The sequence below is a fragment of the Sminthopsis crassicaudata genome, chromosome 3, assembly GCF_048593235.1.
Source record: "Sminthopsis crassicaudata isolate SCR6 chromosome 3, ASM4859323v1, whole genome shotgun sequence".
NCBI lineage: Eukaryota > Metazoa > Chordata > Mammalia > Dasyuromorphia > Dasyuridae > Sminthopsis > Sminthopsis crassicaudata.
The window spans coordinates 1,214,898-1,328,489 of NC_133619.1; the positions used below are offsets into that span (position 1 = coordinate 1,214,898).

The 113,592-nt window shown below is 59.7% G+C and overlaps 3 protein-coding genes across 5 annotated transcripts; 1 reads left to right on the forward strand and 2 right to left on the reverse strand.

Annotated features, from left to right (window-relative positions):
* Positions 1-12,689: 12,689 nt before the first annotated feature.
* Positions 12,690-21,269, forward strand: MYBBP1A (MYB binding protein 1a). Of its 2 annotated transcripts, none has more exons than XM_074297765.1 (27): positions 12,690-13,138; positions 13,315-13,410; positions 13,543-13,620; positions 14,363-14,437; positions 14,556-14,663; positions 14,760-14,950; positions 15,255-15,422; positions 15,522-15,639; positions 15,715-16,019; positions 16,103-16,213; positions 16,652-16,777; positions 17,057-17,269; positions 17,358-17,466; positions 17,658-17,736; positions 17,868-18,019; positions 18,105-18,185; positions 18,319-18,459; positions 18,552-18,722; positions 18,834-18,991; positions 19,133-19,267; positions 19,359-19,464; positions 19,600-19,725; positions 19,833-19,901; positions 20,106-20,219; positions 20,318-20,419; positions 20,507-20,631; positions 20,703-21,269. In XM_074297765.1, exons 1-27 carry the CDS (start codon positions 12,815-12,817, stop codon positions 21,196-21,198), a joined length of 4,077 nt encoding a protein of 1,358 aa, XP_074153866.1. In that variant the 5' UTR covers positions 12,690-12,814; the 3' UTR covers positions 21,199-21,269. The 2 variants fall into 2 exon arrangements, with proteins under 2 accessions (XP_074153866.1, XP_074153867.1); XM_074297766.1 differs by having other exon boundaries at positions 19,359-19,440.
* A 125-nt stretch (positions 21,270-21,394) lies between these two features.
* Positions 21,395-52,685, reverse strand: SPNS2 (SPNS lysolipid transporter 2, sphingosine-1-phosphate). Of its 2 annotated transcripts, XR_012487626.1 has the most exons (14): positions 52,118-52,685; positions 45,980-46,045; positions 41,691-41,827; positions 37,802-37,953; positions 37,512-37,578; positions 36,760-36,902; positions 35,221-35,373; positions 34,903-35,092; positions 31,899-31,964; positions 25,009-25,107; positions 24,372-24,535; positions 23,675-23,733; positions 23,036-23,083; positions 21,395-22,859 (listed from the first exon to the last, which is right to left on the reverse strand). XR_012487626.1 is itself a non-coding variant. In XM_074297767.1 (13 exons), exons 1-12 carry the CDS (start codon positions 52,560-52,562, stop codon positions 23,041-23,043), a joined length of 1,725 nt encoding a protein of 574 aa, XP_074153868.1. In that variant the 5' UTR covers positions 52,563-52,685; the 3' UTR covers positions 21,395-22,859; positions 23,036-23,040. The 2 variants fall into 2 exon arrangements, 1 of the variants encoding a protein (XP_074153868.1); XM_074297767.1 differs by lacking the exon at positions 23,675-23,733.
* Positions 52,686-71,525: 18,840 nt separating this feature from the next.
* On the reverse strand, positions 71,526-108,320 carry SPNS3 (SPNS lysolipid transporter 3, sphingosine-1-phosphate (putative)). Its single transcript, XM_074297768.1, has 12 exons — positions 108,078-108,320; positions 106,891-106,956; positions 105,823-105,959; positions 105,083-105,234; positions 104,868-104,934; positions 104,581-104,720; positions 103,768-103,920; positions 101,396-101,585; positions 87,771-87,836; positions 72,828-72,926; positions 71,980-72,139; positions 71,526-71,801 (listed from the first exon to the last, which is right to left on the reverse strand). The coding sequence occupies exons 1-12, from the start codon at positions 108,271-108,273 to the stop codon at positions 71,770-71,772; spliced, it is 1,458 nt and encodes a 485-aa protein (XP_074153869.1). The 5' UTR covers positions 108,274-108,320; the 3' UTR covers positions 71,526-71,769.
* Between the last annotated feature and the right edge of the window lie 5,272 nt (positions 108,321-113,592).

Here is a 113,592-nt window from a genome sequence, read left to right on the forward strand (position 1 = left end):
CAGAGAACTCGGGAGGGGATGGGTGTAGAAACCGGCAGAGGGAGCCGGGGCCACGCCAGGGAGGGCCTTGAACGCCAAGCAGAGCGGTTCCCATTCCCCCTCAGGAGCCACCTTTGGTGGCGGAGACCCCGCCCCCTCCTCCCCCCCCCCAGCAGCCGATGGTCCCGAGGACTCTGTCCCTGGGGATGCGGGAAGGAGGTGAGCCCTGGGGAGAGCCAGGACCGGAGGAGGGCTCCTGGGACGGGAGAGGGGACGCCTGGGCTACCTGAGGGGGCGGGGAGCTGGGGGGCGGGGCAGGGGGCTGTCCGGGGGGCGGGGCAGGGAGCTGTCCGGGGGCGGGGAGGTGGGGGAGTCAGGGAGCTGGGGGGCGGGGAGCTGGGGGGCAGGGGGCTGTCCGGGGGGCGGGGCAGGGAGCTGTCCAGGGGCGGGGCGGGGAGCTGGCCGGGGGCGGGGAGGTGGGGGAGTCAGGGAGCTGAGGGGCGGGGAGCTAGGGGGCAGGGAGCTGGGGGGCGGGGATCTGGGGGGCAGGGAGCTGTCCGGGGGCGGGGAGGTGGGGGAGTCAGGGAGCTGGGGGGCGGGGAGGTGGGGGAGTCAGGGAGCTGGGGGGCGGGGAGCTGGCCGGGGGCGGGGGGGTCCCCCTTTGCCCCAAGGGACGGCATTTAGCGCCATAGAAAAGGCCGCTTTCCCTCCGGGTGTGCTAATTGACGGACAGTTCAGTGACAGCTTGAGTTTTCCTTGCTTTCTCAATGGAGGGAAGGGGGAAGAAGGACACAGGATTCGGAGCTAGAAAGGAGATGGATTTTTTCTTGTCTGCAAAAGCATCTTCGCGAACTCTGGAGAGAACGTGGGAATGATGGGATCCGCCCAGAGTGCCGCGGGGAAGCCGAGGCACCCGTAGCCCACATCATTTTCTCCAGGATTTTAGCATTTGCCTTTGGGGCCTTCCTAAGGAGATGCCCCGGAGACGTTGGGAAAGTCCAGTCTAAAAGGGCCCTGCAGATCTCCTCCCCCAGACTTTCCCCTCCGCGGGCGCCCGGTGCTCCTGTCTCACGGGCCGCCCAGTGCCGCCGCCCCCTCTGTAGTTCCCGTATCCAACCGCTTCTTGGGAGTGGTCAAAGGATCCAGTGCTGCAAAGAATTGTCAGGGATTCACCATCCAGACAACTCTTGAGATTTCTCTTCCAGAAAACGTTCAGGATGATCCCAGGCCAGAATTATTAATGTTAGAGGCTTGTGGGGGACGTGGGACAATCTTTTCAGGAAGCAATTTGGAACCATGCAAATTAAATGGGAAAAATGAGTCTACTCTCTGACCCAGAGGTTCCGCACTAGGCGTCTATCTCTCGAAAAGTCCTCAAGCACATCAGAATATGGACAGCGGCACTTTTTATGATAAGAAGTGCCTAGAAACAAAGGAAATGTCCTTGGTACTTTACTGTGCTGTAAGAAATGATGGACATAGATGTGAAAAGAACCCTGACCTGCTCCTCTGCGAAGCTGTAATGTCCACGTTTTTTTCAATTATTCTGACCCCCCCCCCCCGTTTGTCTTTACAACAACAATATTTATTATAGGAGTTGTTGCAAGGGTCAGTGTTGAAAAATTGCCCGTGCATATGTTTTGTGTGTAACATTGACCAGGAGTCATTCTGGAGGCTCTAAGCCGAGATGGATCAGCTCTTCTCCTCATGGGTCTGATTAACCTCCCTCTTTCCCCGAAGTAACCAAGGGCAGGTTCGGGAGCGAATGAATTCGCTACTCAATGCTGTATCAAAACAAAGTCTTTATTGATAGTAAAGGGATAGACCGGCATTTGGCCTCCAGGAAGGCCACACTGCCTGGCAAGGGGACGCCAGATGGCGGGCACAAGGCAGGTATAGACCGAGTGCAAGGATTCCATTTTTAGCACTTCCTTTTATATACATAACTAGGGACATAAAAACAATATTTGCACAGAGAAGTTATCCAAGAGGTTCTGGAGATATTTGTAAATAAGACAGGAATTTCTCTGAATCTGTATCTCAAATTATCTCCTTTTAACCTCTCCCAAGACAAGAATTTTCCTGTTAATTATTTTTATCTTTTTCGACCTTATCAACATGGCTGCAAATTGCTGGCTCTGGGTTTGACCACTCTGCTAACCGGGCTGGTTCAAGGCCTGACAAGCCCCTACCAACAAGTCATCGATCCTCTGAGCTGTCAGGCCCAGGCTGGAGACTTAAGGAACACAGGGACCTGGCCAGATCAGCAGGATGTGACACTGTGGGGGGGTGTGTGTGAAGGAACCTGTGCTCTTCTCTCCTGTCCTCAACTCCCTAAAACATCCAGCTGGGGCTAATGCTGACCACTCAAAAATCACTTGGGACAGACCTTGTGAACCATAAATTGCCCAATATGACAGGACAGAATGCTGAGATAAGTCAGAAAGTAATTAGGAGAAAATCAGGCAGGGGAAAAAGACTGAAATTATCTTAGATCTCAGGAAAAACAAAACTGAAACGACTGGGACATAAGCTGATAAATCAACAGGAAATACTAACAACAGAAGGAAATGTGGCCTCCAGATCTGAGTTCAGGCAGCTCTGAACAAAAACTGGAAAACAAAAGAAAATGATCCAGCACTTGATGAAGGATCCTGTGGAATGTGAGCTGAACATGGAAACACAACTTGCTGACCCCGAGTAGTTCAAGAGAAATGAGAATGAGAAGAACGGGATTTACTGGCAGCACGGCAAAAATAATGAGCAGAAAAGGAAAACTGGAATCTGTGATGGCAAGTCTCACCAAGGAAACAAAAGAGGGAATAATAGATCAGGAGTGCAAAAGCACAGGCTTGAAAAACAAAGAGAAGGGGGGAAAATGACAACAAAGGACATCTAAAAAAAAATCTGTTTACTCAGCTAGTAAAACACACAGAAATGAGACAGGACATGCAGAGACAACCTAAGGAATATGGGTCTCCCAGAAGAACATGACAGGACAAAAAAAAACCTTAACATCATAATCTAGGAAATAATAGGAAAAAACCACCCAGAACTTCTGAACAGAAAAAACAAAATATCAATCAAAACAGTTCAAAAATCACCTCTAAGGAGGGGGGAGCCCAATAATCCAAGACTGAAAACTCTAGCACACAAAGCTATTCAATTTAACAATTCAATTGGGAAACAAGTTATGCTAGTGATTAGGAGAAAGACCTTCACTATAAAGAAAAGGGCATTTGAATAATACAAGATTATTCTGCATTCATCAGGAAATGCTGGAGGGGTTGGAATAATACTTTCTGAAGAGCAGTGGAACTCAAGGGATGCCCTATTCTGCAAATCTGAGCCTGACTACACATCAAAGAAGATGGAGCATTCAATTATAAAGAGGCATTTGAAATATTTTTAGAAAGCAAAAGTGGAAAGACTGTTTGTCTTTAAAACACCCCAAACAACCGAAGTATAGAAGTGAACAAATACAGCAGGTAAGGATAGTCACAGTATAACAGAGAATAACAAAATTCTTTTTAAATGAATACATGGAGACAGGGGTGATATAAAATCTAAACCAGCTTATTCACAGGAATTGCTAAAATGACAATCACAATCGGGTCAGTCTCCCAGACTGTCTAGTTAACATCTTTAAAGATAGCTGGATTCCACCTGGCTCCTCCATGATTTCTCCCTGACTCTTCCTTGGTTCCTCCCCTTACTCCTTAGATCTTGCCTCTGCTCCCCTGAGATTTAAAAACTGTGTTCCCTCCAGAAGCAAATTGCTTATTCATTTTTGACTGCATTGTATTTGCTTAAGCCCATGAAGCTATTTGATGGAATAAACAGCAAAAATCTGTTACCTGACTTGGTTTCTGATGAGGTCTAGCTAAGGGATACCTAAATAAAATTAGGATTAATTGAGGTGTGGTGGCAGGTTCGGGATACAGGGAATCAAATACAGCTCCCCTGCAACCCTTTTGGATTCAGCTCAAGGATACAAAGTTAAATGAGTTCTAATGGGGGCGCGAGAGTCCCCTGTAAATGAATTTACAGGCCCCAAAACCTAGATTGATTAAAAAAAAAAAAAAAAAAAAAAAAGGTTTATTGTAGGGTTTGGAAGTAAGGTTAAAGTCTGGTTAGTAAAAGGTATTAGATAGAGGAAGAAATACACCAGAAGTGGCAGACAGAGTCTGTGATGCAAAGCATGGTGCTCGCATGTTTCAGCTCTCTGCCAAGAGATGATTCCAGCTTGGCTCTATTATTTGCTTGAAGGGGCCTATGGGTGGAGTTTAAGGTTGATTCCTGCAGGGCCAGAATCCACCAGGTGGGGGTTGGGAAACCTGAGCAGATCATTAGAATGGGGGCTGGGTATAGCCCAAATTAGCTCAGATCCAGATCTCTCCCTTTGGAATACAAAAGGGTGGTTTTGACCAGATCTTGTAAATCAAAGGTCAGTCCCAAAGTTGGGGATCAGAAAAGGAATCTTAAAGGGGCCACCTCCTGTATCAGTTTCTTCAAGTTGATTGAACTATAATTGAATCTCTATTATACTATTTTTATAATATTCTTTTACAATTATGAAAATCGATTTCATATTAATACTTTTGGTGCCCTTATACCATTCCAGGAGTAAGTCCAATGGAAATAACTGGGAAGAGGTGGGCATAATATTATGGACAGAACTGAGTGATTTGATTACAAAATAAAAGAGTATGTGGAGGAAAGATGAATGTGTGATGTATCTGGGTCAAATCAAAACAGTGAGGGGAAGGTGACCTCTGTGATCTCAGAATGAGAACACATATAGAAATCTATGAGGAGAAGGTGGGGAGAAGACTGAAAAGGGAAGGGGGGAAGAAAGAAGTCTGGCTTTGGTGCTGGGAGGAGATTGTACTGATGGATATTCCTATGAATGAAAAGATAATCTGGGAAGAATTTTGGGTTGGGTAAGCTCTGGGGGAATTTGGGAAATTCAGGAGATGAGGAGCTAGAATTCCTGGGGACATCTTGTATCTGAAGAAGTGAAAAAGCATGGGCCTGTGGGAGAAATTTTGAGGCTGACAGGGACAAAAAGGTAATCAGAAGAGGTTATAGATTAGTAGTGGGCTAGATAATGAGGAACAAGGAGGAGGAGTGGCCCTACTGATGTGATTGAAGTCAGAAGCACCAAATGATGTGATTGAAGTCAGAAGCACCAAATGATGTGATCGAGAAGAGCAATTTCCAGTTCCAATGATGTGGTTAGTGTTTAGCATTAAATGATGCTAAAGTAGGCACCAAATGTTGGAGTTCAGCCATGTGAAGAATCCACAAAGACCATTCTCTTTGGCAAAATGTAGATTTATGAGAAGAGTTTACAGATGAAATGAAGAAATATGAAATAGAATTTGTGAAAAATAGATTGACATTTGTTGTCCATAGTCATGAAAATTAGATTAGAAAACTGAAATCCGCAAGAACATCAAGGAATAATCAAGGGTAGAAGCTATCTTCCCCCATAAGAATGTAAACTCCTATGGCAGAAATTAGATATGGACCCACACTTAACAGCCTATACCAAGATAAGATCAAAATTGGTCCATGCTTTAGGCATAAAGAGGGAGATAATAAATAGATTAGAGGAACAGAGAATAGTCTACCTCTCAGACCTGTGGAGGAGGAAGGAATTTGTGACCAGAGGAGAACTAGAGATCATTATTGATCACAAAATAGAAGATTTTGATTACATCAAACTAAAAAGTTTCTGTACAAACAATACTAATGCAAACAAGATTAGAAAGGAAGTAACAAATTGGGAAAATATTTTTTACAGTTAAAAGATCTGATAAAGGCCTCATTTCCAAAATCTATAGACTACTGACCCTAATTTATAAGAAATCAAACCATTCTCCAATTGATAAATGGTCAAAGGATATGAACAGACAATTCTCAGATGATGAAATTGAAACTATTTCCACTCATATGAAAGAGTGTTCCAAATCACTATTGATCAGAGAAATGCAAATTAAGACAATTCTGAGATACCACTACACACCTGTCAGATTGGCTAAGATGACAGGAAAAAATAATGATGAATGTCGGAGAGGATATGGGAAAACTGGGACACTGATGCATTGTTGGTGGAGTTGTGAAAGAATCCAACCATTCTGGAGAGCAATCTGGAATTATGCCCAAAAAGTTATCAAACTGTGCATACCCTTTGATCCAGCAGCGCTACTACTGGGATTATATCCCAAAGAAATACTAAAGAGCGGAAAGGGACCTGTCTGTGCCAAAATGTTTGTGGCAGCTCTTTTTGTAGTGGCTAGAAGCTGGAAGATGAATGGATGTCCATCAGTTGGAGAATGGTTGGGTAAAATATGGTATATGAAGGTTATGGAATATTATTGCTCTGTAAGAAATGACCAGCAGGAGGAATACAGAGAGGCCTGGAGAGACTTAAATCAACTGATGCTGAGTGAAATGAGCAGAACCAGAAGATCACTATACACTTCAACAATGATACTGTATGAGGATGTATTCTGATGGAAGTGGAAATCTTCAACATAAAGAAGATCCAACTCACTTCCAGTTGATCAATAATGGACAGAAACAACTACACCCAGAGAAGGAACACTGGGAAGTGAATGTAAATTGGTAGCACTACTGTCTATTTACCCAGGTTACTTATACCTTCGGAATCTAATACTTAATGTGCAACAAGAAAATGGGATTTACACACATATATTGTATCTAGGTTATACTGTAACACATGTAAAATGTATGGGATTGCCTGTCATCTAGGGGAGGGAGTAGAGGGAGGGAGGGGAAATTTTGGAAAAATGAATACAAGGGATAATGTTATAAAAAAAATTACTCATGCATATATACTGTCAAAAATTATAATTATAAAATTTAAAAAATTTTTAAAAATTAAAAAATTAAAAAAAAAAAGAATATAAACTCCTTGGGAGCAGGGGCTGATTTTTGTGTTCAGGGATGGTACTGTGAGATTTGAAAAGAATCTTTTGTGCTTTGCCCTTAGCTCCCCTCAGTTACCTTCCCCTTTCAGAATGGAAGCTCCTAGGGATATCCAATTAATGGGGAATCATGGGAGGGACTAGTGTTTTAGGATAGGAATACAATGCTGCCTTTGGAGTCCCAGAGCTTTGTCTATTCACCTAGATATCCAATCTTGTAAGAATGTAAAATAAATCTTTCCTGCATTCTTCAGTGAGTCAGTGGAGTTCTTGGTAAGATCTTTTGTTTTACAAGTTGGAAGAGATATAGTTAGACAGGAAAATAGTTTCAACAATTAACAATGGAAAACGCAAGTTCCCAGTGGAACTCGCTATTTCCTGAGAGAAAGGGAATACTCCATGAGGTGGGAGCATGCCTTAACTGGCAGCACAGAGCCATAGAAGAATTTAGTAGCCTAAAAGAGTTATTTGGCTATGAGAAGGAGAAAGACACAGTGAGGCAGCAGGCCTATCTAAAGGGATTCAGCAAAGATGCTGTAGGTCAGGGAAAGATTTGTAGGGGAAGTTTATATAACTTGGATTTCTGACTGGACATAGCAAGGTAAGTATCCCTACCACCTCCATCCACAAAGAGGGGGGACTATAAGGTTAAACTTGTCCCATCAGTGCCCTTCCATGCTTGCCTCAGGGAGTAATTTTATTAGTACTTAAGACTCTCTCTGCCAACCTAGTGACCCAGGACCTCATCAGTACTGTGTTTACTGCAGAAGTAGGTGAGGGGGAATCATAACTTGAAAAAAATAATATTAGTGGCAGCTAGGTGGTGCAATGGACAGAGCATTGGCTTTGGCATTGGGAAGATCCAAATCTGTTCTTGGACAACCAGTTGCTATGTGACCCTGGGCAAATTCCATAATCCCCATTGCCTCCCTCCCATAGATAATAATATTAGAGAGGGATAGGAAAAATATAAATTTAAGTTTCATAAATTTGTAAATGAATGTATGAATACATGAAAATGTATGAATGAGTTAAACAATCCAATAAAACAAAAAAGGAGTAATAGATTGTGATGAGAGATAGGAAAGGGGGAGCCCTGTTGGTCGGCGCAAAGATAGTAAGATAGTCCTATTATGGCGCAGTATCCCCTGTAAATTCATTCAAGCCAGTAAACCTAGATTGATTAAAAAAAAAAAAAAAAAAAAAAAAAAGGTTTATTGCAGAAATTTGGAAGTAAAGTTCAGTTAGAAAGATGCCAAGGCCAAAGGTGGCCGCTGGGCCGGCAGGAACCCTTACATGGCCGGAAGGATACTATGTTTGGGGGAAGGGCTCCTGCAAAGAGAGAGCTCCAGCTTGGCTCTTTTATACCTAAAAGGGGCTTGTAGGCAGTGTCAAGTTCTTGGTGGGCTTTTCAGATAAGGAAGAAACTGGGGGGGGGGAATCAGAGAGGAAATCTTAAACGGACCTCAACCCCCATCAATTGTATAATAAAATGACCCCCTACAATCTATTGCTTACCAAAACATTTTTTAAAAATACAAAAAAAAAAAAAAAAAAAAAAATTGGTGAGATGGAGGGAAACAAGTTAATGAGATGTAGCCCCTAAGGGGAAATGTAGCAATTTCTGAGAAACCTTAAGGCTACTAAGCCTTGGAAATGCCACAAACAATTCTGGCAGTCAGAGGACAATCTGTTGGTCAGTAAGCCATACAATTCAAAGGTGGGAGTTGTTCTATCTCCATTCAATACTCTTCAAGTAGCCACAGAATTCAATAATTGGTTCAATCCCACCCCTACCACTGCTTAATTGTACCTCTAAGTCATAAAATTAGCATATCAAAGAATTGAAACTGATCTTTGTTTCTCTTTCTTATAAAATTATCTTCTTGCTTCAGACTCTTAGTTAAATTCTCTTGGAGCTTAGCCCATTGTTAGCCACTTAATAAATCTGCCTCTTAACTTGGAGATACTTTTCAGATTCTTTTGTCATACCTACAACACTGACCTGGAGACCCTAATTTTACTGGGGTGTCTTCCACCTCAACAAAGTGAATCCCCAAAAGCAGAAATTGTAATGTTATCTGACAAAACAAAAACAAACATTCAAAATATAAGAAACTCTCTGTACTGAGATGAATCACAGACACCTCCAATTCCTTAGCATTCAAATTCATAAAAGAAACATTATCTGAAATACAATGAGACTGAGATAATGACTGGAGACTTCTGTATCTCTCAGGTTTGGATAACTAACTGAAAGATAAGCAGAAAAGAAAATGGAGAACCGAACAAATTGCTGAAGAAATTAGTTAAAAGAGTTAAGATAGCTTCTAAATGGGATTGTAAAAGAATATCCATATTTCTCAACACTATCTCATCTTTTATAAACATTAATTGTATATTAGAGTGCAAAGGTAGTGCAAACAAAAGCAATAAGGCAGAAATAGTGCCTTTACACATCTTAATGAAATAAAATAATCATTGATTCAGGGTACACAAACAAAAAATAGAGGTTGAAATGGAGACTTAAAAATGGAATCCTAAATAATTAGTGGGTTAAAGAACAAAACATAATAATCATAACTATGTAAAAGAAAATGATGATGAAACAATAAACTGAAATTTCTGTGACTAAATTAGTCCTCAGAGGAAAAATCATATCCTTACAGATATTCATAAACAAAATAGAAAAGAGAGGATTAGTGAATTGAATATGAATTTTTTAAAGTACTAATTTAACAAATAAATAAACCAAAAGTCAGCACAAAAGAGGAAATACTAAAAATTAAAAGAGAAAGAGATATTGAAAGCAAAACAAAAACAAAAACAAAACAAAACCCTGACAGGATAAAAATAAAACTGGTTCTCTGGTGGGTGAAAGGGGGAGAAGTAAAATTGACTAGCCTTTCACTAATCTGATTAAAAAGAAGAAGAAAGCCAAAAAAAAAAAAAAAATCAATATAAATATCAAATGAGGAAGGTGAAATCACAACAAAACCAGAATTAAAAAAAAAAACAAACCTGGACACTGATGGATACTGATAAAACATGAGTGCATTTAAAAATATGATATGTCTAACCTATCAGAAGACCAGATAGTGACTAATCTCAGGTGAGGAAATAGACTATCAAAGGAGGGGGGGAATTCTCTTGATGGAGTCATAGAAGAATGTCAAGTCAAACTTATTAAATCATCTTTCAGTTGTGTCCAACTCTCCATGACCTCATTTGGAGCCTTCTTGGCAAGGATACCGATTTGGTTTGCCATTTCCTTCAACAGCTTATTTTACAGATGAAGAAATGAGGCAAACAGGGTTTAGTGACTTGTTCAGGATCATACAGCTAGGACGTGTCTGAGGACAGATTTGAATTCAGGAAGATGTCTTCCTGACTCCAGCTCAGCATCCTGTTAACTATGGCATCAACTCCTTCACAAATTATTCTCAAAAATTGGAAAAGAAAATTTCCTCCCAAAATCCTTTCATAAAACAAATATAGTCCTAATACCTAAATCAGGGAAGGATAAAATCCAGAAAGAAAACATAGACTAATATTAATGAATATTGGAAATTTTAAAATAAAATTTTACCAAGCAGACTATAGTGATTTATCCAAGAAAACATTCATTACAATCGAGTGGGATTTAAACCAGGGATGCAGGACTGGTTCGACATTATTATTTAATGTAATACTGGAGATTCTAGTAATAGTAATAAAATAACAAAAAAGAATAAAGGTAGGAAAAGAAGAGATAAATGTATTGTTGTTTGCTGATGATATGACTTATTTGAAAAACTCTAGGGAACCCATGTAATGCTGAAGAAACTGAGGCAAGATAGAAATTAAAGAGTTTTTAATATTTTATTTGGATTTCTGAGAGGGAGAGATTTTCTGGGACCTAAAGGTTCCATTTTTTGGTCTCAGGGCTGAATCAGACTTTCGTCTCAAAGAATCCAGCAGATAATGTGAGTTCCCATGAAATATGTATACACATGACTCTGTCACGGGAAACCTCTCTCTTCTAAAAGTCAGTCACCTTGAACCCAGATTCCTTAATCCTATCTCACCCTAGAAACCAACCCCACTTCTGTTAAGTACCACTAATAAAGCTCAAGAAGCAGTAGGTTGGATGAAGAGCTAGGAGACACTGCCAGCCCAACCCTTTGCAGAGGAGGAGGCACACAAAGGCCACACAGTGTTCCCTGCTTTTGGACTTGTTCCCTGTAGGGATCCTTTGTGATGGGTTTTGTTTTGCTTTCTGCAAATGCTATTGTCGCAAGGACTGGCTCCTGTCTACAGAGCCTCCCAGCTTGGAATCTGTCGTGGTGGACCCCATCGTGGTGGACCCCAGAGGCCAGCACTTTGTAGATGCTCACTGAGTCCAGAGACCAGTCTCTCCTCACAGGGCCAGAGATCTAGGGTCAGGAGATACCACAGATACCATTTAGTCCAAGGCCCCCACTTAGAAGAGGAAGCCAAGGCCTGGAAGAGGGAAGGCCCTGCTCAAAGTCACAGGAATCCAACTCGCTTTTGCAAACCTAGACTGAAAGGCAGGCAGAACTCCTTGAGCGCACTCCCCGAGAATACATGGCCAGAGTCCCCACCCCCACCTCCCCCAAAGGAATCCAGAGGTGAAAAAGGCCTCAGTGAGTGCTCTGGGTGCTTCAGAAGGGACATTGGTCTGCTTGGTAAAGAAGACCAGTGAGCCCCAGGGAGGGCACGGAGTCCAATCAAGGATGTAGCATGAATGAAAAGATTTGAGCAAGAGGTTTTCTGGCTTTTTAATTAGGTTAGCTATAATCAATAAATTGATGGCAAATGGTTTCTCTTGGCAACCAAAGAGTAAAGACATGGAGGACCCGAAAGCTTTAATAGTCTTTGAAAGGGAATTCCCTTGACAGCGGAAAATCAATCTCGGGATGGATTAGATGGGATTGGCCAGAAAGCTCCAGCCGTAGGAGGAGGAAGCCTCCGGGCCGGCCGCACCTCTGGACGGGGTTTCTCCTCAGGAGCTGGGCTGCCCGGAGCTCCACGGGAGGAGTGCGGGAGAGGCTCCTCGCCCGGGAGCACTCCCCCAGCCCGGACCGGCACTCGTGCCCGGAGGCTAGGACGGTCTCATTAACCAGCCACGTCCCTCAGAGTGGGCTCCGAGACCCCCCCCCCCCAGCTCTCTGTAGTTCTGGGCTCCTACTACCCCAGGCGCCCAGTGTCCCCGGGGAGGGCGGCCTTCAGCACCACGGACAGCGCGGGAGGCGGCTCTCTCCCGGCAGGGCTGCGGCGCCCCCCTTTCCTCTTCCAAAGGAGGGATGGGGTGAGGGGCCAGCGGGGCGCCAGGAGATGCACGGAGGGGGCCGGCCCAGCCTGCCACGAGCCTGCTCCTGGGGCTCCGGCCCCCCCGACCACGAACTCCCGCGTGCCCCGAGCCGGGCACTGTGAGGGAGGGTCCCAGCACCGCGTCCCCAGAAGAGACCGAGGCCTCCGCCCTGTCTTATCCTTGTCCCGGCAGCGCGCGCTTCCTCCGCGGGTGCAGACCGCCCCTCTCTGGGACTCGCCCAGGGACACCCCCGCCCCATCTTCTGGAGGGGGATGCAGAGGCGTGCAGCAGGATTCCTGCCTCTGAGTCCTCCCCAAGAGCCCCGGGTACTCCTCCCCAGCGGAGTCCCAGGCTGGAAGGAGAGCGGGGCAAGGAGGAAAAAAGACCCCGCCCATCTCGGCCGCACAGGCGCAGAACCGGCCCAGCCCCGTCCTTAAAGCGCAGCCGCAGTTCCGCCCCGGCGTCCCGTGGTCAGCGCGCAGGCGCGACGGTGCCGTGCCCCGGAAGCAGTGTGGCGAAGCCGGTTCTGCGGAAGCACGTGGGACTTTGGGGAGCGCGGAGCAGCATGGCGGGGACTCGGAGCTCACGGAGCTCGCGGAGCACGCGGGGCACGCGGACGTCCCGGGCAGTAGCGGAGGTGAAGCCGGAGCCTCCCGAGGTGGCGGAGGAAAAGCCGGGGGAGGAAGCGGAGGAGGAGACGGCGGCGGCGATGGCGGGCCCGCCTGAGGAGGCCGCGGACGCGGAGGAGCGGGCCCCCTCCCCGCCGGCGCCGCTGCTGCAGCAGAGCCGGAGCTTCCTGGACCTTTTCTGGGGCATCGGCAAGCCGGAGCAGGAGCAGCGGCTGGCGGCCACGGCGGCGCTGGTGACGCGGCTGCGGGAGCGCCCCCAGGTGCGCGGGGGGGGGGGGTGGGGTGGGGGGTGCTTCCCACGTGTGATAACTGGGGGGGCGCCGCGGGCGCCCCCAGGGGGATGTGTGGGTGTGTGTGGGGGGGTCCTTCCTTCCCTTCCCCCCGGTGACGAGGGCTGGGTCCGCGGGGAGCCCCTCACCCCTTCCTCTCCCCGCAGGAGGCCGAGCTCCAGTACGCGCTGCGGCGGCTCATTGAGGGCCTGGGGGCCACTCGGGAGGCGGCGAGGCCGGGCTACAGCCTGGCCCTGAGCCAGGTGCGGAGGGGGCCTGGGGGGGTGGTCGGGGGGGGGGGGTTGTCAGTGGGGGGGCGGGTGCCCCTGTCGGTGGTCTGGGGGGCCGGGGGCGGGCCGAGCTCAGGGTTAGATCCTCCCCTGCCTCTGTCCCAGGTGCTGCAGGCCTTGGAGCGCGTCCCCTTGCAGAGAGTCTTGGAGCAAATCCAGGAGAAGCACGACCTGCAGAAGAAGGTGAGTCCTGAGCCCCAGCTTGTCCGCTGCTGCCCCCGCCTGGAGGGGCTGAGTCAGGACTCCCCCTCTGGCTCTTGCTCCATCTTAGAGATGTGGACACTGAGGCTCCTGGAGGCTGGCCGGCCGGACAGTGCCAGAAGGGGGGGGGGAAGGAACCGGACTTGTGGACAGTGCCAGAACCGGAGGGGGGGGGGATTCAGACAGTGCCAGAAGGGGAGGGGGCCGGCCAGGACAGTGCCAGAAGGGGGGGGGCGCTCAGACAGTGCCAGAACCCGGAGCGGGGTGGGGGGCCGGCCAGGACAGTGCCAGGGGGGGGGGGGAAGGAACCGGACTTGTGGACAGTGCCAGAACCGGAGGGGGGGGGGATTCAGACAGTGCCAGAAGGGGAGGGGGCCGGCCAGGACAGTGCCAGAAGGGGGGGGGCGCTCAGACAGTGCCAGAACCCGGAGCGGGGTGGGGGGCCGGCCAGGACAGTGCCAGGGGGGGGGGGGAAGGAACCGGACTTGTGGACAGTGCCAGAACCGGAGGGGGGGGGATTCAGACAGTGCCAGAAGGGGAGGGGGCCGGCCAGGACAGTGCCAGAAGGGGGGGGGGCGCTCAGACAGTGCCAGAACCCGGAGCGGGGTGGGGGGCCGGCCAGGACAGTGCCAGGGGGGGGGGGGAAGGAACCGGACTTGTGGACAGTGCCAGAACCGGAGGGGGGCGGGGCCCAGGGCGCTCACAGGAGCCAATGCCTTTCCAGAAGCTCTTACGCAGCGCCGCCTTCGGGAACTTCTTCGGGGTCTTAGCCTTGTTTCAGTCCGGCCGCCTGGTGAAGGTGAGTGCGGCTCCGGCCGGGAAGCGGGGGGCTGTGGGGGGCCGGGCCCGCTCTGGGCCGGTGGCTGACTCCCCGGGGCGGGCCCCTTCCTCTGCCCGCCCGCCCTCCCCTGCCCCAGGAGCCCAAGGCGCTCGTGGCCTCGGTCCAGCTGCTGCAGAGCCTGGCTCAGCACCGGAACCACCTGCAGGACCTGCCCCGCCGCACGCTGGTGGACATCCTCTCCGAGGTAGGCCCCGAGGCCCCGGCGGGAAGGGGGGTGGGGAGCCCAGGACTCGGGGAGGGGGCTCAGGAGCAGCCCTCTCGCCCCCCTCTCCCCACGCAGGTCCCAGAGCCCGTGTTCGAGGAGGTCCTGCTGGACGTCCTCCAGGCCGACTTGGCCGCGGCCTTCAGCACCCCCGAACAGCTGCAGCTGCTCCTGGTGGGGCTCCAGAAGTTTCCCGGCGTCCTGCACCCCAAGAAGCTGAAGAAGCTGCTGGGCTCGGCGACCGTGGTCACCAAGGAGACCGTGCCCAGGTCTGGAGCGTCCGCCCTTCCGGCCTGTGTCTGGGGGGCCTGCGGGGGGACCCAGGGCAGGTGTTCATGGCTTCCTCCCTGCGGGAGACGCCCAGGTTTTTAGCCGCCGGCCTCGGCGTTACGGGGAGGCCCGGAGAGCCGTCCAGCTGCCCCGCGGGCGCTCTCGGGTGCCCCTGTGCAGAAGGCCGGCGCGGGCGCTGGCCACGCGAGGGCGGGGCCTTTCTGGGGGTCCGCCGGGGGCTTGGACCAGAACCGGGAGCCTGCCTCGGGCCAGGGGCTCGTTCTCATTGACGCCCTCTTCCAGGCTGGTGGAAGTCTTGCAGCTGGCGGCTAAGTCTGTGAGGAAGGAGAGGGTGCTGCACCCCGTGGGGCTGGACCTCCTGCGCGTGGCCCTGCAGGAGGGCGCTTTCGAGCTCTTCTGGAGGGAAGTGGTGGAGCAGGGGCTCCTCAAGGAGCACTCCGGGCCCGGCAGGTACCAGCCTGGGCTGTGGGGGTGGGGTGAAGGGGAGCCCCCAAAACCTGGGGGGGGCGCGGGCCCCAAGGACTCAGCGGCGCCTTTGTCCCTGCGCAGTTACATGGCCTTCCGCCTGCTGGGCAGTGCCCTGCCCCTGCTGTCTCTGGAGCAGCTCCACGTGGTCCTCCGCGGAGAGGTCATGTGTCAGTACGGCGACCACGTGCTCTCGGCCCAGGTAGGCGCGGGTCGGGAGCGTGGCGCGGGGCCCCGAGAGTGAGGGCGGGCCCTCGTTGACGGGCCTCTCCTGCAGCTCCCTTCGAGGTTCAAGTTTGCACCGGAGATGGAGAAGTACGTGAGCTCCTTCCTGGAGGGCTGCCCGGACCCCGAGAAGCAGCTGGCCGTGCTCGTGGCCTTCTCGTCCCTCACCAACCAGGGCTATCCCGTGGTGCCCAGCCTGTGGCCCGTGGTGAGGCACCTGCAGCCTGAGGCCCTGGACCGCTACTGCCGGTGGCTGCGGAACATGTTCCTCCGGCCCGACTTCGGCAGCTGCCTCGAATTCAGCACCAGCCGGCAGAAGAAAACCGCGGCCGAGGACGGCAGCGGGCACGCGGGGACGTGAGTGCCGGGGCCTGGGCTCCCCACCCCGTCCGGCCGCCCTCGGGCACTGCCCCAAGCCAACTGTCTGTCTCGTCCTGTAGGCCCGAGAAATCTGCGTTTCGTTTGCGCAAGTGGCTCATTCAGAGACTGACCAGCATCGTGGAGAACGCCCAGGTGGTAAAGGACGAGGCCTTCGTCATGGGCATAGCCAGGTAGGGGGGCTTCGGGGGCCGGGCCTCCCTCCTCTCAGTGCGCTGGTTCTGCTCCCTGAGGTCACGGGACCGCCCTTTGTGGTAGCTGTGGCCCAGGCCTTTGGGGCAAATAAAGGCGTTCTGCAGCAGCCCCAAGGGCCGTTTTAAATCCAGGACCCGTGGCCTTCCCCTCTCTGAGAGGGGGACGGGGGATGGTCAGGGAGCTCTCCTCTGCCCCTTGTGACTTGGCAGGGTCGGCGCAGTGACGCGGCTGGCCCTCGGGGGCCTGTGCGTGCGGGGGTGCCCTCGAGTGCCCGCTGTGCAGCCCGGGAGGCGGGCACAGGGGCGAGGGCTCCCGTGGGCAGGGCCAAGGTTCTGTGTGCTCTAGTACTAGTCTGGGAGGGGCCCGGGCGGGCCAGAGTGGGGTGTGCCCCGTGACCCCGTCTCCTGCTTCTCCAGGTTCTGCTTCTTCCATTCATTCTTTGAAACAAAGAAACCTTCCAAAGACATCCCTGAGTCGGAGCAGCAGGTCTCGGTTCCCTTGGACAGCGAGACCAGAGAGAACACCGGCAACGCCTTCTTCAGGTGGATGGGTGGGGGGTCCTCCTCGGGCCTTAGTGTGCAGCCACTCTGGGATCGTCCCCATGAGGGTCCTGTGGGGTCCTGCTTGGCCGGCCACAGCCTCTGACCCGGCCCGGGCTTTCCCAGGAGCCCTCCCTCCCGCTCCCCCTTCTCCTAAGGACATTTGTATGCCTCAGGCGCTTGAGGCTCTCTGGGGTCCTGGACAGCCCGGCGGAAAGCTCCCCCTCGGTGGGCGGCTCGGTGCCCGCGGGCGTCTGGCCTGACTCGGGTCTGCTCTGCCAGTCTGCTGCAGACGCTGAACTCCCTGCCCTTGCTGGGGGAAGCCCCCAAGACGGTCCCCGGTCCCCCCCGAGGGAAGGCGGGCCACGGCGTGACGGCGGACGGCCGGCTCTGGGCCCAGCACCTGGTGCAGTACGCGGCCCTGCTGCTGTCCCACGGCAAGCACGTGCGGCCCGCGAGGCCCTTCGCGGCCCAGGAGAAGGCCGCCTGGGAGAGGTGAGCCGTCCTGTGGGGGAGGGGGCTGTGGGGGAGGGAGTGGGAGTGGGGGGGTTGTTGCTGACCCTGCCCGCCCTCCTCCCCTCAGGATGCTGCAGTCTGTGGACCGCTTGCAGCAGCGCGCCAAGGACGCCCGCCTGGCCGAGACCACGGCCTTCCAGCAGCTGCTGCTTCTGGTGGGCCTCCACCTCTTCAAGGTGCTTGGGGGCCGGTCATCATCCGGAACCATCTGTGGGGGGCAGGGCAGAGGGCACCGGGACTCCCCGCCTCCCAATGGCCCCTGATTCACCCCGTCCCAGACGGGAGCCCCTGGCCGGGAGGAAGCAGAACCCCAGACCCCCAAGGAGCCGTAGCCGGTGGTCCCAGCAGCCTCCCTGTCCTCCTGCAGGCGCCAGGCGAGTGTGTGGACGTGCTGAACGACCTGCAGAACTGCATGGAGAAAGCCCTGGACAAGAAGGCAACCACAGGTGTGTCCCGAGCCAGGGGGGCTGGGGTCCCAGAGGAGTCCCTGTGGGGGAGGAGAGCGGGCGGCAGGGTCCCGGTCCATGGGGAGGAGGCCCAGCGCCCCTCTTGACCCCGGACCGGCCTCCCCTGGCAGGTGCCGAGGAGCCGCAGTGGGTGGAGGTGATGGTGGAGATCCTGCTGTCTCTGCTGGCGCAGCCCAGCCGCCTCATGCGCCAGGTCTGCCGCAGCGTCTTCGCCCGCATCTGCCCACACCTCAACCTGCGCGCCCTGCAGCTGATCCTGGACGTGAGTGGGGCCGGGCCGGGCTGTGCGGGGGAGGGGCCGCAGCGCCCTACCCGGGGAGTCACCCCTTCCCCCATTGGATCTGCAGGTGCTGGACCCCGATAAGGAGGAGGACGGGGCCGTGGTGGTCACCGATGAGCCTGGCAGGAAGAAGGGGCCGGCCACGGAGGTAGGGGTGGGCGGAGGGGGCTGTGGGCACAGGAGGGAGGCTGGGCCTTTCTCCCCCGTTGGAAATGCACGAGCCGCCTGGGGGGGGCGCCCGGGGGAGGGCAGGTCTGCGCTGACCCCGGTCTGCCTGGCAGGACTCGAGCGAGGACTCGGACTCAGGCAGCGAGGAGGACTCCGGCAGTGAGGAGGACTCCCTGGACGAGGGCAGCGACGGGGAGGTGGACGGTGGCTTCCGGCAGCAGCTCATGTCCGTGCTTCAGGCGGGGAAGGCGCTGGTAAGGGGGGTGGGCGGGGGTGGGGCAGGGCAGGGAGGGCCCCGTGGGGGTGGGCGTGGGGGGCAGAAGCCAGCATTGGCTCTGCTCCCCAGGACGCAGACGGCCAGAGCAGCGAGGAGGAGCTGGACGACGACGCCATGCTGGCCCTGGACGCGCGCCTGGCCAGTCTCTTTGCGGAGCAGAAGCTGCGCGCTCAGGCCCGGAGGCGGGGGAAGGACCAGGCACGCAAGGAGAAGAGCCTGCGCTGTGACTTCAAGATCAAGGTGGGGGGGGAGGGGGCATCCGTGATGGGGCGCGAATTTAGGGACCCTGGAGCGGGGGAGGGAGTGCTCCATCACCGGGAAGGGCAGCGTCCCACTGGCTGTGTCTTTAAGGTCCTGGACCTCGTGGAGACCTTCCTGACCAAGCAGCCGGAGAACCCGCTGGTTCTGGAGCTGGTGGAGCCCCTGCTGGCTGTGATCGAGCGCAGCATGAGCCGCGACTCGGCCAAGCAGGAGCAGGACTTCCTGCGCAAGACAGCCGACATCTTCACGTGAGCGGGGCCCCGGCTGAGAACGGGATCCGGGCTCTGGGGAATGCCCGTGGGGAGGGGTCCGGGCACCTGCTGGGCCTCCCAGGCTCTGGGGGGACACAGAGGGGCCGGTTCCCTGGGGTGACCCTCTGGCTCACGCAGGAACCAGCTGTGCCGGGCCAAGCAGTACTGCCGCAGCGTGGCCGACCGGGCCGAGGCGCTCCACGTGGCGCTGGAGCGGCTGGTGGAGCGGGCCGGCCGCCAGGCGGACTCCGCCGTGGCCCTGTACCATTTCAGGTGAGGGGCTGCGCGGCTCCCAGGGGGTTTGGGGGGGGTCCGTGTGCTCCGACCGGAGTCCGGGACCCCAGCTGTCGCTCCCTCCCCACAGTGCCTCCCTCTACTTGCTCCGGGTCCTGAAAGGCAACACACCCAAGCCGCCGGCTCCCCTGTCCCCGAGGAAGCAGCGCAAGGTCAGCGCCCCCACCCAGGTGCAGGTGGGTCCCCTCGCTGGCCCTCTCCTGGGGTCTCGGGGAGCTCCCCAGGGGTGGGGGCCCAGAAGGCAGTGGCGGCCTCAGGGTAACCCACGGGGGATCTGGGGCCCCCACCTTCACTCTCCTCTGCCCCCACAGAGCTCCAGCTGCTTGGATCTGGCCCGGGTGTCGCTGCTCTACACCGAGGCGCTGACCAGCTTCCTGTCCAAACGCAACAGCCCTCTCACGGCCGCCATGTTTGTGGACCTCTTTACCCGGCACCCTGTGAGTGTGGGCGCTGGGGGGGCAGGGGCTTGCCGGGCTCTCTGGGGTGGGGCTGGGGGGTCCTGGCTGAGGCAGGGCTGCTTCAGGGGTGGCGCTTATGCCCGCAGGTGATTTGTCAGCGGCTGCTGCCCGTCGTCCTCCCGTTCGTCACAGACGGAGCCCGGCCATATCACCAGGCGAGTGTGGGCAGAGGTGGGGGGGGCCGCCGTCTCTGCTTGTGAGTGGCCGTGCCCATCGAGGAAGGTGCCTGTTGGCTCCAGGGCTGGCGGGCACCAGACTGGCAGGACATTCGGGGCCCTGCCAGGCTGGGAGACGGACCCCGGGCGGGAGCGCTGGGGCTGGCGAGCCCCGCCATCACGGCTCTTTGAACCCCCTTTTAGGCCCAGGCTTGCTTGTTGCTCCTGAAGGCCCTGCAGATGGGGGAGCTGAAGCAGGCCCTGGAGGGCCCGGCCTGGCAGGAGCTGATTGGGGACAGCCTCAGGCAGACCACCGAGGTGAGTGAGCCCCTCAGCAGGTCATAGCTCCCCGGCGGGGGGCTGAGTGACCCCCTTGTGGCCCCTGGAGACCCTATGTGCTTCTCCGTGTCCCCTAGAGTCTGAGAGCCGTGGGCACGGCTGTGAACAAGAGCGTTCTCCTCAAAATGTTCAAGGCCCTGGAGCTTCTGATCTTTCTCATCAAGACTGTGAAGGAGGAGGTGAGGACGTCTCCAGTGGGGTGGGGGGTATTCTGGGGCTCCCCATGTGCCTCCCCAGGCAGCCACGGCCGGTCCTCGCCTCCACAGGAGCTGCCCACAAGCCTGGAAGCCCCCCTGGCCGTGCTGCAGACCCTGCGGCAGAGTGACCGCCTGGGTGCCACCGGCCGCCTCTCCGACCTCACGTGGCAGGCCCTCAAGCTGCTGGGTGTCCCGTGAGTAGCTGGGGTTGGGGGGGGGCGGGCCCCCTTCCAGCCTCGCAGGCCCTGACCCAGCTTCTCCACAGGCGGCCCAAGGAGGAGAAGGTCAAGGTCGCCGAGAACAAGGGCGCCCCCCAGGAGCCGGGGAGCCGCAAGCGCAAGAAGGGCTTCCTCCCCGACACCAAGAAGCGCAGCAAGAGGCAGCAGGCGGAGGGTGGCGAGGACCCCGGCCACGCCACGCAGGACGCCAAGAGGAAGCGGAAGCGGAAGCGGAAGAGGAGGTCCACCCAGCAGCAGCCGCCCATGGTGAAGGAGCCGGGCTCCCCGGCGACCCCTCCCCCACCGGCCAGCCAGACCAAAGACCCCGAGCCCAAGGCTGTGGTGAACGGCGACGCACAGAGCGCGACCCCCGGCTCCGCGGGTCCCAAGAGGAAACTCCGCGGGGGGAAGAGGAAAAATGGGCTGGACGCGGCGCCCGCCGCCCCCCCCCTGCAGAAAAAGGCCAGACTGCCGCCCCCGGGGACCCCTAGCGGCCCCAAGACCCGGCGCAAGAAGCTGGGGCCCGAGGCCGGCGGCCAGTGAGCAGCTGGCGGGCGGGCTCCTCCACAGACTGTATTTTTGCACTCAGATCCAATAAAACTCCAATAAAACCAGCGCTCCCTCCCAGAAGGCTTTGGGAAGGGAGGAGGGGCAAAGGGCAAGAGGGGAAAATGGGGGCCGAGCCGGGAGGTGGGGCGCGCCCCCCTCCCCTCCCCCAAGGAAACCACGGACCCGGGCCTGGTCTTAAATACGTTTATTAGCGGACGTGGCGCCCACGCGGCCCCGGCCCGGCTGCTCTGCAAAACCAAAGAGCCTGAGGGAGGCGGGAGCCGGGACGCCGGCTCTTGTACGACAAGAAAGCTTGGTCCTGGGGGCGGGGCGGCCCTCGGCTGGCCCCGCCCCCCGCCGGCTTTTGAGGCGGGCCACTCCCGCCGGGCCCCGCCCGGGCTGAGATCCTGGGGGGCGGGGCGTTCTGCCCGAAGTCCCGGCCCCGTCAGGCTCCGTGTAACTTGTCTCTGCCGACCCCCCCAAGCCCGGTGGGGGGGGGGCCTCCTGCGTGACCACACCCCCTCCGGGGAAGGAGCAGGGCAGTCCAGCCGGCTCACTGCCTCGGCTTCTAAGCAGCAGCAGGGGGGCGTCGGGCTAGCAGGAGCTGGCACTGGGGGTCTGAGGGCAGCCCCCCTTTCTGACTGTCTCGATTTGGTTTCTGGGGGAGCCTCCGCACTGCTCGGCGGCCGGGGGTCTCTAAGACTGTGCGGTTTGCCGCGGGGGATCATGGAGAAAGAAACTTGACAATGTGGTGGTCTCGGCTCAGCCTTATGGGCTCCCCCGCTTCCCTGACGGAAACGGCCACAGAAAGCAGAGCCGGTTCGCCCGATGGGCCCCGGGCACCGAGCCCTGCTGTGCTGCCCTCTGGCGGCGCTCCAGGAGGAGCCCTGGGGTGCTCTTGATTTAAATCTGGAAAGCCTGGGCTGGAGGGGGGGGTTGAGAGCGGCCCTAGGAGGTGCAGAGGCTTGAAGCGCCCACAAATAAGTTATGGTCCCCGGGCTGGCTTCTGGGGCCCAGGAGAGGGGAGTCGTCCCTGAGGGGCCCAAAGGCGGGGCGCCAGATACTTCTTGCCGGCCCCCTCCCCCGCCAGGAGTGGAGAGTGGGCACCCGGTCTAGTGGCACTCCTCCCCCAGTGGCCCCTTCCCCAGAAGGGCAAGTGGGGAGTGGGCCAAGGGCGGCTGGGCCTGGGGGGCGGTGCGGCCTACTTTGCAAGCAGGAGGCCTGGATTCCAGGCTCTGAGCCAGTTCTAGCAGCCGGGGGATCTGGGACAAGGCGGCTCCCCAAAACTGGGACGGGAGGGGCCGGGAGGTCCATCGGATCCAGGCTGAGATGCTGAGTGATGAAAGGGGTGGGGGATGGGCTGGGAGCGCCCTGGAAGCTCGGGCCACTGGAGAAGGGCCCCCTCTACCTTCCCAGCCCCCATCGGGGTTCAAGACCGCCCCCTCTCCTTTGGCAATGTTAGGAAGTCAAAGGCTCCTCGAGACCCCCACCAGGCAAAGGCCCGGGTGGGGGGTTTCCTCTGAAAGCTCCGAGTCTGGAGTCCGTGCCCCCGCCCCGCTCTGTCCCTCGCCAGTCCTCCTCCGGGCGGCCCTCCTGCCTCGGGGGTCGATCCTGGCCCCTGCCCTTCAGGCCCGGGGTTCAGGCTCCCAGGACACCTAGAGAGAGGAAAGGGAGCAGGTGGGGGCGGAGGCCGGGCCCGCGGCCGGTGCCACGTCGGAGCACGCTGGGAGGCCGGCAACGAGGGCCGAAGGCCCTGGGCCAGGGAGCGTCCCGGCTGGGGGGGGGGGGGCCGCCTGCACCCCGGGCCAGCTTCCTGGCTGCCCCCACTTACCCCGCTCAGACTTTCACAGCAGCTGGGGGCATCATCAGCTGGTTGACCCTGGGGAGAAGGAGGGGCTGTCAGGGGCCAGGGCGGCACTCGCAGCGCCCGGAGGGCCCCCAGCCAGGATCAGGGAGAGAGCAGTGACGGCGGCACCCGAGCTCCTGCCTGGCCCCGAGGTGAGGAGGGCAGCCTCGAGGCCTGAGCCCGGAGCTGCGGCGCAGCCGTGGGGGGCAGAGCGCCGGGGGCCCACCCGGTGTCTGGGGGGGGGACCTGGGGGAGGGCAGGCAAGGGCCACTGGGATGGGGGTGCGGGGAGCGGACAGAGCCAGCCGGGAAGGAGAGCAGCAGCCCCGGCCTTCCTGGTCCCCCCACGGGTGCCCCTCTCTACAACTCTGAGGGGCGGCCAGGGCTGGGGGCCCACCGAAGACCGAGAGCCAAAGGCGATCTTCCCGCCGCCCACATCCGGGTCCCTCCGCGTGCAGAGATCTCCTCCCCCCCCTGGTGTCCCGCACGCCGGCCCCGCCCCCCAGCTGCTCTAACCAGCCCGTGCCAGTGCAGCCGGCGGCGGGGCCAGGGCGCCCGGGCAGGGTCCGGGCCAGCGGAGCCTGGGAGAGCCAAGCAGCCCCCCGGAAGCGAAGCTGCCCGTTACCTGGACGCCGCCGCCGGCCGGGCCCGGCCCCCACTCAGCTCGCTAACGCCCGAGGGCCCCTGCGGGAGAGCGCGGCGTGAGGGCCCCGCGGAGCCCCCGCCCCACAGCCCTCCAGGGGACAGTGAGGGCGCCCGGCCGTGGGGGGGGGGGGGCTCGGGGAGTCAGCCCCACCTGGGGGCCCTCAGACCCACGGGGCGCTGTGTAATTGTGGGGACGGGTTTATGTGACGTCTGTCCGGGCCCGCGGGCACGTGCCGGGAGAGTGCCCATCACCACCCCCAGAGGCCACGCCCGGGGAAAGCCCCGGCCTCCCTCCAACCCCGCTCAGGCTCTTGCCCTTCTGGGGAGCACCGGAGCGCCCGGACCCCCTGTGGGAAGCGCCCTCGGACCCTCGCTAGCCAGCCTCAGGCGGCTCCCCGCTACCAAAGGCCCCCCTAAAGGCGCGCTGTCCCCTGCCCCGCCCCCTCGAAGCCTCTCCCAGGAAACGTCAGCCCGGCCCAGGTCCCGCCGTCCCGGGCCTCGGGCCTCCCCCTCCCGCCGCGAGCTCTGGGCGTGCTCAGGCCCCGGGGGCTTCTGGGAGGAGCTGCTGGCCAGAGCTGGAGGCCCAAGGGAGCTGTCCACCTGCCGCGTCCTGGTCTTCTGGGCTCCCCGCCCCGCCCCCTCGGAGCCCGGGCGCCCCGCCCCCCGCAGCCACTCACTGTTGCTCGGCTTTGGCCCGGTCGCTGAGGAAGAAGAGGGCCGTGGCGAGGAAGAACATCCCGCCCAGGACCACCACGAAGGGGCAGAGCATGAGGGCGTAGCCCAAGCTCAGGAACTCCCAGAGGGCCGACTCCCGCGTGCTCTGGCGGATCAGGTCCGAGATCTGGGGGCGGGAGGAGGCGGGCTCAGGGGCGGGGGCCGCTCGCCCCCCAGCGGCCCCTGTGAGCCGAGCACCTGGCGCTCCTGCAGGCAGGTCACATGGCCACGGCGCACGCGCACACCCCCAGCACCTGTCATTCACACACGCATGCACGCGCAGGGCGCACACCCAGGCACATCCCGTGGGTTCGGTGCACACACGACGTACACGCCCATGCACGTGCACACAGACGGATCACACGGGCACGCGCACACCCCCATGCAAGGCACATGCACACGCCTGCCGCTTCTCAGCACCCCCACCTCCATAGTCTGCCCCCCCATCTCCCGCTGCTGGGCCTAGCCTTACCAGGGCCCCGGCCCCCAGCCCGCGGGAGCTCTCTCCCGCTCAGGACTCCCCGAACACGCCCCTCTGCCCCCTCCCGCCCGGGCGCCCTGCCTGCGCTGCCCCCCAAGATGCCCCCCGGGGGTACTCACGAAGCCAATGAGATAGGGGCTGCCCGCGTCTCCCAGGAGGTGAGAGGTGAAGCTCTGCAGAGCCACGGCCGTGGCGCGGCGCGTGGGGATGACCACGTACTGCGGGGGGCAGGAGGCCGGGTCAGCCAGCACCCCCTTCCCCAAACCCCCCTCCCGTTGTGGGGAACCTTGTGGCAATGACCAGCCCGCCGCCCTGGGACCCCACTGTGTCTGAGGGGCCCCACTTCTGTGTCTGAGGGGGCCCCACTTCTGTGTCTGAGGGGCCCCACTTCTGTGTCTGAGGGGCCCCACTTCTGTGTCTGAGGGGCCCCACTTCTGTCTGAGGGGCCCCACTTCTGTGTCTGAGGGACCCCACTTCTGTGTCTGAGGGGCCCCACTTCTGTGTCTGAGGGGCCCCACTTCTGTGTCTGAGGGGCCCCACTTCTGTCTGAGGGGGCCCCACTTCTGTGTCTGAGGGGCCCCACTTCTGTGTCTGAGGGGCCCCACTTCTGTGTCTGAGGGGCCCCACTTCTGTGTCTGAGGGGCCCCACTTCTGTGTCTGAGGGGGCCCCACCTCTGTGTCTGAGGGGCCCCACTTCTGTCTGAGGGGCCCCACTTCTGTCTGAGGGGGCCCCACTTCTGTGTCTGAGGGGGCCCCACCTCTGTGTCTGAGGGGGCCCCACCTCTGTGTCTGAGGGACCCCACTTCTGTGTCTGAGGGGCCCCACTTCTGTGTCTGAGGGACCCCACTTCTGTGTCTGAGGGGGCCCCACTTCTGTGTCTGAGGGGGCCCCACCTCTGTGTCTGAGGGGCCCCACTTCTGTCTGAGGGGCCCCACTTCTGTCTGAGGGGCCCCACTTCTGTCTGAGGGGGCCCCACTTCTGTGTCTGAGGGGGCCCCACCTCTGTGTCTGAGGGGCCCCACTTCTGTCTGAGGGGCCCCACTTCTGTCTGAGGGGGCCCCACTTCTGTGTCTGAGGGACCCCACTTCTGTGTCTGAGGGGGCCCCACTTCTGTGTCTGAGGGGGCCCCACCTCTGTGTCTGAGGGGCCCCACTTCTGTCTGAGGGGCCCCACTTCTGTCTGAGGGGGCCCCACTTCTGTGTCTGAGGGGGCCCCACCTCTGTGTCTGAGGGGGCCCCACCTCTGTGTCTGAGGGACCCCACTTCTGTCTGAGGGACCCCACTTCTGTCTGAGGGGGCCCCACTTCTGTGTCTGAGGGGCCCCACCTCTGTGTCTGAGGGACCCCACTTCTGTCTGAGGGACTCCACTTCTGTGTCTGAGGGACCCCACTTCTGTGTCTGAGGGGCCCCACTTCTGTGTCTGAGGGACCCCACTTCTGTGTCTGAGGGGGCCCCACTTCTGTGTCTGAGGGGGCCCCACCTCTGTGTCTGAGGGGCCCCACTTCTGTCTGAGGGGCCCCACTTCTGTCTGAGGGGCCCCACTTCTGTCTGAGGGGGCCCCACTTCTGTGTCTGAGGGGGCCCCACCTCTGTGTCTGAGGGGCCCCACTTCTGTCTGAGGGGCCCCACTTCTGTCTGAGGGGCCCCACTTCTGTCTGAGGGGGCCCCACTTCTGTGTCTGAGGGGGCCCCACCTCTGTGTCTGAGGGACCCCACTTCTGTGTCTGAGGGACCCCACTTCTGTGTCTGAGGGGCCCCACTTCTGTGTCTGAGGGACCCCACTTCTGTGTCTGAGGGGCCCCACTTCTGTGTCTGAGGGACCCCACTTCTGTCTGAGGGGCCCCACTTCTGTGTCTGAGGGACCCCACTTCTGTCTGAGGGGCCCCACTTCTGTCTGAGGGGGCCCCACTTCTGTGTCTGAGGGGGCCCCACCTCTGTGTCTGAGGGGGCCCCACTTCTGTCTGAGGGGCCCCACTTCTGTCTGAGGGGCCCCACTTCTGTCTGAGGGGGCCCCACTTCTGTGTCTGAGGGGGCCCCACCTCTGTGTCTGAGGGACCCCACTTCTGTGTCTGAGGGACCCCACTTCTGTGTCTGAGGGGCCCCACTTCTGTCTGAGGGGGCCCCACTTCTGTGTCTGAGGGGCCCCACTTCTGTGTCTGAGGGACCCCACTTCTGTCTGAGGGGCCCCACTTCTGTCTGAGGGGGCCCCACCTCTGTGTCTGAGGGGGCCCCACCTCTGTGTCTGAGGGGGCCCCACTTCTGTCTGAGGGGGCCCCACTTCTGTGTCTGAGGGGGCCCCACCTCTGTGTCTGAGGGGACCCCACTTCTGTGTCTGAGGGGCCCCACTTCTGTGTCTGAGGGGCCCCACTTCTGTGTCTGAGGGGCCCCACTTCTGTGTCTGAGGGGGCCCCACTTCTGTGTCTGAGGGGGCCCCACTTCTGTGTCTGAGGGGGCCCCACTTCTGTGTCTGAGGGGCCCCACTTCTGTGTCTGAGGGACCCCACTTCTGTGTCTGAGGGGCCCCACTTCTGTGTCTGAGGGACCCCACTTCTGTCTGAGGGGCCCCACTTCTGTCTGAGGGGGCCCCACCTCTGTGTCTGAGGGGGCCCCACCTCTGTGTCTGAGGGGGCCCCACTTCTGTGTCTGAGGGGGCCCCACTTCTGTGTCTGAGGGGCCCCACTTCTGTGTCTGAGGGACCCCACCTCTGTGTCTGAGGGGGCCCCACCTCTGTGTCTGAGGGGGCCCCACTTCTGTGTCTGAGGGACCCCACTTCTGTGTCTGAGGGGCCCCACTTCTGTGTCTGAGGGACCCCACTTCTGTGTCTGAGGGACCCCACTTCTGTCTGAGGGGCCCCACTTCTGTCTGAGGGACCCCACTTCTGTCTGAGGGACCCCACTTCTGTGTCTGAGGGGGCCCCACCTCTGTGTCTGAGGGGGCCCCACCTCTGTGTCTGAGGGACCCCACTTCTGTCTGAGGGGCCCCACTTCTGTCTGAGGGGGCCCCACCTCTGTGTCTGAGGGACCCCACTTCTGTCTGAGGGGCCCCACTTCTGTCTGAGGGGGCCCCACCTCTGTGTCTGAGGGGGCCCCACTTCTGTGTCTGAGGGGGCCCCACCTCTGTGTCTGAGGGGGCCCCACTTCTGTCTGAGGGGGCCCCACCTCTGTGTCTGAGGGGGCCCCACTTCTGTGTCTGAGGGGCCCCACTTCTGTGTCTGAGGGGCCCCACCTCTGTGTCTGAGGGACCCCACTTCTGTCTGAGGGGCCCCACTTCTGTCTGAGGGGGCCCCACCTCTGTGTCTGAGGGACCCCACTTCTGTGTCTGAGGGACCCCACTTCTGTGTCTGAGGGGGCCCCACCTCTGTGTCTGAGGGGGCCCCACTTCTGTCTGAGGGGGCCCCACTTCTGTGTCTGAGGGGGCCCCACCTCTGTGTCTGAGGGACCCCACTTCTGTCTGAGGGGCCCCACTTCTGTCTGAGGGGGCCCCACCTCTGTGTCTGAGGGACCCCACTTCTGTGTCTGAGGGACCCCACTTCTGTGTCTGAGGGACCCCACTTCTGTCTGAGGGACCCCACTTCTGTGTCTGAGGGACCCCACTTCTGTGTCTGAGGGGGCCCCACCTCTGTGTCTGAGGGGGCCCCACCTCTGTGTCTGAGGGGCCCCACTTCTGTGTCTGAGGGACCCCACTTCTGTGTCTGAGGGACCCCACTTCTGTGTCTGAGGGACCCCACTTCTGTCTGAGGGACCCCACTTCTGTCTGAGGGACCCCACTTCTGTGTCTGAGGGACCCCACTTCTGTCTGAGGGGGCCCCACCTCTGTGTCTGAGGGGGCCCCACCTCTGTGTCTGAGGGGGCCCCACTTCTGTGTCTGAGGGACCCCACTTCTGTCTGAGGGACCCCACTTCTGTGTCTGAGGGGGCCCCACCTCTGTGTCTGAGGGGGCCCCACCTCTGTGTCTGAGGGGCCCCACTTCTGTCTGAGGGGGCCCCACCTCTGTGTCTGAGGGACCCCACTTCTGTGTCTGAGGGACCCCACTTCTGTGTCTGAGGGGCCCCACTTCTGTGTCTGAGGGACCCCACTTCTGTGTCTGAGGGACCCCACTTCTGTGTCTGAGGGACCCCACTTCTGTCTGAGGGACCCCACTTCTGTCTGAGGGACCCCACTTCTGTGTCTGAGGGACCCCACTTCTGTCTGAGGGGGCCCCCACCTCTGTGTCTGAGGGGGCCCCACCTCTGTGTCTGAGGGGGCCCCACTTCTGTGTCTGAGGGACCCCACTTCTGTCTGAGGGACCCCACTTCTGTGTCTGAGGGACCCCACTTCTGTGTCTGAGGGGGCCCCACCTCTGTGTCTGAGGGGGCCCCACCTCTGTGTCTGAGGGGCCCCACCTCTGTGTCTGAGGGGCCCCACTTCTGTCTGAGGGACCCCACTTCTGTGTCTGAGGGACCCCACTTCTGTGTCTGAGGGGGCCCCACCTCTGTGTCTGAGGGGGCCCCACCTCTGTGTCTGAGGGACCCCACTTCTGTGTCTGAGGGACCCCACTTCTGTGTCTGAGGGGCCCCACTTCTGTGTCTGAGGGACCCCACTTCTGTGTCTGAGGGACCCCACTTCTGTCTGAGGGACCCCACTTCTGTCTGAGGGACCCCACTTCTGTGTCTGAGGGACCCCACTTCTGTCTGAGGGGGCCCCACCTCTGTGTCTGAGGGGGCCCCACCTCTGTGTCTGAGGGGGCCCCACTTCTGTGTCTGAGGGACCCCACTTCTGTCTGAGGGACCCCACTTCTGTGTCTGAGGGACCCCACTTCTGTGTCTGAGGGGGCCCCACCTCTGTGTCTGAGGGGGCCCCACCTCTGTGTCTGAGGGGCCCCACCTCTGTGTCTGAGGGGCCCCACTTCTGTCTGAGGGACCCCACTTCTGTGTCTGAGGGACCCCACTTCTGTGTCTGAGGGGGCCCCACCTCTGTGTCTGAGGGGGCCCCACCTCTGTGTCTGAGGGACCCCACTTCTGTGTCTGAGGGACCCCACTTCTGTGTCTGAGGGACCCCACTTCTGTCTGAGGGACCCCACTTCTGTGTCTGAGGGACCCCACTTCTGTCTGAGGGACCCCACTTCTGTCTGAGGGACCCCACTTCTGTGTCTGAGGGGGCCCCACCTCTGTGTCTGAGGGGGCCCCACCTCTGTGTCTGAGGGGCCCCACCTCTGTGTCTGAGGGGCCCCACTTCTGTCTGAGGGACCCCACTTCTGTGTCTGAGGGACCCCACTTCTGTGTCTGAGGGGGCCCCACCTCTGTGTCTGAGGGGGCCCCACCTCTGTGTCTGAGGGACCCCACTTCTGTGTCTGAGGGACCCCACTTCTGTGTCTGAGGGACCCCACTTCTGTCTGAGGGACCCCACTTCTGTGTCTGAGGGACCCCACTTCTGTCTGAGGGACCCCACTTCTGTCTGAGGGACCCCACTTCTGTGTCTGAGGGGGCCCCACCTCTGTGTCTGAGGGGGCCCCACCTCTGTGTCTGAGGAGCCCCACTTGTGCTGTGTCAGTGTCTGGGGGGCACCTCGGCCTCCCTTCCGTTATAGAGGCCTGAGCCCAGCCGGGACCCCCCCCTCCTGGCCCCGCCCGAGGCAGAGGAAGCTGACTCAGGCCCCCAGAACCTTCTGCCGGGAAAGGGATGAGCGGCTTTCCTCTTTCCATAGAAAACGGGGCGGGGGGGGGGGGGGAGAGTGTGACTGGTGGGGAAAGGCTGGGGGGGCGTGCGGGGCCCCGGGGACTTCGAGGCCCGCTCCTCCCGCCGGAGCCCCAAGACCCCCATCCGGGAGCCCAGAAATGGCTGCGGGCGCCAGGCTGGGGCAGCGGGGCTGAGTCCCCGGGGGAGAGGGGGACAGGCTGAGCCGCACTCCCGGCAGGAAGCTGCCCCCTCCCCAGGAATGCAGCAGCCCCCGGGGCTTCCTTCCTCCCATTGTCCCCCGCCGCCCTCCCCCCGCCCCCACCCCATCCCCCCATCCCCCGGAGCCTTCTTCGGCCACACCTACATTCCTGGGGCCAAGCCTCGGGGCCCCCTCCCCCCCTGCCCTCCCGGCCACGGGACGAGGGGGGCAGAGGGCGGGGCCACGCCCGCCCCCCGTCTCCAGCTCCCCTTCTCTGCCGGTCCTCCCTTCCCCCTTCTCACCAACATTTCGCCAGCGAGCCCGAGGCGCGGCGCCAGGTGGGGAGAAGGTGGGGTTCTGGGGGGCCATCAGCGGCTCCCTCCGACTCCCCGGATGCGGGCCCTGTGCCCAGTGCCCGCTCCCCTTCTGCCCTCTCCTGCACCGGTCCTGCTGCCCGGGGTCTGGCCACCTGAGCAGCTCTCCGGTCCCGCTGAGCCCCGGGCGCCCCCTCCCTCCCTCCCTCCCCGCCCCCCCCTGAGCCCCGGAGCCCCCCCAGGCTGGGGACTGAGCCGCATTTCTGAGCCCCGGGCGCCCCCTCCCTCCCCGCCCCCCCCTGAGCCCCGGAGCCCCCCCAGGCTGGGGACTGAGCCGCATTTCTGAGCCCCGGGCGCCCCCCTCCCTCCCTCCCTCCCCACCCCCCCCTGAGCCCCGGAGCCCCCCCAGGCTGGGGACTGAGCCGCATTTCTGAGCCCCGGGCGCCCCCTCCCTCCCCGCCCCCCCCCTGAGCCCCGGAGCCCCCCCAGGCTGGGGACTGAGCCGCATTGTCCCGCCGGCCCAGCGCGGCCGGTGTCTGTTGCCGCCCTCCCTGTAAACAGCCTGTGACAGCTGCCAAAGACACAAACCCCCGGCTGGCACTGCCCGGCCCGGCCCAGCCTCTCGAGGCTCGGCGGGCCCCGAGGTGATGGGGCGGCCCCGGCCTGGGCCCCCCTCGGCTCTCTCCCCTCTCCCGGCCAGTCTACACTCACTCCCTGAGCTTTCCCACCGTTTGCAGCTGACTTTGGAAGAAAGCTCAGGTTCATTTATGTGGCATTCAGGGCTTGCCAGAGCTAGGCGCCCCCCAGCCCCTCCCCCCCGAGGCAGGGTCCCAGGCAGGGCCACTCACCATCAGGATGTCGGCCGTGATGGCCCAGTTGGAGAAGAGCAGGGTCTCGCCAATGAAGATGCAAATCTGGGGGAGCCAGGAGGGAGGGACAGAGGGAGCCCTTAGGCCGCCTGCTGGGGGGGCAGCACCGCAGGCACAAGCAGCCTGCCCCCCCCAGTGGGTCACCCTCCGCTGCCCGAGGCTGGCCCCAGGGCTCCCCAGCCTCCTCCCCACTGATGGATGCCCCCCCAGGGCCCTGGGAGGAAGGTGACCCACAGATGCTCTGCCCAAGGACCCAAGGCCCAGCTCGAGAGGCCCCAGCCCTCCACCTTCTCCCTGGAGGCCGGGCTGGGCACCCCACCCCCATGCAGGAAGCCCTCCCCCAACCGACCAAGGGCCAGAGGCTGTGGAGGGGACCAGGAAGGTGCTGGCTTGAGGGAGTGATCGTTCACCAGGCCAGGGGGCAGTGGGAGGGGCGGGGGGAATCAGGGGGCAGCGGGAGGCAGCCAGGGACCAGGTTCTGACCAGCTCCTCCTCCCCCCCAAGGAGCCCAAGCCAAAGGGAAAGCACTGCCTGGGGTCCTGGCCCTGATGATCAGCTGCTCCTACTGGGAACGTTGCCCCTGAGTGGGGGGAGGGGGAAAGATGGGGAGCCCAGTGAGATCAGGGACCCTGCCTTTGGCAGTCAGGTGGGAATGAAGAGAGGAAGGGGGGAAAGAAGGGAAGGAAGGAAGAAGGAACAGAAGGAAGGAGGGAAGGAAGAAGGGACAGAAAGGAGAAGGGAGGGAGGGAGTGCAAATGGCTTCCTAGGACTCCCAAAAATCCGGTGTGACCATGACCAGGCTTCTGAGAAGGCCTGGGGAATGGGGCCCAAAGTTGGGGGATGGGAGGGACCCCAGACTTCTGAGACAGCCCAAGTCCCTAGAGAGAGCAAAATAAAGGCCCGGGAGAGCAGACAGGGGCAGGGGTTCTCCCAGGCTGAAGGAGGGACTGTTCCTGTCTCCAGGAGGGCACGGAAGGCTCCCCGGGGCCCAGTCCCGTCAGCGCCCCGAAGGAAGCCCCTGGGGGCCACTGATTATGTGTGCTGAGCAAGGGCAGGAGAACACATGCAGGAAAAATGTCCAGCTCAACAGGGAGTCAAGGCTGCTCCTGGAGCTACAAAAATAGACCTCACAAGCTCAGGAGGCTGCGGGGTGGGCGGCCGGGGGGCACCCGGCTCCTCCAGGCCGGGAGGCCGAGTCCCAGGGAAAGGGAGATGGGGTCAGCTGGGCTGCGCTCCCCCGGGGTGTCTGGGGGAGAGCAAGCGTCAGGGCCCTGCACTCATGACTTGGGGCTGTCTGAAGCTAGGCACGGATAATTAAACACTTTAGGCCACAAAGTGCTAGACACTGTCCAAGGTGCTGGGAGAGAAAGAAAAAGGAAGAGAGAGGAGAGAAAAAAGGAGGAGAAAAGAGAGGGAGGAAGGAAAGAGGAAAGAGAAGCAAGGGAGAGGGGAAAGAAAGGAGGGAGAGAAGAAAGAAGGAAGGGAGGGAGGGGAGAAAGAAAAGGAGAGGGGAAAGCAGGAAAGAAACTGTCCCCACTCCCAGACTGTGCAGACATCAATGTCCATACACACACAATATCAACGGAAGGCACCCAATTGGGAGGTCAGTGGCGGGGAGCACTGGCAGCTGGGGCACTGGCAGCTGGGGAGCACTGGCAGCTGGGGCACTGGCAGCTGGGGGCACTGGAAGCTGGGGGCACTGGCAGCTGGGGGCACTAGCAGCTGGGGAGCACTGGCAGCTGGGGGCACTAGCAGCTGGGGAGCACTGGCAGCTGGGGGCACTAGCAGCTGGGGAGCAATGGCAGCTGGGGGCACTAGCAGCTGGGGAGCACTGGCAGCTGGGGCACTGGCAGCTGGGGGCACTGGCAGCTGAGGAACACTGGCAACTGGGGGCACTAGCAGCTGGGAAGCAATGGAAGCTGAGAAGCACTGGAAGCTGGGGGCACTAGCAGCTGGGGAGCACTGGAAGCTGAGGAGCACTGGCAGCTGGGGGCACTGGCAGCTGGGGAGCACTGGAAGCTGAGGAGCACTGGCAGCTGGGGGCACTGGCAGCTGGGGAGCACTGGAAGCTGAGGAGCACTGGCAGCTGGGGGCACTGGCAGCTGAGGAACACTGACAGCTGGGGCACTGGCAGCTGGGGAGCACTGGAAGCTGAGGAGCACTGGCAGCTGGGGGCACTGGCAGCTGAGAAGCACTGACAGCTGGGGGCACTGGCAGCTGGGGGCACTGGCAGCTGGGGAGCACTGGCAGCTGGGAGCACTGGCAGCTGAGAAGCACTGGCAGCTGGGGAGCACTGGCAGCTGAGGAGCACTGGAAGCTGGGGCACTGGCAGCTGAGGAACACTGGCAGCTGGGGGCACTAGCAGCTGGGGAGCACTGGCAGCTGAGGAGCACTGGAAGCTGGAGGCACTGGCAGCTGGGGAGCACTGGCAGCTGGGGACACTGGCAGCTGGGGAGCACTGGCAGCTGGGGAACACTGGCAGCTGGGGGCACTGGCAGCTGGGGAGCACTGGCAGCTGGGGAGCACTGGCAGCTGAGGAGCACTGGAAGCTGGGGCACTGGCAGCTGAGGAACACTGGCAGCTGGGGGCACTAGCAGCTGGGGAGCACTGGCAGCTGAGGAGCACTGGCAGCTGAGGAGCACTGGAAGCTGGAGGCACTGGCAGCTGGGGAGCACTGGCAGCTGGGGACACTGGCAGCTGGGGAGCACTGGCAGCTGGGGAACACTGGCAGCTGGTGCTCAAGCTGAATCTGGGTGGAAGTGAGGGAGAGAGAGCACAGGTGTGCAGGGGGGAGGGATGGCCTCTGGGAGCAGCCCGGGAAAGGAGTCTGACCCAGACTGGAGAGGCCCCGCCCCTCCCCCTCAGGCCCCGCCTTCAGCAGCGCCCCCGCCTCCAGCAGCGCCCTCTAGACCTGGCCCCCAGGAGCGCGGTCCCTGTCCATGGTGCTGAGAACGGACGGCCTGGGTGCCCCCCCCAGACTTACGTAGGCGCCCAGGATGCTGGTCTTGGCCGCCACGAAGATGAGGCAGATGAAGATGGCGGAGCCCAGCATGCCCACGGCGCACACCAGGGGGTCCGCCCGCTGCGTCCTCAGGCGGCAGCACTTGGTGGCTCCGGCCCCCGTGATCACCCCCAGGAAGCCCGTGAAGCACGTGATGGCCCCGAAGATGAGGCTGCGGGAGAGAGCGAGTCCTGAGGGGAGGGAAGGGGGCTTCCGAGGGGCCGGCGGCGGGGGGAGGGGCGTCCGAGGGGCCGGGGGCGGGGGAAAGGGGCTTCCCCCTCCCACTTCCCAGGGCCTCACCTGTCCCGGCTCTCACAGGGCTGGTTGGTGCAGGTCTCGGTGGTTTTCTGCACCACCTGGGCCCGGTGTAAGTACAGGGGGATCCACATGCCCAGGGCTCCCGTGGCGAAGGAAACGGCCGACGTGGCCAGCGAGGAGAAGACATAGCTGCGACTGCGCGGGGAGGGGACTGTCACCGCCTGGAACTCCCCCCTGGACTCCAGGGCCAGGAACCCGACTTCCAGCAGCCCCGAAGTCAGAGCTCCTCCTAGATCTCTCTCTCTGTCACTCTCCGTCTCTCTCTGAGTCTCTGCCTCTGTCTATCTCTCTGTCTCTGTCTGTCTCTGTCTCTCAGTCTCTCAGTCTCTCTCTGTCTCTGTCTCTCTCTCAGTCTCTCTCTGTCTCTGTCTCTCTGTCTCTCAGTCTCTCTCTGTCTCTGTCTCAGTCTCTCTGTCTCTCTCTCTCTGTCTCTCTCTGTCTCTGTCTCAGTCTCTCTCTCTGTCTCTGTCTCTCAGTCTCTCTCTGTCTCTGTCTCAGTCCTCTCTGTCTCTCTCAGTCTCAGTCTCTCTGTCTCTCTCTGTGTCTCTCTGTCTCTCTCTGTCTCTGTCTCAGTCTCTCTCTCTGTCTCTCTCTCTCTCTCTCTGTCTCTGTCTCTGTCTCAGTCTCTCTGTCTCTCTCAGTCTCAGTCTCTCTGTCTCTCTCTGTGTCTCTCTGTCTCTCTCTGTCTCTGTCTCAGTCTCTCTCTCTGTCTCTCTCTCTCTCTCTCTCTCTCTCTCTCTCTCTCTCTGTCTCTCTCTCTCTCTCTCTCTCTGTCTCTCTCTCTCTCTCTCTGTCTCTGTCTGTCTCTGTCCCTCTGTCTCTGTCCCTCTGTCTCTCTGTCTCAGTCTCTCTCTGTCTCTCTCTCTGTCTCTGTCTCAGTCTCTCTCTCTCTGTCTCTCTCTGTCTCTGTCTCAGTCTCTCTCTCTCTCTGTCTCTGTCTCTCTGTCTCTCAGTCTCTCTCTGTCTCTGTCTCTCTCCTTCCCTCTCTCCGTCTCACAGCTAGTCCGGATCTGAGGCTGGATTCCAATGCAGGCCCCCCCTGACCTGACCCCGCTGGCTGAGGCACAGGAAGGGGAGCTTTGAGGTGATCCCAAGCTCCGTGGGAGGTCCGTGCCTCCAGGGACGTGGGTGGGGCCAGTGTGGCCAGAAACAGGCAGGAGCCTCAGCCACAGGCAGGAGGCAAGGGAGGGTGACTGGAGGCACTGGCCTGACTCTGGGGGCCCCGAGGCTGTGGGGGGGGGTCTCCTCTCCAGAGCAGAACTCAGCTGCTGCCTGGGAGCTCGTGCCCTCCCCGGAGAGGAGGGGACTTCTCTAAGGCTGTGGACATAAATGCCCGTGAAGGAGGAAAGGGGCAGCCACGGGGAGGGTCCGGAATCAAGGGTACCCCCAAAGGGGCGGCTGGCACAAGGGGGCACGGAGCTGCCAGGTCCCTGCTGAGACTCTGAGCACGTCCACGTGGGGGGGAGGGCCCGGGGCAGCGCCCAACAAGGGCACGGGGGCACAGGGGAGGAGCCGGCTTACTTTCGGATCAGCGCTCTCATGTCCCGGAGCCAGGAGGTGCGGGCCTTCAGCGGCCCCCCCAGCTGCTCCGCGTGCCCCCTCCTCGCGGCCGGCACGAAGAGGAGGATGAGCGTGCCGGTGATCATGCCCATGACTGGAGATACCTGGGGGGGGCAGAGGCGGGAGGCTGAGGGGCCCCTTCCCCCTACCATGCAGGGGGGGGAGGGGAAGGGGCCACAGGCTGCCACGGTCCCGGGAGGGTAGAGTTACAGGAAGCCCGGTGTCTCGGGCCCCTCAGAGGGGAAGCTGCAAACAAAGGGTTTTTCCTCAAAGCAGGAAGCCCCTGAGCCCCAGAGCTCCTTGACAGCAGCGAGGGCCTGGCAGGCCTAGTGTGGCCGGGCAGCCGGCCCCCGCGACGGGCAGAAGGGATGCCCTTCTGCCCTGGTGCTGCCAGCCTCGAGCCGGGTGTCTGGAGCACGAGCCTAGACTGGGCGGGGCCTGCAAAGGCCGGGAAACTGAGCCCGGCCTCATGGCTCCTCCCCAAAGTCTCAGAGCGGGGGCCACGCTGCCAGGGCCCGGGGCCCCTGGCTCCTCCCTCCCCGGGAGCTCCTCCATGGGCACCCCCAGCACTGACTCCCACTGAGGGAGCTCCCGAGGTCCCAGGGCCTCTCTCCTCATCTGGGAAATGGGCTGAATGAGCAGGGGAGCAGGTCACGGGGAGCAACAGGAGCGGGCGGGAGGGCGAGGCCACCGAGGGAGGGGACGCCACTTACCCTCAGGGCCCAATGCCAGTCTCCGGCCACCTGCTTCACACTGGACCCAGTGATGTAGCCCAGGCCACTGAAAGAGGAGATGGAGGAGGGGGGGGGTGGGGGAGGGGGAGACACCGGTCCACAACTGAGACCAGAGGCGATCCCCCACCGAGCTCCCCCAGTCACCGAGCACCAGCCGGAGCCCCTAGAAGGAAGGAGAACCTGGGCCCAGAGAATAGGGTGCAGCCCCGTCGCTATAGGAAGCCCCTGCCCCCCCCAGGGACCCCTCCCCCACGCCGGGGCCTTCCTACCTCCCCAGGGGGATGGCAAAGTAGAAGATGGAGAGCATGAGCGTGCGGGTGTTCTTGTTGAAGAGGTCGCCGATGATGGTGGGCGCGATGGTGGAGTAGCTGGCTTCTCCTATCCCGACCAGGCCCCGCGACAGCACCAGGAGCCAGAAGTACTGCGGGACAGCGGGGGCTCAGCTTGGCCACAGCCGCACCCCCAGCTCTCTGAGCTCCTGCCCCCGTCCCTCGAGGTCCCGCTCAGGGAGGGCCCCCTCCTTTAACTGGGAGACACGCCCGGCCTCGCCGGGGTCCTTGCCCGCCCTGCCCGCGGGCCCCTCTGCCACCCGAGCCGGGCACGGCCCGACTCCCAGCCGCCTCCTGGGGACTGCCCCAAATCTGCGGGAGGGAGGGAGGAACCTAATTAGGTCATTGTCCTTGCAGCGAGCAAAAAGCAGCTGGGTCCTTGAGGGAGGCTGCCGAGTGAGCAGCGGGCGAGGAGGGAGAGGGAGGAGGGGAGACACAGAGACTCAGAGATCGAGTGAGAGACAGAGGCACAGAGACTCAGAGATAGAGAGACAGAGAGACTCAGAGATCGAGTGAGAGACAGAGGCACAGAGACTCAGAGATAGAGAGACAGAGAGACTCAGAGATCGAGTGAGAGACAGAGGCACAGAGACTCAGAGATAGAGAGACAGAGAGACTCAGAGATAGAGACAGAGACAGAGGCACAGAGACTAGAGATAGAGAGACAGAGAGACTCAGAGATAGAGAGACAGAGAGACAGAGACAGACTCCGAGGAGAGGGGGAGCTGGGTGAGGGGCCTCGGGCCTCCCGCTCTGGCTCGCCCGCAGCCGCGTCCTGGGCAGCCCCTAATCTGCCCAAGAATGCCAGGCCGGGGGCTTGGGCCGGAGCGTCAGGCGATCCCCGGGAGGGCTCCAAGAGGCCCCGAGCCCCAGCCCGGGAAGGGACGTCCTGTACGCCCTGGCGGGGTCCGTCTGGGCGGGAGGCCGGGGCTCTGAGGGCAGAGCTGCTGGAGCCCAGCCCCCACGTGACCTTCAGCCCTGTGTCGAGCAGGCCCAGCCCCCACACCGGCGGGAGGGCCCCCTCCTTCCTCCCCCAACACGGCCGCCCACCCGCCTTTCCCCTCCCGTCTCCCTTCAATCCCATCCTGAGCCGAGGCCATTGCTTCCTCCATGGGGGAGACCCCGAGTCGAGGGGCTCCACAAGCCGAGGCCTTGGGCCTCTCAAACCCAGCCTCGGGCACGCGCCGGCGGCCTCACCGCGCCTGCCCGCCTGCCTCGGTTTCCTCCTGTAACGGCAGCCCCCGCTGAGGGGCCCGGAGCAGCCCTCGGCGCCCCTCCTGGGCCCGGGCTCTGGGGGGGCTTCCTGACGAGTCGCTCTCAGCCTCCCGAGGCCCCCCCGCCCGGTCCCACCTCCCCCAGTCCATCCGCACTCTGACAGTCCCTGCCCACGTGCCCCATCCCCGCCCATAATGGGGCAATGCCCAGAAGGGAACTTCCATTCCCCCTCCGGGACAGTGGGGTCCAGGGGGCGCCTCCCTTGTATGCGGGGGCCTGGAGTCGCCAAGCAGCCCGTGTTGGTGGGAGAAGCGAATGAAGGAGCCCTTTGGGGGGCCCGTGCTGGGGGGCAGTCCAGACCTTTTTCTGCCCAAGGTTCAGGGCTCCGGTGGCCAGCCCCCCCTCCCCCCTCCCCGCGGGGGGGGCTCCGGACAGTTCCTGCCCTCGCACTTGGACCCGGCCGGACGTGGCGGGAAGGAAGGAGCTGGGCCCTGAAGGGAGGAGGGACTCCCAGGGGGGCTGGGGGAGCTTTCCCAGCAGGAGGCGGTGGGGGCGGGAAGGGGCGGCTTGGCCCAGACCCTGCAGCTCCCCTGCCAAAGTCGGGGTCGGGGTTTGCCCCCAAGGGGAACTCGAGGCCCGGAAGGAGCCGGGATTTCGGAAAGTCCCTCTAGCAGTTGGGGGGGGGAGACCCCACCTCGAGCCCCAAAAGCTGCCGCCACAGCCCACTGGGGGGCAGGGATGGAGAGACCCGGGGGGGAGGCAGAGCCGCCCCCTCCTGAGAGACTCCCGGAGCCCCCCACAGCTGCCCCTGCATCAGGGGCCAGAGCCCCCACCCCGAGCTCCCAGCTCCCCGGAGGACTGACGTCATCGTCAGCCTCCCCCTCACGGGGCGCCGCGTGTGAACCGAGCCTTGTGGAAACTGGCAGGTTTCTAAAAATGGGAGGCGTCGGCCGAGCTCGGCCCGGGAGGGGGAGGGAGCGGCCGGGGGCGCCCGGAGGGCTCCCGGGTGTCCGAGGGGGTCTGGGGAAGGGACGTGCCCGGAAGGGCCGCAGCTTCCGGCGTGAACGGGGCTCTCGGGGGGCCTCCAGGTAGTGAGCTCCCCATGCCGGGAACTGGCCCGGCCTGGAGGCCCCTCTCGCGCTGGAGTCCCGGCCCCCTGACTGGCTGGGCCGCCGAGCCCCCCGCTCTGCCCCCGAACCTCCAGCCCCCCGCTCTCTTTGCTCAGCCCCCCGACTTGACTCAACTGTTGCCCCGGTGTGCGGTGGGAGCCCTGAGTAGCCACTTCCAGGAGGAGGGAGGAGGAGGAGGAGAGGGAGGAGGAGGAGGAGAGGAAGAAGAGGAGAGGGAGGAGGAGGAGGAGAGGAAGAAGAGGAGAGGAAGGAAGGAGGAGGGGAGGGCAGGGGCCCCTCTGTGCTGCGCCACGCCAATTGCTGGGGGAAGGTCCAGCAGAGCCAGGGCCGGACCCAGGGCTCACCAAGGCGCAGCTTTGCCCCGTCCCCCGAGAGAGGGCTGTGCCAGAGGGGGGAGGGGCGGGCCCTCTCTCGCCTCCCCCCCTCGGAATTCTTCCCCCCATGCCCCACTTCTGGTCCGTCCTCCCCTCCCTGCTGACATCGGGCCGTGGGCCAAAGTCGTGGCTGCGCCCAGAGTCGGGCTCAGGAGGCCCCTGAGGGAGGAGGCCAGCCTCGGAGCCCCAGCGCCCGCCGACCTGCCCTCCCCGGCCGCCCCGCCCCTGGGGCAGTTCTCCCTGCCTGGGTCCCTGCGCACCCCAGGGGGCAGGAATTCCGCCCCCTCGTCCCCTCGTCCCCTCGCCCCCTCGCCCCCTCGCCCCCTCGCCCCCTCGTCCCCTCGTCCCCTCGCCCCCTCGTCCCCTCGTCCCCTCGCCCCCTCGCCCCCTCGCCCCCTCGTCCCCTCGTCCCCTCGCCCCCTCGTCCCCTCGCCCCCTCGCCCCCTCGCCCCCTCGTCCCCCTCGCCCCCTCGCCCCCCTCGTCCCCTCGCCCCTCGCCCCTCGCCCCCTTCGCCCCCCTCGCCCCCCCCTCGCCCCCTCGCCCCTCCGTCGCCCCCTCGCCCCCTCGCCCCCTTCGTCCCCCTCGTCCCCCTCGCCCCCTCGCCCCCTCGCCCCCTTCGTCCCCTCGCCCCCTCGCCCCCTCGCCCCCTCGCCCCCTCGCCCCTCGTCCCTCGCCCCCTCGCCCCCTCGTCCCCTTCGCCCCCTCGCCCCCGTCCCTCGTCCCCTCGCCCCCTCGCCCCCTCGCCCCCTCGCCCCCTTCGTCCCCTCGCCCCCTCGCCCCTGTCCCACTCGTCCCCTCGCCCCCCTCGTCCCCCCTCGTCCCCTCGCCCCCTCGCCCCCTTCGTCCCCTCGTCCCCTCCCAGGGGCCTAGGTTTGAATTCCGGTTCTGGCGGCCACTTGAGGCGTCCCTCGGGCTCTCCGGAGCCCGCTGCCCTGGAGGCTGGCCCAGGGAGGTGCCCGGGGTCACAGCGGGGCCCCCAGGGGCTGCCCCACGTCCACACCCCGCCCGGCCCTCCCCCACACAGCACGAGGGGGGTCCTGCGGAGGAAGGCTGGCCTTGCTTCTGCGGGCAGCCCCCGGCCCCTCCCCCGTGGGACGCGGCCCCCTCACCTGCTGGGTGATGAAGGAGCTGGAGAAGGTGACGGCGGACCAGAAGAAGATGCCGCAGCTCAGGATGACCTTCCTGTTGAAGCGGTCCCCCAGGTAGCCGAAGATGGGGGCCGCCACCATGAAGCTGCAGATGAACACTGGGGGGAGAGCGGGCGGCGTCAGTGGGGAGGGGCCGGCCCCGACTGGGGAACGGGGGGCACCCCACGGCCCCGGGAGCCCCGGCCCCTCCCCACATCTCTGGCAGCAAAGGGAGGCCCGCCGGGCCCGGCTCCGAGGCTGCTCCGCAGCTTCCACGGCCCAGGCCCTCGGAGCCCACGTGAAGGAGCCGCCCGGAGAAGCTGAGGCCCCTTTTCGGACCCCCGCACACCCTCAGGGAGAGGGAAGAGCAGGTGGAGGGGGGGAGGAGCGGGGAGGAGCGGGGAGGAGGGCCAGACCAGCTCCCGTGGAACCGCCTCGGGCCCAGACCCACAGGACTCCGCCTGGGAGTTTACAAAAGCCGCCGCCGGCGCCATCGCCCGCTCCCAGCGACAGATCCGCCAGCTGCCGGGCGGGGAGGGCCAAAGTCCGGGCTCTGCCCGCTAGTCGCTGCCCCCCCTCCCCCCGTGCCTTCCCCACCCTCCTCCCGAAGCCGAGGAGCCCCCGGGGTGGGCCAGGCCCCCGTCCTCTCCCTCGGCTGCCGCACTCCTTGCAGGGGCTGAGCGGAGATGCCCACGGGCACCCGGGTGAGGGCAGACGGCGGCCACGGCCCATCAAAGCCCTCCGCTCACGGGCCTCAGCCGGCCCCGACCCACACTGGGGCCGGGCAGCCCAGCCCCCTCCCCGAGCTCCGCCGGCCCGCCTCGGAGGGGGGTCCCGCAGCCGGTGGGGGCCACAGCTCTGGGGGGCCGCGGGGGCCCAGACGCCGTCCCTGGGCAGAGAGGGCGCCCGCCCTTCCTGCCCCACCCAGAGGCAGAGTGTGGGGACCACGGGGCCTTCCCAACAGGAACAGAGGCTGCCCGACCCTCTCCCGGGCTGGCCCTGGAGCCTCAGGGAAGGCCCTGAACTGAATTCTCAGGGGCCTGGGGGGGGGGGGGAGGCTCATCTGCACCCACGTGGGCTGGGGCGGAGCTGCAGGGCGGGAGCCCTGGGCTCTGCCAGGCCCTCCGGGATGGATGCCGGGCAGCCGCACACCCCGAGGCCCAGACAGGTGCCCGGGAGGGGGTTTGGGCCCCCCAAGGACTCCCACAGGTCTGCAGCCTCTCCCTTCCTCGGCCCCGGGGATATTTTTAAAAGCTCAGACAGTCCAAAGCCGCGGGTCACTCAGGGGCACCCCCTGCCTCCCGCCCCTGCGCCTTGGGCAGACCCAGATACAGGCCCGGATCACAGCCACCCCCCCCACCCCCCACCCCCCGCCACCCCAGGGAAGCGGCCAGGACAGAAGCTCTGGCCCCGGGAGGAAGGCGAGTGCGACCACCATGCCTGCTTGCAACACGGGCTGCCTCCTACCCAGGGGTGCCCCCAGATGCCAGCTCCAGGGGGCAGGGCCCTTCTCAGCAGCACCCCCGTCCTCCCCAGTGGGCACCTTCCACCACAGCTCCAAGGCCGGCCCGCCAGCCCCTAACCTCCCCCAAAGAAGAACCCGACAGTCCCACAGCAAGGAATGAAGCTGCACGTGAACCCGGGACCAGCTCCGGCCTCTGTGCCCTCAGCCTCCCTGGGCACCCGGGCCCAAGCCCAGAGGCCCGTCAGGACAAGCAGCCGGGGGGGGGGGAAGGGGGGAGTTAGGGGGGGGATGATCACACTGGCCCCGAGGCTGCCAGAGCCCAGCAGGGAGGAGCCCCCGGCCCAGGGAGGCCGGCGAGGCAGCCCAGCCCCTCCCCTTGGCCTCCACCTGCCCGCCTGACAGCTGCCGACTTGGGAAAGCCTTTGATCTGGGCGTGGGCAACCTTGGCTGGCGCCCCGAGCCCTTCTTAGACCGTATCAGGCAGACAAAGAGGCTCGAAGGGAGGCTGGGGACTGGCCCAGATGCCCAGCGGGTCGGTGCCCGGAACAGCGGTCCAGCCAATAATGAGAGAGACAGAGACAAAGAGACAGAGATAATGGGAGAGATAGAGACTCAGAGACAGAGATAATGAGAGAGACAGAGACATAAAGACAGAGATAATGGGAGAGATAGAGACAGAGACAGAGATAATGAGAGAGAAAGGGGGGAAGAGAGACAGAGAGAAAAAGAAGGAAGAAGGAAATAGAGAAAAAGGGAGAAGAAGAAATGGGGAAAGAGAGAAAGTGAGAGGGAGAAGAAAGAAAAGGGAAGAGAGAGAGGGAGAGAGAGAAAGAGGGAGAAGAAAGGGAGACAGAGACAGAGACAAAGAGAAGGACGAGGGAGGGAAAGGGGGAGAAGAAGCCAGGGGAGAGACAGCAGAGCGGAGATCCGCAGCTGGCCAGGAGAAGTCACGATAAAGCTCCAGCCCCACCCACCCCCTGCTCCACTTTCACTCGGGGACCACGTCCTGCCCCCCAGGAGCCCTCGCCCAGCCTGGCGCCCGGCGTGTCCCCTCCCCCCCCTCTGCAGCGTCTGCCGGAGCCGGGACCCCCGGGCCGGGCTGGTTCCCCTTCCGCCGGGGTCAGGCTGCCCTGCCCACCCTCACAGGCCCAGCTCTCCCCAGAGGCCGGGCCCACGGGGCCGGCTAGGCAGGCCAGCAGCCAGGACCAGGTCTTGGCCCTGCCCCCGACCTCCCGGGGGGCCCGGATAGTCCGGAGCTCCTGGGCCCCATTGCTACACCCTCATTAGCTAAGGACCCCCGCGGAATCGTGGGCAGGCAGCCCTGGCCGGGCGGGGGGCACTGCCGCCTGCTTCTCTGCCTCCAGCCCAGGGGCCCTGCCCTGAGCCCGTGCCAGAGCCGGGGGAGGCCCCGCCAGGGCCGAGCGCCAAGGGCCGAGAGGCCCACGGGATGTTACCTAAGCGGGCTGAGCCGCAGGGACGGCCCCGCCCGGGGCCGCAGGCTGGGCTCTCCCTGGGAACGGCTGACACAAACACGGGCAGTTGTTAGGTGGTCGCTGCCCCCGCTGCTCCGGAAATGCCCGGGCCGGCAGGGGGCCCGCGGCCGCCCCCTCCCCGTCCAGCTTCCCCACGGCTCCCGGGCCGAGCTCAGGGCTTCCTGAATCCCTCCCATCTGGCCCTGCGGCCTTGGGGGCTTTCCGGACCCCTCTCCCCACTCCTGTCTCCCCTCTGCTGAGGCTTAGGACGGGGGCCGCTTTCGCACCCACGGCCGCTCAGCAGGAAGCAGGGGGCCTTCCCGGGGCTCCCGGGCTGTGGCCAGAGGACCGGCCGGCCAGTCCCACGGCCATAGCCCCAGCCTCGGGCGGGCCGGCCCTCTCTGGAACCTGCCAGGCAGGCTGCTGGCCCGTGCCCAGCTGTGTGGGAGGGAGGCCCGGGAGCACTTCCCACCTGGAGCAGCCGCCCTCCCGGCCGCCCGCCCGACCTCAGAGCACGACACAAGGGCCCGGCTCTCGGGGGCCTCCTTGTCGGCCGAGGGCCGGCCGGTGGCAACCGAGCCAGGGGCCCCACACTCTGGTCTAGGCCCTAGGCCGGGGGTCAGCGGCTCACCCTGGGCCCTCTGAAGGCGTCCAGAAGAGGCGCCTCCCGCAGTGCCCCCGGCCAGCTCGTGACCAAGGAAGGGTCTCCGCCTGGGAGCAGAGGTTGGGGTGCCACGGCAGGGGCCCAGGTTACCGCCACCTGCTCTATGAGAAGCGGGCCGCCTGGGTGAGCTGCGGGGGGTCCGGAGGCAGGCGCCCGGCCTATTGGTCCCCTCTCCCACCGGGGCTCAGCCGAGGCTGGCCTCCCCCAGCCTCCAGGCCCTCCCCACAGGATGGAGGCTCCCAGAGGGCCCACACCGGCGACAGGTGGAGGGGCCGGACCTCAGCCGGGCTCCCCTCATTCCCCTGGGATTTCTCGGATTTTCCCTCCCATTCCCTACCTCCTGGGGTCTGGGTGAAAAAAGCTCTGGGAGCTTCCTCCATGCCTCCCGCTGAGCGGGCGGGAGCTCAGAGGCCGGAGCCCTGCCGCTTACAGAGCAGGAAACTGAGGCTGGCTTTGGGAAAGGGTCGCCCCAGAGGTCCCCGCCCAGCCTCCCCGAGCTGCCGCAGCCGGGCCAAACCTGTTTCCCTGCATTCCTCCCCTTGGCTCGTTGCCCACCGAGCTCCAGGCCCGGCCCTCGGGCCTGCCGGCCGCCTCTCCTCCCCCTTATCTGGGGGCGCCCCGCGGGGCTCCCCAAGCCCCCCAAGATTAGTGAAGGGGATCGGGGTCTTACCTGACTGCAGCAAGCCGGCCCCACGGTCCTTGACCCCGAAGTGCTGCTGGATGTCCAGAAGGACGCCTGGGGGAGGGAAGACGCAGACGGACGTTCAGAGATGCGTCAGGGCAACTGAGGCAGCCCAGCACCCAAACTGCAGGGGTGGGCAGGAGGGACCAAAGGAGGAGGGACAGGTGGGGGGGGAGGGAGGGGCTGTGGGACAGAGGCGGGGGGTGGCAGGGGCCCCTCTCTGCAAGCCCTCAGTCCTAGGAGAAACAGACATCCCATGCCCACTGGCCTCCCTAGCCTGGCATTCAGTGTGGGCCCTCTCTGGGTCCCCTGGATGTGGCTCTGCCTGGCTCCAAGCTTTGCCCCCACCGCCCCAGCTGCGATGCCCTTTATCTGGCCACCAGTCACAGCCCAGCTCAGGTGCCTGGACCCCCAGTGACTTTTGCCCCCCCCCCACCACAGCCCCTCCCAGAGCACCCTGCCCTTGCTGCCCCAAGGCCCACATGGTTGGCAGGATCCATCAGCTCCCAGAGTCCCCTGGGCCAGAGCAGGCTGGACCCTCCCTCTGCAGGGGAAGGGCGCTGCTCCCCTGAGAGTTCTGCCAGCCCCCGCACTGGGAGGAACCACGGTGTGCCGAACCCAGGCCCAGGCACGGCCTTTAGCCCCCGCCTCCTCCCGGCCCCCTCCGTCCCCGGCCTGCGGTTCCCCCTCCAGGGAAGGCGGCTCACGGGTCACCGAGCCCTGGCCCTGTCCACCTCTTGTCGCCAGGGACAGAGCCATCCCCGTCCCGCCTCCCCCACAAGACCCAGCAAGGGAAGGAGCTGGAGGTGGCCGGTGGGAGGGGGCACCCAGCCCCCAGGCCCCAGACATGGCCGGGAAGATCCTCCCCCACACAGCGCCGTCCTGAGGCGGCTGCCAAGCCCACCGGCAAATTACAGCCGGGCTGACCGGCCCCACCCAGGAGGGCAGGGAGGTCGGCCGCCCTCACCCCTAACCCAGGAAACCACAGGGCCGGGCGCGGAGGCTCAGCCCCCTGGGTGCCGGGCACGGGGAGGGGCGGGCTGGAAGGCTCCCTGGCAAGCCCAGGGAGGGGAAATGCCAGATCTGTCCCAAGTCGGAGTGGAAGGGGCATCCATGGTGCCCAGGGAGCCAGGCTGGCATGGAGGCGCCATGGGGAGTCCTGGGAAATGGTGGGCACAGGGAAAGCTTCCCTCACAGGGCGCTCGTCCACAGCAAGGGCTCCGGGGGGAGGGGGCGCGGGGTCTGGCCTCTGGAAGATGGGGGTCCCCGTGCCGGCTCGCCCCAATTCTGCCCAGTCAGGGCCCCCATCCCCCCGTTCTGAACCATGGAGGAAGCTGCCCATTTCCCCGGAAACTGAGAGGGCCAAGGGGCCTCCGGCAGCACTCCCGGGGTGCCCCTGGAAGCCCAGAGCTCAGGAGAAACTCCAAGTCAGGGCTCCCCAGGCCCAGGGAGGGGCTCCCCCCTCAACACTGGGTCCTGAAAGACCCTCTTAAAGTGGGAGTGCCTGGGGAGGAGAAGAAGGGGGGTGGAGGAGGGGCAGGGAAAAGGGAAGGAAGGAAGAAGGAAGAGGAGAGGGGAGGAGGGGGGAGAGTGAGGCGCCCCCCAGGGCCCACCCAGCCCCAGCCCTCAGCCTGCCCAGCCCGGCTCCCTCCGCCCCCTCCCGCTCACTCCCTGGCCGGGGCCCACTTCCTCGTGCCCTGACTCATGGCCCGTGACCAAGCCTCTGGGGGGGCTGAGCAGACATGCCCACGGGGGCAAGGAGGGCTGAGGAGTCTGGAGGCCGAGGGGGACCGGGCAGGCTTGGGGGGGGCTGGGGGGCCGGGGGGCAGCCCCTGCAGGCTGGGCGGGCTGGGGCGGGGGCCGGGGGGCTGGGGCACGCTGCCATTCTCGGCAGAGCCGCCTGTGGTTACAACATATCATTTGGGGCTAAGCTTCCTGGAACCGGGATCCCTTGGAACCACCGCGGGCCCCTCTGGGCTCCGCTCCCCGGCCTAGCCGCAGCCTCCCGGAGAGGGGGCCGGGGGCTGGGAAGGAGGCCGGGCTCTCACTGGGGCTCCCAGGCCCTCAGGGCCCCGGAAGGAGGAAGGCCCCCAGGGGAAGGGCCTGGGCCTGGGGCGGCAGAAGCGGGACCCACCCCGGGGAGCTCGTGGCCCACTCGGGAGGCCGCTGCCCTTGGGGGAGAGCTTGAATGTGCCTGCCAGGAGGAGGGAGCAGACACTGGGTCCCAGCCTCACGGTGAGGTCACCTCTCCCGGAGGGAGATGGGGGCAGCCTGAGGGCGGCTGCTGCCTGGAGGGGGTCCTGGCCCGCCCCCCCCCGCCCCCCCCAGGGCTGTGCAGTCCCTCCCAAAGCCACCCCCCTTCTCTGTGCTGCCACCAGTTTGTACCTATAAAAGGGTGCTGCAGGCCTTCCCTGGCACCCACAAGGTGCCCATCCCAGGCCAGGGCCTCCCAGAGGAGGGAGGGGCAGACGGGGAGCGGACACCGGGCACAGGCTCCTCTGAATCACGGCCAGCTGTCAAGCAGCCGACGCTCCCCCCCCCCCCCCGCGCCCCCAACCGGGCTCCATTGAGGAAGTGAAGTGGTCAGGTGACCGGCACGGTGCCCCCAGATATCGGCCCCTTCTCCTCAGCTGGGAAGAAGGCACCAGGAGGCTCAGCCCAGCCCCAAGCCGGGGCCCACCCCCCCCCGCCCTGCCTGTGGAGCCAAGGCCTGGATGGACCCTCAGGTCCCGGGGACGGCCACGGAGATCAGGGCGCTCCAGAGGCCGGGCAAGAGGCAGCTCTGTGACACCCCAGACGCCCTGTCTCAGCTTCCTCATCTGGAGAATGGGTATAATGGGCCCAACCTCCTGGGCCAGCGGGGCCAGGGACTCCCCTCTGGTCCGGGGCGGGCCCGGCCTGGCCCTGCTGGCGTGGGTCAGAGGCCCTCTCCTGGAGCCCCGGTGGGGGACCTGCCTGGGCAATGAGCCCCGCCCGGGCCGGCTCGGCCCTGCGGTTACTGAGGCCCTTCCCAGCAGGCCCCACTCGCCTAATTAGGCCTCCTGTTGTTGTCTCATTTATAGGCCAAGGAAACTGAGGCCTGGAGCGACTGAGTCACAGGCCAGGCTCCGGGGGCTGCGTGGGGAGTTGGCAGAGCCCGCCGGAAAGTGCTCCAGCCTCGGAGAGTCAGAGGGACCCAGGCCTAGGCAGAAAAACGCCGGGACGGCCTGGCCAGGGTTGGCCCTCTGGCCCTGGGGGTGTCTGGGGGCTCGGTGGGAGGGCCTCGAGGCCAGGCCTGTGAAGCAGGGAGGCCCAGTAGGCAGTGGCTCATGCCCAGGTGGAGGCCACAGGGCCCAGAGCCTGGACAAGGTTCACGAGCTCGAGGACGGCATCGCTGTGCTCTGGCTGAGGGGACCGAGAGCATCAGACACCCCCCCACACACAAAGTCACACACTCACACAGTGTAAACACATGTACAAACACACGCTCAGACACACACAGACACCCCCCAACACACACCCATGCCCACGCGTGCACACCCACGGGCCGGCTCAATGCCAGCAGCAGCCCTGGGGGGCCTCAGGACGAAGGGAGCCGGCAGCCCAGAGGGGGCGGTGGATGGACAGTGCCCTCGCCTCGGCCTGAAGGCTGGCAGCCCCATGACCGAGGCCCCAGGTGCCCACGGGGCAGCCCCGGTGGCTGAGAAGGCAGCGCCTTGAAAGGGGGGCACATGCCAGAGTGCCCACATCGTCCTCCCTCCTGTGCCGGGCAAGCCTCCTGTGATCCCTCCCTGTGCCCTCCATCCCAGGTCCCAGCGGCCACTGCTGTCGGGGGGCTCAGAGCCGACCGCCTCCTCCGCCCCCGGCGCCCTTCCCGGGCACAGGCTCGGGCAGTTCTGGGCCAAGTGGAGCCAGGCCTGCGGCTCCCTCATCCCCTCCTGCTCCTCCCCTGCCAGGCCCGGCTTCTCCCAATTACAAGGCCTGCACTAATTGCTCCCTGCTTGACAGGATTCAATTAAAAGTCTCCCAGGGACTGAGTGTGCGAGGCAGCTAGCAGGTGGGGGCAGGGCGCCCGCTCGGGCCCCTCACGCTCCAAAAGAGGCCCACTTCCCGTGGGCTTCCGGGCCCGGCACTTGGGGATGCTCTGGAAGGCTTCTGGAAGTCCTGGGCCTTCAGCCCCCGCCCGACCTCCCCAAGCACTTATTCAGCACCGTCCAAGAACAGGGTCCGAGAACAACCCCTTGGGAGGGAGGCTCGGCCCTTCCGGTCCCCGGAGAGGGGGCTGCGGACCAAAGCGTCCCCCCATTCAGCAGGCTTCCCTCCCGGGAGACACTTAGTCACAGCCCAGCAGCTCCCCCCCAGATCCAGAGCCGCACCCCGAAAGCCCAGGGACGTGTGCTCACACAAGCCCCAGATGCCACATGGCCAGGGCCCTGCCAGCCCCCCCAGATCCCCGAGGGCTTAGGCCTTCCCTGCACTCTTTCTGTGACCTATGGGTGGGCGCATGCATGCACGAGCTCACTCTCATGTACACTCACACTCACACACACAATTACATACAACCACACACAATCACACTCACACACACAATTACATACAACCACACACAATCACACTCACACACACAATTACATACAATCACACACAATCACACTCACACAATCACACACAATCACACTCACCATCACACACACACTCACAATCACACACACAATCACACTCACACAATCACACACAATCACACTCACCATCACACACACACTCACAATCACAATCACACACACAATCACACTCACACAATTACACACAATCACACACACATTCACAATCACACACACAATCACAATCACACACACAATCACACTCACACAATTACACACAATCACACACACAATCACACTCACACACACAATTACATACAATCACACACAATCACACTCACACAACCACACACAATCACACTCACACAATTACACACAATCACACACACATTCACAATCACACTCACACAATTACACACAATCACACTCACCATCACACATACACTCACAATCACACTCACAATCACACTCACAATTACACACAATCACACACACACAATTACACACAATCACACACACACACTCACACTCACACACACAATTACACACAATCACACTCTCTCTCTGTCTCTCTCACAGGCAGCAGCAGCAGCAGCACGGCCAGGAAGGCGCTCCTCCCGCTGTGCCAGGCAAACAGAAGGGCACAAAGTCCGCGCTGCTGGGGCCCTCCAGGCCGGGGCTGCACGAGCCGCGGGGCCGCTCTCCGCTCCCGCCCGGGCTCGGTGACAAGGGGCAGCGGGAGGGGGCAGCGGGCCCCAGGCCCGGCCCCGGGAGCTCCGCTGGCGCCAGATCGATCCCGCAAGCCTCTCTGAGTGCGGAGCTGGAAACAAACGGTCCCCTCCCCCATCAGCTTCCGGGGGCTGGGGCTCATCCCCACCCCGGACTGTCCATCCTCTCCCTTCGCGAGGAGGAGGGGGCGGACGGGGGTGGGGGAGGCTGCGGGCCAGCCCCCTCCCCCCCCCCCGTGGGTGCCGAGGTTGTGCGTGTGCCTGCATGTGGGCGCGCGCGCCCCTGGGTTTCTGTGTGCGGGATCGATTGCCGGGGGGGGGGGGGGGGGGGGGGGCGATGCGGACCGAGACGCCGGCGAGGACGGGAGGCAGAGGCTGGGGGCGGGGGGCTCACGAGGCGGCGGCGGCGGCGGCAGACCCCACCCCTCTCCCCGCACCCGCAGCCCGGGCGATCCTTTTGTCAGCCCCGCGCACACCCGGCCCTCACACTCACTCTCAGGCAGGCGCGCACACGCACGGCCACGGCCACATTCACACGCGCAGACACACTCAGACACGCGCGCCGCCAGCATCCCGGCACAGCTGCATCCCGGCGCCTGGGGTGGGGGAGGGGGATGGAGCCCGCCAGGACCAGGGCCAGAGCCTAGGCCCGCACCGCGGGGAGGGGGCGGCAGCGGCGGCTTCTGGGCCCGGAGGAGAGAACGGGGGGGGGGGGGGGAGGCCGAGGGGTTCCGGGCGGGGGGGGGGGAGAAGAGAAAGGGGAAGTGGGCCCCGGCAGAGGCGGGGGTGGGGGACGCGGGGCGCGGACTGCAGCTCACCTGCCACGGTGTACCTGTCCAGGTAGTTGAGGACGTTGCCCACGCTGAGGATGGCGGCGGCGGCCACTCGCGCACGGCCCAGGCGGGCCCCGGGCTTGGGCTGCGGGCCTGCCGGGGCCGGGCCCTTGGAGGACGTCGGGGCCCCGACTTCGGGGCAGGCGGGGACCGCGGGGGGTCCGGGCCCGGGGGGCGCCCGCTGCACGCTGCCCGACAGCGTCTGCACCTCGTAGTGGGGCCAGCAGCCGCCCCCGGCCCCGGGCCCGGCCCCGCCGCAGTGCCGGCCCCGGCCCGGTCCCCCGCCGGCCCAGCCCCGGCCTCGGCCCCGGCCGCGGCGATGCTGCTCCGGGTCCGGCCCGGCCGCCACGGCTACGGCCGCGTCCTCCTCCTCCTCCGCGCAGCCCGCCGCCCCGCCGCCCGCCGCCGAGCCGCCCTCCAGGCACATCATGCCCGGCCGCGGGGGTCGCGGGGGCCGTCGGGAGGGGGGCAGGAGGTACGGGGCCGGCAGGACGCCCGGAGGCAGAAGGCCCGGAGGCGCGGGGCGCGCAGGGGAGCCGGCCGGGAGCTCGACGGGGCGCGGCGGCCGCGACCGAGGACGTCGGGGCCCGGGCGGGCTCAGCGCTGCTCGGGCTGCCGGAGCCCCGGCGGCGGCGGCGAAGGCGGCGGCATGCCGCCCGGGCCCTGCTCCGCGCAGCCCCGCGATCCTCGCTCCGGCCGTCCTCTCGCGCGCTCTGGCCGGCCGGCCGGCCGTCCTCCAGTCCTCCGGCCCGCCCGTCCGCCGGCGGACTTCAGTCTGCTCCCGGAGCCCGAAAGCTGGGAAGGCGGCTGGGGGGGCGGCCGGGGCGGGGCTTAGCCGACGGCCAGGCCCTCCCCCTACGCGCACGGCGGCCAATGGGCGTCGGGCCCGGTGTCCCCATGCCGCCCCGCCCCTCGCGGCCCGGGAGGGGGAGAGGAGGAAGGCGGGGCGGCCCTGCAGCTCCGGCTCCCAGCGGCGGCAGCGCGCCCAGGCGCACCCTGTGGCCAGAAACCCCTCATCCGTAGCAGCGCCCGGGGCTCAAAGGGGGGAGGCTGCGCAGGGCGGCCTCTGGGCCCCCCACCCGTTCCACCCCCCCACACCCCCGGTGTCGGAGAGAGGGCCCAGTTCCCCGCAGCTGCATCCGCGGCTGCCTGTCCCCGACCCCGGGCAGCAGGAGCCCGGCGCCCGCTCCCCCTCGGCGCGCGTGCGTCAGGCCCTGCAGTCATCCCTCATTCATTCATTCTCAAGGTTAGGATGGGAGGCGAAGCCGCCTCGGGCTCCTGGGGTGGAGCCGCCCCCCCCCCCCGCCCCCGGCCCCTCCCGCGAGGCCCGCTGGGCACAGGCCCCTCTCCCCGGAGCGGCCCCGGCCTCGGGCCCAGCCCAAAGCTGCCCAGGGAGGAGGCTCCTGCTCCCGGCCCAGGGGACCACGGCCGGGCCCGGACCTCGTAGGGCTTCTGGGGGCTTCTCTAGCTTCCTGTATGTGGCTGTGAAGCCTGGAAGAACATGCTGCTCCAGGGCCCGGCAGAACCCGGCACGCCCAGGCGCCGGGAAGCCAAAGCGCTCGGGGGGGGGGGGGGGCCCAGGCGGCCACGGGGCTGTTTCCTCGCGCGGGGGGCGCCCGCCCGGCCCCCGTCACGGAGCCCCCTGAGCTGGGCCGTGTGGCCGGCGGCCGAGAGGGGACAGCTCCGGGACTTTTTTAAAAACGAGAACTCAGATTTGCTCAGCCAGGAGCTCCCCAAGAGAGCCGGTGAGCCCCTTCGGAGCGCGGGGGCTCGGGAGGCGCCGGACCTCGCGGCTCCGGGTAAACAGAAGGGCTTCCACACGCTCGGCCAGTGGCCGGCCCCACGCCACACTGCCCCTAGTGGTGAAGAGGAGGAATGGCGCGGCTGCCCTCCAGACCTTGCTCAGCCCAGGATGCACCTGCCGTGTTCCGGACACTTTCGCAGCCCCGTCGCTACCCTTGGAAGGGGAAGCCTGCCCCCGCGCGGTCAGGACCCCCGGTCTGGGGTCTGGCCGCAGCAGGCGGGGCTTGGGGCCAGAACTTGGGGGGACAAGGAAGCGGGTAGTCCTCGAGGGGGAGGGGGAGCCCGGCTGGCGCTCACGATGTGAAGGGGGAGGGGCGGGACGTGGTCCTCGGAGCCACAGTCGGCGGTGCCTTCTGGCCCGGCTCCCACGGTGTCCTCCTGGGGGGGGGGCATTCTCCCTCCACCTCTCCGTGGCCCTTCCCCTCCCCCCCCCGCTGCCCTTCGAGTCCCGTCGCAGGGGCAGAGGCTCAAGGCCTGTGGGATGGTGGAGCCCCCCAGAATAAAAGCTACCGGAGGGGGAGCCCTCCAAGCCGCCAGATCCCTGACAGGTTTTGCTGCGGGCGTGCGATGGGCTCCGGCCCCGAACTGCTCTTTTCCTGGCAACTTCACAGTGCATTTCAATGGCGTGGGGACTAAATATAGAGTAGCGGGCAGGGTGCCCTGGAGGGGGCACCGGAGGCACTGGGAGAAACAGGGTGCGCTGCAGAAAGGACCCTCCCGGCCCGCTGCCCCCCCCCCCGCCCCGCTGTCCAGTCCCTGGCCCCGCCCCCCCCCCCCCGGCCCCCAGACCCGCTGCCCGCCCCCCGCCCGGCAGTGCTGGGCATTCTCTCCCGCCCTCTCCGAAGCCCTGAAGGCCCTCCGTCCTCATTGCTCCCTGGCTCCTGGGCTTCCTCCCAGTCCCAGCTAACATCCCACCTTCTGCTGGAAGTCTTTCCCAGAATCCCTTAAATCTAGCGCCTCCCTCTGGTGAGGGCTCCCACTTACCCTGGCAGGGCTTGTGCCCTGTGTCCCCCTGAGGTGGGGCTGTCTCTAATTTTGCTTCGTTTCCCTCCCAATCCCAGAGCAGAGCCAGCATCTAGTGCCCTGCGGCAGTCCCCCCCCCATCTCTCGGCCCTGGAAATGCTCCCTTGGGCCACTCCAGTGGGCACTGGAGGCGTGTTCTTCACAAGGAGGAGGCTGGGGGAGCTATTGGGCCCCAGGAGGCAGAGGCCAGAACCTCAGAGCGGGCCCTCCCCTGGGCACTTGGGCCGGAAGGCCTAATCTTTCTCTGAGCCTTCCCTTTTACAGTGTCATAAATATCCCTTCATCTGCTTGGCCCTTCCCCAGGGACGTGGCTCCGGGCAGAGAGTGCCTGCTGCTGTCAAGGTGGCGGTTCTTGGCCCGGCCCCCCTTCTTTGGTCTCCTGGAGGTCTGTGGCCCCTAAGGGCCCCCCTGATTCAGGGGCTCAGGGCCGATTCCCAAAGGCTTTCCCGGGACCACGTCCCGGCTCAGCGCCTGGCGCGCCTGTTTCCCCAAACCTCGCCAATCATTCTCATTCCTGGTGCGCTTTGCCATCTTTGTCGGTCTGGTGGGCGCAGGGGAGACCCTTCGAGGTGTTTGCATTTGCCTCTGTTTTTATTCTCCATTTTTGTAGCTCGCTTTAAAAAATGTGCTTGTGGATAACTTCCACTGCTTCAGGCCTCCCACGTGAGATCTCTGACCATTTACCCAGTGGGCAACAGGCCTTGGCCTGCCCCCAGGGAATCAGTTCCGGACATATTGGGAATATCCCACCTTCCCTGGGAGACTTGTGATGAACCCTCCCCTCCCCCACCCCACTCAGTTAATGGGTTCCTTTCTACAACGACTGGACAAAAATGATTGGATTTTCATGATAAAAATTGCCTAGTTTCTGTGACCCCTCCCCCCCCAGTCCCTAGCACCATTACTCTGTTTATGAAGGGACTTTTTATATTTAGATCCTAATGTATTTGAAGCTGATTATTATAATTACAGTTGTAGACACTGGTCTAAACCCAATTTCTACCCAGTTGCTTTCCAGGTTTCCCAGCAAATTTTGTCACCAAATCCTTAGCCCAGTATCAAGGCTCTTTGAATTTATTAAAATAGTTCAGTGGTGGCCGTGGAGCAGGGGCTGGAATACTGGGTTTGGAGTTGGGAAGACTCACCTTGAGTGAGTTCAAATGTGCCCTCAGACACTCACCAGCTGTGTGACCCTAAGAAAGTCACTTAACCTTGTTTGCCTCAGTCTCCCCATCTGTAAAATGAGCCGAAGAAGGCAACGGCAAACCACTGGAGCATCTCCAGTCCCTCTGCAAAATACAACCCAACCAAATGAGGTCATGAAGAACTAGACATGACTGAAATGCTCAAACAACAATTTGTGCTAATGTTATTAATAAGCATATTCACCTGCATCTGTTCCAAATGCAATCATTTCATTAATACACTTTAAAATTTAATCATTACCAAATAGTGTGGTGGTACAGTTAAAATCTGGCAGCATGAGATCCTCTTCCTTCTCACTTTCTTGGTTCATTATTTCTCTTGACATTCTTAACTTTTTCTTCCTCCAGATGATTTCATTATTTTTCTAGAGTGATCTCTTTTTGGTTTAATTAGCACAGCATTCAATAAATACATTCACTTAGATAGTAATATAATTTTTATCTATTAACACGCCCCCCCATAAACACTGAATATATCCCCCATTATAAGAGTACTTTGTGATCACAGTAGTGTAGTTCTTATGTATTTTAGTAGATTAATTTCAAAGTTATTTTGAACTGCCATAACTTTTCTTTTTCTATTTCTGACTTTTGCTCCTTTTGCTGACAAAATACAAAAAGACTGATGACATGTTTTAAATACATACGCCTATACATACATATATATATATATATGTGGCTTGCTAGTTTGTTGAGGTTATTGCTTCAATGAATTATTAAGTTGACTCTATGGGGTTCTTTAAGTAGGCCATCAAATCATATACAAAAGTTACCATATTATTTCTTCTTTGCCTGTTCCTATTCTTTCAATTTCCTTTTCTTGTCTTATTGCCACAGCTACCAAATAATGGTAATAATGGAGATTTTTGCTTTACCCTGGACATTTTTAGAAAGGCCCCCTAGTATTTCTCCAATACATATAATTCTGGCTCTTGGTTTTACATAAATACTATTTACCATATTAAGGAAAGATAAATTTATTCCTATACTTCATAAAGTACAGGAATGGGTATTGTATTTTCTCAAAAGCCTTTTTCTGCATTGCAACAATCATGTGGTTTTCATTATTAATTTAGTCTGTTATGCTTATTGTTTTCCTTTATTGAACCAACTGTGCATTCTTGGAATAAATATATGGTCATAATTTATCATTTTTAATATATCACTTTAAAACCTTTGCTAATATTTTATTCAACTTTTTGCCTTGTTATTCATTAGGGCTGTTATTCAATAGATTTTTTTCTTTGCCTTGTCTTTCCGTTTTGGTATCAAGACCATATTTGTATCATAGAAGGAATTTGTAGGATTTCTTTTTTTTTTTTAATTTTTGCAAACAGTTTACGTAATATTGAAATTAACTGTTCTTTGAATACTTGAAAAATTCACTTGGGAATCTCTGCTTCTGAGATTGGGTTATTTAAATTTTCTGTTTCTTATTCTTTCCATTTGAGTACATTATATTTTTGTAAATATGCATCCATTTCTTTTATCATTTTATTGGATTTAAAACAGTTTCTCATAATTTTCTTTATTTTCTCTTAATTTTTATGAAATTTCCTATTTTTTTTCATATTGGCGAGTTTTTTCTTTCTTTTAAAAAACAGGTCAAGGAAATCTTATTCTATGACTTTTCTATTATAATTAATTTAAAAACATAATTTCACTTATCAGTTGCACAGCTTTGGGAATATCGGTTTTGTTCATCTCTTTTTTGAATTTCATAAATTCTGCTTTGGGAGGAGAGAGGTCATTGGTTGATTTTCTTGTTTTTAGTTGTAGGCCCAGTTCACTGATCTGTTCTTTCTGAAGGTGGGGGGAGGTGGCTGTGAGCCCAGTATTTATTGATGCAGTCCCTCGCGGTGTTCAGTGCTCTCGAAGGTTTGGTTTTCAATTTGCTTGTGTTGCCACGAAGAGGAAGGAGCCTTCCAAACGGTCCCTGAGCTAGGAGTGGGAATGAACAACTCTGGTTCCTCTTTTCTTCTAGAGGCTTTGAGTGAGAGGGAGTGCAAGCCTGTGGGGCGAGAGCAGCGCAGAGCTGTTCAGTCCCTTTGATGCTTTTGCTCTTGTATGGGTTGCTCTTCGGACTCTCTCACCCCCTTATGCATCAGTTCATATGAGACTTCAGGGTTTCTCCGAAATCCCCCACGTAGTAACTTCTTACGTAGGATTCCCTCCCGCTCCAAACCATAGTTTATTAGCTGGAGGCAGGGCAGTGGGGCCTGGGGTCAGGAAGGCGTCAGCTGCTCACTGATCACTCCATCTCTCACGAGGGGGGGTTTGGCTGGAGAGCGGGAGGGAGAAAAAAAAAGCGTCTGATAATTGAAAAAAGTCGTTGTTGCTCAGTTGTTTTTAACTTCGTAGCCCCATTAGGGGTTTCCTTGTGAAAGCTGCTGGAGTGGTTTGTTATTTCCTTCTCCAGCTCATTTTACTGATGAAAAAAAAAAAAACAAAAAAAAAAGCAAACAAAAGATTCTTCCAGAGTGACACAGCTAGCAAGTGTCGGAGGCTGGATTTCAACACAGGAAGACAAGGCTTCCTGACCCCAAGCCGAAGTGCTCCATGCACCGTGACAGCCAGCTGCCCGGATCGCATGCTTTGTAAGTCGGCTGTTACTTTTGCCCCGTCTGAGATCATGACTGTCCACCTGTTTTTTGGAATTTTCCCGAAGTGTAACAGATTCTCCTCCAGGCCCCCCTCAAACTCTCCCTGGATCGTTAGGGTCTGAGGATATTGCTCGTGTAACCTTCCGTGTTGTGCAGAGCCGGCGGGCTCTCACTCCCCCCTCCATCTGGGAAGGGATGGTCCCTCTCCCACAGAGAGATGGCACCTTTCTCCCACGGCCTGGCTGAAGGCTCCTCTGAAGACTCTTTCCCGCACCCCGTGGGCACCCTCAGCCTCCCCCTCCCACAGAGGGAGGTTTCCAGGCCTTATTGGGGCTGGCAAACAATCGCTGACGCGTCATCATCGGATACATGCGCCGGAGAACCCCTGGAAGGTGCTCGGTAAACGCTGGTCCAAATGGAATCTTATGGACAGGCCCCCCCCCAGCTCGGGGCTGACCCGGATAAAGCACGCTGGGTGACGGAGAGAATGGCGCCGGAGACCGGCTGGACCCTCTGAGGGCTTTGCCCCGTGGGAAAGGCTTTAGCGCGAGCCAGATTCCGCCCGGACCTCCCCACAGCCCCACTCCTCTTGGCTCCCTCCTCCCGTCCTCTTATCCAAATCTTGATTGTGCCTGCGGGACGTTCTTCACATTAATCCCCCTTCTTCCCACTGAAGAAGTGGAACCTCGCACAATCACGGGTTGTCGGAGCCCGTGCTCCTCAGTTGTTGTCTGAAAGTGGCCACAACATTCCTTGGGAAAGTAGATGTTTGATTTCTCCGTTTTGACTCTCCCTGATTCAGGTATCAAGACCATCTTTGTTATGGCAGGAATTTGCCCCCCCCTCATTTTCCTAGTTTTCAAATAGCAAAGACCAAGACAGGGAACAACCCAGAGGAAAACCATCCCAAAGCTGGAGGGGGGGGCTGCCCCCCAAGCTGTGAACAAAGAGAATGTGGGCCCCCAAACTTCGCAGAATCATGGAAAACAGCAGGGGAAACCAGGCTGCAAAGTCAGCGGGGACGGGTCCTCGGCTCCTAGGCCCAGGCACGGGCAGCCCGGTCACCAACGGGGCAGACAAACCAGGGGGCACGCGACAATCTCCCAGGCCCCGGGTGGGGGAGGGGCGAGGTGGGTGCTTTCCCTCCCCAGAGAGAGGAACTCCTGGGCGACTGGTGAGGCTGGAAGAGAGGCTGTTCCCCAGCAGAAGCAAGCGCTTTGGGGGCCCTGGAGGACTCGGCCCACTGGGAGCACTAACACCCTGGCCTGCAGAGAAGGCGCCCGAGGCCCAAGGAGGAAGGACGCTCAGATCCCCTGACGCCAAGTACAAGGTTGTCCCCGACCTCGGGAAGCCGGGTGGGGGAGGTGCTAGGCAAGCTGCATCTCCTGGAGGGAAGGGCCAGCAGAGCCTCTCGGCCCCCTCGGCCCAGTGCCACACGGGAGGCAGGGGGCTGCCCCGGTGCCACCTCCCCCCACTTTGGGGCTTCACTTCAAAGAGGGGGAGGGGCATCAGCCGGAGGCGGGCAGAGCATGCCGTGTGGGCCTCTGGGATTCTCAGCAGCCACAACCAGCATGGGGCGTCTTCCTGGCAGCTCCTGCCCGGCGGGGGTGCCTGTGAGCCAAGGGCCCTGCAGGGACCCGACAGGCAGATCACAGCACCCGCAGACACGATGCCCGCCTGCCCAGGACGCAGGAAATGCTGCTCTAATCCCAGAGCACGGCTGTGCCAGAAGGCCTGCTGGTTTAGACAGGATGCCCGGGGCAAAACACCACGGGCTCTGGGTGGGGGGGCAGGAGTGCCGGAGGTAGGGTCCCAGAAGGAGAAGGGGGACAGGACTGAATAGCCGAAGGGGCAGCAGCAAAGCCAGGAGGGGCATCCGGGGCCTCGAGGCACCTCTGGGTTCCCGGGAAGCCCCCGGTGAGGCAGCTCGGGACCCCCGGGGAGGAGCCGGAGGGGCCGATGCGGGAGAAGAAGGGGTCCCGACCCCCCACAGCCCAGGAGCTGGTAACATCTCTGTCCTGAGGCCCGTCCAGCTCCGCTGGGATCTTTGGGATCCTCAATTCTGACCCTGCCGGACAGCCAGAGGAGAAGGCTCGGAGAGCCCTGGAAGGTGGCAAAGCCCTTTACATGCCTGCTGACAGTGAAGCCCCCAAACAGCCTATAGCGCCCCTCGCCCAGCATGGCCCGGCTCCTCGGGCTCCTGGGGGAGACCCGTCAGGCCTCTGGAGCTAAGCCAGATCCTGGTGCTGAGAGCCATCCATTCCTGCATCTGCCTCCGGCCTCCCACTGGCCTCCCACTGGCCTCCAGCCCCATAGCCAGCGTCTTGGGTTCAGCTCACTCTGGGGAGCCCTGCCCTTTGTCTGGCAGCTTTGTCAGAGCCAAGTGCGGGGCTGGGGCTCAAGGGGGCTCCTGCTCTGACCCCCAGCTTTCCCCTTCCCCAGGAGCCCGCCCGAGAGCGGCCCTCCCTGCTACTGTCCTGGTCTGATCTCAGGAAGAGCTGCCTGCGGGGGCCTTGTCACTGGGCACCCACCCAGTGATCGGCCGCTGGGCAAGGGGAGGCAGAGCTCAGGGAGGGGGGGCAGGGCCCAGGGAGGGGGGGCAGAGCTGAGGAGCCCCAGATCCTCCTCCTTCTGTCCCCCCTGCCACTCACATGGGCAAACCTCTAAATGGTCCCGGCCCTGGAAGAGACCGCCTGGGTTCAGGCCGGCCCTGCTGATTGCATCCAGAGCAGACCTGTCTCCGCGGCCTCGGGGGCTCCCTCCAGCTGGCCCCAGCCCTTTCCTCCCAGGCTGGAGTCCCCCACCGCCTCCCCACCAGAACCCGAGGACGGGACTTTTTGTGGCGCTTTGCACAGTGGCCGCATACAGTAGGCACTTCATACATGCCTAGCTTCTCAGCTGTCGGCGCTGCTGCTCTAGAGCTGCCCTCCCACAGCGGGATGGAGCGGACTCCTGGGGGGGGCGGCTCACGGCCCGGGGGCGGAGCGGCTGGAGGCGCTGGGCCCCCAAGGAGGATGCAGGAGGAGGGGCGCCGGGGTCGGAGGATGCACGTGGCCAAGGAGGCCGTGGGTGCTTCCGAAGCAGTTGGGGAGGTGCGAGGCCATAGCCCCGAGGGCTTGAGGGGAGGGGGACCCTGGAGGGGAGACTGGATCCAGGGGAGGAGGGAGGGGGTCTGTCCGCAGGGAGGGGCCGGCCTGCGGGAGGAGAGGGAGGCTGGTGAGGGACAGGAGAGGAGGAGCTCCGGGCTGTGGGGAGAGGTTAGGGGAGGGAGTGGGGGAGGGGGACAGATGGGGGGAGGGGAGGTCCGGCTCGGGGTTGGACGGCGGCTCTCCGGTGTAGCCGCCCGTGTGGACGGGAGCTGTGGGGGGCAGGGAGGAGGACAGTAGTCCGTGCAGGGGGTGGCCGCTGAAGGTCAGCGGGAGCCCCAGGACCAGGCAGGGGAGTACCGGGCTCTCCTCGGGGATGAGGCTCCTCAAGGCCCCTCCCGGTTGGTGGGGGGCGTATCTGGGGGGGACTTCGGAGGCGGTGGGGGAAGGGCCTCCAGGACCCTGGAGAGGGGCCCCGGCCAAGCCTGGAGGAGGCGGGGGATGAAGCCCCCGGGGGCCCCTCCTGACCCCTGCCCGGTGGCTGGGCTCTCTAGCCGTGAGTTCTCGGGGTTCCTTATGGGACTCCCTATTTTTGCCACTTCCTTTCCCGGGCTATTAAACGCCTTTTCCTCGAAGTAACGTCCCGGCAGAGCGCCGAAGGCCGGTCCGGGCTGGATGGGCCTCGCTGCGGGGCGCCCTGGGCGGGGGAGGAAGCCCCGCAGAGAGCCCGGCGTGGGGGGGCAGGGGTCGGAGCAGCTCGGAGGGCTTCCGGCTCCGCCCCCCCCCCCCCGGGCGTTCCGGCCCGCGCCCACTCAGCCGAGGCCCACTTGGTGTGTGTCAGAGGCCCTGGTTTCTGAGTAATTACCGCATTCCGCAGGGATTAGGCCGAGGTCTGGGCGGGCCTGAGTCATTCTGGGACCTCGCCAGCCCGAGACCTGGCGGGGCTGGGCCGGCCGAAACCGGGCTAGGCCAGAATCCCTGGCTGCGAGCCCGGGGCGTCCCAAGGTGGACCTCCCTGGGGGGTCAGAGGCAGCGGAGGCTTCTGGGACAGGAGGCACGGGATGTCACCTGGGGGACGCTACCACGGGAGGGCCAGAGTCCACCTCCGCAGAAAGCCTGGAGGGCCCCTGGGCAAAAGCAGCAGCGTGAGAGAGGGAGGGGCTTCTCCGCTGGCCCTCTGCCGTGTCCTGCAGCTCCCGGGTTAAGTCTGGGGGGCCGGTTTGACTTCAGATGGATACCTGAGGACCCCGTGGCTTTGGGCCTTCCGGACTGCCAGCTGCCCACAGCGCCGCTACACGAGGCGGGGGCGATGGCCCTGTTTGGGGTGCTCCAGGTCCTGGCATTGCCCAGTGGCACCCCGGTGAGGGCAGACAGAGCCCCTGACCCCCCCCCCACCGCGGGGGCACCTGGGCCCTTCCAGACACCACTGACACAGCGCAGGGTCTGGGTTCCAGCCTTTATTTTGCTGGTCTCCCTGGAGAAATAGCTTTGAGGTTTTCCTCCTGAGGGGTTTAAGGAAGCTTGGGGCGGGGGCGGGGGTCTCTCATCAGAAGTGGCTCCGGGTCCTTGGTTCCTGTGACTGAGGGGGCAATGGACAAGGGCTGGATTTGGGGGCTCTGGGCTCTTCCAGGTACAGCATGGTATCAGGCCTCCCAGGTTCTGCCCCTCCCCCAGCTCTAAAGTTCCTCTCAGGACCTCTGCCTGCCGGGTGGCAGCGCCAGCCCCAGTGTCTCAAAGAGCGGCCGCGGAGGTGGATTTCTCGCTCTTGTGACTCTATGTGCCCGCCCTGCACACTTATACACACACGCTCACACATGCTCACACACACATAGCCCCCGGCTCCCCAGGCCCCGAGCCTCACCCAGACTCCCTGAGGCCCTCCCCAGGCCCAGGCCCTGGCCCCCTGGCAGGAGGCTGGCAGAGGCACTGGGCCCGGACGTCTGGGAGCACTCAGTACTGAGAAGAGAGCATGAGCTCACTGCCCGGCTCCCGGGGCACTTCCCAGCCCTCCCCTGCCACCCGCTCCCCCCTCTGCCCCGCCCAGTGAAACCCCTGGGGCCGGGGCAGCATTCCGACCAGGCTGGGGCCCCGGGGACTGGGCCCCCACCCTCTGCTGTGGCCCAGAGACAGGCGGCCTATTCACGCCACCTCAGTGGGCCCGGTGCCCGGGATAATTACGGGCATAACCGGGTGATTGTCTGTCTCCTTTGAACTTGCCCAACAGTTTCCTGGGTCCTGCCCTGGCCCCGGCGGAGCCCGGAGGCCCTTCCCAGGCTTGAGGTGTACCCGCTGGCCCGGCTCCCCCTCGCCCCACCCAGACAACGGGCCTCCGGCTGGGTGACCGTCCGACCTCCCGTGGAATCCTGGCCAACGTCCGTCCCCGAGCCGGGCGAGGCTGGGGACAGATCTGGAGCCAAGGGTCCCGGCCTCCAGAGGAAGGAGCCAGGTTACAGAGGGGCTTCTCTGAGGCCTCTGTCCTTCTGTCTTCTCCTTAATATTAATTTAATTAATATAGTATTTATTAATATTAATGTAACATATATTTATCCAATCTATATTCTAATATTAATTCTCCTTCATATTAATTTTATGAGTATATTATTTACTAATTAATATTAACTTAATAACATGTGTATTTTCTATAATATATAATTTGTTTTATTAATATTCATTCTCTTTAATATTAAAATCAGCAATAACAATCCCTAGATTTGGGGGACACCTTTTGGCCCCATTTCTCTTCCTACGGGGCTCCCTCCCACGGGCTCCTGATAAATCCTAAGCCACATCCTACCCAGTCACTCCTTCCTGGGCACCTCCTCCCAGTGTGGGTTGGATCATCCCCAGGGCTCTGCATGCAGCCCCCTCCTCCCCAGCACCTCTGCAGCATCTCCCTTTGGAGGTCCTGGAAGCTCCTCAAGGCCCACGGATCCAACAGAGCTTCAACATCCCCGTGTGAGGGCCCCCAGTCCTGAGCCTTCCCTGATCCTGAGCCCCCTTTTAGTGGCTGCCTGGTCCCGAGCTCCCCTTTTAGTGGCTGCCTGGTCCCGAGCTCCCCTTTTAGTGGCTGCCTGGTCCTGAGCCTCCCTTTAGTGCCTTCCCTCTAAAATCGCCTCCACTGAGCTCATCTGCACCAAGTTGTGGGGCTCTTTGCACGCGGCCTCCCCCTTTAGAACTGGCTCTTCTTGGGGGCAGGGACTGGGTTCGTTTGCGCCTCTCTTTGTATCCCGGGGTTTAGCCCAACCCCCAGCACACACAGGAGCTTAATAAATGCTGCTGATCGATTGAGGGAGCATTCGGCCCCAGCAACAGATGGTCGCTCTCTTCCTATTTTGATGCTGTGACGGGATTCAGATCACGTGGCCATTTGGAAAGGATGCGCTGCCCAGAGCACGGGAAGGATTTGTTTGGCAACTGGAATCAGACAGGACACAGGATGGAATCCAAGCAACTCCCCCAATCCCCCCACCCTGCTATTGATATCAACCTCCTCCTGCCATGGGGAGCTGGGGGGAGGGTCTCTTAACTTCACTTAGCAGACAAGCCTTTAGCTCTGAGGGCTAATTGATTCAATTCAATCAGCTCATTCTTTGTATCCTTCTAGTCTGCTCTTGACCTCTGCATTTGCCCTTCTCCTTCCCAACTCTCTTCTCATTGATCCCAGGACTTATATCAGCATTTGAAGAGGGTCTGCTGATCAAGTGGAGCCCCTGTCTCAGGACTCTGCCTCTGGAGAGTGCATTCCAAAGGCTAGAAAAGTGAGCAAAGAAAGTGACCACAGAAAATTACTAGAGTGACAGGGAAGGTCCAAACAAACTCAGACCAAAATAGCAAAACTGCTCCATGCAAAACCTTAAAGAAAAAATGTAAACTGGTCTCAAACCCCAAAAGAATTCCTGGAAGAGCTCAAAAAGAGTTTTAAAAATCAAAATGAGGGAGAGAGAAAATTGAGAAAATAAAGAAAAGTGATGCAAGAAAATCATGAAAAAATTCAACAATTTGGGAAAAGAAGCACAAAAAATACTGAAGAAAATAACATCTTTAAAAAATAGAACAAATGGTAAAAGAGGCACAAAAATCCATTAAAGAGGAAGAACATCTCAAAACCAGAATTGGCCAAATAGAAAAAGACATACAACAACTCACTAAAGAGACAAGCATCTTTAAAAATCAGAATTGTCTACGTGGAAAAATGGCACAAAAATTCACTGGAAAAAAAGCACTCTCAAAAAAAAAATAGAATTGTCCAACGAAAAGGAGGTGCAAAAGCTATTAAAGAAAATAATTCCTTAAAAATTAAAATTGGGCAACTGGAAGCTAATGAACCCCTAAGAAGCCAAGAAACAATAAAAGCGAATCAAAATAATGAAAAAATAGAAGAAAATGTGAAATATCTCCTTGGAAAAACAACTGAGCTGGAAAATAGATTGAAAAAGATCATTTAAGGACTATTGGATTACCAGAACGCCATGACCAGAAAAAGAGTCTAGACATCATCTTCCTTTCTTTCTTTTTCTTTTAATAGTATTTTATTTCTCCAACTCTCCAATTGCATATAAAGATAGCTCTCAACCTTCATTTTAGTAAGATTTTGTGTTCCAAATTTACCCCTCCCCCAAGACAACAATTCAATACAGATTATACATGTACAATTATTTTGACATATTTTCATGTTACTCATATTGGGAAAGAAAAATCAGAACAAAGGTGGAAAACCACGAGAAAGAACAAACAAAACAAAAGGTGAAAATAGTATGCCTTGATCCTCATCCAATCTGTGTAGTCCTTTCTCTAAAAGCGAATGGCATTTTCCATCTCAAGCTAGACACCTTTCAAGAAATTAGCATGGAAACCAAAAGGCGAAATGAAAATGGAACCAAATCCACTGATCACCTCTTAAAAAATAGCTCAAAATGAGCTCTCCTAGGAATGTTCTAGCCAAGTTGCAGAGTGTCCAGATCAAGGAGAGAATAATGCAAATAGCCAAAAAGAAATAATTCAAATACTGTGGAACCAAACACAAAACTGAACAGCTTAAAGGAGCCGGGGAAGGAGGTGGCTTGAAATAGGATACTGTAGAAGGCAAAAGAGCTAAAATTATGACCAAGAATCATCTACTCAATGAAATAAAAGGGGGAAATGGGTATTTAATAAAACAGGGGATTTAACAACCATTCCTGATGAAAAGCCCAGAACTGAAGACAAATGTTGACTTTCAAATCCAAGACTCAAAAGAAGTAGAAAGGGGTAAATCAGAGCAAAATCACAAGGGGTTCCATGAGGTTAAACTGTTCACATTCCTACCTGGAAATATGCTAGTTGTTAACGCCTCAAAACTTTCTCATTATTAGGGCAGTTAGGAGGTTCATAGGCAAAGAGCACTAGTGTGAAAGGGATGATATCTAAAAGTAAAATAAAATAAAGTGAGAAAGAGGAATGCACTGGGAGAAGGGGGAAGGGAGAAGTAGAATGCAGTAAATTATCTCATAGAAAAGAGGTATGAAAGAGCTTTTCCAGTAAAGGGAGATATGGGTAAGGTGGAGGGGAATGCTTGCACCTTGTTCTCATCAGAATTGGCTCAAACTGGGAATAACACACATAAACACTCAGTTGGGTATACATGTCCATCTCACTCTCCAGGAAAGTAGGAGGGGGAGGGGATAAGAGAAAAGAGGAGGGCTGATAGAAGGGAGGGCAGATTAGGGGAGGTCAAAGTCAGAAGCAAAAGGAAGGATAGGGTTAAAAAAGAGAAAAATGGGATGGAGGGAGTAATCAAAACTGTGAAAAAAATTTAACCATAAGTTTCTTTGACAAAGACTTCATTTCTCAAATGTATAGAGAAATGAGTCAAATTTATTAAAGTAATTGATAAATTGTCAAAGGATACAAATAGGCAGTTTTCAAATGAGTAATCATTAAAGCTATCTACAATCAGATGGGGAAAATGCTCTAAATCACTATGGATTAGAGCAGTGGTCCTCAAACTTTTTAGATAGGGGCCAGTTCACTGTCCGTCAGACTGTGGGAGGGCCGGACTAGAGTAAAAACAAAAGCTCCCACTCTGTCTCCGCCCCTCAGCCCATCTGCCATAACTGGGCGGGCCGCATAAACGTCCTCAGCGGCCACATCTGGCCCAGGGCCGTAGTTTGAGACCCCCTGGATTACAGAAATGCAAATCAAAACATATGCATCTGATTGTGATGGAATATGAATGTGCTGTAGGGTGAGCAGGATGCTCTCCAAAAACCCTTGAGTTACGTGAACTGATGCAAAATCAGGAGACTTCTGTACACAGTAACAGCAATGCCATGCAGAGCTGGGGATGACTTAGTTATTCTCAGCCACACGGGGATCGAGAGCATTCCAAGACTCGTGCTGAGAAAGGACATCTGCCTCCCTTGGAAGAATCCACGGAGTCTGCAGGAAGACTGAAGCGCAGTTTTGAAAACTTTCTTTGTTTTTCGGGGGGGGGGGGGGCATTGTCCGTTTTCTTTCACGGCACGGACAGTGAGGAAATACGTTTTGTGTGACTGCACGTGTGTAACCGATATCAAATTGCTTGCCTTCTCATCGAGAGGGAGGAAGGGCCCGAAATTGGAACTCAAAAAAACTTACTGGGTAAAAAGTCAAACCGCACATCTCTATATTGAGAGGCAGACTAGGTAGGTAATGCCGTGGATTTTGAGTTCCAATCCCGCCTCAGACTCTTACTAGTCGTGTGGCTATGAAGAAGTCAGCACCCTGGGGAGCCTCGGTTTGCTCGTCTGTGGAGTGGAGATAACAGCGGGTTGCTGGGAGGACCGTGTGGGCCAGGCAGCACTTGAGTGCTTTGCAGACCGCAGGGAGCTATTTCCCAAGTCTGGGGGCTTGAATTCTAGCCAATTGAAGAGCCCCAGACCTCAACAGAGCCAAGGAAATGGGGGCACAATGAGGTCTCTCTATCTCCTTCCCCATTCCTGGGCCGGCTCTTTCCTCAACCAAAGATGGCATCCCAAATCAGCCCTGACTGCGTCCTGCTGCCCGCTGCTGGCACAGGGCGGGCATCTGACCCACTGGTCCTGGGAGCCTCTGCTCTCGTCCAGATACTGACCTCTGACTGGCTGGAGATCAAGCCCCAGAACCCCATGGTGCCCGCCCTGACCCCCCTGACGAGGAGCCCTCACGGTCCTCTGCCCCTTGGGGCACGAGGGGGGATGAAGAGGCTGCCAGAGGGGGAGGCAGAAGTCAGGCCAGAGCCCGGGGAAATGCCCAAAGCTCTTCCAATGGCCAAGCTGGCAGTGCCAAGTGTCCACAGCAGGAGACACAGATGGGAAATGTTTCCCGGCTCTGACCTCGTCTGTCCTCCGGCACAGCCGGGGCACCAGCTCAGGCAGAACTCTCTGGGCCACTGGGTTGGCAGGCTGTGCCTCAAGAAAGGAAGAAGCTATTAGTGCAGCATCTGCCACAAGGTGGGAGTCATGGAAGACAGTGGGCTTGAAGGGCAGCCTGACTCCTGGGGACCAAATGCCAAGCCGCCCGTCCCCAGCATGCGGCCCTGCCAGCACTGGGAAACTGTCCCCGGTGCCCTTATGGCAGAGGCAGAGAGGGCCCCACCTCCCCCAGCCAATGGACCAGAAGCCCCTGGGCAGCCAGCAGACGCGCCCCAGGTGAGGTTACCAAGGCTGCCCTGTGCCAGGCTGCTCCAGGAGCCTTCGCCCTGCCCTCTGATGGGAGCGCCAGGCCAGCCCCCTCGGCATCTGGGGACGGGACACAAGCAAACCCGACAATGTACCCGGTGGGGGTAGGGTTACTTCTCTGCACCCTGGGGGGCACCCAAATGCTGCCCTAGACCTGCCATCGGTGGCCCCGGCCTTCCTAATAAGTGCAGGGGCTTCCTCCAAGGCAGGAATTCTCTCCTTCTGCCTCAGCTGCCCCAGAGTACCAAGAGCAAGGTCAGGTAGGCAGAAGGCACAGATGACCACTTCTGGAGGGAAGGAAGGAAAGAGAGAAAGAAGGAAGGAAGAAAAGAAGAAAAGAAGGAAGGAAGAAAAGAAGAAAAGAAGGAAGGAAGGAAGGAAGGAAGGAAGGAAGGAAGGAAGGAAGGAAGGAAGGAAGGAAGGAAGGAAGGAAGGAAGGAAGGAAGGAAGGAAGGAAGGAAGGAAGGAAGGAAGAAAAGAAGAAAAGAAGGAAGGAAGGAAGGAAGGAAGGAAGGAAGGAAGGAAGGAAGGAAGGAAGGAAGGAAGGAAGGAAGGAAGGAAGGAAGGAAGGAGGGAAGGAGGGAGGGAGGGAAGGAGGGAGGGAGGGGAGGAGGGGAGGGAGGGAGGGAGGGAGGGAGGGAGGGAGGAAATAGAGAAGGAAGGAGGGAGGAGGGAGGGAGCCTCCCATGTCGGGCCCCCGGCCTCCCATCTCGGGCCCCGGCCTCCCATCTCGGGCCCCGGCCTCCCATGTCGGGCCCCCGGCCTCCCATGTCGGGCCCCCGGCCTCCCATCTCAGGCCCCGGCCTCCCATCTCAGGCCCTGGCCTCCCATCTTGGGCCCCAGCCTCCCATCTCGGGCCCCGGCCTCCCATCTCGGGCCCCGGCCTCCCATCTTGGGCCCCAGCCTCCCATCTCAGGCCCCGGGCCCTGGCCTCCCATCTCGGGCCCCGGCCTCCCATCTCGGGCCCCAGCCTCCCATCTCAGGCCCTGGCCTCCCATCTCGGGCCCCAGCCTCCCATCTCGGGCCCCGGCCTCCCATCTCAGGCCCTGGCCTCCCATCTTGGGCCCCAGCCTCCCATCTCGGGCCCCCGGCCTCCCATCTCGGGCCCCGGCCTCCCATGTCGGGCCCCGGCCTCCCATGTCGGGCCCCGGCCTCCCATGTCGGGCCCCGGCCTCCCATGTCAGGCCCCCGGCCTCCCATCTCGGGCCCCGGCCTCCCATGTCGGGCCCCGGCCTCCCATGTCGGGCCCCGGCCTCCCATGTCGGGCCCCGGCCTCCCATGTCGGGCCCCGGCCTCCCATCTCGGGCCCCGGCCTCCCATGTCAGGCCCCCGGCCTCCCATCTCGGGCCCCCGGCCTCCCATCTCGGGCCCCGGCCTCCCATCTCAGGCCCTGGCCTCCCATCTTGGGCCCCTTGATGTCTCCGCATGCTGTCTATCAAGGCCAGGGTGGACAGGACACCGGTTGTTGTGCACAGGATCCGGGGGACGGAGGGAGAGGATGGGAAGCCCCAGGGGAGCCAGCGGTGTGACGGCGCAGGCAGGAAAGTGAGCGCCATCGGGGGTCACATGGAGAGACGTGCCCAGGCGATGGCGATCATTCCTCGATTCTGGGGGGCTCCAGGCAAGGAGGCAGGGGGAGCTGCTGCAGGGTGCTCCTCTGGAGGCAGAGACAGGGGGGCCTCTGGGAGGCTGACCTGGGACCTTCCTGTGTGGAAGAAGGGCTCCAGACCCCAGACTGGGGATTGGCCCCAGTATTTCCCAGGCTAGAGGGGTCAGGGAGCCCCAGGGCACAGGTGAGCAGCGCCCCCTTCCCTGAGCTCCCGAGCAGAGGGAGCGGAGATGGCGCAGCCCTGCCCCTGCCCACAGCAGCCCCTTCCCCAGTGAGGGCTCCCACCTGCTCCCAGGGCTGCCGGAGGCCTGCAGAGCTCACAACGAACGCAACCAAGAAAGCGTGGGGGTCTCGCCCACGCCCCCCACGCCCCAGGGAAGCCCACTCAGAACAGAAGCCTGGTTTTTATTATCTCTCGGTTTCTCAGCCCCCAAGGCCCCGTTGTGGGTGGTCCCCGAAGCCCAGACAAGTCCCGCCTAGGGCTGCCCTGGGGGGGGAGAAAGAACTCTCCGGCCCCCTCGTCTTCCCCCGCAGGGAGCCCTGGCCAGTGAGCGGCTCCGGCACCCAGGACAGCTCCGGGCCGCCTTCCTCCTCTCTCCAGCGCTCCTGAGGGGCCGGCCGCGGGAGAGCCGTCATCCTCTGGGCTCCCAGGCCTCTCGGGTGTCTGCGGGGACAGAGAGGTCACCCTCAGGGGGAGGCAGCGAGGCCCGCGGGGGACAGAGACCCCCAGCCAAGCCCGTCTTCCCTAAGGGCCAGTGGGGGCGGGGAATGATCAGCAAGAGCAGCCAGCCCCCTCCCCGGGACGGATCCCCGAGGAGCCCCGGAAGGGGAGGGGGGAGGACCTGGGGCCCGAGGCCGGGGGCGCTCCACGTGGAGGGCGGTCACCAGGAAGCAGCCCCCGCCCAGCGCGCCCACGAAGGCGCACGTGAAGAAGCTGTACTGCAGACTCCGGAAAAGCCACAGGAAGGAGTCCGGGTGCGCCGCCTGGAGGGCGCCGGCCACCTGCCGGACAGAAGGAGGGCCTGGGGGCGCTGCGACCAGGGGGGCCGCCCGAAACCCCGGCATTGGGAGGAGCCCTGTGGCGCCCCCCCCCGCCCCCCCTCCTCTTCTGCCCCTGTTACTTCCCAGGGAGATCTCCCCCTCGGACCCATCCGCATCTTTAGGCAGAGGGTGCCCAGGGCTGCGTGTTCAGCCCAAGCCCCCCCAGCTCCAGGCCCGGCCGCTTGAAGTGTCTGAAATGTCCCGTGGGTTTCTCTTCTTCAATGTCCGAAACAGAGCCCCCCCTCCTTTCTCCCCGCCTTCCCCACTCACAACCCCCCCTCCCGTTGCGCTTGGGTCCCGCACAAGCCCTCGTGGAACCTCTGCGGGGGATCTCAGAGCCTTCTCTCCCTCCCCAGCCCCGCCCCCACTTTCCTATTCCCGCTGGATTGCCCCAAAAACTCCGTTTGGCACCTGACTCAGGCCTGCCCCTGCCCGGAGAACCGTGGCGGGGAAGGAAAGCGCCCTCGTGTTTTCAAGAAAGCCCTTGGGCAGCCGGGAGGCGCAGTGGTTAGAGCACCGGCCCCGAAGGCAGGAGGGCCAGAGTTCAAATCCTGCCTCAGACACTTAACACTTCCTGCTTGTGGGACCCGGGACAGTCACTTAACCCCAATGCCCTAGCAAGAAGCCCCGCCCCTTCCCGAATCCTCACCAGTCCGGTGATGTAGGGGCTGCCAGCGTCTCCCAGGATGTGGCTCACGGAGATCTGCAGGGCCGCCGCTGTCCCTCGGCGGGTGGGGACCACCACAGCCTGCAAAGCAGAGGGGAGACGCCCCCCACTGGGGCCTCAGCAAAGCCCACCCCGCCCCCACCCCCTCCGGTCAGTGCCCCCAGCCGAGGGCAGAGAAGGGGGAAGGCCTTGTCCCCCTGGACAAGCAGGAGATGCCCGTGTGCAAGGGCGGGAGAACGAGGCAGCAGAGCTCAGAGGACGCCCCAACCGGAGGCCACATCTGAGGGAGGAACCAGCCTGGTGGGGCCGCAGGAGGGGGCAGAGTAAAGAGAGCATGGCAGAGTAGAGCAGGATTGGGGAGCACCTTGAAGTCTAGGAAAGGAGATTGGCATTGGCCCGATGGAGCCTGGGGTCACCGCAGGCTCTAGTCTGGGGGAGCTGAATTAGGAGGGGTTGGGCTACAGAGGAAGAGGGGGAGGAGCTGGGAGTCAGGGAGCCCCGTTCTCTCCATGCCCACCCAGGAGGTCTTGGTCGGACCCCTGCTGACCTGGCACTGCTGACCCACCTCCTCCTCCCCCCATAAGGACATTGGGCTCATTCTGGAAAATGGATCCCCCGTTCCTCCCCCAAGTTTATTCACCTAATTAACCATGGGATTGTGAGAAACAAGAAGCCAGGCACGCTGGCCCTCAATCGGGAAACAAGCCGAGCGGCCAGGCTGTGGGTCGGCCGCACTCCTCCCGCCGGCCACTGCCTCTCCCTCAGCACTCTCTTCTCCTCAGGCTTCCTTCTGGCTCACAGCCCTGCGGGTCCCACCCACACCAGGCTCTTCCCTGGATTCCCTTCACCCTCGCTGCCCCTGGGCGACCCCATCAGTTCCCTGGATCCATGGCTCTTCTCGACGCCCGTCCTTTCCACGTCCGGCTTTCATCTCTGACCCAAGCTCCAGCCTCCAGCCTCTAACTCCTGTGGGATGGCTCAGAAGCGCCTCAGACATTAAAGCCTTCTCCATCCAGCCCCCCCCCCCCCCCGCTTCTGTCAAGCACATGGCCCTTCCTCTCCTCATGGAGGTTCGTAACCTTGAAGACGACTTCCATTCCTCCCCAAATCTCCTCATTCTACCTTCCCAGCCTCCCTCATGTACTGACCCCTCTCAGGATGGGAGTTCTTTGAGGGCACGTCCCCAGGCGGCTGGCAACAGCCTAGGGAGTCTCACAATTATATTCTTAAATTTAGAGGTGGAATGCAAATGATTGAAGAGAAAAACCCGTTGCACTGGAACGAAGCTGCAATTTTCCCCATTCACAGACCCCAGAAATCTGCCCACAGACTCCAGGCAATCAGTGGCGCCCAGCTTGGGAAGAGGCTGCGATGCTGGAAAGCGGATCTCCAGCCAGGCACACTCAGAGCTTCTAAAACCCAAAGCCTTCCCCTTGTCCCCCGGACTGAACTCTGCTCTCTTAATGCCCCAAATGCCCATCTCCCAGCTGGCTCCGCCCATGCTCTGCTCCACAGGATCCCACAGACCCTCTGGCAAAGAGGGCTCCTTGCAACTGTGATCTCCTTCAAACACCTTCGGAAAAAGACCTTAAAAAAAAAAAACAAACAAAAAACTCCACAGAACATTGTGGCTAAGCTGCAGAACTATCAGACTAAGGAAAAAATATTGCAAGCAGCCAGGAAAAAACAATTCAAATATCAAGGTGCCACAATAAGGGTCACTCAAGATCTGGCTGCCTCCACATTAAAGGATCAAAGGGCCTGGAACCTGATATTCCAAAAGGCAAGAGAACTTGGAATGCAGCTAAGAATAAACTACCCAGCTAAGCTTAGCATTTTCTTCCATGGAAGCAGATGGACATTTAATGAAACAGAGGAATTCCATTTGTTTCTAAGGAAAAAACCAGATCTAAACAAAAAATTTGATCTCCAACCACAAAACTCAAGAGAAGCAGAAAAAGGTAAAAGGAACTCTTGAGAACTGTATTTCTGTTGTGGATATACCTAAAGTCCTCATGTATAATTTGATTTTAGTGATATAACATAAAAAAAGGAAGTAGAAAGGGAAAGGGGATAGTATCAGAAAACGGGAGATAAAAAGAAGGAAACTGCATCCAGGAAGAGGCAAAGAAAATTTACCACATCTGAGGGAATTTAGAAAGGGGGAGGAATATTGTTTGAATCTTACTCTCATCAGAGTAGGGCTCAAAGAGTAAATAATTGACATATTTGTTTTTCAGAGAATTCTCTCTCACCTCATTAAAAGGGGGGAGAGGAAAAGGGAAAAAGAAAAGGGGAATAAGGGAAGGGTACAAGAAAGGGGAAGGGTACAAGAAAGGAGGGGGGAGGGATATTAAAAAGGGAGGGCTGCACGTCACAAGAGGGGCCCATAAGTTTAATACTGGGGAAGGGGTTCAGGGGAGACAAGGGGAAAAAAAAGCAACTGTGATCTCCCATGTAACAGGCGGATGGACTTAAGTGTCCCCATCAGGAAGTCTAAGATTTGAAAACCAAATGGCCAGTTCCTGGCCAGGCCCCATCTCTGCCCCTGGCCAGGCCCCTTCTCTGTCCCTTGGCAGGGCCCCTTCTCTGTCCCTTGGTGGGGCCCCTTCTCTGCCCTCTGGCCGGGCCCCATCTCTGCCCCTGGCCGGGACCCTTCTATGCTCCCTGGTGGTTCTCACAAACCCATCCCTCACCTCCCTACCTAACACCCAAACCTAGGTATGGAGACTGGAATGCAGAAAAAGAAGGGGGAGCCCAGAGGGGCAGGGACACACCTTAAAGGGGGGCAGGGTGAAGGAGGAGGCCCATTAGTATCGACTGGTGGGGAGATCCCGCTCTGCCAGAAGGGGAGGGGGTACTCTAAAAGATCAAGAATAAAGACTTCTGCTGATCCTGACTCCGGCTGATTCTAAGGTATCCAGGGTACTAACGCCGTCACTACACCGCAGCCCACTCCTGTCGCCAGCAGATGGAGGCTAATTACACAGCCCTGAAATTACAGGTTGAAGAAACAAGGTGTGCACTGAGTCTGGGAACGGAACACGGCGGGGATAATTACGTGGGTTTGAAGAACCGGAGTCTTGCCACCTCCCGGATGGCGGGCTCTGCCCACGGGTACGGCTTGTTCTGTGCACATAACTGGAGCCCCGCTAGCCACGGGGAGTGCCCCGAAAGGGCTCACATCAGAGCCAGAGATGCCGTTTGCAGTCACTCACACGGCTTCCTAAGCCAGAGCTGCTTCTCAGAGCAACGTGGCGGGGAGCCCATCTCCCAGGGTGATGATTAAGGGGAACCTCAGGGGCTCTGAGCGGAATGCTGGTGCAGGGGGGGTTCAGAGCTGGAAGTGCGGGGGCCCTCGGAGGCCTCCACCTTACAGGTGACAGTGCCGAGTCGGGGGGAGCGGTCCAGTGCCGGCCCCTGTGGATTCTTTGGTGAAAGGGTTCAGTCAGCCTCTTCATACCAGTGGACCCCAGAGCCAAGACCTCCGGCCAAGAACTGGGAGAGACCATGGGGGGCCCAGGCTGGGAAGTCCACTTTCAGCACTTGCTCCCCACTTGCCTGGACCTCAGTTTCCTCTGGGTACTGTGGGCTGGCCACAGCTGGGCTTTTGGCTCCAAGTGGGGCAATGGGACCGGGAGGGTCCTCAGCCACTGGCCCGATGGAAGAGCTTTGGTGGGAGGATGGCAGCTGGAAGGGAGGCAGGGTCTCTGGACAGGAGAGGACTTGACTTCTCTCCCCGGAGGTGAGAGAGCCCTTCCCTGGTCACTTTGGCCCCTTTTTAAAGGATAATTTTTAGAGCAAGGTAACAGGAAGAACTCCTCCAACACTGTGTGATAGCTATGCCAAAATGATCATTTACCGCCGAGGACCCTGAGGTCGCGTGATTTAAATGAATCTCAGCGTCTGAGGGCCCTCAGTGACGCCCAGTCCAGGCTGTAACTGAACAAGCTCCACTTCTGCGTCGTCCTGATTCCTCGCCCTGCTTGGAGACTCCCACTGACCGGCTTGAGTCCTCCGGAAGCAGCCCTTGCTCTGCCCGTTAGCAAGTTCTCCTGACATTCTCGAGTCCTTCACTGCCCCATCGTTCCTGATTCTGGCCTCTGGGGGAGCAGAATAAACAAGTCCCATCCCTCCGCTCCCTGTGACGGGCCCTCAGTCTTCTCCAGACTAAATACACTCACTGTCTTAGCTTCTCAAATAACTCGGCGCCAACGCCTTTCCCTCAGAATCTGCCGGAACGGTAATTCTCTTTTCTTTGTTTCAAACACTTTGAGCTTTTTCCATTTACATGGAAACTGTCTTTAAACTCCTATTTTGTGTGAGCTTTAGTTCCGAAGCTTTCCAGCCCTCTCTCCCATCTCTCCTCCTTGAGAAGGCGAGCCACCGGACAAAGGTTGCACTTGTGCACTCACACAAAACGTTCTCACATGAGTCATGTTGTGAAGAAAACGGACCAAAAAAGGAAAGAAAATAAGGAACAACAAGAGTCTGCTTTGATCCGCAGCGAGCTTCGTCAGTTCTTTCTCGGGGCCGACAGCAGCCTTCCCGGTGAGTGCCCTGAAAGTGCCTTGGATCCTTGGGTTGTTAGGAATAAGTCCCTCACCACTGCGCTCTGCACCACATACTCACTCACTAAATGCCCTCCGGGCTCCATTTACCTCACTTTGCCTCAGTCCCTATGAGTCTTTCCAGGATTTTCTAAACCCCACGTGCTTCTCTTCCCGCCCAGTAGCATCCGGCCCAATCCTGCACCACTTGTCCAGCCGGTCCCAGCCGATGGGGATTTCCTCAGTTTCCAATTCCTTGCCACAAAAGCCGCTCTAAGTATTTGTACACACGCATCCTTTCCTTTCCCTCCTCTTTGGGCCGGAGACCTGGGTGATATCTATTTCCGGGTAGACACAGATTTAGAGACCTCTGGGGTCAGCCCCAGATTGCTCCAGGAAGAGGATCTTCGAGGTCTGATATGTCCCTGCCTCGTCCTGCCTGGGACGGATCCATGGCTGCTGAGGCCAGGATGAAAGAGGATCCCTGGTCTCTGGAAACTTGCCTCACATCCTGCCTTCTCCAGTGGCCCTTCCCCCACGTCAGTGCGTCCCCTTTAAGGCCTGTTGTTCTCAGCAGATTGCCTCTGCCATGGCCGAGCTTCCTTCCAGCCTGCTCTGTGTCCCTGGCACTCAGCATACAGTAAGCGCTCCACACGTGCACGCCACCTGACTGAGCTGTCCTCTGGGACACCAGGAAATTCCGGTCCTGCCCGTGAGTCTTGTTCATCCCTCACCCAGAAAGCCCTGACCGGCCGTTTTAAGCCGACGTGGGCTGCAGGCCCTTCTCAGAAGCAGGGGCGTGAGCGCGACCGTACCCACTCTGCACAGGAGGAAACTGCTCTGCTGCGGGCAGAGTGACTCAGCCAGGATGACCCGGAAAATGCCTGAGCCGGGAGAAGAATGTGCCTCCTCCTCCTCCTCCTCCTCCTCCTCCTCCTCCTCCTCCTCCTGCTCCTGCTCCTCCTGCAGCACATTGCCTTCCCACAGGCCTTCCCGGCTCCCCTCTGACAGGACAGAAACTGCAGCAACAAACCAACAAACGTGTGTCAAGCATCCGCTGTCTACCAGGCGCTGTGCTGGGGGTCTGAGGCGAAACCCAGCCCCCCCCCCGAATTCTCGGGCAACATTTGTGGCTGAACAAGAGACGCACTCTGTGGCCGCCGCGGGTCTGGGCCGTCGTCCTCCGCCGTGACAACACCTTGCGGCCCCATGGCACTTCCTTGGCAAGGCCTAGAGATACAAGAAATGGAGGCAAACAGGGTTTGGGGTCCACCTGGGGCCGCACAGTGAGTAAATATCCAAAGCCCGATTGGAACTCAGGACGACGAGTCCTCCAGGTCCCTCTGCCCCATGCACTGTGGCACCTCCCGGCCGCCCGACAGACATGTGAGAAGTCACCCGGCGCAGAAGCTGCCAGCGCGTGGCGGGCAAGGGGACGGACTTTAGACACAGCGAGACTTTGAGGGAGCCGGAAGGCAGAGCAAGGAGAGCCTTCCAGACTCTGAGGGCCCAGAGAGGAGGGGGGCACTTAGGAGCCCCTGTGGAGAGGCAAGAGGGGACCAGGGTTAAAGGTCCAGCTGGAGCGTTCTGTATTAGACCTTGGGAGGGGAGGACTTTGGGACGTGCCCCGGCACTTCTGCGCAAGAGATCTTCGGTGACCCAGACACCGCACCCACTTTCCCGCAGAGCTCTGGCAGCTGCCAGTGGTGCAGGTTCTCATGTAGCTGACCGCCCGCAGCAGAAGCTTCCTCTCGCGTCCCTGGCACCCCAGAATCCCCCTGCCTGGCACTCCATCAGAAGGGCCCCTGGGAAACCAAAGCTTCTCTGCTCACCCCAACTTAGAAGGATAAGGAGGAATCTCCCCACGGGCCCCGACGGGAGGAATCTCCCCACGGGAGGAATCTCCCCACGGACCCCGACGGGAGGAATCCCCCCACGGGCCCCGACGGGAGGAATCTCCCCACGGGAGGAATCCCCCCACGGGCCCCGACGGGAGGAATCCCCCCACGGACCCCGACGGGAGGAATCCCCCCACGGGAGGAATCTCCCCACGGACCCCGACGGGAGGAATCTCCCCACGGGAGGAATCTCCCCACGGGCCCCGATGGAAGGAATCCCCCCACGGGAGGAATCTCCCCACGGACCCCGACGGGAGGAATCCCCCCACGGGCCCCGACGGGAGGAATCTCCCCACGGGAGGAATCCCCCCACGGGCCCCGACGGGAGGAATCCCCCCACGGACCCCGACGGGAGGAATCCCCCCACGGGCCCCGACGGGAGGAATCTCCCCACGGGAGGAATCCCCCCACGGGCCCCGACGGGAGGAATCCCCCCACGGACCCCGATGGGAGGAATCCCCTCAGCCCAGCCCTCGTGGCCCCCCCATGGACGAGGGCTCAGTGAGAAGCATCTGGGCTCCAGTCTCAGCTGAACAACGGGAAGGTGGGACCCTGGACGACACTTCACTCTCAGCACCGCGGACAGAGCTCCAAGCCTGCACACGGGAGAGTCCAAGCCCCTCCCCACTGGTGCCCCAGGACAGGATCCAGGCCGAACCCGGGTTCCTGATCTTCAGTCTCGCCTCTCCTCTCTCCAAAGTCCCCGAGTCCCACCTGGAAGCTCAGCCACAAACTCCCAGCGTGCCCAGGGAAGTCTCTGCCCGTGCTCACTCTCTGTCCTGGGCATGTGATCTTTTCCAAGCCTCAGCATCGTCCTCTGGGATGGGGGGGGGGGGGAGAAGCATAATTGGAAGGGCCCCTCCCGCTCTAGAACTGTGGAATCCCAGAACGCTCCCACGGTTCTAATCCCAGCGTCCCGCCCTCCCATGGCTCTCTGCTCCCACGGCCCTGTCACCCTGTGGTTCCCCAGCCTGGGCCCCTGGACGGGGCTCTGGGGCGTGGCGCGCCCAGCCCAGAGGGGCGCCCAAAGCCAGCAGCTGGCGCGGGACACGGGGAGAGGGCAGAATCTTAGCTCCGCTTTCTGCCACCTCCACGTTCAGCCGCTAATAGCTGCAAGTTGTTAATGGCGCTAATGCAGTGCTAAAGCCGCGTCAAGTTGTTAATGGTGTTAATTTTGTGCTAAAATATGCAGACGCGTTCTCCCTGCTTCTGAGCCTCACCCCCGCTGCCGCCAGGGGACTCTCGGTCATTGGGAAATCGGTCACGTGTGGAACTCGGTCCGAAGGGCTGAGTCTGTGCTTAGGCCCCGAGGAGCTCGGCCTGGGGGTCACAGTGGGGGGCAGGGCGGAGTCAGGGCCCGCCACCCGCCCCACCAGCGGTCACGGAGCAGTCACCGGCTGCCACGTGTGCCCTGCGACCCTGGGCCGATCACTTCCTTCACCCGAACCTGTTTCCTCGCTGGCAAAACGGGGCAGTGGGGCCCGAGCACTTCAAAGTGGTTGTAAGGACAAGGAAAGTGATGGAGTGAGTCCTTGGATCACCCCAACGTGCCAGAAAGGCCCGGATGCTCGCGGCAGGAGGAGGGCCCAGCCTTGCCCCATCCCTTCGGGGAACCTTTGGATTAGGGATGTTTTCCTGATCAGAAGTCTCAGTGGGCCTCTGCTACTTCTCCCTCTGCTCCCGGTTCAGCCTCCCAGAGCCAAACGGTACAAGACTGGTTCTTCTTCTTTGGAACAGTCCTTCCGACAGTCAGACAAAGAGCATTCTCAACCGGGTCTCAAACAGAGCTTCGACTCCTCCAAGACCGCCGGATCGTCTTCATGGACCTTTCTCTGGGGAAAACCCTCGTTCCTTCAACAGCTCCTCACCTGACACGTTCTAGGTCCCTGTAGCAGCGCGCGTTCTCCTTTGTCCATAGTTCAGCTCAGAATGACCTTCCTAAGATGTGGCGGCAGGAAACCGAGCGCGCCCCATCAGCGGGACCGGCTGAGTAAGTTCTGCTGTATGAAGGCTATGGAATAGTATTGCTGTGTAAGAAACGAGCAGCGGGAGGACTCCAGAGAGACTCGCAGGAACTGCTGCTGAGGGGAGTGAGCGGGGCCAGGAGATCCTGCCCAGGCAACAGGATGACCAGGCCTGAGGGGCGTGGCCCTCTCCGACAATGCAGTTCTTGAGCCCAGTTCCAGGATCTGGTGATGAGGAGAGTCATCCACACCCAGAGAGAGGCTGGGGAACGGAGCGCGGATCCAACCTAATCTTCTCACTCTTTTTGGCGATGTTCACTAGCATTTATTTTTTATCATTTTCTCTCCTTTTTGCGCCGATTTTTCTTGTGCAGCAAGAGAAGTGTACAAATGTGTGTACATATATTAAATTGCTCGCCATCTAGAGGAGGGGGTGGGGGAAGGAGGGGAAAATTTGGAACACAAGGCAAGCATCAATGTTGAAAAATTATCCGTGCAGATGTTTTGGAAACAGCAAGCTTTAACACTAATAAAGAAGATGACGGCAAACATGTGGGCCTGAGTGTCTCCAGATGTGCTCTGATTGGGGCCGAGAGCAGCAGATCCGAGCTATAATCAGGGGTGCCAGAAGGGCAGAGCCAATGATGGCTCACGATGCCAGGGCCAGGAGGAGGCCGCCTCCCGCAGGGGCCGTTAAGGAGAAGGAAACGTCCTCTGTTACCTTGACCCCGAGGCTGCCGCTTCTGGGCAAAACGACTTAGCGGGAGGACGGATCTAGGCCAGACCTGGGAGGGCACGACTTCCAGGGCCGCCCTCGGGCAGCTCCCCTTACCCTCCTCGGTCTCTGTGAGCTTCACCAGCTCTCGGGGGGGCTGCCTGGAAGGGGCTCGCTGAGAGGGAGCAGAAACAGACCAAAGCTAAGGCTTTATCCCCAACGGCCGTCAGCAAATGCGAGAACGAAGTCGAGAAAAACATTCAGCCGCCGAATCAAGCAGGAGGCACCTGAAACTCCCGCCCGTCAAAGTCTCTGAATGTGTGCTCCCGGGAGCACAGCCGTGATTCCTACGCCGGGTCCAAACGAACCGCTCCCGATGGGATCCGAGCTTTATTGAGCAACGGGACCAAACACCAGAGGCCTTGCCTCTGAGAACGGTGTGAACGCTTTACCCCAAATTCCCAATGCCCCCCATCAACCTTCGTCCTGGGACGTGCTGGCCCAATAATCTCGGGGCGCCTGCTGGGGCTGTCCTCCCGGGGGCTGTCCCGGGGAGCCATCGAGCTTCTGGGCCTGACTCGGGCCTTCTGAGCCTGACCTTCATTCTGGAGCCGCTGAGAACCCTGCGCAGCGCACACTGCTCCCCCTGTTCCAGACTAAAATAAAGAACCCCGACTTTCTTAGTTGTCTCATTGGATTCTCAACGAGAGCGCGCACTCCCCCAAGGTTCTTCATGAATCCAGCCGCCCTTCCCCTCCCCAAGCAGAGACTTTTTACCATTCATGTCTAGGATTTCTTAAAAACCTCTTTTAATCATAGATTCAGACGATCATCTCAGCTTATCCAGACCACTGGGGCTATGAGGCTGCCAATCAACAAGACGAGTCTTCCCGCCATTGGAAGATGCTCTCTCTGACTTCCGGGGTTCTTCTCCGGTAGCCGACGGGGTCCGGGCCACGGGCTCACCCCCCGGCTTTCCAGTCCCCACGCTGTAGTTCGGGGAGGGCTGGATGTGCCGAGGACCCCTAAGCACTTGTGACCATCCTGTTTGACATTTTCTACACAGGGCGTCCTTCTCCCTGCTGAGGGGAGCCCGACCCCCGTCCTGCTCCTGGCAAACCCGGCTCCCTCCTGGCCTGGAGCGGCCTCCGCTTGGTGATTTGAACGGAATGGCCTCTAGGAACGCGTCAGTCTCAAGCTTCTTCAGAGGCCGCCGGGACGTCGCGCTCCTCGGGCCGTCGCGCTCCTCGGGCCGTCGCGCTCCTCGGGCCGTCGCGCTCCTCGGGCCGTCGCGCTCCTCGGGCCGTCGCGCTCCTCGGGCCGTCGCGCTCCTCGGGCCGTCGCGCTCCTCGGGCCGTCGGGCTCCGCGGGCCGTCGCGCTCCGCGGGCCGTCGCGCTCCTCGGGCCGTCGCGCTCCTCGGGCCGTCGCGCTCCGCGGGGCCGTCGCGCTCCGCGGGCCGTCGCGCTCCTCGGGCCGTCGGGCTCCTCGGGACGTCGCGCTCCTCGGGTCGTCCTAAGGCGCCGGCGCTCGCCACGTTGGCCCAGGAGCTCCCTCCTCCGCACCCTGGCCCAGGAGTCGCCCAGCGGTCCTTGGGCGTCCGGTCTGTGGAAGGCCCGAGACGGCGGTCCCTCCTCCCGGCCCTCGCCTCCGACCTCGGCCTTGCCTGGCCCTCCCACTGGGCCCCGGCCCCAGCTGCTCCTGAGCATCTGTGTTTGTTGGGGGGAATCGCGGCCCCGCAGCCAGCCCACAGCTGCACACGCTCTCGCGGGGCCTCCTCGGCCCCCACGATCCGTTCCCTGCGCCCTCGGCCTCTCGGGGGCCGCTCCAGCGCCGGTGCCCGCAGCCTCCCCATCTCCAAGAGCGGCCTCCTGCCTCCTCCCCCTCCTCAGCCTCAGGGCCCGGTCCCTTTCAGAGCTCTCTCCTGGGGCTCCCTCCTCGACGCCCCCTGCATGTCCACGGTCTCCCGTCTCCTCCCTGCTCCCCTCCTGGCTCCACAGCAGGAGTGGAAAGGGCTGTTCCAGCAGCATCCTCCCGAGCCGGGGCCACCCCCCCCCCCCCCGGGGAGGGGCTCGGCTTTATGTGACAGCCGAAGGGGACCCTCTCGGCCCTTGTGCTGATTGGTCCAAAAGAGCCGCTGCACCGGATCTCCTGCCTCTCCATCGAACCCACCACCCCGGCCCCAGCATCCTTCTATTCAAAATCCTCTCGGCTGCCAGAAGCCTTTTGTCCCGGGCTCAGAGTCTGCAGGCCCTGAGTTCAAATCACATCTCAGTCACTTACTCAGGACAAGTCACTTCCCCCTCAGCCTCAGTTTCCTCATCTGTAAAATGGGGATGCTAAGAATCGTGACCTCCCAAGGTTATGGCCAGGACCGGGCGAGCCTGAAGCACGGCATAAATGCCAGCTATTGGTACCCTGCTTCTGCTCTCCTCGCCCGGGGGTCCCCGAACTCCTACTTCTATCGCAGGGCCCCCCAGGGACGACGCTTCCTTCTGGATCCTCTGCAATAACGGGCAGCTCCCTCCTTGCCAAGCCCATCTCTCTCCTCCGAAGTCCGTTCTGTAATGGCCTCCTCTGCCCCTCGGGACTTCAGTGGGCAGCCTGAGCCTGGGTCCCTTAGAGCAGGAGGATGCCAGTGTCCGAGTGAGCCCCGCACAAGAGCACTGCCACACTCCGGAGAAGCACCTGCAGCCCTCCGAGCTCGCGGCTCCCTTGCCCTCCAGGGAACAAGAGGGGGGGGGGAGGCGGGGTCCACCTGCACCCTCGGGAGCCCCTGTGCGGCCAGCTGTGGGGGCTGGGTGGTCCTTCCTCTCCCAGCCTTCTCTGATCCCTCTGCTCGCCAGCCTCGTGGCCTCTCTCCCTGCCCTCTCAAGGACTCGCTCTCCTGCCAAGATGGCATGCAGAGCAGCTGTGCTCCAGCAGGCTCCCTTCCTCCTCCCAGGCGTGCCAGCCTGCCCAAAATAGAAGCCCAGCACCTGGGCCAAGCCCCGGGGAGGAGGCAGAGGGCAGAGCCCGGCCGGCCGCTCCCGCTGCTCGCTCGCTGGGGGCTTCGGCCCGGGTCTTGCCCACTCTGGCATTCTCAGTCCCGGCAGGGTCGGCGCTTTCTCCTGGTCCTGCCTGGAGCGGCCCCTGGGACCTTCCCCACGTGGGAGCGCGCCGCCTGCTCCAGTATTGCACGACCCGAGAGAGTGGGGGCCGAGGCTGCTGGAACCGTCTCCCGTGGGGCCGACAAAGGTGTCCCCAGAGAGGGGCTGAGCCCGAGGGGGAAACCGAGCCCAAGCCTGAGCCCTCAGTGAGGGGGGAGCCTCCCGGCCCCCCGGGAATCGGGCAGCCCCCACCTCTTCCTGGTGGAGCCTGGAGGCCCCTTGTGAGCCAACAATGGGATCTCTGAGGGAGGCCCTGAGCAAGCAGATGACGGAAGGGGCCGCCCCGCCTCTGGAAGCCCCCCGCCCAACTCCCCTACGTTCTGCCCCAAGCCAGGATGGGGGTCCTTGGGGAAGGCAGATCCTCCCCCAGATTTCCACTGAGCGCTGGCCAAGGGCTTTGATGTGGGGTCCTGTGCTACGGCCAGACAGCTCCCTCCTTGGGGCGCCGAGACGGAGGGGGGCCCGGCTGCAGGGGGCACCTTGGAAGGCAGCTTGGGGTCAGACCCCAAGAACGCTGGGAATTAAGGGCAGGAGGGGGCCGTGCGGGGGCCTGGGCGTGGGGCGGACGGGAAGGGGAAGGAACCACAGACACCCCAGTGAGCCCCTGCTGCCCCGGGATGGACCCCCCTGTGCCAGGAGAATGTGAAGTGGGAGGCGGCCCTGAGGGGCTCACAGGGCCAGGGCAGGGACTCTCCACGCTGGAAGTTCCTCCCTCTCCCCGCAGCTCAACGTTCGGGGGCCCGGGCCCGGGAGCCAAGCAGAGCAATGTGGCCCATCCCTCCATTACAGCGGGTCCTCCCGCACCCCGCGGAGACCTGAGGGACAGCTCTGGCTCACGCACCAGCCCCCCCGCCCCCAAGGACCGCTGCTGGCTGGGACGCGGAGATTCTGGGGCAGCTCCGGCTCAGGTCCCAGGCTGCCCTGCGCCCATCCCGGAGCAGGCCCGAAGCTGCTCGCCCTCCCCTGGCCTTCCCCACAGGGCCGGATCCAGAAACCTGCTGGGCCGGGACTTCCCTCCCGTCCGGGCCTCCCCCACCCACACAGGCCTGCCCGGCCCTCCCTGCCGTCCCCCGGGGGAGCCCCTTGCGGTCCCGATGGTGACTAAGACCCCAGATTCTTGGGAGGGCCCCCACCCGCAAAGGCCTGAACTAGTGCAAACACTCGGAAGCCCCTGAGACAGGCGGGCGGGGCCGCAGGCCTTTGGGCCCAGAGCTGGCCCAGTCCTTGGGGAATGCCTTGTGGTGACGGAACGATCCGGACCCCACCAGGCCGAGGTGCGACCGCCGGCCCAGAGCCCTTCCTGCGCTGAGAAGGAGCCTCCCGGTGCCCCCCCACTCCTTCCAGGGAGCCCACAAGGGCTGGCTCCAGGACGCGGCCTGCCAACCAAGGGCACAATCATAAACTCATCCTGCCAATCAAGGGCACAATCACACCGTCTGCCCCCAAATTGCTTTGAGATGCCCAGAAACTGACCCAAAACCCAATCCTGGGCCCCAACGTGGGCCCAGACCCTCCGGAGTGCTCACTCCCTGCCTGGCCCCGTTCCTGGCTTTTGTGTGTGGTCTCCCTCTCCCATCAGACGGGAAGCTCCTAGAGGAACCCGCCTTTCTTTTGGCTTTGCACAGCGCCTGGCCAATAATAAACATTTTTAACAAATGTTTATTTCCTCTCTCCCTCCCTCCCTCCCTCCCTCCCTCCCTCCCTCCCTCCCTCCCTCCCTCCCTCCTTCCTTCCTTCCTTCCTTCCTTCCTTCCTTCCTTCCTTCCTTCCTTCCTTCCTCCCTCCCTCCCTCCCTCCCCCCTCCCTCCCTCTCTCCCTCCCTCCCTCCCTCCCTTCCTTCCTTCCTCCCTCCCTCCCTCCCTCCCTTCCTTCCTTCCTCTCTTCCTTCCTTCCTTCCTTCCTTCCTTCCTTCCTTCCTTCCTTCCTTCCTTCCTCCCTCTCTCTCTCCCTCCCTCCCTCCCTCCCTCCCTTCCTTACTTCTTTCCTTCCTTCCTTCCTTCCTTCCTTCCTCCCTCTCTCTCTCCCTCCCTCCCTCCCTCCCTCCCTTCCTTCTTTCCTTCCTTCTTTCCTTCCTTCCTTCCTTCCTTCCTTCCTTCCTTCCTTCCTTCCTTCCTTCCTTCCTTCCTTCCTTCCTTCCTTCCTTCCTTCCTTCCTTCCTTCCTTCCTTCCTTCCTTCCTTCCTTCCTTCCTTCCTTCCTTCCTTCCTTCTTTCCCTCCTTCCTTCCTTTTTCCCTCCCTCCCTCCCTCCCTCCTTCCTCCCTCTCTGAGCTGAGGATCACTAAAGGAACACAGCATTAGAACCAGGAAGCACCAGCTCCCCGATATTGGTCTGCAATGGCTCCCCCTCTGGCTGCACTAGGGCCTCCCAGAAGGCAGAGGCCGCAGCCCCCAGAAATGGCCACGCAGCCCCCACACACTGAGCGAGGCGGCCGGGACAGCAGGGTCCCTCCGGGAAGCCCGGAGCGGGGCCGGCGTCCAAGCGGCTGGGAGGACTCGGAGCTCCTGCCCTCCCGTGCCCAGCCAGGGCTGCTCCCTCCCCTGTAATGTCATGTTCGCTACCAGGGCCAGGGTGCGCCAAGCCTGGGGGAGCGGGCCGGGCCACTGGCGCCCTTTCCTCCCCGGCACAGCCCCCCAAGACCCGGCTGACTTACCAGCAGGATGTCGGTGACGAGGGCCCAGTTGAAAGAGAGCAGGAGCTCCCCGAGGGCGAGGAAGACCTGCAGAGAGAACAGCTGCCATCATTTCGGCCCTTTCTCCACAGGAGAAGCCCCTGCCCTTGGGTGTCCGGGCCGCGGAGGACCCCTCACTGGCACAGCCTGGGGCACCTCGGACAGGCCCTGCCCGCTCCAGCCGGCTCCGAGCCCCCTGGGGTTCCGGAGGGAAGCTACGGGATCCTAACTCGGAGCCTCAGAGGCCCCCGCTTCCCTGCACCTCTAACCCAGTGAGAAAGCAGGACCGACCCCCTGCTGCCCACCTCCTGAGACAGCCCCCAGCCCCTTCCCTCTCCCGCCCCTTCCCCCACCTCCTTGGTCCCGCTGAGGTTTCCCAGACCCCCCCCCCCCCATGCCTTGGACTCTCCCCCTGCTCCTCCCTGAAAAACCAAACTATTTCCTTGTCCACTGGTGGGAAGGCTCCGAGCAGCGGAGCCAGGGAGCCCTGCCTCCCCCCGCTGCACCCCGGGCCGTGAGGGGTTCAGGGGTCGGCCTGTTTCCCGCTGCCCAGAGGAGGACCCTGAGGTCCGAGGAGGACTTGATGTCAGTGTTTGCAGCATTCACAGAGCCCCTGAGGGCTACAGGCGCTTCTCAGCCTCACTTGGGCTTCCCAACAAGCTCGGGTGCCTCCCCCTTTTACAGTGAGCTCCCCCAGGCCGCAGCGAGCCCCTGACGGGAGCCAAGGTGGGGGCTGGGGCTCTTCCTGGGTGACGGCGGGAGTGGCCCTGCACATTCTTCCCCTAGCCACAAAGGCGGGAGCCTTGTCCTCTGTCCCCCGGGGGCGGACTCGCTTTTCCAGAACATCCGGACTCTTGTCACCGAGAGCCCGTCTTGGCCAACACAGGATGGGCGAGGCCGAGAGGTAACAGGACGGGTTTTCCAGGCCCTTCTGGGCCGCGGGACAAAGGTGGGTCTTGGACAAACATCGGAGACATTGCCGCATCCCCGGGCCAGAGCTGAGCTCCCCGGGGGAAATGGCGGGCCCGGAGGACTTCCAGGGGCTGGAGAGAGCGTGCTCCCTCCTCCACGGGGGACAGTCTCCAAAGGCTGGGTTTTGGTCAGGGGTCCCAGGCGATGCTTCGGAGCCCCCGCACCCATCCGGCTCCTCCCCACTCTCCCATCACTCTCCGTGCCCGGGTCATCGTGCGCCGGGCAGCCTCTCTCCCGGCTAGACGTAAGCTGGTGTGGATCGTCCACTCGACTGCCCATCCTGGCCTCCCCCCCCCCGGCGTCCTTTCCCTCCCGGCCCCTGCTGAGGTGTCTTCGCGCTGTGGCCCAGAGACCCCTCGGAGCAGAGTCTCGGAGGCAGCGCCGGGCTCGAGGCGGTGGTGTGAGCAGCGGGGAGGGGGGCCGGGGCAGAGGCCGCGAGGGTCCTAACAGAGAGGAGGCTCGGGCAGAGCCAGCCTGCCTCCTCCACTCACCCCCACCGCCCCCTCTGAAGGGAAGCTCAGACTCAGGGTCTCGGGCTAGAACAGCAGCCTAGGTGCTCGACTCTTCTGAGCCTTCTCCAGCTTGGTCAGATGCACCCACCAGGAAGGAGCGGCCGGGGACCCCTGGCGCCCCTCGCCCCCGCCTCCAGAAGAGCCCCCGACTTGGAGGCTCAGAGGGCGTGGCCTTGGTTAGCTCTCCAGAGAGACTCTAGAATTCGCCTCGGCCGGGAGCACGGTTTGCGCGGCGTCATGTGAGAACGGGGCCTCGATGGGGGAGAATGGGGGGCGGGCGAGGACTGGAAATGAACACTGAGGGCGCCTCCATGGCACGCTAACCAGCGGGCACAATTTACAGCGGGCAGACAGCCCCAGGTTCCCTTTAAGTTTCCAGGCTGGTTCCCAGGGGAAGGGCCAGAGGGGAAAGGCCCATCTCGCCTCCAGCCTTCTGCCCAAACCCGGGTCCTCCTGCCCGCGGCCCCCGTCACAGAGACGAGAAACTGCTGAGCCGGCCCCCCGATGCCCCCCCCAGAGCCAGGCCAGGCCGGGGCCCCGACAGAGCAGACACAGGCCCAGCCGCTTCTCATCCTTGGACCGAGAAAGTCCGGAGCATTCAGCCAACGATCCCAGGAGGAGGCGGGGGAGACACTGCCACAGATTTCCATGGCGCCCGCCGCGTGCCAGTCTTTGCAGATTCGTCCCAGCTGATCTTTACAACTTTGGGAGGCCAGTGCTATTATTATCCCCATTTTACAGATGAGGAAACTGAGGCAAATGTGCTGAAATGGCTTGCCAAGGGTCACACGGCTGTCAGGGCCTGGGGCTGGATTGAAACTCGTGTTCCCGTCCACTGTGCCCCAGCTGCCAGGGAAGAAAGCGGGATGCCCACTCGGGGGGATTAACAGCCTTGCAGGCCTGGCGGCAGCACCCCAACCACCTCGGCTCTGTCCCCACTCCTCCTCTCCGACGGGCACCACCTGGGAAAAGCAAAATAAGGGCCTCTCCTGCCCTGAAATCTGCTGCAGAAAAACGGGGACTGTGGGACTGAAGGGAGGCTGGGCCAGGAGAGCCGGGCGGCCGCCGAGCCCCATCCTCCCTCCCACAGCTCACTTCCTCCGTCAGCTGGCCATGCAGCGGGCCCAGGTGCCCCCACGGCTCCTGGGGAGCCGGTGAATGGATGAGGGGCAGAGGATGCCAGGCCGTTGCCGGGCCTGCCCACCAGCTCCTAATTGAGGGAGCGGGTGCCAAGCAAACCAAGGGCACAGCACGGCTCCGGTGCCAGCCTCCAGCCCCAGCCGCGGGGTTTGGCTCGGCGCGAATCGAATTCTCCTTCTCCTGGAGCAGTCTCTGGCCTGCGACAATGTCACTGTCTCCTTCCAAACAACCCTGGCAGGCGGGGACTCGGGCATTCTTAGTCCCATTTACAGAGAGGAAAACTGAGGCTTGAGAGGAAGTGGCCTTGGAAGGACGCACCAGTCCTACAGGGAATCAAGGCCCAGGGCAGGCTCCCCAAGGCCTCCCCTGGCCTGAGATGTGGAACTGCAGGCCCTCCCAAGCCAGCTCCTTCCCCGGCCCCACCCCCGGGGCGCCGGGACCTGCCCCCCAGCCTCCTGAGGGGGGCCTGGCCTCCCCAAAGCAGAGCCCCGAGGGTGGGCAGTGAGCAGGAAGTACTGGAAGGAAGCAGCCCCAGGCTGGACCGGGCCCTGTCCAGGTGCTAACCCAGAACCTCGGCCCAGCTCCTCCCCCACTGACCTCTTCCTCCAGGCTTGTTTCCTCAGTTATGGGGGGGGGGGGTTGTACCCAAAGTCCTTCTAGTTCTGAGTCTCTGCTCGGATGGCCCCGCAGCCAGCTCTGGGTCCCCTGGTGCCGGCCCCAGCTGGGGGGAGGCTCTAGGGTGGTGACGAGGGCCCCTTTGTGGCCCCAGAACCGCAGTGGTCCGGCCTGAGCCGTGCTGCCGCTGCTCTGGGGTCAATGATCCTTTAGGGGCCATGAACATTTGGGGGGGCAGGATCCCCTAACAGCGGCCCCAGGACGGGTCAGCGCATGGGGGCGTGTCCCAGAGCTCAGAGGCTCAGCCACAAACCGGGCCTTGTGAGAGCTTGCCTATCGCACCGTGGGAGAGAATGCCCGGGGCTGAGACCTAGAGTGACCTGGCCATGGGACAGCCCGGAGGCCGTTTCCTGCACTGAGGAGGAGTGTGGGAAAAGCATGGGAAGGTGGAAAACAGGGTGGGAAAGGCTCTGAATGCCAAAGCGGTTCATATATTTGATCCCAGAAGCAACAGCCCTGCAGCTTATTGAGGAGGGGACTGTGCTTTAGGAAAATCCTCCAGGACGAATGGAGGATGGACTGGAGTGGAAATGGAGGCAGGTAGACCAGCAGCTGCTATTGCCAAGCTCCAGGCAGGTAGACCCAGCAGCTGCTATTGCCAAGCTCCAGGGTGAGGAGGTGAGGGAAGGTGGGAGGGGGCGAGGCTTTGTGGGAAAGAGAGCGAGTTCTATATTGGACCTACCGAGTGTCAGGTGTCTGCTGGACACCCATTTCCGACATCTCAGAATGGGCCCTCGCTTTCTTTCTCTTTCTTTCTTTCTGAGGCAATTGGGGTTCAGAGCTAGGGGTGAACTCAGCTCCTCCTGACTTCAAGGCTGGTGCCCTAACCACTGTGCCACCCAGCTGCCCCCAGCACACCTCTTTCACAACAACCTAGAAAGCCCGTTAGTCAGAATTCTGCACAGAAAAGTCAAAACACAGTCAGAGACAGACAGAGACAGAGATAAAGAGAGAAACACACCCACACACACAGAGACAGACAGACAGAAGAGACAGGAGGAGACAGAGGCAGTGAGAGACAGAAAGACAGAGAAAGAGACACAAAGGCAAAAGCACACAGAGGGAACAAGCACTTGGAGCCAATGAGGGGGCCTGAGACTGAACATTAGGAAGCACTGGGGCCAGAAGAGAACCCAGGAGACACAGAGCCAGCACTGGGAGCAGGAACAAATGCCATCTGGCAGCTCTGTCCTCCTTTGCCCGGGTCCAGGTCACAGACGCAGAGTGGGTAGGGGTGGTTGTGAGGAAGAAGAGGGCCCAGCTAAGTCATGAGTACAGACCAAGTTCCAGAAACTCAGCTCTGCAGCTGGGAGCCCCAGAACAGGGCAGCGCCTCAGTACTGGCCTTTGGCCCTACATATGTCTGCAGTGGAAGGCAGGGAACCGAGACCAAAGGAGCTGACGGTTCAGGAAATCTGAGCCTGCAGAACCTCCTGAGTGACTTTCCACATGTCATTGGAGGCAGCTTGCAGAGGACTCAGAGCAGGAATGGGATGAACAGATCCCGCCCCAGATCACACTTTGAAAACTCTGAAAACTTGCAGACCTCCAAAGGGAGCTGAAAACAGCTCAGACCAGACATCCCCTCCTTCCCCGGAAGTCAGTTGCTCCCAAAACTAAAGTCCAGAGTCAAGAAATAGGCTGAAAGAATGAGCAAAAACAAAAATAGCCTAACCACAAAGAGCTATTATGATGACACGGAAGTTCAAGACATAAACACGAAGAAGAAAATGACTCAAGACTATCTACAAATAAACTCTCAAAAATTGCCTGGACATGAGCCCAAAAAGAATTCCTAGAGTTAAAGACAGAACTAAAGGAGCTAAAATGATTTTAAAAACCAAATATTAATTACAAAAGAAATCTATTAACAACAGCCTAGTAAGAAATGAGATACAAAAGCCCACTAAAAAAAAATAAGTCCTTGAAAATTAGAACTGGCCAAATGCAATAAATGGGTTTCATGCAACATCATTTTCTGATGTATTTTTTTTGATGGACTTTTTTAAAAGTCCAAAAACTAAAATTATAGGAGAAAATGAAATATTTCATAGGGAAAAAAAAACAAATAAGCCGGAAAATATCTCAAAGAATAAGAACCATTTACTACCTAAAACCTATGAATAAAAATAGAGCCTAGATATCCTATTTCAAGAAATTATAGAGGAAAACTGCCCTGCTATTTTAGAACCAGAGAGAAAAATAGGATGAAAAAAATACACTGGTCACTTCATGAAAGGAAAATTAAAGCTTCCAAGAATATTACAAACAAAATTCAAAACTCTCAGGTCAAGGAAAAAATGATGCAAACAGCCAAAGAAAAAAATTCAGGATCATACAAGATTTAGCGGCCACTATTATACAGGGAGATAAGTTTGTAATTTAATATTCCAGAAGGCAAAGGAACTAGGATTATAACCAAGAATAGCTTGCCCAGCAACACTGAGTATAACCCTTCAAGGAGAAAATGGATATTTAATGAAATAGAGAACTTTCAAGCATCCCTGATGAAAAAAGAATAGCTGAATAGAAAGGATATTCAAACATAAGACTCAAATCCAAAAAGGTAAGCAAAGTGAAAATTCTCAAAGGGCCAAATGAGGCTAAACTGTTTATGGTCTTATATGAGTAGATGATAATATGTAATTCCACAGAACTTTGCCATTACCAGCATTCTAGGAGAGAACCTAATTAGACAAAGAGCCTGGGTGTGATTCTATTATGTTTGGATGATCTCAAAAGAAAAATATGAGGGTGAGGAAGAGGGATGTGCTAATAGAGTACAGAAGGGAGAGGAATAATGAGGAAAAATACATTATGTAAATGGGATTTGCAGGAATTCAAATAGTAGATTAAGGGAGAAAGGCAAACAATGGCTCAGTGGATAGGGCACTGGCCTTGGAGTCAGGAAGATTGAGTTAAATCCAACCTCAGACACTTCCTGGCTGTGTGAATCATTTAACCTCTGATTATCTAACAAAATGGATCCATTGGAGAAGAAAATGGCAAACCACTCCAGTATCTTTGCCAAGAAAACCCCAAATGAGATAACTAAGAGTCAGATACAACCACAACTACTGAACAATAGCAAAAATTAAAGGAAGTAGTGGTCAGAAGCAAAACAGTTACTTAAAGAAGGAACAGAGTAAATCAGAGAAGAATAGGCTGGACATAAATACAGTTAGCAATCATAACTGAATCTGAATGGGATGCACTCCGCCATATAATGGAAAAATGGATTGGAAACCAGAATCAAACAATGTATTGTCTACAAGAAATATACTTGAAACAGTATATTAAATAAAAGGCTGGAGCAGAATCAGTTAGGCCTTTGTTAAAGCAAAAAAGGCAGAGATAATGATCATCATCTCAGATAAAACAAAAAGGGAAAATAGACCCAATTAAGAAAAATACAAGGAAACTACATATTATTAGTAGATACCATAGATAATTAATACCAGAATTGGTTATATATATTCAATAAATGGAATGCTATCTAAATTCATAAAGGAAGAGTTAAGTGAGTTACAGGAGGAAATATTAAAACTATAATAGTGGAAACATCAATTTACCTCTTCCAGAGCCATATAAATGTAAACAAGAAAGAAGTTAAGGAGCTAAATGACATTTTAGAAAACTTAGATATGATAGATCTGAAGAATACTGAATGGGAATTAGAAAGGAGTGTACTATTTCTCATATACATGGCAACTTCACAAAAATCGAATACATATTAGTACATAAAAACCTCAGAAAATATAGAAAAGCAAAAATATTAAATGCATATATTCTGACTAAAATGTAATAAAAATTCCATTTAAAAAGACCTTTGAAGTCTAGATTAAAAATTAAATGGAAACTAAATAACTTTTTCCTAAAGAATGAGTGGGCAAAAAGACTAATCTTAGAACAACCAAAGATTTCATTTAAAAGTTATGACCACAACAAGACAAAATACCAAAATTTGTGGGAAGCAGTCAAAGCAGAACATAGGGAAAAATTAAGTCTCTAAATGTTTACATAAATCAAGGAGAGAAAGCATATCAATAAACAGGCATACAACTAAATAAATTATAAAATGAACAAATTTAAAACATCCAATTAAACAGCAAAATGGAAATTCTGAAAATCAAAGAAAAAAATAAACAAAATTAAAAATAAAAAATTTTACTGATAAATATAACTAGAAACTGTTTTTTAAAGCACACAATAAATTAGACAAGCCATTTGTAATTAGATTTTTTAAAAGAAGAAAACCAGTATTACCAGTATCAAAACTGAAAAAAAAAAGGTAAAATAACCTTTCACTTAAGGAACTATTTTGCCCAACTATGTACCAATAAAAACTGAAAATCTAAATGCGATGGAGGAATACCTACAAAATTATAAATTGCCCATATTAATAGAAATAAAATATTTAAATAACCTTATCTTAGATAAAGAAATGATAAGAGAAAAAGAAAAAAACATAAATTAATTCCCTAACCCCATCCCCACCCCTACCCCAAAGACCTGGTGAACTTACAAGAAAATTCTACCAAACATTTAAAGAACATTTCATTACTATGTAAACTCAAAAAAATAAGTTTAAAAAGGTATCCTACAATTTTTTTTCTGTTACAACAATGTAGTCTTGAGACCCAAACCATTGAGAGTCAAAAAAAACAAAACAAAACAAAACTACAAACCCACTTCCCTAATGAATTTTGATGCAAAATTTTTAAATAAAACATTAGCAAGGAGATTACAACAATAGATCACAAAGATTATACACTAAAGACCAGTCTGAATTTATAACAGGAATGTAGGGATGATTCAACATTAGAAAAATTGTAAGTATAATTGACCATATTAAATTTAAAAACAATGAAAATCATGTGATTATTTCAACAGATAAAGAAAAATCTTTTGATAAAAAACAATGCCTCTTAAAAAATTAGAAAGCCCCCCCCAAAAAATAGGTATATCCTTAAAATGATAAGGAAAATCTATTTATAATCAAGAGCAAAAATTATCTAATATGGAGAAAAACCAGAAGTCTTTCCAATAAGATTGAGGAGAACCAAGGATGTCTATTATCTTTATTACTATTTAATAATGTACTAGAAATGCTAGCCACAGCAAGAAGACAAGAAAAAAATAGTAATAAGCACAGGCAACAAGGAAACAAAACTATCACTTTTTGCATAGGATATGATGATTTTCTTAGAAAATCCTATGAAGTCAACTAAAAATGTAATCAAAATAACAAACAACTTTAACACTTACAAGATATAAAATAAACCCACACAAATCATCACTATTTCTATACATTACCAACCAAACTCAATAGGAAAAGATAGAAAAAAAAATTCTACTTAAAATAACTGCAGACTGTATAAAATACTTAAGAGTCTACCTTCCAGGAAAGAAAAAAAAAACTATAGGAATAGAAGCACAAAACATTCTTCACACAAATAAAGACCCAGCTAAACAATTGGAGAAATATTAATTGCTCATGGTTAGGCTGAGCCAATATAATAAAAATGACAATTCTACCTAAATTAATTAACTTATTCAGGGACATACCATTCAAACCCCCAAATAATTTCTTTATAGAAGAGGTAGAAAAAAATAATAAGAGATTCCATCTGGAGGAACAAAAGGTCAATAATATCAAGGGAATAAATAAAACAAAATGAAAAGGAGGGGAGATCTGCAGTACCAGATCTCAAACTGTACCACAAAGCTGTAATCATCAAAATCGTTTGGGCTCAGTTGAGAAATAGGGTTAGGATTAGTGGCTATGGCCTCATATACAACAGATTGACAGAGATGATAAAAAGGAAAATAATATGGACGATTGAGGGGATGTGGTGAAGATGTCGCTGGTTAGCCCCCAAGGAGCCCCCAGCTCTGCGTGGGTGGGGAATCGGGGTCTCATCCTGTGCGTTGTTTTTCTAGTCTTTTGCCTGAGAGGACTCTCTGGGGAGAAGGGAAAGAATATTTGGGGAAGCGAAAGTGCCGCATAAATGGAAGCTCTCCATGAGACTTTAAGCAGTCTCCGAGGACATTTAGTACCCCAAGTGGCAGGCGCCTCATTCAGCCTCAGTCTGCTTCACAGATAAAACCAGGAGGGGCTTGGGCCACTCACACTTCCTGGGAAAACCCAGGGAATCTGAGCGGCCCCACCCCATGGGCAGCAGCGGGACTGCAGAGGGAGAAGGCGGCCCAGCAGCCGTCTGGTCCACCCTGCCCCTACCCCGATGCCAGGGCAACGTCCCCAGGGACAGACTGGCGTGCTGAAGAAAGGCTCTGGGACACTGCTGCTCTTTGGGACCCTTGCACTTTAGTTGGAGAAATGGGGGCAGGGGAGCTCTGCTGAACTGAGCCGGACCCTTGGGATCCATTCTGGGTGTGCCATGTAGGAAGGTCATATATGTAAAGTGGCCAGGAGCGGGCAGCTAGGGTAGGGAAAGGAGGGACAAATGGGCCAAAGGAGAGTGACTGGGATGAGTTTGGCCCCGGGCTCGCAAGCCTACGGACGGCCCCTCCGTGACTGGATGCCACTGGGAGGCCCGAGAGGGCCCAACAGGAACAACTCCCAGCTGGTTTTCTGGGTTTAGCCTGCGGGATGCCCGGGCCGCCGTGCCCTTGCACGTGGCCCCAGAGCCGATGTCCCCTTGCACGTGGCCCCAGACCCACCGTCCTGGTTTGGGGCAGACACGTAAGGGGACAAGTGTGTGCCGGCTCCCCGGCCTCCCCGTTGGCGCAGAAAGCAGCCGGGTGCCAGGCTGGCCCGCAGAAGCCCCTTTTCAAGCCATCACCCACCTTGAGGGGAAGCTGGAGTTCTGCACTCCCCTCCCAGGTAGGGAGCACCACTGAAAAAAGACCCTCCCTCGCTGTCTTGGGACTGGCACCCCCCCATCAGGGAACTTCAGGAGCCCTACCCCCCCAATCTCTTCATTCCTTTCACTCAAGGGTTGGATCCCCTTTAAAATGCAAATCCCCCCAGAAAGGCATCGTTGGGAGGATGGGAGTGAGTAGGTACCGACAGGGGGAAGCGGCCCCCCAAGGGGCTATTGGTGAGGGAGGGAGGAGCACAGGGAGGTGCCAGAGGCCCTGAGGGGGCAGAGGCCGAGGTGGGGGGGGGGAAGCTCGCCATCAGCCTGGCATCGCATCCCTTGCATGTCCAGGCTGTCCCTCCCACCAGTGCCCGACAAGCTGGCAGCTCCAACGGGGCCCAAGGCGCCAGGGCCTGCAATCTGCCTCGGCCTAATGAGCTTAATTCAATTTAGCTCACCTCTATTAGGCACCTACTGTGTGCGCAGCTTCACACTTAGAACTGTTGGCAGGGCCTGCCAGAGCAGCCAGGCTGTCCACCTCGAGACAGCTGCCCCAGCACTGAGTCAGACAAATGGACAAGAGCCCAAAGCCGCCCCGCCAGCCTCCTAGGCAAAGGCCCCAAAGCAGACTTCCGGGCGGCCAAAGGCCCTTCTCACTGCTTGGCGGCCAGGTGGGCAGGAGGCTGAGGTGGGGACAGGGCAGGGCAGCACACTCACACTCGGACACCCCCAAGCATGAGCCAAGAGCTACCTGTGGGAGGGGGCTCATCTGGCCTCTCCTGCCCACTGGCCCCAGGCACACCCCTCCCCAGGGAGGAGCTTTAGCCCCCCACCCACAGGAGACTTCTCCAGCCAGGACCCCCTTCCTGCCTTCTCCCCTCCAGCCCCTCGAGCCAGCGCCAGCTCCTGCCTGCGCACCTTTGCACATGCTGGGCCCCCTGCCTGGAGTGCCCCCCCTACTCATTTCCACCCCCCAGGTCAAGTCTGTTCAGACATCACCTTCCCGGGAGGGAGGCCTTTCTCCCTGGCCCCCATGCTGTCTGTGCCCCCTTCTCTGAGCACAGGCTCTCATTTTTTGTGACCCAGACTCAAGAGGGGGGGCAAGACAGGAAGTCAGCTGGGAAGGCCTGGCGGTGCCGGGGAGGCGGCTGCTTTTGGCCCACTAGCCCACTTCCCACAGACCCTTTCAGGCATTCCCCCCCATTCTCCCTCTGTTTCTCTTTTCCTCATCCTCCTTCTCTTCATTTCTTCCTTTTCTTTTTTCTTCTACTTCTTCCTCTTCCTCCTTCTGTTGGTTTTCTTACTTCCTCTTCTGCTTCCTTTTTCTTCCTCTTCTTTTACTACCTCTTTCTCTTCCCTTCTTTCTTGTCCTCTTCTTTCTCTTTTCTTCCTCCTCCTCCTCTTCTCTCTCCTCTTTTTTCTTCCTCCTCCTCCTTTGCTCCTCTTCTCTTTTTCCTCTTCTCCTCCTTTCTTCCTCCTCCTCCTCCCCTTCTTTCTCCTCTTCTCTCCATCTCTTTGTGTCTCTTTCCCTGTATCTCTTGTTTCTGTTCTGTCTCTTGCCTCTCTCTCATCTCCCCCAGTGCTCTGCCCTCTCCCACCCCACCCCCACCCAGACAAGCTTGCTTACACCAGGTGACCCGATCCTCGTGAGTGACCATGGCCCTCCTCGGCCCCTCGGCCTGGGCCTCCCTGCCGTGACCCCTCCTCCTGTCTAGTTTCAGAGGAAGGTAGCTTTGGATCTCTGCCGCCAGGCCCTGCCGCGCCCCCGCCTTTCCTTCCTCGGGGCAGCTCATCCCAGACCCTCTGCCTGGCCAGCGCCCACCCTGCCGCCCCTCCCCCTCACTGCCACACTCTGGAGTCTGCCCTGGTCCTCGTCACCTCCCTTGCCTCCTGAAGGCAGCGACCTCCCGGCTGCGCCCCCTCCCCCCTCTCTGATGGAAGCGTGGAAGAAGCTGTGACTGCCGGCTCGCTCCTGTCCGTCTGTCCGTCTCTGTCCATGTGTCTTTATATACACGCCTTTCTTGGTCCGGATAGACACGAGTGCACAAATGCACACCACACGTTCATGCACATGTAGGGTACACACACGTGGTCACCCCCTTCTGGGGCCCGTCCCTGTCACCTGAGCCACAGTCACGGGCAGAGGGTCTGAGCCGGCCCCGCCGCCCCCGCCAGCACGGAGCCCACTCCGGCCCTCTGCTGTCATCCCCTCTGAGCCTGCTCCCTGGCCGGGGAGGCTAGAACCGCCTGGACCCCTCTGGGAGGGGAGCCCAGGGAGAGGGGCGGGGCTTCCTGAGGGGGAGAGAGAGGGAGTGTCCCTGCCTGTAACTGGTGCCTTGTGGAGCCTGGAGGCCCCTGACAGGAGGAGAGCTCCCCAGCACCACGGTCAGCGCCCCCGCCCCCTGAAGGAAGCCAAGGCCGGGGGAGGGAGCAGGAGCCGCTCAGTTGGGTGCCCGGCTGGGCTCCCCACGCTGCGTGTGCTCAGAACCGGCGTCCAGCGCCCCCCAGGGCACAGTCTCTCCCGGTGCCCGGGGCCGTTTCCCGTCGCTCTCAGGGTCACCCTCCGGCGGACACCCGGGCTGGCCACGGCACCGGAGCAGGAGCGGGGCTCCAAGGAGTCCCTCAGAGGGCTCCAGGACCAGGCTCGGACCTGGTGAGGCAGGCGGCCGGGCCGACCGAGGCCCGGGGGAGGGGGGGGTGCCGCGGCCAGAATACGGCCAGAGCTCCCGGTGCCCCCCACCGGATCGATCACATGCTGCGTGCAACGGGCCCTGGCACCTGGCGAACAGACAGCGCCAACTCCCACCCCGAGAGCTCCCGGTGCCCAGGGGCGCTCGTGCCCAGTCCCCGGGCACGTCTGAGAGCGGAGCACGGCCGGATGGGGGAGGGGCCGTGCCCCGCGAGGGGCGGACGAAGGAGGCGGGAGCCGCTGCGGGGCTGCCAAGGGGAGCAGAATCGGCCGGTCCTGAGCGGCCCCTGGGGCTGGGCCGGGACCCAGGGACTGCAGAACCGGGTCAGCGATAGCTTCCTCTCCATCAGGTGGTCCAGGAGTGCAGAATGCCCCCCACAGAGAGCCTCTGTGCCAACCTCGGGGGACCCCCTCCGCCCACCGGAAGCCTTGACGCCCAGCCTGGGTGGCCTTGGGGGGGGAGGGCGTAGGCTGCTGCCCCCAGGGCTCCTGAGGCCCCGCCCATCTGGGTCACGGGTGTGCTGTCAGCGCCTCCTCCAAGCCCGCCGGGCCACCAGGAGCTCTCCTCAATGCCACCTTCTTCCCGATCCCCGCAGGCCAAGTGCCCGAGCCGCACGGGAGCCGGTGCCAGGGAGCGGGCGCCGGGCACGGGGGAGGGGGAAGGCGGAGCCACAGGGGCCCGGGCTGTGCCTCAGTTTCCTCATCTGCAGTCCCCCCCTTCCCAGATGCCCCGGGATGGCGCGGGAACGAATGGCCCCCGGGGGAGCTCGGCTCTCGGCACCCAGCCCCCACTCACGTAAGCAGCCAGGAGGCTCCTCTGGGCCAGGACGATGGACAGGTAGAGGCAGGGCGCGGCGGCCAGCAGGCTCCCCGCGCACACCAGGGGCTCGGCCGTCGCCGTGAGCTTCTTGAGCCTTCTCGCGATCTCGGCTCCCAGGAGGACCCCGACGATCCCCGTCCCGACCGTCAGGGCCCCGAAAATCAGGCTGGGAGAGAAGCGGGGGGCGCTGTTAGGGGAGGGCCGGACACGGCCCCCGCGGGGGGTGGGGCCCCCCGGACTACGGAGCCAGCTCGAGGCTTCCCAGAAACCCGGCCATCTCGTCGGTAAAATGGGGATCACCTTCCAGCCCCAGGCATTTTTACCCCCTCCAGAGCCCAAGCACAGAGCCGCCCCCCAGCCCCCCCACCCCCCTCCCAGAAACTTCACTGATTCTTCTGCACTTGGAAAGACAAGCCTTTTTCAATTACAGGCTAAGCACACCCCCCCCCCAAGCAGCCCCCCTCCCACTGCCCCCGCTCAGGACTGCCTGGGAGCAGAGCTTCTCCCCTCCCCTAGCTGCAGCCCACCGTTGCCCTGGGGTTACAGGGGGCCATGGGCCGCCTCCTCCCTGAGTCACCGAGAGGGGCCCCAAGTGTGATGAGAGCACATCTCTGAGCCACAGGGGGGCGCTCACGGGAACTCACCCCCCCCCCAAGGCTTCTGCCTCCCAGGCCTCCAATTAGGGGGGCTGGCTACATCACCCACAGCATAACCCAGGTCCCTGCTGCTCCCCCAGACCCCCGTCTACTTCGATGAGTTCTTCCTCATTAGAAGCTGCTTGAAGGGAGAGACAGTCTTTTCTTCTTCCTTCTTTCCTTCCTTCCTTTCTCTTTCTTTCTTTCTTTCTCCTTCCTTCCTTCCTTTTTCTTTCTTTTCTTTCTTTCTTTCTCCTTCCTTCCTTCCTTTCTTTCTTTCTTTCTTTCTTTCTCCTTCCTTCCTTCCTTTCTGTTTCTTTCTTTCTTTCTTCCTTCCTTCCTTCCTTTTTTCTTTCTTTCTTCTACTCCTCCTCTGCCTCCTCCCTCCTTCACCTTTTTTCTTCTTCCTCCTTTTGCTTCTCCTCCTCCTTGAACCCTTTTTTTTGGTTCCTCTTCTCGGATCCGTCTTCCATCCCCGGGGATGCCCCTGTCCCCTCTCCTAAGCCAGATCTTAGCTTGGCTCGTCCCTCCCCTCCCCTCCCCCTCTTCTAAAGCAGGAATTAGCTTGATTGACTCTTCATTAAAGAACCCCTGGGAATGGGTCTGGCCGGCGGGGTCTCACCACAGCCTCCGCCTCCCCTCCCCCCCCCCCCCCCGACCAGCAGCCGGCGCCCACCCTGCCCAGCTCATTACCGCGATTGTTTTCACGTTCTTCGGAGCCAGAAGTGACAGGCTCACCCTCCGGGGGCTGTTCATAGCCATCTGCTGCACTCCTCCTCCCGTACCCCCCCCCAGCCTCCAGCCTTTCTCCTCTGCTGCATCCTCGGGTTCCAGCCCCAAGTACCAAGCATAGGCCGAGCGTGAGCTCTGTGCCCCAGATAGAGGGCCCGGGACCCCGAGCAGGAGGCAGGGAGCCCCCGAGGCCGGGCCGAGGCCTGTTACATACGGGCTGGGAGTCAGAGACCGGCTCTGCCCAGCACTGCGTGTTCTTGCTCCCAAAACCATGAAGGGATCCTCTATTTAGAGCAGGAGGGGGCCTCGAAACCACTGTCTTTCCCTGCAGATGGGGAAACTGAGGGTGCAGGGCCGGGGATTCGCCAGCTTCCCAGTCTCCGGCTCAGCCCTCAGAGCTTTCCCCCAGACTCCGAGCACCGGGACTGTGAGCGCTGCCCCGCCAGGAAGGTTTTGCCGGGGCTGCGTCTGGGACTGCAGGCGCCCCCCCAGGGGGAGCCCCGATGGCTCAAGCGTCTGGGACTGCAGGCTCCCCCCCAGGGGGAGCCCCAATGGCCCAAGCTGCTGCCCAGAGGCCCTGGGCCGGGTGTGTCAGGGACCAGCCAGGTCCATGATTCCCCAGGACTCACCGCGCTGGCCGGGCTCTGGAGACTTCCCAGCACTCGCACACTTTAAAGTAGTGGGCACAGGGGCCCAGGGCCGCCTTCTCTCCCCCCCCCCCACGGGCCCAGGGCCGCCCTCCCCCCACCCCCACGGGCCCAGGGCCGCCAAGCCCCTTCCCTTCTGCCCCCGGAGCCTGTTCCCTCACACGGAAGGAGAAGGGCCGAGGCCGGTGGTTTCCACAGCAGCCCCAGACTCCCAAAGGTTCCCAGAAATGACGCCCCCCTCCGTCACCTCTCCAGGACATCCACTCTGCAGCCCCCCCATCCCCCCTCCCACAACGCCCTGCCTGGCCCGGCCCCCGGCTCTTTGGGCCCTCACCTGTCAGAGGAGTCGCAGGGCTCCCGGAGGCAGGGAGGCTGCAGGCCATGAAGCACTCGGATTTGGGTCAGAAAAGAGGGGACCCAGAAGGCCAGGGCTCCGATCACATAGGCCATGGCCGTGACTCCCAGTGTGGACCACACAAAACTCCTGCTGCAGAGACATGGGGGCGGCCCCTTCAGCAGCCCTGCTCCGGCCAGCACTATGAGCCCATTTTACAGATGAGGCTGACCAGCCCTCAGCACAGCCCAGACCAGGGAGCGCTTTGTCCCCCCACAGGAGGGAGAGGCTGAAAGAGGGAGGGGCTGCCCCAGGACTCCTGCGCGTAGGAGGGGCGGCCAGCCAGCCCTGGGTATCAGATCCCTGCCTCTTCCCCGACCCTCCCCTGGCGCTCCTTCCCCCCGCCCCCCCCCCCTCCCCAGGTCTGGAAGGTCCGCGGCGCCCCCTGGTGGCATGCGCCTCCCTGCCTGGCCCCAGTCCTCAGTATTTGTGCCTCAGTTTCCCTCCCCCCAATCCCTGGGGCGCCTGGGGTTGTCAGCCCCCATCAGACAGAGCCTCCGCCTGCCTCCCACCCGCCTTCCTCACGGACTCCAGAGGCTGGGACGGCCCCCTGCCCGACTGCCCTGTCTGATGCCCGGGTCTTCGGGGCCGCGGGAGCTTCAGGGGGAGGGGGCTCCCCTTAAAGAAGTCTCTCCTGGAATGCTCACACGGCCGGGCACCCCCGAGGCTAAGGACAACCCTCCCCAGCCCATTTCACGGAGGGGTAAACTGACGAGCCCCAATCTCCTTCCCGGCTGCCCGGCCCGCACTCACTTTCTCCCCAGGCAGCGGACGTCCTCCCACCAGCCGGTCCTCCGGCCGGCCGGGCTCCCCTGTTCCGCCGCGCCCCGGGGCGGGTCCGGGACCAGCAGGAGGAGCAGGAGCAGGGCCGCGGCTTCCAGGCAGGGCGTGACCTGGGGAGAGCGGCCGGGCTGGAGCGGCTCCCTCCCCTCCCGCCCCCCTTTGGACAGCCCCAGGCCGGCCGCGGCTCCCCGGGATCCCCCCTCCCCCCCAGATAAAGGGGCGCCCCATGGGGGGGGAGGGGCGACCTGGACCCTTACCCTGAAGGCCCAGGGCCACTCCCCGGTGGCTTTGGTCACGGCGGATCCCAGGACGTAGCCCAAGCCGCTGCGAAAGGGAGAGCCCCGGGTGAGCGCCCGCCCCGCCCTCCGGCGCCCCCCGCGGGCAGGGAGCCCCCCTGCCCCTCACTGGCCACAGAGCGGAGCCGGCCCCCCTTCGGCCTCCCCCCACCCCGCGCCCCTCGAAACCCGCCCACCTGCCCACGGGGATGAAGACGTAGAAGAGGGACAGCATCCACGTCCTGCGCTCCGGCACGAAGAGGTCCGCGATGATGGTGGGGGCGACGGTGGAGTAGCCGGCCACGCCCGCGCCCACGCCGCCCCTCGCCAGGAAGAAGAGCCAGGCGTGCTGCGGGAAGCGAGGAGGGCTCGGGGACCGGGCACAGCGGGGCGGGGGGGGGCAGGGACGGGGCGCTGCGGGGCCTGGGGAGCCAGGGGGCCGTCATCTGCTGCTGGGCCGGCGGCCTTTCAGGCCCCAGGGTCACAATTCAGGGCAATGAGCCAGTGGCTCAGAGGCCCCCCCTTGGGTTCTTTCCCTCCTCTGCCCATGGGCACCGCGGGCGCCTCAAGGGGCCTCAGGCCTGGCAAGAAGGTAGCCAAGGTGACCCGAGCCTCCCTCCTCCCCAGTCCCGGGCCCGGCCTCCCGCCGGGGATTTCCGCAGCAGCCGGGATGGGGGGGAGGGAGGAAGCGGGGTCCTGAGGACTCCAAGATGGGCAAGACAGGAGGCGGGAAAGGGCAGAGCGCTGGGGACTCCCTGGGGGGGCTTCCCGGACAGGGGCAGATGAGTATGCCCAGACCCCACGGGAGTCAGAACCGGTGCCAGAACCAGGGGGCAGGGGGGGGGCAGCGCGCCCAGAGCTGGGCTAAGTGTTTCCCAACTCCCCCTGCTGCTGTGGAGAAATCAGCAGCGGCTTCCGCCCGCCCGCGGGCACCTACCCGGCCTGGGAGGAAGGAGCCGCCGAGGCTGCAGCTGGACCAGAGGACGATCCCGACGCTCAGAATGGCCTTCCGGCTGTAGCGGTCCCCGAGATAGCCGAACGGGGGAGCGGCCAGCAGCAGGCCCAGGATGAAGACTGCGGGAGGAAGCCCGGGGCTGAGGACGGGAGGGGCCCGGGGGCCGCGGGGGCGGGGGTCTCCCAGCCTGGGCTCTGGCGGCCGGAGCGACTGCTCTCGGTCCAGGGCCCCGAAGTCTCTGGCTCCCGGCCCCCCAGAATTCCCCAGAGATATCTCAGGGGCCCCTCGAAGCCGGCTGAGTCTGGACGCCAGGCCTGCGGCTTAAGGGGCTCAGCCCCCCAAGCCCTCCGTGTGACAAGTCATGCACCGGTCCCTGAAGCACAAGCCCCGCCCCCCAGGTCCACTTCCCTTCAGTAATAACTACAGCTAGGGCTTCCAGCCCCCCCCCAACCCCCCCAGGACTCCAGCCCCTCCCCCGCCTGGGCTGCTCTTGAGCTCTTCCCTTAAGTGGGGGTTCCGAACTGGCACAGATGGAGCCCCCCCTGAAGATCCCTCAGCTCAGGAAAGAAGAGGCAGGAGGTGGCCAGCCTGGGGTCCCGGTGCTTGGGGGGGCAGAGCCCTCCCTCAGGAAAGGGACCATGAGCAAGCCCCAGTCCCGCCTTGGTGCCCATCCCTGGGTTGGCAGCCGGGGATCCCGCACAAGGCCCCGAGCCCGAGGAAAGGGGGCCAGCGGAGGAGCAGCAGGGAGCTCGGAGGGGACCGAGGTGGAGAGGCCTGCCAAGGCCCCACCCACCGCCCTCCGCCCATCCTGCCCTGGGCTTGGCCAGAGCGGCCTGCGCCTGCCTGCACCCTCTGACATCCAAAGGCCCCGTGCCCGCTCCCTGCCCGGTCTGGGAGGCCCTCGCTCATTGGGGTGGGGGGCCCCATCCCCCAGGCTTCGTCATGGTATCCCCAAAGCTTGGGGCCACAGGTGACTGGCTAAGGGGGGCAGCAGAGGCAAAGATGGAGGTGAGCCCACCTGCTGCCCCCAGCCCGGAGGTCCCCCCTTACCTGTCTGCAGTAAGCCCGCTTCTGAATCTCTGATGTGGAAATGCTTCTGAATGTCCAGCAGCACCCCTGTAAACCAAGAGACGTTGGGGAAACTGAGGCAGCCCCGAGAGTCCCTGGAGATGCGGCCTCAGGAGGAGAAGGCAGCTCGTCTCTTTGTTTCTGTCTGTTATTCCATCTGTCTCCGTCTGTCTCTGTCACTGACTCTGTCTCTCTCTCTGTCTCTCTCTGTCTCTCTCTCTGTCTCAATCTCTGTCTCTCTCTGTCTCTGTCTGTCTCTCTCTCTAACTCTGTCTCTCTCTCTGTTTCTGTCTCTCTGTCTCTCTCTCTCTCTGTGTCTCTGTGTCTCTGTCTCTCTTTCTCTCTCTCTCTCTCTCTCTCTCTGTGTGTCTCTGTGTCTCTGTGTCTCTCTCTCTCTGTCTCTCTGTCTCTGTCACTGACTCTCTCTGTCTCTCTGTCTCAATCTCTGTCTCTCTGTCTCTGTCTCTCTCTGTCTCTGTCTGTCTCTCTCTCTGACTCTGTCTCTCTCTCTCTCTGTCTCTGTCTCTGTCTCTCTCTCTGACTCTGTGTCTCTCTGTCTCTCACACACACCCCATACAGGCTTTAGGCTCCCGCTCCCCGTCATTGGTGGGACTGTCTGCCTGCTCTGGCGGACCCCATCAGTCTCAGGCTCTGCATCCGGCCTTTGAGCCCCCAGCGAGAGGAGCAGGACCCGGAGACTTTGGGCCCCCCGGGGGTTATCCTAGGAAGTGGGGGGCAGAAGGGGCCCGACCACGTGTTCTGCCGCCGCCCCAGCGGGCCCTGCGGCCCTTCGTCTCAGTGGATGGGAAACCTCTCATCAGAGCAGGTCCCCCGAGGCCCCGGGGCTGCTCCCTTTCCTCTGTGGTATACAGTCCGGGCACGTAGGGTGCACAGTGCTTTGTGTGTGCAGGAAGTGCTTAATAAATGTGTTTCCATTCATTTGTGCATCTGGACGCGCTGTTTCTCCAGATGCACAATTCACTCTGTTCAGCCGATGAGAGGAGCGCATTTATGTGGCGCCCCTGCCGCCGCCGGCCCCGCCCCCCGCCAGCACTGGCACCGGCTTCTCTCCCCGGCCCTCACAAGCGCCTTATTCTGCATTCTGTGCGCCCCAACCTCCCCTCCCCCTAGCGTAGCCCATGCTCAGACAAGGCCCCCAGCCGGCTGACCTGGGATGATGGACCAGTTCATGTAGTTGAGCAGGTTGATGTAGCAGAGCACAGCCACAGCCCCGTAGGCGCGGGAGCGGGGGACGCCCGGGGGTCCCTCTGGCCGTGCGCCCGCCGGGGCGCCGGCTGTGCCGTAAAGGGGAGGCCCCGGCTGGGCTCGCAGGGGGGAGGCTTCCTCCCAGCCAGCCTTCTCCATGGCCCCTCTGAGCAGAGTGGCCTCCCGCCCCCAGAGCCCGGCCTCCCCGCCTCGGGCGCTTCCTGGGGCCCCCACACCTCAAGAGCGGCAACCTGGCCGCAGAGCCGGGAGGCCCCGGGCCGGGACTTCCCCATTGCGGACCCACGTCTCTTCCTCTGGAGACTGAGGCCCGATATCAGCAACGGTCGGCCCTCTGTGGCTTCCTGCGCCCCTGCAGCCCGGAGCCCCCCACTCCGACCCTCCCAGTGCCGCTCAGCGCCCGTCCTTCCCATCGGCCCCCCGCAGACACGCGGCTCCCAGGGCCCGGCCGCCTTGCGCGGTACTCGGGGGCCGCTGCCTCCTCCCTTCTGAGCCATCGGCACGTAGTGGGTGCTTAACCAATGCTGCTGCCTGACTAGCCTCATCCGCAGGTGACTGAGAGGGACAAAGCAGGTGTCTGTCATCGTTTATCGTTATTTTTTAAACCACGCCCCGGTTTGCCCCTTCCCCTCCCGGTCAGAGCGACCCCTGAGCCGCGCTGACGGAAGCCCGTGGGGGGTGATGCCGGAGGGGCCCCGACCTGGGCGGGAGGACCTGGGGGGAGGGGCCGCGCCTGCCGGGAGCAGAGCCGTGGGCCCCCCCGGGGGGGATCAGGGCCTGCTGCGCCCCCCGGAGCTCGGGGGACGTTGGAAAGGACCAGAGCGCCCGGGCGGGCGTCCGAGCCCGGCTCGCCCCCCAGGGCACAGTGACCTTGCGGGAGCCCCGCCTCTTAATGGCCTCGCTTTCCCCGCCCGAAAAATAGGGCCGCACTCAGTGAGTTTCCTGCCCCTTTAGTAACAGGAAAAGGCCGGCAGAGGGCAGCAGAGACCAAGGAGAAGCTGGCCGGGCCCTCGGGGCCGGGCGCTCCTCTTCACCCCCCCCCAGCTGCCGAAGCCGCGGTGGGGGGGCTCGGAGACAGAGGGGCGGGACTTGGGAGGATCCTGGGTCTCCCTGCGGCCGTGGCCGGAAGCGGCGTCCCCGGAGGCGGGAGCCTGGCTGGGTCAGGGGCCACTGCCCACACTCAGGCCCCGCGATGGGCCCCCGGGGACGGACGGAGCCGGCGGAGCAGAAGGGCCTCCCCGAGGGCCCCCCCGAACCACGTGGAAGGTCCGGGCCACGGAGCCCCTCTTCCGGCGGCCCGGGATCGGAGGCTGCGCCTCCAAGCTCGGTGGCCCCACCCAGGTCCCCGCTGCCAACTCCCCTGGGGCACCGAGGCTCCCGCTGGAATGCAAGTTACCATGGGAACAGGGAAGACATTGAAGTAAAAAAACAAGAACGACCTTCTCTCTCAAAGAGTAACACTCGATGGCTCCCTGCTCGGAAAGAATTTATAGAAAACTCAAAAAAAAAAATGAAAAAATGGGGAAAAGCTAAAAACAAAAACCATCCAAGAAAAAAGCCAACAACTAGAAAAGGAGATGCAGAGTTTTAAGCGCGAAAATAACTCTTTGGAAATTAGAACGAGGCAAGAGAAAGCCAGTGAAGCTATAAAAGACCAAGAAATGACAGAACATAAAGGAGGAAAAACTAGAAGCGAATGTGAAACATCTAAGAAAACAAAGGATCTAGAGCACAAATCAAGAAGAGAAGATATAAGAATAAATGGGCTACCTGAAAGCCATGACCAAAAAAAGAATCGACACAAGGATGCAAGAAATAATGCAAGAAAATTCTCCTAAAGTGATAAAACACGAGGGGAAAGTGGAAACAGAAAAAAAAAAAAAATCAACCGAATCAGAACCATTTGTACTGGCCAAGAAATAGATGATCAGTGGAATAGATTAGATCCACGTGACACAATAACCCAGGCCTTTCGCAAACTAGTATTCAATAAACCCCCAAACTCCGGCTTCTGGAATAAGAACTCAGTATTTGACAAAAACTGCTGGGAAAACTAGAAAATAATATGTCAGAAAGTCAGCATAGATCTACATTTCACGCTCCTACCAAAATAAGGTCAAAATGGACACATGATTGGCCAGAAAGGCTGATACCATAACCAAATTAGGAGAGCAAGGGATCATTTACCTATCAGACCTTTGGAGAAGGGAGGAATTTATGACCAGAGGAGAATTAGAGAACATCATGAAAGGCAAAATGGACAACTTTGATTACATTAAATTAAAAAGATTTTAGGGTTAGGGTTAGGGTTAGGGTTAGGGCACAAACAAAACTGTCAAAAATAAGATTAAAGAGGAAGTACAAAGCTGGGGAAAATCTTTACAGCCAGTGTTTCTGAGAAAGGTCTCATTTCTAAAACATATAAAGAACTGTGTCAAATGTATAAGAATACAAGTCATTCTCCAAATGATAGTAAGGGGCAGTTAGGGGGCACAGTGGATAGAGCACCAGCCCTGAAGTCAGGAGGACCCGAGTTCAAATCTCGACGCTCTAGCTGTGTGACCCTGGGCAAGTCACTTAATTGCCTCATCAGAAGAAGAAAAAGAAGAAGGAGAAGGAGGAGAAGGAGAAGGAGAAGGAGGAAGGAGGAAGGAGGAAGGAGGAGAAGGAGAAGGAGAAGAAGAAGAAGAAGAAGAAGAAGAAGAAGAAGAAGAAGAAGAAGAAGAAGAAGAAGAAGAAGAAGAAGAAGAAGAAGAAGAAGAAGAAGAAGAAGAAGAAGAAGAAGAAATGATAGTCAAAGGATATGAAGACAATTTTCAGATGATGGAATTAGATCCATCTACAGTCATGAAAAAATGTTCTACATCACTATTAATTAGAGAAATGCAAATGAAAATAATATGAGATACCACCTCACACCTCTCAGATTGGCTAAGATAACAGGAAAAAGTTCTGATAAATGTTGGAGGGGATGTGGGAAAACTGGGACATTAATGCATTATTGGTGGAATTGTGAATGAATCCAGCCATCCTGAAGAGCAATCTAGAACTATGTCCAAAGGGCTATCCAACTGGGCACACGCTTTGATCCATCAGTTCCATTACTGGGTCTGTATCCCAAGGAAATCATAAAGGAGAGAAAAGGACCCACATGTGCACAGATGTTTGTAGCAGCCCTTTTTGTGGTGGCAAAGAGTTGGAAAATGAGTAGATGCCCATCAATTGGGGAATGGCTGAAAACATTGTGTTATAAGAAGGTAATTTAATATTACTGTTCTATAAAAAATGATGAACGAGCTGATTGTGGAAAGGCCTGGAAAGATTTACACAAACTGATACCGAGTGAAACAAGCAGAACCAGGAATACACTGTATACATTAACAAGAAGAATGTGCGATGATCAACTGTGAAAGAATTGGTTCCTCTCAATGGTTCAGTGATCCAGGGCAATCCCAATAGACTTTGGACAGAAAATGCATCTGCATCCAGAAAAAGAACTATGGATACTGAATGTAAATCAACACATGCTATGTTCACTTCTTTTTCTTTTTTTTTTTCTCTGCCATGATTTTCCCCTTTTTCTCTGATTTTTCTCTCCCAGCATGATTCACAAAATAATGTATATTAAAAATAAATAAATTAAAAAAAAAACAAACTCAAAGATAACCTTTGTGAAAGATAATGCTTTGTGAAAAGCATATAGGAATATTATTGCCAAATTTTGAAACCCCCAGATCAAAGAGCAAATTTTGTGAGAAACAAGGAAAAAAACACAATTCCAATATACAGGAGCTATAATTAGAATTGTACAAGACTTCTCAGCAGCCACAATAAAGGATCTCAGGTCCTGGAATCATATACACTAGCAATCAAAAGAACTAGGTCTGCCACAAAGATTATAATATTTAGCAAAATTATGCATAATATTGGATGAAAAAATGGACCTTCAACAAACGAATATTTTTAAGACTTTCTTTCAACCAAACCTGAAATCAATGGAAAATTTAATATATGAGCCAATATCAAAGATCAATTTCAAGGAGCTTAATATGGACACATTATATATATATATATTTACATGGAAAAGTATACCATGTGTTTAAGATTGACATCAGCATTTGGGTAATTTAAAAAAATGAAAAAAATGAAAATTTAAAAATTTGGGTAATTTTAAAAAATGAAAAAAAATGGAAAAAAAAAAAAGACTTAGCACTTAGTAAGAACCTAAGAGGCAGAGTTAAGATAAAAATAGTAATTATATCCTACAAATGAGGTGCTGAGGAAAAAAATACACAGGTATTAGAAAACCTGCTCACATCAGGAATGGGTTAAATAGCTATAGTTCATATATACCACGGAGCATATAGCTCCCTCCGAAATCTAAAGAAACAAGGGGGGATGAAGGGGGAGGGGGAAGCAAAGAAGAAAGGGGGGTGCATGGGTGGGGAAAGGGTAATAATAGCAAGGCAGAATTAATGAGTCAGTAGAGATAGGAGAGAAGAGATTTATAAAATACTGTAACAAGGATCAGGATAGAAATTACCAGAGGAAAAAAATGCAGCATTGATTTTAAAGATTTAAAGATTTAATCAAGAGAGAGCGCTCTGTGGCACTAATACTGTTTACATATGGGCAAATGCAGCTGTGTATATGTGGTCTGAGTATTTGTATGCAGATGGCTCTATGTATGTGCACATATGTCTCTGCGGGCGGCCGTGTGGTGTGCGTGAATGTACGTGTATGTGTGTGTCTATGTGGGGAACGGGGGGCGGGATTCGGGGTTTTCCCTGATGTTCTGCTGGGCACATGACGACGTTCTGTTTTGTTTTATCTCGCTTTTCTGCTTTTCTATTTTTTTTAAATAAACAGAAAAAACCCAGATCCCAGCTTGTCAGAGCTGGGAGGGCAGAATCTAGAGCAGGGGTCCTCAAACTTTTTAAACAGGGGGCCAGTTCGCTGTCCCTCAGACTGTGGGAGGGCCGGACTAGAGTAAAAACAAAAGCTCCCGCTCTGTCTCCCCCTCAGCCCATCCGCCATAACCCGGGGGCCACATAAACGTCCTCAGTGGCCGCCTCTGGCCGGAGAAGCCCTGATCTAGAGCATGGAAGGGAACTCTTGGATGGTTTGAGGACCTTGGGAAATAGCGCAATAAGAGAACTTTCAGGCATAGAACAGGTGCCAAAGGGACCTTAGAACACAGAGGGAGCTTAGAACATGTCAGTGCTAAGAAGGAACCTGAAAGCTCCCATGCCAGGGGCCTTTTCTTTGACCAACGAGTGTCCGAGGCCCTGGAGGAGACGCAGGACAGTTGGCAGGGGTGGGGGCCTGGGAGCAGCGCCTTGTGGTGCCAGGTTTGGGGGCCACGGCCGGAGAGCACAGGGCCGGCTGCCTCGGGCCAGGCAGGGACGGCCAAGAGCAGGTCCTCAGGAGAGTGGGACCCCAGAAAGCACTGAGGGCACC

Excerpts from the sequence above, each read along its gene's own strand:
- SPNS3 (XM_074297768.1), bottom strand. The coding sequence starts at position 108,273 with ATGGAGAAGGCTGGCTGGGAGGAAGCCTCCCCCCTGCGAGCCCAGCCG. Across the intron at positions 105,960-106,890 it reads AGCGGGCTTACTGCAGACAG|TCTTCATCCTGGGCCTGCTG; the intron begins GTAAGGGGGGAC and ends TTCCTCCCGCAG. Across the intron at positions 105,235-105,822 it reads GCTCCTTCCTCCCAGGCCGG|CACGCCTGGCTCTTCTTCCT; the intron begins GTAGGTGCCCGC and ends CGCTTCCCGCAG.
- SPNS2 (XM_074297767.1), bottom strand. The coding sequence starts at position 52,562 with ATGATGTGCCTGGAGGGCGGCTCGGCGGCGGGCGGCGGGGCGGCGGGC. Across the intron at positions 36,903-37,511 it reads ACTGGCATTGGGCCCTGAGG|GTATCTCCAGTCATGGGCAT; the intron begins GTAAGTGGCGTC and ends TGCCCCCCCCAG. Across the intron at positions 31,965-34,902 it reads CCAGCATCCTGGGCGCCTAC|ATTTGCATCTTCATTGGCGA; the intron begins GTAAGTCTGGGG and ends TGGCTCCCCCAG.
- MYBBP1A (XM_074297765.1), top strand. The coding sequence starts at position 12,815 with ATGGCGGGGACTCGGAGCTCACGGAGCTCGCGGAGCACGCGGGGCACG. Across the intron at positions 16,214-16,651 it reads TTCGTCATGGGCATAGCCAG|GTTCTGCTTCTTCCATTCAT; the intron begins GTAGGGGGGCTT and ends CTGCTTCTCCAG. Across the intron at positions 17,737-17,867 it reads GGACAAGAAGGCAACCACAG|GTGCCGAGGAGCCGCAGTGG; the intron begins GTGTGTCCCGAG and ends CTCCCCTGGCAG.